Below are 139207 nucleotides of genomic sequence, written 5' to 3'. Positions count from 1 at the left end.
CTTTAATCTTAGTTCAATTCACTTTAAATTGGGCAACGTTAAGATAGCAATACACATTAAATTAGTTTTGTGGAAGCCCAAATTTCCAACATCTTAAACATAAAGACTAGCAACGGTGGTGTGATTACGACTTACCCGAAAACCCAGAGGGAAACTGCGAGGAGCAAGTTGTGACGATCATGATGAGTTCGTTCGTTCGTTTCTGTGCAGCGATGGCGGGCGTTTCTTTGATTTCCGGTGGACAGAGGTTGATAGAAGCAATACGAACGTAGGTGAACTAGCTGCTTCGAACCAAGAAAGCCATGGATTCGAGATTGCAACTCCGAGTTCCTCTGCTAGTAAGGAACAGAGCACCATGTCCCCACCAGTCTTTCGTGAGAATTTATTTGGTTTTATCAAATAGAGTCTTGGAATTAAGTTTGAAATTAGTTAATCGGTTCGGACTTGGGGTTCATTTACTCTATTATTGATTGGAGGAAAAGAGAGATTAGATTCGTAATTTTAAGATGATAATCACAAACAGATGGAATGATTTTAGTTACAAATACAGGTGTGTTTTCAACATTAATACTACTACTGGAAGTAGTAAGAATGTTGACAGTACATTATTTAAGCAAAGCAAAGCAATCATAAAATAAGTTTAGATGATGCACAATTCATAAACAACAACAACAACAACAACAACACAAACAGTATCTAGGAAAAACGGCGAACAGTATCTAGGAAGGGGCGTTCGCCGATGATATTTCCCGGCGGACTATAGCTGCAGATGATGAACTGACGGAAGGTAGAACCGCACAGCCTAATTGAGTTGAGTTGCGCCACATAACCTGCGTGAAGTGGCTGCAATCTCGTCCTCGGGCGCAGGAGTTGGAGTGGTAGTCATAGTTCAGAACCTCTCTCACCCAAGACTTCACCGCGGCCGTCGCAGTAAAGGTTAAGGGCGTGCCAATCAAGATTAAAGATATCTAATCTACCGTGCATAAGGCAAACGCCAAGTCTTGGCAGCGAGAAAGTTTCCCAAGATATGGGAAACGTGAATTTGCTCCACTAATTAAGAAACTACAACCGATATATAGAGACGTCGAATTGGCCTGGCCCAAAATCATGGAGACCACCACAAAATTATCACTTTCTACATCCAATGTGGAGTATATGTCAAGTTTCTATGTCAGCTGCAATTTGTGGAAGATACACCATATCTCACAAGCATGCAGGATGGAACGAACTTATATATTAGCAACCTATTTCCTGCAGCATCTCGGATCAAGCAGCACCTAAAAGCACGATCCACCGCCCGCTCTACGGGGGCTTTAAATTTTGTTTTTTCTTTAAAAAATAAAATTGTTGCATACTATGCAATTAGTATACTGACAACGATTTGTTAACTCCAAATTAAGTTAACTAACAATTGATGTCCATCTGCGCACTCAACTCGTCGTTTATTATAACTAGTATTAGCCCATGCGCTATGCGCGACATAAAATATTTTTATTTTATTAGCTAGGCATCGTGAATAATTCAAATAAAATAAAAGGTAATATTATAGTCACAATATGTTCGATAATTATAAATATAAAATTAAATAAATTTTAAATTAAATCAACATAGAAATATTTTTTAATTACAACACTTATATTGGTCTTTACAACAAAACAATTACCTACGCATACACACTTTAATACTATTAAAATACTATCAATATTCAATTAATATAAATATGTAATATACAGCTAAAAAATATAATTAGGACAATGATATCGCCATAAAAAGATAAAACAATGAACAACAAAACAAATAAAAAATAAACATATATAAACATTGGAACAATAAAATAAAAGGTAGTAAGTCATCAAAAATAGGGAATAGAGATATAGTACTCCCTCCGTCCCATAAAAATTGAGTCGTATTCCTTTTTAGTCTGTCCCAATAAAGTTGAGTCATTTTCTTTTTTAACAAAAGACAAAACATCTAATCACCCTTACTTTATTCCATCATTTACTTTACTCTCTCTTATCTTTCCCACTTTTTTCATCTCTTCTATTTATTTAATATAAATTCTTAATCTCCGTGCCCAAAAGTTTTGTCTCAACTTTTATGGGACGGAGGGAGTATAACACAAACCACATCTACCGTGGACTCTTCTTCTAAAAATAGAGAATAGAGATATAGTATAACACAAACCACATCTACCGTGGACTCTTCTTCTGCCTTATTTTTCTCCTTAATCTCTAAATTGATGATTTATGTTGTATGCATATGCACACATAAAAATGTGATATTTTATGGTTTTTGTCTTCTTTGCTTCCTTTCATTGACTTAGGTGTTTTTCTTTGCATGAAAATTATGAAAGTGACGAATGTGTAATGCTGTAGGTTTAAATATTATAGATAGTCAATAACTTATGTGATTTCTTTATTTGTGAAAAACAAAATACTATAGCCTAGACAGTAAAATAAAACAAATTAACATAAAGAAAATACTTAGATATGAACCAATATCACTAAAATAGAATGATCTTCAAAATAGGATTTAAAAGTGCTATTTGCCTTTTACCATCTTTTGTACAACTCTTTCTGCACTACCTCCGACTCACATCTTCGGCTCTTCGTCTTCCACTCTCTCACATGACACCTACTACGCCTCATTTACAGTTTCCACAATGATATAACATGTATTTATCGACAAAGATCACCAACAATTTCTAAAACCTTTCAAATGCAACTATACATCACAAAAATGAAAGAACATTTATCTAGCTAATAAATAGTAGTTAAAACAAATATTAATTTATGATATAAATAAAAAAACGTTAGAAATTATTGGTATAATCATATTCAATTTATACTCTTAATTGATTATTATCAGCTTAATGATGCATAATTAAATTATTAGATGCAAAATCTATTTAATGCCACCCTCTAATTAACGGTTACATCATTCGGTCAAATTCCAAAAGAATAAGTATTAATTTACTACCAAATGAAATGAATTAAAAGTAATCAATATGAATAATCATCGTAACTACTACACTAAAAATTTTCACAACTAATTTATTTAATCAATATCTATTTTTAATTATTGTATTTACATCCCTTGCATAAAATAATTATTCAAAACCTCCCAAAACTCGTCTTTTGTATATGTATAGATTTTGTAATCTTCTACTCTCACTGTCCTCAAAGAGTATGAATTTTAGGTTCGGCACGGGTTTTAATCAATAAAGGGAAAAGTAAGAGAGAGATAGAGAGAAAGGGTATTGGAAATAATATTAGTAGAGAGTAAGGTCCACATTATTATAATGGTATAAGTGTTAATGGAAATGGTATAAGTTGTAATTAAAATGATGTGTAGGGGTAGTATGTTGTTTGAAATTTTCAAAATTAAAAAATATATATTCGTTAAGGACGGACGAGAAAATGAAATAGTTCATATTCTTTTGGGACTGAAGGAGTATTAGTTATAAGGAACATGTTTGTCACGATAAGAGTAATAATGCGACATGACATATGTGCATATTCTAAGATATTCAATCAAATCTTAGTTAAGGTAAGATCTTGGTCATCTTTTATAAATTCCGCTAAAATTGAGTCATTTTTTATATTAATTACGAAACATCACTCAACATGCCTGACACGACTAACTTGACACACAATTTATAAAATAAGATTAATTATACCACACGACATATGATATATATATATATATATGAATTAAGAGTCCCATTATCCACAAATCCATTCTTAAAGACCGAACCACCGAACCATACCAAATTAGGGTTTTTAGATTTAGTTTTTTATGGATGAGATTAAAAAATGTATAAATTATTTTCTCCTTCATCACCAGTCTTTTATTATTCATCCGAAGGTAAATAAGTCATACTAACACGTTACGAATATTTAACTTCATTCCAGAATATATTACTTCATTCCGGTAGGTTTTTACTTCATTATAATAGGATTATTACTTCATTCTAGTACGTAAATGCAGTTTCGCCGTCGCGTGTCGTTCTTTCTCTCTACAATATCTATCATCACCGCTACGACGCTGATATGGTGTAATAAACACATGGAATAATATAATAAATTATATGAATGAAGTATGTGTAGAAGCATTTGAAGTCCTACTGGAATGAAGTAAAAACCTTATCTAATGAAGTAATAACGCATCTGAATGAAGTAATAAATTCACTTGAATAAATTGCATTTTTTAATGTGAATAAAGTAAAAACTCATGTCAATGAATTCGAACGAAGCATATGTTGAATCATTTCAAAACCTACTTGAAGCAAGTAAAAACATGTTGTAGTTTCAATGCATTACGTACAGAATGAAGTAATAAACCTATACAATGAAGTAAAATTGGCTTGTAATGAAGAGCGAAAAAAATTTACACAGCAACATATCTCATCAAAAAACTAGATCTTATGGCCCAGATTTGTTCTCTAGTTCGGTTTTTAAGAAGGGTTCGACATTGATTACAACTCTATGAATTAATATATACTACTAATAGTATTAAATTATTTAATTAAATCTCAGGGGAAATCGTGAACCATATTAAAAAATTGGTAAAAAAACGTGATTGGGCCTATCTCGAATGGTATAAACAAATATATTTAATCTTTTATATATTCAAAAAAATAATTATATTTAATTCAAAAAAATAATCTTTTATAAATTCCACTAAAATTGAGTCATCTTTTATTAATAACGAAACATCACTCAACATGCCTGACACGACTAACTAAACACACAATTTATAAAATAAGATTAACTATACCACTCGACATATGATATATATGGATTAAGGAGAGTGATCCATTACTAATTCATCATTTAATTGCTAACTACAATTAATTTAAAGTCATATGATTTTAGAAAACGTGTGGTCTACAATTTGCCACATGTAATTTTCGTTTTTATTAATTAAATCGAAAAAGATAAAAAAAAAAACTACAAATTAGAATTTTGGAAGAAAATGTCAATATAGTGTTTCGAAAATATTAACACAATGCTTTGAAAATGTCAACACAATTTAGGATTGACATCGTATATGCTTTATATTGACATATTATCTTAGTTGCATTGACATTAACCTGTGTACGAAAAATACGAAAATTCTAGATTTTTTTTTTCAAATTTTGACGTCGGAACATATGCATGTAGTATATCGTTGGAATCCTTATAAAATTTTCTTTAATTTGATATATGTTATATGAATTTAAAGTTTTGGGATTTCTTGTAAAAGTTAGTTATAACTAACTTGACATTAATACCCATATTGATATTTTTTGGAAGAGTAAAGGCCAAAACTGGTCCTAAACATATGACTATTTTATGATTTTGGTCATAAACTATATCTTTTTGATTTTTTGGTCCTGCACATTTCAAATCGGATCACAATTGGTCATGCGTCAATAGTTCCGTTAATTTTATAACAGTCAACATGTTTAGCCCAATTTTGACCAAATTAGACTTTTAATTTTATTTTTTTACTCCCTAATTAGACTAGGTCCCGGAGCTCCCGTCGGCGGAGCCAGAGGGCTCGTTTGCGATGGAGATGGAGCAGGAGACGTCGGCTTCGACAGAGCCGGGGCTGGAACCGAAGCCGGAGGGGAAGCAACCGGAGCCGGCGTAGGTGCAGCCGGTGGAGGAGGAGATGGCACCGGAGGCGGCGGCGAGGCGGGAACTACCGGCGGAGGCGCGGAGACTGGCGGTGGTGTTGAAACCGGAGGCGGCGTTGCTGCTGGAGGCGTCGGAGTGGTCACTGGAGGCGGACTAATTCTCTACAAAGTGCCGCAACAAGCGTATGGATGAGCCGCAGAAGCTTGTTGGAGGGAATTCGCGAAGGATGGTGTTTTATTGCAGGAGGCTTTTTGTCGTGCCATTAAAGCACGACAAATTAAAGCACCAGACTTTTAATTGAAAGCACCACCCAACACTACTACTCAAATTAGATTCTCTCTAAGAGAGAGAAGGTGAAAAGCTCGCCGGAGGTTGAAAATTGTAGGGTGCTTTGGGATTTGAGAGATGAGAGAGAGAGAGAGAGAGTGAAGATGAAGAGAAATAAAGAAGAAAGGGAGTGATCTCAAATTGGAGCTGTGCTCTATTTCCGCCACCTGCTGCTACTCCCGTCGCCGCTCCTACTCCAGTTAGCACTTAGCACACCACCGCCAGCGTCACCTCCGCCGGCAGTTTCTCCTCCCGCCTCGCCGCCACCTCCGGTGCCATCTCCTCCTCCACCGGCTGCACCTACGCCGGCTCCAGTTGCTTCCCCTCCGGCTTCGGTTCCAGCCCCGGCTCTGTCGAAGCCGACGTCTCCTGCTCCATCTCCATCGCAAACGAGCTCTCCGGCTCCGCCGACGGGAGCTCCGGGACCTAGTCTAATTAGGGAGTAAAAAAATTAAAATTAAAAGTCTAATTTTGTCAAAATTGAGCTAAACATGTTGACTGTTATAAAATTAACGGAACTATTGACGGAGGACCAATTATGATCCGATTTGAAATGTGCAGGACCAAAAAATCAAAAAGATAAAGTTTAGGACCAAAATCATAAAATGACCATATGTTCAGGACCAGATTTGGCCTTTACTCTTTTTGGAATTAATCCTATAACTTTATTGACGTTTTTTGTTGATCGTATTGACATTTCGTGGTTGATAATCTAGGCCTTTAATTTAAATATCTAATGACTATTATTAAATTATAGTTAGTAATTAAACATTGAGTTAGCAATATAACACTCTCCTATAAATTAATATATACTACTAATAGTATTAAATTATTTAATTAAATCTCAGGGGAATTCGTGAACCATATTAAAAGATAGGCCAAAAACGTGATTGGGCCTGGTCATCTTAAGCTATCTCGAATGGTATAAACAAATATATTTCATCTTAAGCACTCAAAATATTTTCGTATTTTCTTGTACTAGACCAAATTTATATAATGAAATGTGTTTGGGGATATGTTTTAACGTTTCAACCTGTATATCTTTTCAAACGAAATCAAAGTTGATGATTTCTTTAAATTAGATTTACTCCTATTATTGTGTTATTATTTGCCTTCTTGAATTAGTGATTTTTAGTGGAGATCAACTTCTCTTTTATTAATGCATGATTCTGCATCAATAATTTGTACAATCAATTCTTTTTTGTATATATAATTCGAGAAAAATACATATACATTCAACTTCTCGTGTATATTCCAGCGTGTATATTCCAGCCTGACATCCCAAACATTAATACATATACAATAAATTGAAAAATATCATATCTCAATCTGCAACCTTATTTAATCTCAATGGATGGAAGATCAAGCAGCCAAGGCTAAAAAGTATCGGAGACTAAAATTAAGATTGTTGATTGCTCGTATACCATAACTAGCGTAGCATTTAATTTAGCACTACAAGTATATACAGTACTTGTGTTATAATGAAGCAATATATAGAAATAGAAAATGATTCTCCCAAACTACCTTGCTTTTTTATGTTGTTTTTGATGTAACATTGGAAGAGTTATATTTTTTTATTTTATTTATTTCTTAGTTAATATAATTAGTAGATGGAAAAATATTAGGAGTAATTGTTTTTCCTTCTATCAAATTGGATTTTCCGTTTTTACTTATTTTCCTTTTGAGCTAAAAAGACTGATTTTGATTATTAATTTTATATTGAGTTTTTATACTCCGAAGTTCTCAATTTGTTGAGTTCTTTATCTATATTCTGCATCATTTGGTATCACAATCCAGGTTGATTATCAATGACTGAATGTAGACATGGCGACAGACGTGGCGATGCTCGTGGTGGCGGTCGTGGTGGGGGACGTGGAGATCTCCCAAACGAAGAGGCTGCACGACAGCGTGATCTGCGCGACATCGAGAACGATGATCTGAGACAACATGTTCGAGACCTCCAGCGCGACATCGAGAACGGTGATCTGCGACAACAGGTTCGATACCTATGGCGACGATTGGCGCGACTGGAGAAGCGTCGGGGAAAATATGAAATTTGGAGAAAAAAAAAATCTTGGACCAAATTTCAACCAAGTGAATCATTCGAAATCTAGTAAATAGTCCACATTAAACAGAAATACTTGAAACAAAAAAAAATTGCAGTTCAAGGGTTAAAAGTATAGAGGTAATGAAATGCACATTATTTTTTCAATATTTACACATGTTGCATCAGTAGAAACCATTTATGGGCTTCTTGGTATGATGGAATGGAATGAAGGAATGAAATGTGATTCCTACTTCCATTCTATTCATTTGCTTGGTGTGATGGAATGAACGAGTGAATGGATGAAAATGCAAGGGGAATCCAAGGAAATTGATATTTCATTTCTATCTTCATTCCATTCCACCCTCATTTCATTCCATCATACCAAGCATTAGAGATGGTGTAAAGTATTACGATCTCACCTCAACTTATAAATACTGATATCTTCTTCTATTTCAAATTTCAATATTAGTATAGCCCCAAGAATTTCCACCATACTGCCCCTACACCTCCCCATATCACTATATTGACAATCGCCATGATGAATCCCAACCTGAATACATCTGGTAGATCCATATATCCAGCTGCATGAATTTTAATGCGAAATTAGTAAGATAAGAGAAAGAAAGAGAAATAGTTAAAGCGTGTTAGTAGACACTGAAATCCACGTCATTAGTAGTAGTTAAAGCGTATTAGTAGAGAGTGAGACTCACGTCAAGTAGTAGTTATGTATGGTGTAAAAGTTTCTAAAATAAAGTTGACTAATTCAGATAATATGGACCAAAATGGCAAAAGTGAACTTTTTTTTTTTTTTTTTAGGGAAGAGTTGTAGTAGTGAAGACACAAATTACCTCCAAAATAAACAGCAGCCTGGCCGCTGCTGTAATGCGTCAAAGCGCCAAACAAGCTGGTGTTGTAAGCAAGCGCCAACACCGAGAGGCCGCCGGGCACCCCGGAGGCCAAGTGCATGCCAAGAAACGCGGCGTAGAGTGCCCCGACGTGGCCCGTCTGGCTGGCGAACATGTAGTGGATGGAGAAGTAGGCCAGCTGAAGAAGTACAAGCTCGAGCGGCCAGCTCAGCGACAGCGACACCAACGACATGGACACGTAGTTCGACAACCAGGTCACGATGCCGAGCGCACTCAGCTGCTCGGACATCCCCACCACAATCGCGAACCAAGCGAACGTGTCCCAAGCCGACTTCTCGCTCAAACAGTCGTCCCATTCCAGCACGCCCGTTAGCAGCAGGATTGATAGCCCAAGCATTGCAGCCACCACATTAGCAATGCCGATGGCGTCCCTGTAGATGATGATGATTGATCAGTGGCGGATCTAGACCAAATTTTTGCTGTCTTTAACATAAAGACTAGCAACGGTGGTGTGATTACGACTTACCCAAAAACCCAAAGGGAAACTGCGAGGAGCATCGTGACGATCATGATGAGTTCGTTCGTCGTGAGAGGTCCCATGAGGTGTAGTTTCTGCGCAGCGATGGCGGGGGCGTCTGGTGTTTCTTTGATTTCCGGTGGACAGAGGTTGTATAGAATCAACGGTGTCGATAGAAGCGAAACGAACGCAGGTAAACTAGCTGCTTCGAACCAAGACAGCCATGGATTCGAGATTGCAACACCGAGTTCCTCTGCTAGTTTCAGACATAGTAGGTTTTGAGCAGCTGCAGTGAGGAACAGAGCACTCGAGTTACCAGACGCCTGAAACTGCGTGTGGACTAGAAAGGAGCCGAGTTTCTTCATGGAAGGCTCTCCCGGGAAGCTTCCGGCTGAGAGGGATAGCGACTGGATGATGGGTAGGAAGACACCGCCTGCTCGGGCGGTGGTGCTTGGCATTGCTGGAGCAATCAAGGCCTCGCTCAGAGTCAGTCCATAGGAGAGGCCGAGGGTGCTCTTCCCCAGCCACTTGACGAAGTACATGGCAATGCGGTCGCCTAGGCCTGTCTTCACGAAGGCACGGGCGAAGAAGAAAGAGATGGTGATCAGCCAGATTACCTCGTTCGTGAAGGCGGAGAAGGCTGCGGGAAAGGGGAGGGTGTCGGTGAGGACAGCCGTGGTGAGGCCGAGGAAGGCCCACGCGCCGACGGGGAGGGGGCTGAGGACGAGGCCGGTGATGGTGGAGAGGAATATGGAGAGGAGCTGCCATGCTTGGGGGCTGAGATCAGAGGGCCTTGGGACGAGGAAGTAGAGAATGGCACCTACGGCGAGTGAGATTGTTAATGGGATCGGTTTGGCGCCTTGTTGAGGTGGAGGAGGGGATGGCGGCGGCAGTGGAGGTGGCGGTGGTGGTGGAGCAGGAGGTGCGGTTGAGGACGAGGAGAGGGGGGATGTGATGGATTTCTTCCGAGTTTTGTGGAGGAGGTGGGATCTTTTGTGGTTGTGGTGGAAGACATGGATAGAGTATATGTGGAAGCTAGGGGAGGTGGAGCCGGAAGAGCGACGGAAGCCGATGTGAGAGAGGGAGCGGCGGAAGGAGGCAGGCCGAGGAGAGAGAAGAGTGGCCTCCATTGTTGCTGCAACGAAAGGGAAACTCTACATCAATGGTGCAGTGTGTGGAAAACACACAGGCTCTGAAAGTGAAAGCAGAGGAACATGTGGACAATTTTTACATTTGTCTTCTTTTTGTTTGATATTTTTTCACAAGAGAAAACGTGTTTTTGTTATAATGAAACAAAATAGAGAAAAAGTAAAGGCGCCACACGATTATTACTGATATCACTGATTTGAATTTACAAGTAAAATTTTTAAAGGTCTTCCATCATAGTAACTAATAAAGTTTCGAATCAATTTACTCAAGGCATTGAGCACGTATCTTAAACAAGCAGAAACATGATGCTGTCGAAAGACTAATTCCGTCTTCGGCCAGTCTTTGTGCGCCTTTTGCCGTTGCCAGATGATGACGGGTTTGCTTCTACAGGCAAAACAGTCCCCCCTTTAAGGCTATCCGAGTCTCCCGTGCTTGCGACCATTTTCTGGGCTTCCAGGAAAACCTTTAGGTCTCTTATCTGCAGCATAACGGCTTAGTTTAGTTAGGCCCGAAAAATACGGATACAGTTGCACAATATGGTACAGTGAAACAGATACCTGTTCTTGCAGATCTACAATATGTTCATCCTTCGACTTGAGGCGTGATTTTTCCCTTCAGAAATTAAATTTTGAGATGAACATGTTAAAATGGTGAATGTCGAGCACTACATTTTGCATTCATGTATGTGGATATCATAGATGGAAATTTGTGCAAGTGAAGACTGAGGTTCAAGGACTAGGAGTCTAGGACACAGTCTGCCCGAAAAACGCAACAAGATGACCTCAAGGAGTTCATACTGCTTCAAGATATAAGCAATGAGAAGACATGCAGATGGAGAAACTCAGTTACCTTTCTTCAATTTCCTTATATGTATTCTGTAGCAATACTTGTTTCTTCATAAGCTCTTGATTCCTCTAAGGCAATGACAAAAAAGATGGCATCAGACAATTTCCAATTGAACTGAAAATAAGACTTGGTATGTAACGCGTAATTGATGGGAATGAAGTTTACAGTTGAAACAACTCTTTGTTCCTCTTCATATTTTTCCCATTTGTATTCGAGTTCAAGTGTTTTTGAAAATATGGCCTTGTCCACGGCTGTCTTTATTGAGCTCTCTTTTCCACTTTTCGCTTCAGCAAGCAATTTTTCATATTGCTGGTAGACAACATAAGGTAAAAATGGTAAGTATATCAAAAACATGCAACTTGATTCGCATCTCTAACTTCTTTTTTTAAGGGTTACTAGATACCTGTCTCTGCTCATCCAGCTGCATTGCAAGAAGATGGTTGTACTCGTCCAAAATCTATTGCCAAAGAAACAAAGAAATGACACAAGTCAACCTCTAAAAATCGAGACACTCTTTTGATATTCTAGTTGGCTCTACCTGACTAAATCACAAGGCAACTACTAACTAGGTCTTATAACTCGTACCAAATAACTAGAAGCTAAGGAAATCCCAACTTTTAAGCTTAGATCACATTCACGGCCACAAAAAAAATTGTACAACATCATTAAAATGGGCGAAAGTACCCCTTCAATTTTACTGCTGAAGAGGGCACCGGCCAATCCTTCATCTTCACTATATCCACATGTTCCGCATTCTTCAACTGAAGTGCACTGTGAATTTACGGCAACTGATTTGACACCAGCTTTTGAGTGATTCAACCGATGAACATATTTATCCCCAACATAATCCCAGATTTGTTGCTTTTCCAAGTCGAGAGAAAAATGGTGGTGCTTATCACTCCAATGCTCACTAGCATGACCTTGTTCGTATCTGTATAAACAAAACTACATAGTGAGATAATTTGACATCAATACATAAGAACAAGATCAATAAAACCACATAATTATATAGAGGTTCTGGGCCTTAAAATGAAGTATCTGAATCCCATAATAATTACCTTCCACATCCTAACAAACCACAGATCAAACAGATCCAAAGGTTCTCGAAAGTTCCACATATAGCACAGGCTGGCCTTTCATCTTGTTGTTGACAAAGTCGACATACCTGTGAGAGAAGACACAGAGAGCAAGCATATCCTGAGCTCTGGGAGAGAAGATATATTAAATCAAATGCAAAATAACTGGGAAAAAAAAGCAATATTGATGGGCATGACCATGACGGTTGACTGCATTTGAATTTAAATATCAATAATTTGTCCCGTATATCAGGGTTTGTCTCAATAGCTTCATGAAGGATTCGGCCTTTTCACTGCATAATGCATCTGGAACTATATATCATAAGAGGTGCTAACATCTTTTATTTTCCTATTTTTGATATTGAATGATACATAGGACCTAAAGAACTCATGAAATACAATTATTCAAACAGGTCTAAGTCTAATGCTCCTGAAGTGTAATGGCCATCAACTCAGGGCTAGAAACTGCCAGTAGATTGATCTGAACATTCTAAGCATGAAAGTCAATATACAGTACTCTTTCAAGATGCATAGTCGGATATGTGAACCATGTTCTTAATATGACTAAGTACATCTTACCAGGTGAGCAGAAAAAGTAACAAAAGGTACAATACTGAAATAGGTGAATAACTGACCGTGCAAGACAAGTATGTCCACTTCAAGACGCAAGAACAACGAAAAGAGTGGTCACACAACGTGCTCTGTATTCCACTAGTATCTGGGTCCAATCTCTCTAAAATTTTCATTAAAAAAGAATGCATCATCATGAGATTATGCTTAGATGCAAAATCACGTGCGCCTTCACAGGACAACACAAGCTAAAGACGAACAAATGCTCAGAGAAAACAACAAATTCAATCTTTCAGGCTAGCGGAGTGACTGACCAAGGCAAACAGGGCACGAGGGCAGTTCTGTATAATCCAGTGGAGGTATACTAGCAATCTCTGCAGAGTCTGTGTACTCGACAGATTGAGCAAAATATATATGGCAAACCTCAACCTGAAAGTATTACACCCCCAACAATTAGGAAGTGATGAATACATCAAGTGAACGAGCAACTATGGTTGTTAATACCTCGGTTGGCTTAAATCTTTTGCCATTATAACTACAATAGAACCCATCAGCTGACAACCGATCTTCTAATTTGATCAAAACACTGTACCTATCCTCCATAGCATCATTTCTAGCAGAAACAAAATTATGATCACACAACAAAACAAATTACCAAATCCATTGATAAACCAGATAATCAAACAACACATCAACTAGCAGATATTGGAGAGAAATTCCTTACCTTAAAAAGAGGATTTCTTTGAAGTGAGGGACCTCTTTTCCGCAGAAGAGGAGGAAATCATCTACGGACATATAATTGGGGACGGCAACTACAAATACGAGGGTGGTACGGGCGCTTACATTAGCGATGGTGATGGGCGGGGCGGAGCCGGATGGCAGCTGGCGGAAGAGGTGGGGGACGCCCATCAGTTGAGCAGGCCTCAGATCATCGTTCCGGTGGGCGGCGGAAATGAAGGTGGTGTGGAGCGGTTGAGGGAAATCGACGGTGTGGATTTTCAGGTTAAACATTTTCTTCCAATTCTCTCTGGTTCAGAAACTATAGAAAGGTTTTGGTGAAAGATTGAATGAGAAATTAGGGTTCTATAAAATCTTGGGGGACTTTGGGGATTGGTGGCTTTTTTTGGAGATTCCGATGACAATTGACAAATGATCAGTTGCTGACAAGTTTGCTCAGACAAAATAGAGGTGAAATGAGTCGGTGGAACGTGGATCTCTTTAGGATTTAGGATCTCTTTACCATTTTATGCTAATTATGAATTGGGACTCAAAATAAAAAAATATGACTCTTATTCATGGACAAAGGGTAAAATTACTAATTTTGAATAATTATAGTAATGGCTAAATTAATAATATTAAAATAGTTATATATATCAAATTATTAATTTAATCTTATTTCAAATTGAATATTAAATTTGTATATTGCATCATTTAAAAATTTATTTTATTAAATTTTTCTAATTTTATGATACGTGGCAAAGTGTATACTCTCATAAACATGTACTGCATTACCAATTATTTTTCAAAATGAATAATATTTTAATAAAAAATTGGTTAAATTCTAGTTGATTCCACAGAGTCTGAACAGAAAAATATCAAACTATGAAAATTCAATTTTTATCTACCGTCCTATGTGTCGAATATTTGTGGTCTATTTTGATTTGAGACTTTGTATTTAATAGTTTGGGCTGGTCCCAATTAATTAAATGCAGCAGCCCAATGTTTGGGTATGGGAAGCCCAAGTTGGCTTGACCCATTACTTACCTAGACCTCACCGATTGCTGCCACGTGGAGCTCTCACCCGGATCCTGAATTGAGGTCGTTGATCTTGAGCTGTGTCTGTTAAGTGAGAGGCCGACCTCTCACTTACCTCATTCATTCTAGACTCTTCTCTCTCTCACTCCAGAACTCTCTCTTCTCTTTCTCACTCTAGAACTCTCTCTGCTCTCTCTCTCTTCATTCTCTCTCTTTATTTCTCAGGCGGTTTTCGCCGATGAACTCCTCAGATCTTTGGTTACCACAGATCAATCCTTGTTTTAGTGGGTTTCATCGGTTTATATCTTGAGTTTGGAGACTTTCTCGGTTTCCATCAAAGTGCTTGGTTGATCCTCACCTAGGGTTTGAATATGGTGAAAATTTGACTTTGAAGAAGTGAGAACTTGTGAGGATCTTGTGAGTTTCTGGTGATTGTGAGTTGTTCTGGCGATTTGGTGGCAGTTGGTGCAGCTAGGGTCTCAGACCTAATATTCAAAGGTTTCTAATCTTGTGACTTGTGGTAGAAGCGTGTGGCCGTGTGGGGAGGTCTTTGGCCTAGTGTAGTGTTACTGTTGTGACCTGAGCCATATTCCTACTGTTCTTGCTTAGTTGTTTTGTCTGTTGCTATTACTTAGATCCGGAAGGAACTTGTATTGTTATACTATAACTACTCCATTGAGTGTGCAGGGTTCTAAATCGGAGTAAGCTTGGAGTAGATATTAGGCTTCAGTCTGTGATAGAGCTTAGATTAGAACGAATACTTGTAATAGTTAGTTAGTATTGTAGTTTCTTGTAATATTGTATTGTTTGCTTTGTAATTGACTTGTAACTCTGAGATTAGCCACCCCAGACCAATTTCAATAAAAGAGGTCCCAGTAATTAGTGAATCCCGAGTGATCTGATCCTTACACTATGTATGTACAAAACGACGTACTTGGTGATACTTAAAACAATGTTGCTTAATCCGATTTTTTTTTATTATATTTCCATTTTCTATTTTATTATTTTAATTAAATAAAGAAAACATGCATTAGATTCCTACACTGACGTTATTGATAATTAATGAATATTATATTTCCATTTTCTATTTTATTATTTTAATTAAATAAAGAAAACATGCATTAGATTCCTACATTGACCTTATTGATAATTAATGAAGACCTTATATATGGTTTGTAATCATAATAGCTTTTTCTTATCTATATAGTTTTCTTTTTGTTTTGTTTTATACTCTATGGTTTGTAATCATAGATAGCTTTTTCATATCTATATAGTTTTCTTTTTGTTGTGTTTTATAGTACTACCTTTCTTTTTTTTGCCATTTTATTTCTTATTATTCTCCCCTAAAAGATATGTAAAACAAGATAAGAAATACGGGCTTCATGTCAAGATATGCAGAGATATGATTTTTTTCCGTTGTTGTTTGATAGAAAAGAAATTATCTAAATTTGTATTGTGTATTAAATAACATGGCTTAACTTGACAAATTGGTGAGATACATAAATAAGGTTAATGTTATAATTTTGATAAGATTAGATAGGGCCCTGATCTTATATTGGGCTTTGAGTTAAGTTTAACTATGATATCAAACAATTAGAAATGTCCATATATAATTCTATATCTTGGTATTACTAACTTATCAAACGTGCCCTAATTGTATAGAAAAACCCTTTCATCGTGGGCTTTGTTCAGAGTCCACAATTTCCTTCCCGAACCTAACAAACTCAAATGAATTACTATAAAACAACTAAATCTATTGGCCTAATGCAACATAAACTTGAATGCGTTTGGACATGACACTCTACGCATTATTAAGTTCGTAGATAACATCAATTGGGCAAATGTAACATAATATTGAATAAATTTAAATGTTGTTGGAGATGACACCTTAGTCTAACAAACCATGATTAAGTTGGGCAAATGCAAACATGAAATTGAATAAACTTAAAAGCTATTTGGACATGACACTTCAGTATAACAAAAGTTGGAAGATACAAGAATTGGGTAAATGTAACATAAAATTGAATAAACTTAAATGTATTCGGGCATGACACTTTAACCTAATAAACATTATGAAGTGGGAAGATACATCGATTTGACTGATGTGGAAAATGAAATGATTTTCTATGTTTATAAAGAAATTATTTCGTAGAAAATGCCTCGTGGCATTGGCAATGCCACATTTGAATTTAGGTGGAATAATTCATTCTCTAGCTTGGTAGTAGGTAGGAATGGATGAGGACCAAGCCATGGATATGGAAGATTACAGATATTGTGTATATTTATAATAAGTTGACATTTCTTAAATAACTATATAAAAATATAAAGTGCGTGAATCATAAACGCTTCCATCCAATTAGCACAAAAATTATTCAAATTCTAGTCAATTCCACGCTTTATAAATCTAAAATAAAATCACAAAAGATAAAACTTTTATAATTATATCACTCTTCTAATATTTTTTATGAATTACGCGTTGACATGATAATCGATTTAAAATTAATAAATCATCGATAGGTAAAATAACATCTAATTAAGTTTAAAATAACGTTTGATCCACATATTTTAAACATTAATATGTTAATAAATAACTTACTTATTTAAAAAAATTTATTATGATTTATTTTTATTTGGCAAAATTAGACTATCTTCTTCCTTAATTTATTTAGCAATCGGTAAATTTATATGGCAATTTGTAGGTATAAAATCTGAGTCCATTGACAATCTCATCCCTTCACTCTCCCCACATCACTCCCACCTAATTTTCCATCTCAGGGAGAAAACATGCAAGCAAAAGCAATGGCTCTGACACACGCCGCCGCCGCCGCACCGGGGCTGCCGAATTCCTTCCTCCGCCCGAGCCCCAGCCTCAAACACCCATCTCCCACCAAACCCTCCTCTCTCACCGAACCCAGATCAAGAACCATCTCCGCCGTCCTATCCTCCAAAAAGCCGCCGCCCACCGCCGCCCCGCCTTCGAAAAGCTGGAGTCTTGACAGCTGGAAATCCAAGAAGGCCCACCAAATCCCGGAGTATCCCGATAAAACCACCCTCGAATCAGTCCTCAAGACTCTCGAATCCTTCCCTCCGATCGTTTTCGCCGGAGAGGCCCGCAGCCTCGAGGAGCGGTTGGGGCAGGCGGCGCTCGGAAACGCCTTCCTTTTGCAGGGCGGCGATTGTGCTGAGAGTTTTAAGGAATTTAGTGCTAATAATATTAGGGATACCTTTAGAGTGCTGCTGCAGATGGGTGTTGTGCTTATGTTTGGTGGTCAGATGCCTATTATTAAGGTATTTCAATTCCCCCTTTTTTTTCTGGAATTTTGAAGTACTGTTATTTTACAAATTAAATTGAAATTTGTGAATGGATGTTCCACTCTGTGTTTCTCCAGAACCTTAGTTAAATATGAGTAAACATCATTAGTTTGTGATTCTTGTTGCAATGGGTTCTTTTGAAATGCAGCCAGTGATAACTGATATGGCATTTGTATTAGTATTGATGATAAAAAAGTAATCTTTTAGTTGATGTTTGAATTGGTTTTAGCTGATAAGATGAAAATCATAAGAGACTTAATTACTCATGTTACCTCAATTTATTACGGATGTGCTTGTGAGTAGCGAAATCAGTGTGTTATCTCCTTCTGAAGTGGTAAGAACAAGGAGAATGTTTACACCCATATGCTCGTTACTCGATAAATATACCAACTTCAATGTCCTTGGTTGGTTGTTATCTAAATACTGTAGTATCTATTTGCTTATCCATGAGTTGGCTCTTTCTATGATTCGTTTGCCATCATGATATGGAGATTTAGCGAATGAATTTGATATATCGGAATTCCTCTGCAGGTCGGAAGAATGGCAGGGCAATTTGCTAAGCCAAGATCTGATCCATTTGAGGAGAAGGATGGTGTGAAGCTGCCAAGTTACCGTGGTGATAATGTCAACGGTGATGCTTTTACTGAGAAATCAAGAATTCCAGATCCCGAGAGAATGATAAAAGCTTACACCCAATCTGTGGCGACACTCAACCTGCTCAGAGCATTCGCAACTGGAGGGTACGCTGCCATGCAGAGAGTCACCCAGTGGAACCTTGATTTCACCGAACACAGTGAGCAGGGTGATAGGTATTCACTCTACTAGTTTCCTTTATTCTGGACTTTTTCACTCTGCTGTTTTGGTCTTGTTTTCTGAGTATGACAGTTTCATTATTGCTATTTTTAAAAGGTATCGTGAGCTGGCTAATCGGGTTGATGAGGCTCTTGGTTTCATGGCATCCTGTGGTCTTACTGCTGACCACGCTCTGATGACCACTACGGAGTTCTGGACATCACATGAGTGCTTGCTTTTACCTTACGAACAAGCACTTACAAGAGAGGACTCGACATCCGGTCTGTATTACGACTGCTCTGCCCACATGATTTGGGTCGGGGAAAGAACAAGGCAGTTAGATGGTGCCCATGTCGAGTTCTTAAGAGGAGTTGCCAACCCTCTTGGAATCAAGGTGTGCTGCTTTATATTTCACGTGATTCTCTTAGGGAGCGTTTACTTTTTGTGATAGATTGATAAAACTTAAGATTGAGTGTTTGGCAAATAGAGTGGTCAAACAAGCTCAAAATTGATCAATCTATCAAATAAACAATGAATAAGCTTGGATCATTTTTATCAATCCATCCTAACACGCAAAGTAAATGCCGCCTTAGTATTCCTCTGAACTTTTGTTGATCATGATGGTGCAGGTTAGTGATAAGATGGATCCTAATGAACTAGTGAAACTCATTGATATCCTGAATCCTGACAATAAACCTGGAAGAATCACGGTGATCGCCAGAATGGGGGCTGAGAACATGAGAGTGAAACTCCCGTATCTGATTAGGGCTGTTCGCAGAGCAAGTCAAATTGTCACTTGGGTCAGCGACCCTATGCATGGAAACACAATCAAAGCTCCTTGTGGACTCAAGACCCGCTCCTTTGATGCTATCAGGGTACATTCGTTACCTTCTCTTTTTCATCCTTCTTGCATTCCCTTAGGCCTTGAAGTTGCTTCAGTAAGTTTTATAGCACTATTTTTGTAACGTCCCGAGCCTAGGCTATGAAGTAACACAACAGAATGGACTCTGGTAGGAACTAACATCTGTGTTTGCCTTCCATAAACCTAAGTTTCTAGGAGATCCATTGTACATATAATATATATATATATATATAGCCATTTTGATTGCCTAGTTGCATTTGAACTTGTATTCATATGGTACCCCTTTTCACTAATATCTAGGTGGGAAGGCAAGGCTTCAATAGTAACTCCAACCAATTACGAGAAACAATATTTTACTACTTTATGTATCGTGTTACTATTTGTACAGTATTTATTATAAGAAAGTCTGTCATTGATATCATGGAACTATGTTCTGAAGTTCTTTACAGTTTATACTTGATATGTTGAACTGATTGAGAGGGGATTGTTGGCAGGCTGAGGTGAGAGCATTCTTCGACGTACATGATCAAGAAGGAAGCCATCCAGGAGGCGTGCATTTGGAGATGACTGGACAAAATGTTACAGAGTGTGTTGGAGGGTCTCGAACGATCACCTACAATGATTTGAGCTCACGCTATCACACCCACTGTGACCCGAGGCTCAATGCTTCCCAGTCACTCGAGCTTGCCTTCATCATCGCAGAGCGACTTAGAAAGAGACGAATCGGATCTCAGCGGTTTCCATCTCTCAGGGTGTAAGAGTTATGGCATTGCTTGTGTGAAATCTTGAAATGTTAATGTTGCTCAAAAGTTGTGTTACTCTGCAACTATGGTGTTTTATAGTCATTCCGTCATGTTTATCGCGAATTGTTCGTATATGTATATGTTCTCGTATATTGGGCCGCGGTTAAGAGTTTGCTTCTATGCGTTTGTGTAGCAAGAGTGTAACAGATATTTCAGACAAACACTCAAGAGGGTGTTCATTGTTGTAGAAATAATCGTCTCTGTTTCTGGTAAAAAGTTGTCTGAATCCATACCTTGTTATATTCATTTACGGCGTTTATTTAAATCAAAGTGTAGTTATACAGAGTAATTATTAGTGGCCCATTAATCTTGGCCCAATACTTAAGCCCAATCCCCGAAACCCATTACCCCTTGTTGGGCTGATTGTTTCTTTGTCTTCTCTTCTCAGTTTCCTGTGATAATGTGCGAGTGCGAAGCTCTTAGTGGTTCAGCCTTCTTGGCTGTTTGACCACGAATATTAGCGGTTCAAATCATTTTATCGAGAGGGGTTCTCTAGATCGATAAAATATTTATTTTCCGAACAAATATGATACGCATGAATACAAGTTATGTCTTAGAATGAAAACAATTCTGAATCTGCTTTGATTAGGACAAGGAAGCTATAAGTGAGGCACCTATGAATCTCATGGAGAGTTCGATCCTGGCTCAGGATGAACGCTGGCGGCATGCTTAATACATGCAAGTCGGACAGGAAAAGGTGTTTTCAATGGCAGACGGGTGTAACTGACCGGTTGGTTCATCGAAACCAAAGCCGACAGTCAAGGGGTTAAGCCAGTGCTACTCCTTTCCTTTGGTATACCTTACCTATACCATCTGTAAAAGTTTGCATCACGAAAGATCTGTGGTTGTATGACTTTTAGCCTTCACTTCGTTTACTTTTATCCCGTAATCGTTTGTGATAAGTTGTTTTACAAATATTTTTTCTAGTTATCAACTTTGTAGCTTTTTTCCGTCATATTTTGATCTGTCGTGAGGGTTGATCTCCTAACATTTATTCGTTTTAAAAAAATCTCGGCCAGTGAATCCTGCTGATCTGATCCTTGCAAGTGACAAAATGTCTCAATCGTGATCTACATATATGACTAAGTCACAAAGATTATTAAATGAAAAACCCAATATTTGGGGTTATAAATTGCGATGATGAATTTATTAGCAATCAACATCCATTGCCAGCCAGCAATTGCATGCATATAAACCAACTTGATGTTTTTGTAGTCGACCTTCGAGTTTTACTTAGATTCGATGTATATTGTTCTGTTTCGCTGTCTGAGCGTGTACACGATGACGATGCAGTTAGTGGACTCAAATTTAGTTCTAAATAAATAGTGTAAAATGATTTATATACGTTGTTTGTACGAGGATGATAAAATTAGTGGGCTCAAATTTATTAATTAAAGTCTCAAATTTAAAAAGCATGTGGGATTCTCGTGACAAAACAAGTTGCATGCAGAAAGGATAAGAATATGAATAGTAATTTAGCTACAAGTCCCATGTTTATAGTCTACCAATTTTTTAAAAAAATACTATAGCTCATGCTTCTCTGGATTGTTACTTTTATCATATATGCCAATGCCATTATGCCACTACAAAACAAACACAAATAGCGATCTTAGCTTAATCAAGTGGATTAATTATTGATTCACTTTACATTATTTTTACGATCAAGTGGATTGATTCACTTCTGCATAGCAATTAGCATTAACAATGAAATAGTACTCTTTACAAAAATTATAACTTTAATTAATTTAAATTATTCATATGATATTGATTATTCTTGAAATGATATAATCTCAACTACTTTCACCAATTGAATGTGGATTTTTTTATTGATGGAATTGAAATGCTTCATCCCTTCTTTCATAGTTGGAAAACTTCTTTTCGGTAGTGCGATTTAAAATGGATGTTTAGTGTGCTAAGTGGGTATATAATAGATAAGTAAGAGAAAGAAAAAAATAGATAGAATAAAGTTATAGAAGCGTATAAAGTAGAAAGAATAAAGTAAAACAGAGAATAAAGTGAGAAATACAAAATAAGTTAATTATCATATATGAAAATGACTCAACTATAAAAAAAAATTCTGAAATAACAAAATGACTGAACTATAAAGGAACGGAAGGAATATATTGTTATATAACATTTACTATAATTTTTCATAAAAACAATATGGGATTGAAGATTTTAGTTGCATGTGAAGTTTGAAAGACTACCACAGAATTTTGACTTTTTGAGTATCATCTCATTTTAGAACTTGAAAAAACACCTTTTCTTTGTATGCTAATTTTATCTACAACTTGGGACTATTAGAAACTAGAGAAAGGCAACATATTTGACTTTCTGAAAAACAAATAGTAATAAATTTTAATTGTGGTATGATAATGATATAAAAGTAATTATTTTTATTATGTTATGATTTTTATTGTACAAATATAAAATTAAAATGATGACCATATTAGCGCGTTCTAACATTAGGGAATCCTCAATGTGTATAAATTACGGAGTCTAAATTTGCAATATCACAACCAACGGCGGATCCAGGATATAAAACTCGTGGGATCGGACATAGTGAAAAATATATTACTATATATTTATTTAAATAATTATTATTTTAAAAAGTAAAAATATCTAAATGGAGTAATATTTTGAAAAAAAAACACATTAAAATTTAAGTAATACTATTATTTTTCATTATACACTTTAGTTGATTCTTACTAATATCCATATCACAAATTTATGTGCGTTCGGATTGTTTGTATTCTAAAGTATTTTTAAATTTGTGATACGTCATGTAATTTACAAACACTATCGTGTTGATTAATTTTTTTGCCAAAGTATATAGTACTTATATGCAAATACAGAAAACCAATCCCAATAAAATAGAGGAGGGATGACTTAAATTGTACTCCTTTCATCTCCTTTCATCCCACAAGAATATACACTCTTTTTTTTTTAGTCCGTCCCACCAGAATATATACTTTTTAATTTTGGAAAATCTCTTCTCTCTAATAAGTTTAGACGCATTCTCCACTAACAATACTTTAGTTATTTTTTCTCTCTACATCTCTTACCAATTTTACATTTAAACTCGTGTTAGTCTCCAATTAAAGTGCATATTATTTGGGGACGGAGTAAGTAATAAAAAACTATTATGTAATAAAATTTGTATTCAATACTTATATTGTATTTTTTGATGAAAATTGATAAAAATTAAAGTACTATGTACATAAATAATGAATATATTTATTCAGCTGTGATGATTTTCATAAAATATAATTCAATTCAAAAAATTAACTTAATTTGTGGAAGCCCAAATCCCCACATCTTTGTCCAAATCTCAAAAATGAAGACCGAATGAATCTCAAAATACAACGCATCTTCTTCCCCAAACTTCTCGTTCTGCAAAATTCTCACTTCTCCTCTTTCTTTCTTCCAAATTTCTTATCGAAATCTTATCAATTTTTTATCTACAATAATGATGTATATGTATATCTCTTCTCATTTTTGTTTCTCTAATTTTTAGTTTCATTGTCTTATCTGCTTCGGTTATGTGGAGAAGGCTACCATGGGGTCGGAGGCAGGGTTTTTGAGAGTCGGCACGCTGAGTAGTGGTATTTTCCGATGGTATTCATGGACTCACGGTGGGGTCGGCCGACCCCGCCCGACCTCACCTGGATCCGCCGATGATCACAACAAAAAGAACCGACAACAAAATACACATTTTGCTTCATTTTTTAGCAATACAAACCAAAAATGCTTATTTTTAGTAAGTTTATCCGGCAATATTCCAAATTTCTATAAATGGATATGCATAAATTAGGTTTCAGCCTTGGATCCATGCATGTATCTTCACTAAGGCAGATAAGTTTAGAAAAATTAGATTATCAACTTATTTCAGGATCATTTCATAGATTGAGATCGAATACTATATTTATACCGTCGCAAAATATCTGCTGTTTTCATTTTTGTTTGTTCACTAAAATTAATTTATTTCTATTTAAGATATAATCTAATAAATTTACTCCAAAAAATTAATTCTTTTATCTATATTTCTTTATTTTATTAATTTTGAATTAAATAAATACCCTTCTCTGTACATAGACTATGTAAATTAATGGAGTAATTAAATTCAGCAATGATTTTATAATGCAAATATTTGTTATTCGTCCTTTAAAGTCGATAAGATCGAATCTCTGCTATGCGGCTTTACTCCCCACTCTAGATTAATTTATCGATATTCAATTAAATTAATAAACCCCAAAATTACATTCCGCAGAATTATACCCTTTTTATACTTTTAAACCAAAAGCAAAAGCCCTCATCTAAATCATCTGATTTAGCACATTACTTTTCAAATTATTAATTATTATAGTATTTCCCTATTGCAAATCCCCACACATTTATCACATGACACAAAAAAAAAGAGATATACAAACAAGTAAAAAACCAACCCAACACAACACAAGCGCCGCATATTTACACACGTACACTTGCCCGCACCGGATCCCACCCCACCAACCCAACAAAATCACACAAGCGTCGCACACTGCGACGTCTTCGGGTCCCACATCGCCGGCAGCAGATACTTCCTCCCGTTCACCCCCTGCGCATTATAGCTCGCACCCGTGCTCTTATCCAATAATACGCTGCCAGGGTAACCCGGATACGCGCCCGACCCGAACACTCCCGTGCACGCGCTCACCGCCTCCAGAGGCGCCGCCGCCGATCCCTGAAAATACCCGTTGTTGAACGGATTCGTCACCGTTCCGGCGAGCACCGTCGCCAGATTGATCACCATGCCGTCGACGCCGACGTCGCCGTTCGGCGCGACGAGCGGCGGCGCCTGGGGGCCGTACGCCGGCTGGTGGAACGGCCACGCGCAGTAGCCCGGGCAGAAGGCGGCGGAGTTCCCCACCCACGCGTAGGCGAAGCGCGCCGCGCCGCGCGTGGCGCCGTGGCTGCCGCAGCGGCTGCGGCAGAAGCCGTCGACGGAGACGTCCGCCGCGGTCAGCACGACGTTGACCGTGCGCGGCGCGTGGCCGCCCTTCGCGGCGAGGTAGACGAGGTGCGAGTTTTTCAGGGATTTTCCGAGGGAGTAGGCCTCGTCGAGGAACTGCTTTCCGACGACCAGAGTCGACGCGCCGGTGCTGTACTTCTCCGTCGTCTTCCACCAGGCGGCGACGGAGGGCTTCGCCGGGGCGGCGGAGTTGAGGGATTGGATGAAATCGACGACGATTGAGCGCTGAGCAGGGGTGAATTTGCCGTACCAGATGAGGTTGACGGTGACGGAGCCTTTGAGGAGGGCGCCGTTGTGGTATTTGAGAATCAGCGGTTGCTCCTTCACCAGCGCCGCCGTGGAGAGGGTGGCGAAGAGGAGGAAGAGCGGGAGAGCGACAGTGGCAAAATGGTAATTTGAGGCCATGTTTTGGTAATTGGAATTGGATTGAGATGAAATTTGGTTTGATAATTGGAGTGCGAGTTTCAGCGGTATTTATATGAGATGGGAAAGAGGGAGACAGCTGTGAGGGAGGGAGTGTCAACATCAGCTTAGCCACGTGTGGAGATGCCATTGGCGCGGGGCCCACCTTTGCCAGGCTGTTACATTCCAACGTATGACGTGGATTTATTTTTGAATTTAAAAACTAAATGTCCATGTAAATCTGTTAAAAAGTTGGTGATATCTTGGAAATGGAAATTTTACTTGTTAAAATTGAATGACGTTTATTGCTCCAATTAACTCTATAATAATAAATCTTATTCGATAATAGTACATGTAAATCAACACTTCTTGAAGCCGTGTTTGTTGTTGTTCATTTTAAAATATTTAATTTTTGCAGTGGAATAGATAATTAAGTGATCCATATCAAAATTAATTTATATCTACATAACTTTAATAACTTCACACGGCTATGCTATATAAATATTTCATTAAATATGAGGTGTATGAAAAGAAATAGTGAGGATGGCGATAGTTAAGTCGATGCAGCTGACGTTGACTTGCGACTATGTATATGTTGGCCGGATTTGACCAAAACACGCAATGTTCTACTCTTAATTAATGGACTAATTAATGTCCTTAGTTAAACCTCCGATTATTATTTCTGGAGGTACAAAATAAATAATCATGCTTTCTGAGTTTGGCTCATATTATCATGATCCATCTCCTAAATTATGCCACAAGACAATTATTATAATTCTCTTTATTTAACATACCTTTTCACAAACCATATACTTAAATTTTGTGACAATTTTAATGAATTCTCAATGTTCGCAGAAAAATTGTAGTGGAGTATAATTTTTACCCCTTTAATGCTTTGTCTATGTATATATAATTTGTTTGCACCATCTATCCATGTATATATAAGGTACATAAATTAGAATTATTATAGCTACTCCATTCATTTCCTTGATCTAATTAATAGGTTTGTGTTAAAATGACAACCCCTCTTAAAATGATAACGTGACAACACTTATACAGCAATATTATAAACGCTACACAGCAATATCCAACACGTTAGACAGCAATCTCTAACGTGTTGGATATTGTTGTTCAAGAAAAATTGCTGTTTAAAGGCCAGCAGATTGCTGCCCGTCTTTTTTGGGGGTTTTTTTTTTTTTTTTTGCCACGTGGCAGCTTATTATTCGTCCACGTGTACAAATGATTGGCTAGGAATGGTGGTATGGTGTTATTTTAAGGGGTGGTGACACCCTAACATGCCCCCTAATTAATATTATCATATTTAGCCTTAATTATTAATTTAAGGCGCTGTTTCATTTCAATGTTACCCTAAGCATATACTCCAATATGTTATTTAAAAAATAAAATACTATTGCAGCAAGACTTCCCCCCTAAAATAAAATAAAATACTAGTACTAGCATTTTGTTGAAGAAGTGAATTTGGTAAGACTTCCCCCCTAAGATTCATATAATAAATTTTTTAGCTACATCTATTGATTGCAAAACCGCCCCATACTTGTTGTAGTTGTAGATGGATAGACATTAGTGTTGTCAAAATTAGAGCAACACTTCTTGCTCAAAAGTAACTACCCACACCATTGATATCATATGAGACTATTTTATAGTTGTATATAGTATACTAGTATTATTTTAGTTTTAATTTTAATTGAAAAATAAAACACAAAATTAGCTTGGAACAATGCCGAGCTGTTCTTCACTTTTCTCCCTATTATGAGACAATGGTCTATGGGTGGTTGGCTTATGAGATCATGATCTCACATATAGTACTGATTGTTAAATTAAATGATCCATTCGTGAAAATAAAATAATGCTTTTAAGCAATACCAATAAAAGATTATAATTATTGACAGAAACTAAAACCAGTTCTTATAATTTGATCAAATTTTATAAATATTAAGTTTAAACTTCTTAAAATATTAATCAACCAGACCAATCACCAACTTAATTTCTAATTGGTGGACACTTTGGAAAAGATTCAATGCTACCGACGTGAGTTGGACAAAATTAAGTATTCTTGGCATCTCTATTTATTTAGACAATAATGTATATATAGTACCCAACTATATGCTAAAATCAAATAGAAATTGCATTAAAATTATGATGATATTATTCAATTTGCATTCATGATGCCTGCTTGCTCAGTTTGATTAAATCTTCCTGATTTAGATTAGCATGCAGCCCCTACCTGCAGAATTGTACCCATCTGATTCAAAATTAATATTGCACTGTTCAATAAATCTAAATAAGGTTTTATGACATTATAATAATATAATGACCACAGCCTATAAATAAGAGCTATTTTTAGGTTTCATTTCTTTTAATAGGGGTAGACAATAGAATTGTTCCTTATACTACTATGTAACATTTGTTTTTTACCATAGATGTTATATAATTTGTTTTGTAATTAAATGGAGAAATAAAATAAAATAGAGAAAAAAATAGAGATGATACTCAGTTTTCATTTTAGGAATAATAGTACGTCATTTTTAGTGGGAAAATTTTAAAAAAAACATTTAATTTTTAATAGGACAAAGAGAGAGTATTTTGTTTTTTCAAACATAGAACGCTGAACGCATATATATATATTCCGTCAAAACACACACATATATTTGTGTTTCTTACTTTTATTAACAAGATAGCTATATAATTTTTACGATTAATATCAAAGGCCTAACCGTAAGGCTAATGAGCAAGGTAAAAAAAGTATCAGCCACAAAATAAGCAAAAATTAACAAAGGTAGAATCGACAACCCTCGCACACTAAACATTAGCTGAATAAAACAAATTCCGAAAACACACGCAAAGAAACTTGAAGATTTCATCCAATTTAAAAGCAAGTAGCTAGAAATGCATCAAAAGAAGGCAAGGAAGAAAGACCAAATTTAATGTATGCAAGTACTTAGTAAATCCCATTGCTTCAAAACCGACTAATAAACAACAATATATAAAAGTTCTTTGTGTATTTTAGTAAAGATATTAATTTCACAATACACGTAATCTCCAAACAATGCGCACATAACAAACTACACAATCTCCTGAAGCAACGTAATTGAATAATTTGAACATCTTAATTATAAATTGATACTAATATGAATAGCACGTTGGTTACTACTAGCAATGTCGTCCATCTTGTTATTACTTCCTTATTCTAAACATCTTACAATTTCTATATATGGTTAACTTTATATGAGTAGTATTAAATACAAAGTTGGGGCTTATTTTGAAGGGTTTTTGGCTTTTTAAACCAAAACTTTTTCCCGAATTCCGGTTTTCCCATGAACTATGAGATTTGTTTTTAAAACCACGAACTTCATTTCGTTAGGATTTTCCCAACCCGACCCGAATAACACATTTTTGGTAGAGAAGTTGTCGAAAAAATGACATGGACGCCGGATATAGGACCCTAAAACGACTTCGTTTTACGACTCAATCACATTTAAACATTACCCAACTCACCTAAAATCGAATTCAGCCAGCCAATTAAACCCTAAAATCGAATTCCGGCATCTTCGTTCATCCGCTCACTTCGAAATCAGGCGTCTTCGTTCTATCTCAGGTAGCTGAGGAGGTCGCTTTTGGGCGTCCTCGTTTTGGGCGTGCCGGCTGCGGATGTTTTGGCAGTGGGCGACCTGGCCGTTAATGACAAATAAGATTAAAATTGACACGTAGACAACCCGGGTTTCGCCGTTGACCCGCCAGGGAAAAATCCTAACGAAATGAAAGTTCGTGGTTTTAAAAACAAATCTCATAGTTTATGGGAAAAATCAGAATTTGGGGAAAGGTTTTGGTTTAAAAAGCCAAAAACCCTATTTTGAACATAAAGATAAGGAATTTGAAAACTAGACTCTTATGCTTAACAGCCATTAAATTTTTTATCATACTTTTACCCAAAAACCAGCTCCAACTTTCGGTTACAATGTCGCATTATATTATATGTATAATGTATTTATATATGGATGTGCAGTGCAACTAGTATTCCTAATCTTCCCTAAACACACTTCCAACAATAATAATATCTATTTGTAATATGAGTTACACAAAATACATATATAGTATTTTTTTAGATAAAACACACAAAATTCATTATTTATTGCGTACATTTACGATAGTAATGTTTGGAGGAAAGGTTTCGCACATGCATGTTCCCTTATTATATACTCCTATGTAAATGGCGGATTTAGGTGGACATAGGGACGTAGTCGATCGACCGATTGTTAGATCATGAAGTCGGTTTCCGTCAAATTAAATTTTTGTGGGGGAACTCTTTGAGACTGAAGACTCTGGAGTTCACCCCTATTCTTCATCCATCACCTATTTTCAACGACAATCACACTGCATTTGCTTTCGAATATCAGAGACACCTTATTTATTGTAATCGGTCACACAAGTTCAATTTTCTAAATTCGTCATTATATAATAAGATATCTAAATGAATAAAATAGTCTTTATCTTCGAAGATCGGTGACACCTTATTTATTGTAATCGATCACACAAGTTCAATTTTCTAAATCCGTCATTTGTATAAAGATGTCTAAATGGATTAAATAGTCTAAAGAGGGAGAGTACTCAATTGAATTGTCGAGCAAGTGATTAAAGTTTATAAAATTCATGAATTTATATATAATGGATAATGATGGGAAGTTGATGAATACGGCGGCTTGACCGTATCTAGCTAATTAATTACCACGTTAAAGAATTAATAAATAAGGTGCATGTATACATGTATCATGCACCGGTCTTTATTTGTTACAGCAATCACCCAATTAATATGAAAAATATGTCGCACCAACTTACCAAATTTCTTAACTAGGAGTTGTATTAATTAATAATGCTATGATGGAATAGATAAAATTTGTTACAAAGGTTGAAGGTAGCTAATCATCATCAAACTAGTAGTGCTGACAATGATGAGTATCCATGGTTCTTTCCTTTTCCCCTTCAATAACTAAGCTTTCTTGTTTCGGCAAATAAATAGATGTATATTGAGATATAAGTTTAGAATTTAAAATTTAATATTATGGACTTTGCCCGTGTTTCGGGTGCCGGATGGCTAAGAGGTTGTTATAACGTTGTGTTTTTGCCTTTGGTTGGTGTTGTAGCTTGTGTTTCTTAGATTAGTTAGATTGTTGGCGTTGTTTGCCTTTTGTTGTTTGGTTGGAATTTCGCAACTTAGTTATTGTTTGTTTTTTGAAGTTTAGGTGGAATTCTATTTTTTTTTTGTTTTGGCAGCTTCACTTTTAACTGCTTATCTTGAACTTTTGCATGTCGCCTGTCTATTGAGCCTTTTTTTTTATAAAAAAAAGTTGAAAACTTTAAAAATATTTTAATATATATTTTTTTCGTTTAATCTTTCCCATTTTAAAGCTTTAAGTACTAATTAAATAATGTAGCAGAGTGTGCATGCGTTTCTTGTTATGTGGAGTACTATTAAAGTGTGAATAAGTCATACTCGGATCAAAAGAGAATTGTACACCATTGTGGGGGCACAAGGCTATATTATAAATGGACTTTAGCATTAATCATTTTTTTCTGTGTCTGCCTTTGTCTCTGTTAGTTCATAGGAGATCGACTAGCTCTTGCACAAATTTTTATTCTATATTTTAGTACAACGTCATAGGTCTACTACGAATATTTGTTCCTCAATAATCATGATGGTTGGTTAAGTGGCTGAGTTCAGTGGACGCATAAAATACTTATTTTACATAATTATCAAATACTGTATTAGATAGCTAGGTCATAAACAATAGGCCTACAATTGGTATGATCCAAACATAAAATTAAATGAGATTCCCCACATTAAGTCGACCTTTTTGACATTTTAGTACCGCTAAGCAACAAAGCAGTGTGACGGATGTATGGCCGAGAAAGAATGTTATTGAGACCTATTAAATAAAAATATAGTAATTTATTAAATGTGTAACTAATAAATATATCGATAAGAACGATAATAGTGATGGTGTGTGTCATGCATCTTGTGACAATCAACTTGTGAATGACTAATAGATTTAATATTTAGCAATTTTATTTCAAATAGCATAAATAATTAGAACTTAATATTGTGGTGACAATGCAAGTCACGCATGTAATGTCCCAAGGCTAATAATGCATATAACATACCCCACTCCTTAAGTCTAATCATTGGTTAAATCGTTCAATTTCTAACTAATAAATCCTATTGCAATGTCAATATTAATCAGAAAACAAAACGTGTGACAAAGATCTGTCGGCCGTATATTTGTTTCATTTTCATGAATTCGGATTCTGTCAAATTTTCTCTTTTTTCGTTTGTCTTCTGTGTTAATTATCAATTAGAGACTTGACTAAAAAAAATTAAATGTCTAAAGATTTAAAAAAGCATATCTTGATTTAAATGTGTTAAACTTTACGCAAACATACTATTATATTAATAATAGTTATTATTATAATTATTATTATTATTATTATTATTATTATTATTATTATTATTATTATTATTATTATTATTATTATTATTATTATGCAGAACACGCCATACACACTACAACATCATTGATTTGAATGAGTCATATCTAGAAGTTACAATCAAATATTATTGGAGATATATTTTCATACAAATTCACTGAATTTAGGTATTAATAATGACGGGCTTAATGACTTATATAGTACTATATATATATCACTCAACCCACTCCCTATCTCAATCCACATCTGTCAAACGCGGCTTAAAATGAATTCACTAAAGAAATACTAATGGCTATGAATTGAAAATAAAACCATTATACAATGGTTGTGATTTGAGATATAATAATTGAGCATATTTCACAATATCGGAATTAAATGTACCGGAAATAGACGTCCTACCTTCATTGGTTGTTCGGATAAGTTTATGAAAGGCAAGAACTCAAGATAGTGGAGGCCAAATGATTGGGGTTTGTTAGTAGTGGAATTTATCTTACAATTAATACGAATATTAGGGAGGATAATGGCGTGTCAATTAACTAATTAATTACGTTCGAGATTCTTGTTAGTAGATAGTGGTTGCTTTTGGATTAATTTTATTTTTTAGATTCATAAGATTGATATTTGAGTGTTATATGTGCAAGTACAAACTTATCCATGCATAGTCAAAAGTAGACAGCCCCACGCTTTAATGCATGAATGAAATTAATTAAATAAAAAATGTTAGTGAAATAAACTACCCTCTTTGGTCATATGTGACTCTGCAAGTTTTAGAAAAATGCGAAAGAAATTAAATAAATAAAAAATGTTAGTGAAATATAAATTTAATAATAAAATATAAGTATAACAATTTAGTAATGCATAAAATAGAAAAATGTATAAAAAAAGGTTTTTAATTGCTGACATATTGAAATAAAAAATGTAAGACAATACTACTCCTATATCTCAAATAGAGAGATCAGTATTCCGTTTCTATTTACTTAAATATAAAATTTGAGAATAGAGCATATCGACCAAAACAAAAATAATAGAGTACTCTAATTTACCACTTGGAAATATTATTTGATCGTAACAATATTATTTTTTCTTACATTATTTTGGAAACTAAAGTTTAGCAGAGAGTTTGAGCGGCTAGTTTAATTATAAAAGTCACGTATCTACTGGACCTGTGTTTACTCGGTATAAAGTGGTTATTTATTTATAAAATACTTACTACTTACTTTTAATTTATCACTTGATAAATTTTTCGTTTAGCTAGCATGGATGCTCGATAAATCATAAATGAGTTATCGAGCATTTTTTGTGCTGGCAAGTGCTCCGTAAACTCTTTTATCGATCATTTTTTGTGGTGGCAAGTGCTCCGTAAACTCTTTTATCGAGCATTTTTGCCTATTTAGAGTGTCGATGAATTTGAAAGTTTAAATTGTGCAAGTTGCTAGTTCTCGGTGAAAGCAGTCACATAACTCACATTATTTTCTCTTTTTAAGTGCAACTAGTTTGATAAGTTTATAACTAACCCCACTTTAATAAAAAGGACAATATAACACAACATATTATATCTACCAAAAAGAATAAAATGGTCAAATGTTGAAGGCACCATTGTTAATCCAGGCTGTAAAATATGTTATTATCCCAAAATAGGAGTTACATTTGGTGTGAGCACGAGTTTTAAGAAATGTAAAGAATAGTGAGTTAGAAAAGTTAATGAAATATATGGCCCACTTTTTTATATCGATTTTATAATTAATTATGAGTGAAGTGAGTTAGTGAAATGTGGGACTTATTTATCATTTATGATAAAAGTAAAATATAATTCTTATTGTTGGACAGATCAAATGATAAAATGTTATTTTTATCATGGGACAGAAATAGTAAATATAGACTATATTTAGGCTGCTATAGGAAATGTTAATGTAGCAGCTGAACAATAAATTAAATTAAATTTGAATGGGGCGTAACGCTTGTTTTAATATTGTATCGTTCCAGCTGCAAAATACCCAATATATATATTTATATGTATAGGTCGAATATGGTGAAGAATAGTTATAAAATTTAATACTCCCTTCATCCCACTTTAGGAGTCTCATTTGAATTCGGTACGAGTTTTAAAAATTATAAAGAAAAATTGATAAAAAAATAGTGGAATGTGAATCCTACTTTCATATATTACTATTAGTTTTATAATAAAATGTGACTGAAAAAAAGTTAGTGGAATGTGAGGCATATTACCTATGTAATATTACAACCGAGACTCCTAAAGTGGGACACCTAAACATGGTAAATCAGAACTTCTAAGAGCATCCACAATAGGGGCGGCGCGGCGGCCACCCCGATCGCGGCTAAGCCGCGACTGTCTATTGTGGTGGAAGCGGCCGCCCCGGAGGCCGACGGCTTTTGTGGGGCGGAAGGGCTTTCGCCCCGAAAGCGCCGAGGACGAGCCAGAGGAGAGAGAAAAGCGGCGGCCGCCGCAGCTATCTATTGCACGGCGAAACCGCCGCGGCGGTCGCCGATTTCCAATTTATTTTTATTTTTTTAAATTTTGAATTTTCGTTGTAATTTTCCCCTTACTTTAATCCGATGAAAATTTAGTTTTCAATTTTAATTTGTTTATTAGCCGTTTTTATTTAATTATTTTTAGTCCGATAATTTTAATTGTAATTGAATTAAAATATAGAACAAATAAAATAAAGTGAAATGTGGCTAAAAAAAGTGTTCACTATTGTTGCGGAAACTTTTTTTTTGTGACCGTGGACAAATAAAAAGTGGCTATGGACAAAAGACGTAAAAGTGTCCAGCCAAAGTGTCCATCCTACTGTGGATGCTCTAGAGTCGGACGGAAGGAGTAATTACTTTCGTATATAGATTTAATAAGCTGTGGGACTATTTGGAGCTAATTAATATTGGGTATTTATGAGCTATGAAGTGTACTTATTGAATCCATATCCAAATATTATTCATTTTTTAAAGTTCAATTGGTTGAAATTGCATACTCGATCCTCACTATTATATATAGCCATGAGATTTTTGGATTTTGATTTTGAATTATGATTTACATAAAATTTGGATAAATTTGAACTTATTTTAAAAAGTACTTCCTATGTCCCATTAGAAATAAAACGTTTTCCTTTTTAGTTTGTCATATTAAAAATGAAACGTTTCCAAAAATGGAAATAATACTCTCTCTACTTTTTCTTCTCTCTTACTTTACACTCTCTTCATTAACTCACAAACAACACTACCTAAAATCTTGTGCCGAAAAGCAAATGTTGCATATTTAATGGGACGGAGGGAGTACTTGTCTTTGTACTTATTTGCTAGTGTTCGTGGGGCTTAATTTCCTTTTTCCATTGCGCTTTTTTTAAAATTTAAATGGCGGGTGTCTTTGTACTTATTTGCTAGTGTTCGTGGGGCTTAATTTTCTTTTTCCATTGCGCTTTTTTTAAAATTTAAATGGCGGGTGCAATTGTATTTTTCGAACGTCAGTTTTGCAAGTGTTTGGAACTTTGGATGAGATTTCAATCTTGGATTTTTTGTTACTAAGGTTTGATATAGGGTAGGTGAGACTTGGGTAGTGTTGTTTCTAGGACAAATTTTTATAGGTCATAAATTGGAATAAAATTTGTACAAGTACCAAAAAGTGGCAATGAATTGCTATTGTGATAAATTCGATAAATCGAATTTTCCATATAGATTCTATTATTATTCCTGTAATTAATTTCTTAAGTTTAATAAAATTTTAAAAATTTGTGGTAATTGGTAAATTCGATCAATTCTCATTATCTAATAGTATCTATATTGAAAACAAAAACTTTGGAACTCCGCAAGTTGATGGCTGACGAATAGTTGTGAATTTTAATGGAAACTAAAGTCAGACTTTGGCACTAATTATGATTTTATTTGGGAGGCTCTACTCATCCACAGCTGTTAAAACGTGTATAATATAATACATATTGATTTTATTTAATTGACACTGGATTTCGGAGTCTCTTGCTATTCATTTATTTTTCATGTGGACCATAATCCACGATTTGTTTGTACAGCAAAATCCAAAATTGAACTTGAATTCAACTTCTTAAGTAGTTCAGGAAATTTCAAAGTATAGTAACATAAATTTCGAAATTCGGATGCAAAATTAAATAAACTTGAATATGGAATCAATACTCACAATATACGTGATTTTTTACTTTTAATTTTATAGGATAGGATTTCTGAAATAATAGTCATTCATGTCAATTGAATATGATTCAAGCAAGTTTACTCAAATTGTAAAAATCACAAAAAATTAGAATATCCTATCTTAGGAAAACATAAATTAATAATGTAGGGCTAATCTTCCATGGTAAAGAATTCTAATTGATAAAACCAAATAAAACTTTGTATACTAGAATGTGAACAACCAAATATTGAAGGCAGGTTTTCAAATAAAAAGTAAAAAACTCAATGACATTCCTAATTAAGTAGTTAAAGCATCCCTTGGAGGTAAACTAATATAATTACCATATTTATCTTTTTTTATAAAAAATCATTCTTCAAAGGGGGAGGTATTTGAGAAGGTATTATACCTTTTTCCATTTTAAAGATGCATTTTTACCTTTTCATCAATAGAAAGGTAAAATTTTATAACTACCACATTTGCCTTCTTTTCATGAAAAATCATTCTCCAAGGGAGAAGGTATCACACTTTATGTTTTTTTTAATGCATTTTGAATTATTAATTTATATTTAAAAATTCATTTACATTTCTATATACTTTTTTCCTTTGGAGTATGTTTCTTTTTAGAATAGTATATTTCACTTTTTGAGAAGGTATATAGATTATATACCTTTTCTATATACATTCTCCCCTTGGAGATGCTCTTAGGCCCAAACAACTTATTTCCTAACACGGGCCTATTACTATTATTCCCTCCGTCCCAGATAATTTGGGACAATTTGACCGAGCACGGGTTTTAAGAAATATAATACAAAGTGAGTTGAAAAAGTTGATGGGATGTTGGTCCTACTTTTAAAGTATTAGTTTTATAGTATTAAAATGTGAGTAGGAATTAGTTAGTGGAATATGGGGGGTCCACTACCAAAAATGGTAAAAGTGAAATGGATCAAATTATCTGGAACAGACCGAAATGGAATACTAGGTCAAATTATCTGGGACGGATGGAGTATTTAATTATACGTTTATTGACTAAAAATATTACAAAATCAAAAGGTCCAGTCCAATTTATAGCCCATCCTCCTGAATAATTAAAATGAAATAAAGGATAAGAAAAAACAAAATTAAACTTAAAAACCCAAAACAAAAAGTCCAAAAAAATGAGATAGTAGTAGTATGGCTGATCAATTAAGTTAGGCCCAGTGAAGTTAGCCTGTTTGGCCCGATTAGAGTACTGGTCAGAATGATTGATCCTGAATTTAGGCCCGGCCCAAGTTGTAATTTATTACTGGAGTTGAAAACTAGTATTGTATTTGAAAATTCGTAAAAAATAAAAACAATTACTTAAAGGACTGAATTTTTTATATATATAAATTTGTCAATTGGATTTAAACCCTCCGAACATACCATATTATTCCATTTTAAAAAAATAGTAAATGATTATCTAAAATATTACTCCTAATATTGATAAAGTATACTTATAATTTAATAGTGTGGAAGCCGATAAAATGTTCCTACATGCCTCACGACTTTCTTTGGCTTTTGAATTGGCTAAGCAATCCTATTACCATGTTTTGTTTTCCCTTTTAATACCCATATTTGTCTTTTGTCGTGTGACATGTAGTATTACTTATATGACCACAAAAAATTGATTATCAATCGTTCGCATTATTTCAAACACGCGATTAGGCACTTTGGACCATTGAAATAATAGTGAAATAGTACAATGCTGCGCAATAAACTAAAATTTAAAATGAGCTACATTTATTTATAATGATTAAATTGGCTATATAGTAGAAGTGAGATGAATAATCATGACTCGTGAGATATAATGTATTTTAATATTGTTGTGACGAGCTAAGATAGGGGTGTATTAAAATAATAACACCTCTTAAAATAACATCATACCACCATTTATAGCTAATCATTTGTACACATGGACGAATAATAAATTGTCATGTGGCAATAAAATAAATGCTCAAGTATAAAAATCTTGGCCAGGAGTATACAACACTGTATACAACAATTTTTTCTCGGCCAACAATATCCAACACGCTATACAACAATCTATAGATTGTTGTGTAGCGTTTATAATATTGCTGTGTAGCGTTTATAACATTGCTGGAAATGTGGTATCACAATGTCGCTTTAAAAGGTGTTGTCATTTTAACATAAACCGGCTAAGATATATTGTTATGGATTGAGCTTTTTAACAATAATTGAATGAAAAATAAAATAAGACATGACCTTTCTATAAATAATTATAATGTTTAAGACTAAAAAAATCTACTACTAGTACTACGTGACCTAAGTTGGTATTAACTTCTTTTATCTCTGGAAATTTGTCACATATTTCTATTTCTATTCGTTCCACAAAATTTATCGCATTTAACTTTTTTATTATTTTTCGGTGATGGACTTTATATTTCATTAACTCATTTTTACTCATATTTTGTTATAAAATTATTATTTAAAAGTAAGATCCACTGACAAAATTTAAGGAACGCAAAGACTAAAGAAGTTAGGCGGTGTACCGAAAAAGAAAAGACTTTTTAGTAAGGCATATTATTGTTGTTTGCACGAGTGTTTTGGAAAAAACAGTAGTTATACTACTCTAGCATCAATATAGAGTATATAGTAAAAATTGTACTCCACTACCATGAACAGTTAATCTATTCATATATATTAAATATATTTACATATTACTCCCTCCGTCCTACTTTAGGAGTTCCGATTTACTATTTTTGGGTGTTCCATTTTAGGAGTCCCGGTTGGAATATTCCATAATTGGTAATAGGCCCCACAATCCACTCACATTTTTCCACTCACATTTTATTATAAAACTAATACATAAAAGTAGGACCCACATTCCATTATATTTTTTCACCAACTTTCCTTTATATTTCTTAAAACTCGTGCCGAACTCAACCAGGACACCTAAAGTGGGACGGAGGGAGTACTATATAATGATAGTATAATGGAATTACAGTAAAATCAAGTAAGGTATCAGTACTTAAATTAGTCATACAAAAATTCAGTGTTTCAAATTTCACTATAATAAAAAGTTTCGATAATATTAACATGTAAGGTGTATCGTATCGACCAACCTCTACACATCATAACGTACATAGGATTATATGAATCATCGACATGCACTAAATTACCCGTTATACCATGGCCAAAGCCCACGCCGTGTGCGTGCCCATCCCGGCGCAGGGCCATGTCAGCCCCATGCTCAAGTTAGCGAAGCTCCTCCACCACAACGGCTTCTTCGTCACCTTCGTCAACACCGACTACAACAACGGCTGCCCGAGGTGCTGCTCTGGACCGCTAGCGCGTGCAGTCTCTTGGCGTATACGCACTATAAAGATTTTGTTGAGAGAGGATTAGGGGTGAGTCGATACGATATATCGTATCGAAAACGTTGTATCGTGTATCGTATCGAAAATATCGATATGAAAGAATTTCATATTGTTATCGTATTGAAAGTTTCGATATATCGAACTTTCGATATAAAAAAATTCATATCGTTATCGTATCGATATTTCGATATATCGTACCGAAATTCGATATATCGTTAAATATCTATATATATCGAAAATAAAATATCGATATATCGAAAATATCGATATATCGAAAATTTTCAATATATATCGTATTTTCGATATAAAACGATATATTGCGATATAGGAAATTTATATCGTTATCGTATCGAAAACTTACGATACGGTATCGTATCGTATCGTATCGAAAATTACGATATATCGAAAATTCGATAATTTTTCGATATTTTTCAATACGATACGAGCGATATATCATTTTTTCGATATTTTTCTCTAGCCCTAGAGAGGATATACTCCTCTTCACGGTAATTTCATGGCTTTTTCGATAATATGTTATTTTCTTATTCAAATGAAATCTTTATTTAATATTGGATACGAATTTATACTGGAACTACCTTCAGTTTTAAATTGGGTTTTATTGAATTCATTTAATTAACTTGGGATGCTAGGTTAACTATTCGTGCTTGGTACATGCTGTATATATATATGTTGCATAAAGCCATTATAACTAACTGTTTTGTGTAGAGTGATTAATTGAGAATTATCTTAAAATGAGTGCAAAATAATATATTACTCCATAATTGTTGATATTCAATTCAATGATATCCGTTTTAATGTACATAAATTTTTTCTAGAGCGTACAAGGAGTTAAATGTAAAAATTAATGACAATAAATGAGATCAATAGCTTATTAGCTACTAGTAGTACCATATTTTAGTTTTATAAAGAAAGTAAATGAAATACTAGTAAGCTATTAGAATATATATTCCATGTAATTTATTTACTTATGATTAAAGTGAAATGAGCAGAAAACAATAGTAAAACAGGACTTGTACTATTGGGCCGGATGGTTTCCACCAAGGTTTTAAAATTTGCACAGGACCGGACGGTTTGACTGTTCAACAATGAATCAATGCGTTGTCTAATCTAGTCAAACATAAAAACAAGAAATTAGTAAGTATCCTTCAATTTTTGATAATTTTTCTTTCTATTATAGCAGACTATATTCTTCACTAATACCTAATTGTATGTGGATTAATTATTTCGTATCTTCACATGGACGCTTGTACGAGTAATTAAGTTCACGTGATCAAATATAAAACATGGAACGATAACTTCTGTATAAGTATAAACAAACAGATATAGCAACCGAACTTTATCCTCTGCACTTAGTCCAATTTCTATTTAAATACTACTCCTACATATCGATCTATATCAAAGCCACTTTACATCTTCTTTCATTTCACATAAGTGTGTGTAGTGTGTGAAGAGAAGCAATTAATGGCATCCATTTCAAAGCCCAAACCCCACGCCGTGTGCATACCCTACCCGGCGCAGGGGCACATCAACCCAATGTTCAAGCTAGCCAAGCTCCTCCACCGCAGCGGCTTCCTCGTCACCTTCGTCAACACCGACCACAACCACCGCCGCCTCATCCGCTCCCACGGCGCCGCCTCCGTGGCCGGCCTCCCGGGGTTCCGCTTCGAGGCCATCCCCGACGGCCTCCCGCCCTCCGACGCCGACGCCACGCAGGACCTCGCCGCGCTCTGCGTCTCCATCCCCACCGCCTGCTTGGACCCCTTCTGCGGCCTCATCGAGAAGCTCAACGCCTCCGCGGCCGCGCCGGTCAGCTGCATCGTCTCCGACGGCGTGATGAGCTTCACGCTCAAGGCGGCGGAGCGCTTCGGGGTGCCGGAGGTCATGTTTTGGAGCGCTAGCGCTTGCGGTCTCTTGGGGTATATGCACTATAAGGATCTTATTCACAAGGGATACACTCCTCTTCAAGGTAATCCATTCTTCAATTCCTTTACTTTTTAATATTTCTAACTCTTTATTAGTTTAATTTCTTCATGATTATTTTTTATGATATATATTTCCAATAGTTGAAGTATTTTATAATGAAGCAAAAATAATTTGAGATTTTAGTGATCATCACATATTTGGGTATTAACAGCGGAAATTTTTTAAGCGATGTCGTCAATCCACTGGTAAAAATCAATGGCGTATAAACTTTTATTCAAACGGACACTACTTTAATTAATTAATTTACACTCTCGACTGTCAAAGCATTTAATATAGCATAAGATAATAAGCATGGAGATCTTCAAGAGTTGCAAGCATTATTTTAATGAATAGAGTATGTAAATTACATTCTTGGAAGCTAGCCCATGAATTGTTTCAATTGTTTAGTAAAAATATTGTTGTTTATTAAATGCATTAATTTGGAAACTTCATCCGTTGTATATGGGGTATATTTTACTACAATTGCACGTTCATAGAGTTGAAAATCCATTATAATAAATTAACTGAGTACAACGCTTAGGACGTGCTGAATAATAAATGTGTACGTACTTCTAAATGTTTTTATAGAATTGATCTTTTGATTTAATCCTCTAAGTCAACTTGTCATTTTGCAATATAAACATTTGAAGGATCAAACTTTGCTCCCCTAGTTTAAAGAAAAAGTTAATAATCAAGAAGGTTGATCGAATTGTATTTTGAATAAGTTTTGAAAATAGGACATTAAGGTCCGAAGGAGTATTGATTTGAGTTCGTTCTTTTGTTATTTTGAATATTGAAAGATGTTGAAACTTCATGATTTAATAGTCTGATTTCAAACTTTATAGAATTAACTAAAATTTGATAAAATTTTACAATTTACATATTGTCCAACACTTTTTTTTGTTGATTTACATAGATATGAGGCAATTGACGAACGGATACCTAGAAACAAAAATCGAGTGGATCCCAGGAATGAAAAACATAAGACTCGCCGACATCCCAGCTTTCATCAGAACCACAAACATCGACGACATATACCTCAATTTCATGATGCAACAAACCGCCGCCATGCCGACAGCCAAAGCCTTGATCATCAACACCTTCTCCGCCTTGGAGCGAGACGCCCTCGCCGCCCTCTCCTCCACCTTCCCCAAAATCCACACCATCGGCCCTCTCCACCTCCTGCCAGACGAAGACACCAACGTCAACGCCCACGACCAACCCTTCACCTCCAGCCTATGGAAAGAGGAGGCCGAATGCATCGCGTGGCTCGACACCATGGCGCCCGCCTCCGTTGTCTACGTCAACTTCGGCAGCATCACGGTCGTCACTGCAGATCAAATGACCGAGTTCGCGTGGGGGCTGGCCAATAGCAAGAAGCCCTTCCTGTGGATCATTCGCCCGGATATCGTATCCGGTGAGGCCACCATGCTGCCTCCTGAGTTCCTGGCGGAGACCAAGGACAATGTATAATGTTACTGCCCGATTTTATTTTAGCTGATATTACTAGCGGATTAAATTTGCTACTAACAATTTTTTTTTTTGGCGTAGTGTATGATGGTGAGCTGGTGCCAGCAGGAGGAGGTGCTGAAGCACCCTGCGATCGGGGGGTTTCTGACGCATGGTGGGTGGAACTCGACTCTGGAGAGCGTTGGGGGCGGGGTGCCTATGATATTCTGGCCGTTTTTCGCGGAGCAGCAGACGAATTGTCGGTACGGGTGCGTGGAGTGGGGGATTGGGATGGAGATAGATAATGATGTGAAGAGAGATGAGGTGGAGTTGATGGTGAGGGAGATGATGGAGGGGGAGAAGGGGAAGGAGATGAGGAAGAATGTTGTGGAGTGGAAGAGGAATGCGGAGGAGGCCGTCGCGGTTGATGGCTCTTCTTTTACGGATTTCAAGAGATTGATTGAGGAGCTCTCGGTTTAGATCTTTGGTTTGGTTTCATTTTGGTTGTGAACTTGTGAATTTAAACTTTCTACGCAATATTTGAAATAAGCTATCAACATTTATCACCGAATATTTGAAATGGAAGTTGTGGTTGGGATGAAATTCGAGTAAGTGACTGAGTGGCGTTTGATTAAATTTTAAGTTATTTTTTATATATTGTTAATTATTCATTGTGTTCGAACCTACAACACCAATTTTTTAAGAGCATTAGCAATAGGAATGCCCTAGCAACAATCCGGCCTAAAACTCCTTCTACAAGTCCTCATGTCTTTTTCACAGCCTAACCAATGTCCTAGCCTAGCCCTCCCATTTAATTCATTTTATCAAATTAATAACAAATACAAAATTAATTAGTATTTATCAAATATTTAAAAATAAAGTGCGGAGTATTTATTAGAGTAGAAATAAAAAAAATTAAAAAAGTGACTCGGCGGTCGCCGCGCAATAGTCGCCCTAGCAACCGCCTAGCCGGCTCGGCCATGCCCTAGATCTCGGGCGTTTATCTCTCCTCCTCTCGGCTAGCCTATCGCAATACCACCCTAGCCGCACGTCGGTGGCTAGGCTGCCGATTGGGGCGTGTACTGTGGATGCTCTACATCCCTTGTAAATTAAAAATGAGATTAATGTAGTGTTGGCTCCTCAATGGAATGCATCTCATTTGCTCTCTTTGAAACGTTTATTCATTTCTTAATAATGTATTTATTGCAAGGAGTATAGTATTTATAATAGAGGAAGTAGTGAGTTGAATATATTTATTGCAATCAAGACTTTGGCCTAAGAATGAGTTTACTCAATTGACCACTAATATTTCAAAATTGTGACACGTATTTTCCCCAAATTCTACGCCTAAAAGACTAAACCGGTAAAAGTAAAACAATAGGCGCGTTTTCAAAACCCTAATTTCCGTCCCCGTCATCGTCCTCCACCGATGGAAACCACGGCGCCGCCGCCGGAGTCAACCACCTGCATCCCAGAGTCCACCTCCACCATCCCTATACCCACAGAAGGTGATGCGCCTCCTGACCCTGTCGCTTCTCAAGCCGATCCCAAATCCAGTTCCGAACCGATGGAAACCAACGATTCCGCCACCGGCGCCGAACCAATCGAAACCAACGATTCCGGAAACATCCCGGGCCCCGAACCTCCGGCCCAGCCCGAAGCCCAACCGCGCAAGAGACGACGTCGTCGCAAGAAGATCTTCACTGACATGATTTCCTCGACGGCTTCGCGCCTGCGCGTTCTCCGCCCCCACACGAAGCCTTCCGCCGCCTCCGCCTCCGCTGCCGACGAAGACGACGATGCCGATGCTCTGACCGGTTACCTCCGCAAGCGGAGGGGTCCTTCCGATCTCTCTAAGGAGGTCGACATCGAAGCCCTAATTGCAATCTCGGTAGGGTTTCCCGTCGATACACTGACGGAGGAAGAAATTGAGGCGAACGTCGTCCCGCAAATCGGCGGCTCGGAACAGGCCAACTACATCATCGTGCGCAACCACATTCTCGCCCGCTGGCGCTCGAACGTCGCCGTTTGGCTCACCAGGGACCAGGTGCTGGAGTCCATACGCGTCGAGCACAAAAACCTCGTGAATTCCGCCTACAACTTCCTCCTCCACTACGGATACATCAATTTCGGCATCGCCTCAGCGATCAGGGATGTAAAGAGCAAGTCTTCGGACGAATTGCCGCTGGGAAGCGTGATCGTGATTGGCGCGGGCCTATCCGGTTTGGTCGCCGCTAGGCAGCTGATTTTCCTAGGCTTCAAGGTTGTCGTTCTTGAGGGCAGGGCCCGGCCCGGGGGTAGAGTTCGGACTAAGAGAATGAGCGGAAGTGATGGAAGTGTTGTTGGTGCTGCGGATTTAGGTGGGAGCGTGTTAACCGGAATCAATGGGAATCCGTTGGGTGTTTTGGCGCGCCAGCTTGGATTGCCACTTCATAAGGTGAGGGATATTTGCCCCTTGTACTTACCTAATGGAAGAATGGTTAATTCTGATGTTGATTCGAAAGTGGAGAGCTCATTTAATAAGTTGCTGGATAGGGTTTGTAAGCTTAGGCAGGGGATCATGGAGGAAATTAGGAGCGTGGATATTTCGTTGGGGACGGCATTGGAGGCGTTTAGGCATGTGTATAATGTAGCTGAGGAGCCATTGGAGAGGATGTTATTGGATTGGCATTTGGCGAATCTTGAGTATGCCAATGCAACACTGTTGTCGAATTTGTCTATGGCTTTCTGGGATCAGGATGATCCCTATGAAATGGGTGGGGATCATTGTTTCATACCTGGGGGGAATGGGAGGCTTGTTAGAGCTTTGGCTGAGGACCTTCCGATCTTTTATGAACGGCCAGTTAGTTCTGTGAGATACGGCAGTGATGGAGTTAGGGTATATGCCGGAGGGCAGGAGTATCAAGGTGACATGGTGCTTTGCACAGTCCCGCTAGGAGTGCTTAAGAGAGGGACAATTGATTTTGAGCCTGAGCTTCCTCAACGAAAAATGGATGCAATTGATAGATTAGGTTTCGGGTTGTTGAACAAAGTTGCCATTTTGTTCCCATATGATTTTTGGGGTGGAGAGATTGATACCTTTGGGCATTTGACCGAGGAGCCTAGTATGAGAGGTGAATACTTTCTTTTTTACAGTTATTGTGCTGTGGCCGGTGGGCCACTCCTTATTGCTCTTGTGGCCGGAGAAGCTGCTGTTAAGTTTGAAAAGAGTTCTGCGGTTGAATCTGTGAACAAAGTGTTGGATATATTGAAGGGCATTTTCAGCCCTAAAGGAATTGCAGTTCCAGATCCAATTCAGGCAGTTTGTACACGTTGGGGTCAGGATCAGTTTTCGTACGGATCATATTCTTATGTTGCAGTTGGTGCTTCAGGGGATGATTACGATATCCTTGCAGAGAGCGTTGCAGATAGAGTTTTCTTTGCTGGAGAAGCGACTAACAAGCAGTATCCAGCCACAATGCATGGAGCTTTTCTCAGCGGGATGAGGGAGGCCGCACATATAATGAGGGTGACGAGGAGAAGATCAGTCGCTCCAGCCGCAGGAGCTAGAGTGAATACCACGAATCACGAAAGCAACAGTGTTGATCCACTGTTTGAGACCCCTGACCTTGCATTTGGCTGCTTTTCTGTTGTGTTCGATCCACAGTCAACAGATATGGAATCTGATGCTTTGTTACGAGTTTCAGTGAGGAGTGGTAATTCAGATTCGGATTATATCCATCTGTATGGGCTGCTCCAGAGGAAGCAGGCTGTCGAGCTGAATGGCTTGGAAGACGATGTAAAGAGGGGGGAGATGTTGGCTCACGGATTCAAGACGAGGTTGGTCGGAATAAGCAGCCTGTGCAACGCTGCTGAGTCTCTTATCAGGAGAATAAAGGCAGTGAAATCCACTCCTAATTAGACTGTATAATTGATTCTTGATGTTTTAGGAAGTTGTACCATTCTTCAACTCTTTGGGTGTATACTTTTTCTAATTTTAGAAGCAACTGTAGAGTTGAAGAGATTGCTCCTTGGGAGCTCAAGTTAAAAAAAAATTTCTACTGTATAACATCTACAAATTGTGGAATGAAATGATTTGTTCTATGTATCACGGGAAATTATGTGACATAAGTCGACTTGGCTCGGATTTTGAAAAATCTAATAAAAAGTGGGTAGAAAAAGCTAATTGAGTGGGAGTGAGATAAGTTAGTAGAACAGTGGAATATAAGGCCCATGGTCAAAAGTAATAAAAAGTAAATGAGACATTTAATTGTGGGACAATGAAATAAAAAGTAAATGAAACATTTAATTGTGGATAGACGGAAAATGAAACTTGAGATCCTTAACCGTGGACGGACGGATGTAATGCACCTTAGCAAGCCAACATTTTCCTTAAGGGAATCTGATTCTTCTTTATAAAGCCATAATCTCATCCAACGACAAAGAATCAAGTCCCCTTATCACACATTAAACAATCCAAAAAAAATCTTCAGCTTAACATGATATATTCTTGTCTTGAGCATAACAAAGCAAGGCTTCATTCAGACAAACATCATGGCCGAATCAAAGGGGCTCTGCTTCACTCGCCGCCAGAAAAACTCGGGCGACCGAGGCAACACCTTGTCGCCTGCCCCGATCACCCTGAGACAGGCGGCGAGGGGGAAGAGGGCGCTTCTTTGCTGCATCAGCTACAAGAAGAAGAAGTTCGAACTCAAAGGGACTATACATGACATGAAGAACATGAGAGATCTTCTAATCCATCAATTCCATTTCCCTCCTGAATCCATCCTCATTCTTGCAGGTCAAAATTTCTTAGTATTTTACTTTTCTATAGTTACATCGCGAAAATTCTTGTTTTCGGTGATTTTATAAAAAAAAAAAAGAAAAGTTCCCTGAAAGAGAACTTTTTTGCTTTATTCCGTAAATGGGAAACACGACAATACTAATGGTGTATTTAAAGATAGTTTTTTTTCCCATTTTTACTTATCAATTGTTACGTTGCCAAATTCTCGTTTTGGGTGATTTTAGAAGAAAAAAAAAAAGTTCCCCGGACGAGAACATTTTTTTCATTCTATAAAAGGAAAACACGTCAATACTAATGGTGAATTTAAAGAGAAATTTAAAATTTGTAGAAAAAGAGACGTACCTTGAGCCGACGAGGAAGAACATAGAGGATAGTTTCCGGTGGCTGATGAGAGGGATTGAAGAGGGAGACTCGTTGGTGTTCTACTTCTCCGGTCATGGACTCCGGCAGCGCGGTATCCATGGCGACGAGATCGATGGCTTCGATGAGACTATATGTCCGTTGGATTTCGAGACCAATGGCATGATTTTCGATAACTATATTAATGAGACTTTGGTTAATCCGCTGATCAAGGGCGTAACTCTTCACGCCATTGTTGATTCTTGCCATAGCGGAACGGTTCTAGACTTGCCACTCGTCTACAACATAAACACGTAACAACTTCACCTGGTCTTTTGGGATGAATTCTTCGATTGACACTTCAGATTTATAGATTAAATGAGTTTTGTCTCTTGATAGATTAGTCTTTTGAGATAAGTTCTTCGTAACAGTGAACTTTTTTGTTTGTTTGTTAGGAATAAATGGGATGACAATAGTCCTGAGGAAGGAAGGAATGCATTTAAAGGCACAAGTGGTGGAAAGGCCATATGCTTTAGTGCATGTGAAGATTATCAACAGGCTGCAGATACAACAGTTTGTATTCTCTTTCTGATGATGATCGTAAAACGAAAATACGATATGTAACATGAAAATGTCGGCCTGCCTGGCAGCAGGGGCAGAGCCGGGCAAATGCCTGTATATAGTCTATCATAAAATTTATTTATTTTAATAAATTCACTAAATGCCTCTTCTCAAATTCTCAAAATTTCCTGGCTCGGCCCCTGTCTAACAGGCTTTCTCGACGGACAAGAACAGCACGGGGGCAATGACATACACCTTCATAAAAGCAGTAAAAGCAGCGGTGACGAGCAAGAGGAAGATCAGCTACAGAGAGATACTTCTGCAAATGCACGAATCCCTCAAGAAAGAGGATCACAGCGGAGGATGCGCCCGGGCCCGCCTCCGACGTGTCTTCACTCGCAAAATCTTGCAGGTATAGAAGCAAAGTTATTCTGCAGATAGTTAGCTAAATTCTGATAGAGATATGTTTGACAGGATCCTCTGCTGTCGTCTTCCGAAGAATTCGACGCCAACACAGAGTTCAAGCTCTGATCAGTTTGTCGTCGTCGTTGTCACCATCCTCGTCATCATTTTCGTACCCTTATCACGACGTGGATGCTTTTGAAAACTACTGTAAAAGAAGTATGTTTGAAAATTGCAAGTATTTCTACTCATAATAAAGAATTCCAAAAATCTTACTATCATCAAATTCAGTCACTAGTTTACAACTGGCAAACAAAAAATACAATCAATTTGAAACCTTAAAACAAATGTCTTCATCTTCATCAATAGAGATCAAACCACAGCAGAAATGGCTGCAGCTGTATAAACCTACTTCAATTATTACACCAATATTATACTGTAGTCTCTTGCAAATTACGCGACAGAAACAGAAAAAATGGAACAAATCTACACAAACGGAAGAGAAATCAAGCAAATACGTTGATATCACATGGGAGGGGCGCGACGAATTAGGCAGCAGAATCGTCTGAATATGAATCTTTCTGTTGGATAATGGATGGTATCGCACAATGTACAAAAACCACGAGGCTAAAAGCGTACAACGATGCAGGAGATGTCGTCTTTGCTCTCTCTGTGCAGTGCCTCGTTCACTAGCTGCTTCGCTGCCTTCTGGGGATCTTTGATCTTCTTCACGATGTCGACTGCCTCTTGATTGGAGATCACCTGCAAGGCAGAAATTTGTGGGCGTTAGTGAGCCCGTCGGTGAGCAGATGATGACATAGAGGTGAGGCAGAGAAGAAATCGAACCTTCCATATACCGTCACTAGCAAGAATGAGAAAATCAGTTTCAGCGTCTATCTCAGCATTTGTGACGTCAGGGTCGGATCGCAAGTGTGTCTTCAAGTTCTTGTCTCCAAAAGCACGAGATACGGCCAACTGACCATCTACTCGGGCAACGTCTCCTGTTTATGCGCGCGTAAATAACGTCATCATTTCAAGATTTAATTTTTAACACGTGGTCGGATATAAAAGCAGCATCAGAAAATGAATTTGGCGAAACAAACACCAAACAAGTGATATTTGCCAATTTGAGACACGTGTACGAATTCTCACCTGGCATATTCGAGACAAATCCGCCTCTGTTTTCAATGCTTCCTCGCTCAGTGTTGGGCTCGTGATCAACGGTCATTTGTATAGCCTGGCCCCTCCTGGAAAGCACGCCTCGTGAATCTCCAACATTAGCCACCCACAAGTGTCTGCCATCGATCAAAATTGCAGTAACGGCAGTGGACCCACCCCTACCAAGGTCAGGGTTGTGAGACAGAATGGCTTCATCTGTTCTCTCATAAGCTTTAGCAATAGACCTCAGAGGATCCCTCCAAAAGTCCTCCTGATAACATTCGTCGAATTAATTAAATTCTGATAACGAACGAAAAGAGCTAAAGGAGAAAGTTTTGGGGACAAAAAAAAATCCTATATCCTCATAGATAAGCATACGTTGCGTTTTGATACTGCAAGTTCAAGGAAAATTTTCCCACAACCATCTAGCTAGATTACTATAAATGTCAACTTTTGTATTTGGAGTAGTTATACGTTGCACTCTACGCAAAAGAAAAGGAATTGGTTTAGCATACGAGTAAACTGTAGTTCATAGATGAGTCGTCGATTTTAACTGGAGAGCACAACCAATCAACTGGTTGGACTTCTTAACTTTTTTGGTTGTGTGACTTCAAAGAAGAAAGGCTTTGCACTTTTGCTAAGGGTTTCATGGATTACGATTCAGTAAATTCGATTCACAGAAAAAGATACGAATCATCTGATGCACTAATAATACCGCATCGAAAGATTCCATAACTCTACTTTAAGGCCGAATCACAAAAGTCCTACAGTGAATATCCAATACCAATATAGATCGAGAGTAGCAAATGTAAACACGAGAACATTTATGTCATGCAGCGACACGACTAACCTCCTTAATTATATTTGAAAATAAATGCTTTTGTAAGTAAGCGGGCACGCTATCTCCCATATGTCCGTCAAAGATACCAAACAGTCCGAGTTCATGACCTTGGGACTGTTCAAATTTAGCAACATGGAAATCTTCCATGGGATGATTTGCTTTACCCTTTTCCAAACTGAATCCAAACTTGACATGGCTCCGGCTGCCACTTCCCTTGCCGGAGCCACCTGTTGAACTCCCTCCTGAGTGCTATAGAAAAAGAAGAAGTCAGCTACAGAAAACACCAATGGTTTTTAAATTAATCAACATACATTGATCACGCCCCCGTGATTAAAAAGGGCAGCCGAGAACAACCATACCATAAACGACAAGATTAATTATGTGAATCATCAGAAAGGGCGTACGACTCTGAAAATGCTACGGACTGCTGATAATAAAACATAAAACAGCATATTCGAAACACATTCATGTCGGATAACACATCAAAGCTCGATTTTTGTGTGCTTTAACATATAAACACCACAAGCCATAGCTCCTAAAACTCCTATTAAAAGCAAATGCACAAGCAAAACCATGAGGCAAGTTAAGACATAAGCTCACCACACAAATACTATAAATAAACACATGAATTGTTAATTCAACATCAGAATTCAAAACCCATTAAATCTCAAACAAGGTAATAACAGCAACAACTGTAAAAACTCACCTGTTTAAAACAGCAAAGACTATCCATTTCTCAAACTAGCATGCACCCTTTCAAATCAATAGTGAGAATCCACAGCCTGCATCATTGCAAAACAAGTAAAATCATGATCAGAAACAATCAAACAACAAAATCCATCAAGATTCAAACTTTTCTCTTCATCACAAAATGGGCATCATCAAGATTTCAACTTACCGATCTACAGCTCCCAAATTCAACAAGTCGAGACACAGACAATGAAATGGAAACTTGGGCTTCTGATTTCTTGAGGAAAAAGGGGGTCAGGGATTCGCTGGAGTGCAGGCAAGAATGGCTGCCAACACGCTTTAGCCCTCTTCCCCCCTTTGTTGACTTTGATGTATTGATTTTCTTTTTTTCCCCTTTTCGATTCGATTTTTATAGTAACAAGAGAGTGAAAAAAGGTTATTGGATTTTCCACGGTTACTGAAATCAGGTTTGTGTAATTAATTTAACTTTGGTCAACGTCTCCTTTCAAATTCACTAATTCGTTTTGGTTTGACTCTACTTTGTTTCTTACTCCCTAAACATGAGTATTTATTACCATCATTAATTAATTTTCATATGAAGTCCTGTCCGAAAATTTCCTAACAATGAAAAAAAACATTTCTTGGTAATCATTATTCCACTTTTGTTTTCAACCATGAAAGTTTCATGTTAACAATTCAGAGTGATATGATGCGAAGCAATGAAATACAGTATTTGAGTGCTTTTAGGTTCAATCTCATTTGCATATTTTGCGTATTGAGGAAAAGTTACTAAAACGGAAATGGATTACTTTTATAGAACGTACTAAAATTAAAAGAGTTTTATTTCTATGGATTACTTTTATAATGTAATGATTTAATTAATATTGCGTATGCATTGTATACTTTTCAAAAAAATATTTGGCGCATATCATTATCGTTGTGTATTTGATATGAATGTAATGCACATCAAAATTTAATGAATTATGAAACCTAGTTGACTTGTCTAAATATTAGTAGTACTAATAAATGGTGCATTCATTGCAAACCAATTATGAGAGTTGAATAGATTTGGTTATTAGTAATAATGATAAATGGCATTTAATCACATTTTTTGTTGACTTTTTTATTAGATTTATATTACCTTCATCCTGTGAAATGGTCATATTTTTTCATTTATATCATCCATTAAAATTATTCTCTATCGTTTATGGTAAGTTTTTCTCTCTAATAAGGCGAGTTTCATTTTCTAATAACAATACTTCAACCATTTTTCTCTCTATATCTTTCTCACTTATCAATTTTGTATTAAAACTCATTCGTCTACTATTATGATTATTTTTTGTGACTGAAGTGGTAATTTTTAAATTGGAATATTGATATGGGACTAATCTAACAAAAAGTTAGAAAGGCGAATTTGTAAAAAGTTTTCTAACTCAATTTATTCCTAAGATCGAAAACTCGAAGATTGTTAAAAAAAAAACTATATTCATTAAAAAATGTAGAAATAGTAACTGAGCTTGAGAAAGTGAAAAAAAATATTACTCCGTGTAACTGAAAATCTATGAGATTATCAAAATTAAAGATGTTTAGAATTTATTTATTTTTTGGAAAATACACAAAATTTGGTATTTTGGTTAAGAATTGTAAATGTACCTATTAATTTTAGTTAAATTAATTAATTAGATTTAATTTAAGACCCGGATTACAGTTGGCATGCAAATAAAGAAAACAATATTCCCTCGTCTCACTTGAAAAGTCAAAAGTGATATATTTTCCTTTTTGTGATATTCCCTTCACAGGAGTAACACATTTTACAGTGGAAACACCACTCTGTCTTTATGGAATATCCCATTGACCATATGAGTAGTTTGTATGTGATAAATTGGTTGAAGTAATACAAAAAAAAAAGGAAAGTAGTACTAGTATACTATATTAAGAGCACCGACAATCGGTGGAAGGCAGTTTGCGTTGCTGGGCCGACGAGGGAGGGGTGGACTTGATCCTTCTTTGGAAACCTGATGATTTTGTTTAATCTTTTGTTTTAGTTTGCCCATGGAATTAACTCCCATGATTTAGCCTCATGAATTAGCTGAATTTTAGCTCTATTAAGTTGTGAAATGGTAGTCTATTTTATAGATTATTTTGATCCTAATTTATAATTTGAGTAATACTCCATTAAACAAAACTTGGATGGAATTAAAGTTGGAGCTTGAATGGATACTGTACGGATCCAAAGTTTAAAATTGTATAAGTTGGGGAATTTTGTCTAATTTGATTGTGTATGCCCAAGTTGAACTTGTTTACGTACAAATTGTGAGTTAGGATATTATGTTTGAACTTTGAACCAAGAAAGAGAAAAAAATATATCAAATCCTATGGTTTATTTCTGAGAATTTGGAATCATTGTTTTATTTCTTGAGTATTTAAACTAATTTAGGTACTATGGTTTAATAATTTGATAGAATAAAATTAGTTAGTAAATTCCTTACTGATGAATTTTGGTATTAAGTTCCAAATTTTAAATCTTGTTGGTACTTGATAATGTAATTTTAGGCTATAATTGTTACTTAGTGATTTTAGAATACTGGAATAAAATGGTTGAATTAAAACCTTTTATTATAAAGAACAAGAAGAATGGAGGATTAAAAAAAAGGAAAATGATGTCTACCAATATACATCCCAATAGAATATATTTATAAGTAGAGATAAGAATAGTTCAATTATATTTTATTTAAGAGAACATAAAGTATATCAAAAAGGTTATATATGTAAATTGGTTTCAACATTAACTCACTGTGTGACCAGCAGCCATATTATGACCAAAGAGCTTTATCGAAAATGATTATAGACATTCTACAACATAGAGATGTGTGTATATTATATATACAAACTCAAGAACTACACATACTAATACACTGATGTCTTCCTGTAGTTAGAGGGGACTACAATGTATGCACTTACTCGAAGGCAAGAGACATGAAAGTGTCGTCGTCCAATAGACTGGAAATGTCGAGCAGATCCTCGTCCGCGCTCATCATTTCTGGGAACATCGATGACATATCCGAACCATCCTGCTCAACACAAACACTCAGTATTTCAGCAAGATCATTAGCAGCCGTAGAAAATGAGGTTTCCTTAATTTCGACCAAATCACCACTGATAACAATCAACAAGTTTTTCTACCTATATAGTTGAGTCAATATGCATTTCGCATTGTACATATATGCTTTTCTCACTCATCAATCAAGTTCAAGTTATAACTACCTGATTTTCACGAAACTCTTCAGCAGCAGTTAGAAGCCTACGATACTGAGCTCGCCCTTCTGGATTTTGAGCCATGGATTGGACCCTTGCTAGTGCTTTTTGCATCCTTTCTTCAGTTTGTTTTCTTCCTTCCTTTAGAACGTCGTAATCATCTTCTGGCACTGGCAAAGGCAAGCTGCTCTGGGCATCCGGTTCTTTCTGGACGGCATCTGATCGAAATCCACGCAATCCACTTCTTTTGCGTCTCCACCGCAAAATCACCTTCTCCAATATTCCAACTGACCAGATAATGGGTTTATATTTCTTCCTCACCTGATGGCCCCTGACATGAGCCTTCAGCCAAAACCAAAGAAACGTCAGTTCTAATGAGGATTGTTGGTACTTTTAGATTAAAATACTAGCAATCTATTACGATGAGTAACGTTTGTGCTTAGACCTATAACACATACAGCAATGGTGAGTTGGTGACAGACCACTACTTCAGCATTATTTTGGAAGATTAAAGTAGCATTGTGTCATATTATTTGAAGTAACATATAATTAGCCAATGGAAAGACTAATATATTCTAAGACTATAAAAGAGACAAAACTAAGCACAGCTTGATATAAGAGAAGAAAAGCACCTGTATTTTGACAATTTTTTGACGAATTAGTAAAAATTCTTTTCTTTTCTTCCAACCACGGTACTTTTTCTGAATCTGTAGAGCAGCAGTATTGGCCATACCATCAGAATGACCAAGCCTGGATGTTTTAGCAGCTACAAGAGAAATAGCATCTGGAGTCAGCAACTCATCATCAGACTCCTGATCAATAAGCTTTTTCCTCTGAAAAGACTGAATTCGGAAAATTTGGTGTATGCGAGCTGCTGCTTGTCTGGCATTACATACTGCAGCAAGTGAATCCTTTAGTGAAAGTGTATCTGGAACATCTGCTCCGGTTCTTGGAACTGCTAAGCGTTCTGAAACTGTCTGTATTGGTTCAAATGCAGAAACTTCTGCAGTTCCACCATCATTTACTCTAAGAGTTGAGAGGTGTGACGTCAAGGACGTCTCGGCAAGGAAGCCAGATATTCCCTTGTGTCCACTAGAAGAAGCCAAGTCTGCAGGAGTTCTACCCAGTGGGTATTCAGCTGATGGATCCGTCAGTGGTCCAGGAGATGCACCAAGAGAAACAAGGACAGCAACTACATCCTCCCTGTAAGCAATAAGAGATAGTGAGAAAAGTAGTCAAAACTTTAGCCTCTCCGTTTTCCAAATGTTTCTCATTTCTTTCTTCTTCTACGACACCCAACGTAATCCATAAGCACAGGATGGATGCTAGTTTTTTAACACCAAGCTATGGTTCTGAAGATCATCCACGACATATTTCAGAATTCTTATATCAAAATCAAGTTATAAACATTAATTTAAGTCAAACTTCCATACATGTGTTTTACCAATAAAAAATAACCAATCATTGCAAACGAATGAAGAGTCAGAGGAGCAGCGTGATATTAATAAACAATAGAAGGACAATTATCATCAGTAAAGCAAAAGAGAATATTCTGCTCAAAAAAACATAACCTCATCTCGAGGAAAAAAGGGAATTAAATTGGAGCTGGCCATTCAGGTGAATTTTATGAGAAGATAGGTTTCCATAAAAAAAAGTTGAGTTTTACCTGCCATAAGCTGCGGCCCAATGAAGTGCTGTAAAACCATAAACATCACGGAAATCTATGCTAACTCCTGAGATTATTATTGGCTGGATGGCCCAATCAAAACCTAGAGCAGCAGCCAGGTGCAACACATTTTGACCTCTCTCGTCAATCATTGTAAGCCCCTTACCATCATCAGCGGCCCGGCTTAGAAGCCAGGAGTAAAATTTTTCTTTAAGATGCTTTTTAAGGAGCATCTCCCCAATCACCTTCAGATGTGCCCCATCATTTTCTGAAAGTTCTGCCTCCAGGTCATTCTCCTCCATCATTGAAATTATTTTATTGGTTACACTCAGTCTTTCAAATTCATTTCCACCAGAATGTATAGGACTTCCAACAGGTTCACGGTGCAATATCATCTCAAATCTCTGATAGAGATGCATCATAATAGCATTATCTCCACTTAAATTGATAGAACCAATAATTTGGTCTGGTCCAGACCTATATTCAAATTCACGCAACTCGCTGCAAGCCAACCTGTTTGAACAAGTTACATAGAAAGGGACAAGTCCCGGATTCTGTAATGGAGCACAGCAACAAAGAATACCATCTGCTAAAACGTCTGCCTGAACCTCCATTTCTCCAAACATAATGGACCATCTGTATCTAGAAAACTCTTCACTGCTCGTAAGAAATTTTCCAGTAATGAGGACCTGGTTGATGTCACGAAAAGATATTGTTAGCAAATCTTGAGGGGGTACTTGGATGATGATTATAGAGATGAGAGAACAGGAATGAAATTTAAAATGGTGTTATGTTCGTAACAAGGATTGGATATGTGAATAGTGATTGGATAACCTATTCCTCAGGAACTGGTCTCACTTCAATGTTGGGGAAGAATAAAATTAATGTCCCTCAACCATTGTAACTATCTCCATTTTTCTATTTTCCCATTTTAACCAACCATACCCTACTATGGTTTCACCTTTCAACTACCATATTGACCTAGCACAGAAATACACAATGAGAGGCAACATTGTGTATTTCCTACTATTTAGTTCGTATTTAATTCACGCTACCCGCTGCAAGCCATATTAGTAGAGCAACAATATTGATATGTTGACTAAACTTATAGATATGAAAGGCAAGAGCAATTGTGTCTTTTCATCCTAGGTATGCTTTGTTTCCTTCTATTTATTTTGTATTTCATACTTAATTTCCTTTAAAGTCCATGCATAGGTCCAACTTGTGCCAATAATAACATGACCATACTTCTGTGGAAGCTTGATAACAGAAAGAAGTACCTTTGTATCCAAAGTTGAGTAAGCCCAGCTAGGTGAAAAGTCAATAATAGTAAAAAGCTGGTCCTGCGAAACTGAAGGATTCAGTGTATGTGTATCCACTTGCAGCTGAGCTGACATAATAGGGTCATACTCGCTTCCCATACTACTCCAAGAAAGTCCATTACTTGACTGCATATCTAGATCACCACCTTCTCCAATTTCTTTAGCAATCCACCGGGAGAAGCTGTCAACTTTCTTCAAGCTGTCTTCTGTTTGCAACCCATTAATCAGAGGCTTTCTCAGGTGGAAAGAGTAGCTTTCACTTCCTGTTAGCGTCATTCCATCCTCCATATTTGAATTTGTTGCATTTCCAGTATCTGTATCTGAGAGGAACATTTGAATGTTTCTTTGCCCAGATTGCTCTCCTTGATCTGAAGGAAGAGATTTCTGATCAAGCAATGCATTAAGCACCTGCCAATTGTCCTGGGCAGGAAGAAAACACTGTGATTCTTGTCCATAAGCAGTCTCTCCTGTTCAAGGGCAGCATGTTAGCAAGTCCAGTAAAAAAACATGCAATTGTTTGAATGGGTAATTGGGTATGAATCGTGTTATATACAACAATACCAGCAGCTGGGTCTGGCAAAAATTCCTGCCATGATGGCAAACCTTCTGTGATTTGAGCCCCACTTATAAAACTGCCTCCGTCATTTTTATTAACCCCTAAACATGATGAGTAATTCAGAGCAGAAACATTTTGATTTCCTTGACAAAAATAATCAATAAATAGAAATGAAAGCACTTTCTACTTCACCACTTTCACATAAACAGGGATGGAAATAAAACAGAAAATAAGGAGGAGAAACATGAAATAGATACCTGAATTAAAAAGTTGATTATAAGAGCTTGATTGGGCAGTATCATCAATCGATGGGGATTCCGAATATGAATGAAGTGTGTTACTTACTTGGTGATTGCTCTCTGAAGTTCCACATAGAAAACAAGATATTAATTACATCATCTTAATACCAAAACCGACATTCATAGAGAGAGGGAGAGGTACCAGATTCAGCATCTTCATATGCCGAAGACAAGGTGCTGGTTGGGCTTGTTCCACGGAAACTGGAAGTTAGTGAGCTCTCATTTTCAGAATTCGGTACTACTCTGTCACTGTTTCTAGCATAGCTGTTGTTTGTCTTATTACCCTGGAGAGGGTAAAAAATAAATTTTTAGCAAAAAACTTAAAAGCTATACCTTTAGCTTTCCTAATATCTGAATTCCATTACATCAAGTTTAATATGAAAAAGAATCCACACAGCAAAACCATATTATTCTTAAATAAAACATCTGACCTTGACTTCCAAATAGTGGACAAACACTATGTGCATGAGATCCCTGCACGATTAGAAATTTTGATAAGAACTGATTGATTGCTGCGATTGGTTTAAGATATGGAAGAGTGGAGTTGATGAATGGATCAAATAACAACACCTCCCGAGTAAAGCACTAAGAAGTCAGAAGTTTTGCAAGATTTATAAAAGATACATCAAATATGATAAATAAAATGGTGTACATATGATAACTGTAAGTTAGCAAGACTGAAGAATATGCATCAAGCCAAATAAAAACATACAAGTCCAAACAGAGCTGAGGCAACAGACAACAGTTCAAGTGGCAGGATAATAGTTCAAGATTTCAGCAAGTTTCAGTATGAAGTAGTCTCGAACAAAATGAGCTAGAGAGCCAATTCATCATCTGTGGTATACGTCATTATTAGTTAATCTAAGCTCCAGTACACCTTAAGACCATAGCTCTAGAAATCAGGTTTGATTCCATTCTTATACAGTTAAACACATACCACGATAATCATGGATCAGGTAAAAACTAGATAATTACCACCAATAGTTAGTGGTTGCTGGTTAAAACATTCACATGGCATTAGTGCTTATACATACTGTAACCTTATAGCTAGTGAATTGAGATCAAGTTCAACATAATATGAGATTGTAAAGGAAACCAACTCCTGAAGTAGCTAAACAGAAGAATGTTACTCCCTCCATTCCATGGTAGTAGGGTCATTGTTTCCATTTTGGGACGTTCCATGGTAGTTGAGTCATTTCCTCTTTTAGCAAAAAGTAACACATTTTCTGACTCTTTATTCTCTCTACTTTTCCCTCTCTCCTAATTTATTATCTATTTATTTAAAACACTATACATCTCTTTCTTAATCTCCGTACTGAAAAGAAATGACTCTACTACCGCGGAACGGAGGGAGTATATCATAAGTTTCGAGATTCTGATGCAATTTGTTACCATGAAACAGATATTATACATCATACACTTACGTCTCAAGCAACCAGTAGCTGCGCCTCTGAAAGTTTTCATCATCCTCTCCATGTGCATAGTAACAATTCAACATATCAACACTTCCGACCTAAACTTAAAATGAGAATCAGCAATTAACCTGTGAACATGGATGCAATAAAAATATCTAGAAGCGTGTCAGCAGAACCAATTTGCAAGACAAAATGGTTAAGAAAGATTAACCCATATATGTGGTTAGTACTTGAGTGCCCTATCTGCCATGCAGGGATGAGCCAGTATCAACGAAAAAAATTCTTACAAAAATGACCGTCCTACATTTATCGGTCAGAGTGCAGTCCTATCAAATGGCTTACCTTCAGTTTCTCATGTGCTTCCTTGACAGTTTTCCCATCCTTTTTCTTCCTCCAGTTATGAGCATCCTTGCGGAAGTACCTTAAGATCTTACGATTGAAAAGAAAAACAGAACCACCTGAAAATAACGTTCCATCTTTAGAAAATTGCTTTCTAGCTAATGTTCTACTACATGATACAAGAATAAAGGACTGTCACTAAACAAATTTTTAAGACAGACCAGAATAACAAGAAAATAAAGTTATATAACTTGCTTAGATCCAGGGACGGATCTAGCATAAAGCTAGAGGGGGAAAATGACCCTGCTCATGTTTTACTACGAATATACATGTATAACTCACTATAGAATTTTTTAGATTAATTTTCCACTAATTGCCCCTTTTTCAATTTTTAACATTTCTCCATGTACTTTTTGCCCCTTCTACTATGAATTCTTGGCTCCTCCCTGCTTAGATCCTAACTTATAACATGATTCCATAAGTCAATAAGAATGCCAGATCAAAGAGAAATATAGAATAAAACTAGATAGATCAACTTCTTCATAATTAACTTACTAAATGAACCATAAACAAAAATTATATGAAGCAAACATAATACTGAGTAGATGAAGAAGACATACTAACTGGTTTGTTCGGAGCCTCAGGAGAAATATGAAACTTTTCATGGTTTCTAAGAATTTCACAAATTTCAGCAGGTCTCAGCCACCGATTTTGAGCTTCCGATAGTATCTGCTTAATATCTGCAATTTAAACGTAATAAATTAGGTCTTCTACCAAACAATCAAACATATTACAGACAAAAAAATTCCTTATACAGCCAGGTTGCAGTAACATACATATTTGAAAATAGAGAAAGCTGATTTGTACTTAAACATTCAAAACTGTGCATATCAATGAAACTGGATTAAACTAAAGGATTGATTACACTACCTAAATTTTGAAATTCTCATAAATAAACTAAAGTCACGAGAATCTAGTTTTACATATGGAATAACCAGCTAGTAACAAGCAAATTCAACTTTTTCAGAAATTAAACATTAATAGCAAGTTGTAGATCCTAAAACACTTCTCGATTGCTGCATCATAGTACATCATAGGTTGGGCGATACAAATCAAAGACCCAAGCAAAAATGGTGAAAAATGATGCACTAGCTGCGGAAGAGCTACACCTCTCACAGAACCAATCAAAATCTACAATATTTGCACTGGAGATCGATCAAACAAAATTAAATCCGCTAGATTAACAAGTAATTGAGATAAAACAGAAGAAATGCCCATCGCAGCCTAATTGGTACCTCCCCCCTCCATAAGTACTCTATCGCAACATCGTAAATTCAAGCTTCAAACCAAATCTAATTTCTATGCCACTAACTAACATTAATTCAGCAAATTCGGGAACTGAAAAGGGGGAACTAGATAAATTAGAAGGGTACCCAAACGGAACCCTAGATTATACGATCCGCTCTCAGCCATCAATCCCTAGATCGCAGAGCACAACAACTCCCCAGTCAGCTCATAATCTATGGATGGATAATCTAATATAAAATCTCCACAATATCTCTGCTGAATTATTGAGAGAGAATGAATGAATCAGATTACAATGGAATCGTTTACTCTACGAAGGTAAGCTAAAACAAAGTCAACGACACTTGTGGTAGCCTATGGACTTCCGACACGTGTCTAAATACAGATATTTATTGTCTTAATTGTTTTTTCTTGTGAAATAAAAATTGACAAAATCTCATTAAACTACAGTAATAAACTCTCTTGATAATATCAAAACACAAGATATAATTTTTATTTTTATTTCTCATTTTTTATTAAATATCTAGTGATTATATAAATCTAGAATTGGGGGTTGGTAAGAAGTCTGAGTTATTTTTATCGGTCAATATTGTGGCTATCCTACAAATGTTCAACTAGTATTCTTTAAGTTATAAACAATGGTAAAAGCTTAGCTTTGTAACAATGTTGTTGGTATCCTACAAATGTTCAACTCTATATGCTTTTGTATCTATATGTTTGTTTCATTATTAATAAGTTGAAATTATGAAATGTATTCATTTCGCACTGCTAATATATATATCAATTAAATTCCCAAAATAGAACTTATGGGATTAACGAACATTTGATAATAAAATTTAATTTAATATACTTGTATAATTTTCAAGTACTCGTAGTCGTGGAATGACTATTAGGTCAGCCGATCACACATGGCCCCACCTCCATCCATCTTTTGATAATAAAAGATTATATATAGAAATGGCTCTTTAACGCTTAATCGCGATTATTAAAAGTTTAATCAAGGTCATTCCAGTGGAGGCAATTAGGTGAGGGGAATACAAAATCAGAAACGTAGAAAGGATCCAAAGCAATTGTTTGAGTTATATGTTTTGGAATCTCTCTTTTACTAATTACAAACAATATCATATTTGAATTCGTATTTTTTTCCATGGGATAGACTTATCCAATCAATACCTCCCTCAGTTTCTTGTTAAGTAAAGTTATAGTAGTATGTATTCTTTTTTTGAAATGACCAAGATAAATCTTTTTTTTTTTACTATAAATCAACACTTTCATCTTCTATTGTATATTTTCTCTCATTTTTTTTCCACTTAACTAATTAAACACCATTTTAAGAAAAAAGATGAAGTTACTAGTATTAGATTATGAGTTATGTCTAGTTCTTAGCCATGTTAGTGCGTGATTATAAATAACAAGATAATGTAATATTGATATGTGAGTCAAATATTGAGTTGTAAGAAGACAACATTATCAATATGTGGACAAAAGAGACTCTAGAAAATAATTTCAATCTTGCATACAGTTTGACTGTGTCAAACCAATCGATGAAGACTAAGTCTTATCATATGTTGTTGAGATACAGTACATAATACATAATAGTACTTTGCTTGATGAAATATTTTTAGGCTCCATTTTTTTTGTAACTTTTTAGCAATAGTAATATGTTGTGAATCATGTTTGCTAATTCACTAGTCGCTGACTAGTAAACCCCCCAATCATGTTTCTTATTTTAGTCTGCAACTCGGAAAATAATAAAATCAAAAGGTCTATCTCAATCGAACTTAAAATCCTAATATATTTTCAAACATAGTAATCATATAATCATAAATTATGTAAATCTCAAGAATCATAATCTGGAAAATTATAATCTCATAAATCATTTAATTTGATCAAACAAACAGAGCCTTAAGTCTCGCTGCTGTCTTTGCAATTACGGTTATGATATGGAATTTAAAAATGTCAAAAGAGATTGTATATGATTATTCAAATAATAAAATTAACAAAACTATTAATTTCTTTAAATAACTATTAAATTATTAAAACAAGAATATTGTGCAATGTTATATAGCATTAAACTAAAAGGTAAAAGTATAGTAATTTAAAGATTTTGGCCTTAATCTGCAAATCCGGTCGAGATGATTAGTCAGATTTCGCCGAAGGTAAATTCGGTACACCGGTGTGCAAACAAAAAAAAGATAAAGTATATTACACCTAAAAGTTAGTACATCGTTCCAAAATGCTACAAAAATAACTTCTTCTTATCCATATTCAAATATCAGCAATTAAGGGAGATCACCTGCTACATCTCCTACTACACACATAATTGATGGTAGAGTTTATAATTCATGTTTGTGTATGAAGTAGGAGATGCGGGGGATGATCCTCATTGATCAACATACAATAATTGTAGATAAAAGCAATTTTAACGTTAATAGAATTACAAAAGTGAATCACTGTTAAATCAAATGTTCTTGCACAAAATATTAAAAATAGGATTATTTTTATGTGTTCATGTACAAATGTAAAAACTGGGAATATCAGTAATAAATTTGATGAAAGTATTAGGGCTCAAAAATAATATTACTTATAAGTATTGATATACGTAAAGAAAGTTCTGCCACGTTTGACTACACAATAGGTTGGTTACATGGTGCGTCCCCTGCAACCGCTCACACCATTTACTTCTTCCATTATTCTTGTTGAAGAAGAAATACTTACTAAAGAAAGACCTACTAGTTCCCAAATTATCGGATCACTGCAATATTTACCCATCTTTGAATAATCCCATACGTCTCGAACACATACACCACCCACTCAGCTCACGCCACGTAATCACAATGGTGGCGGCGATCACCTACTTCACCGAATCACGTTATTCTGCTTTTCCCTATAATATACAAACCCGCCACTATCCCCCACCGTTGCATTATTGCTTACGCAAACATTAATTAATCTGTAAAACTAAATCATTTGAGGCAACACTGTTCGTGCGTATCACCGGCGAATAAATGAACCACTTCATCGCCAGATCAGCGATGCGCCGCGCTGTCGCCGGCGCTACCCCCCGCTGCTACGCCGCGACGGCGTTGAGGACGCGTGTGTTCCCGCCGGCGCCCGGCGTTCAGGTTGAAGGTTTTACCGCGGCGTTGCAACGGATGATGAGTTCGGGGGCGGAGCCTACGTCGTCGCCACCGCCATCAGCGGCGAAGGCTGCGAAGAGCAGCGAGTTGCCGCCGGAGAAAGGTGGTGAGGTGGTTTCGAGCTATTGGGGGATTTCCAGACCTAAAGTCACGAGGGAGGATGGCACGGAGTGGCCGTGGAACTGCTTCATGGTAATTAATACGATCGCATTTCAGTATTTCGGTTGAATTGTGTTTTAGGTTGTGATTTATTCGTCGGAGGAATTTTGATGACCGTAATTGATGAACCTCTTTACTTGTTTTACCGTCTCGATTTTGGTGAAATTCTAGTGATCGTTGTTTGGAGCTATAACCTGATGGTTTATCGATGGGGTTGGAGCTACAGGGTTTATGATTATCTATGAATAAGTTTAAATCATCGTAATTGATGCATCTGTTTACATGTTTTCCGAGAATTGCAATGTTTGTTGTCTATTGTTTGGGGGGAAAGAAAAATATCTCACCTATGATTCAAATTGCTGGTAGAATTAGGGAAAATATCTCATCTATGATTCAAATTGCTGGTAGAATTAGGGAAAATATCTCATCTATGATTCAAATTGCTGGTAGAATCAGGGAAAATATCTCACCTATGATCTCAAATTGCTGAATAAATATAGTACTCCGTATCTGTAATCTCACATTGAATCACTATGATCCGAGTTGATGGTGCATCATCTGGACTTTTTGATGATAGATATCTCTGTAATCTCAGAACTTCAAGCAATCACAATAACTTAGTGGTTCAATAACTCAGTCATATTGTAGTGTTTTAGATCTTATTGCGGATTGCACAGTGTTGTTTGGGTTTCTGAAATCGTTCCAATCATGCAGCCATGGGAAACTTATGCGGCAGACGTATCAATTGATCTCCACAAGCACCACGTCCCAAAGACATTCATCGACAAATTAGCATTTAGGACTGTGAAACTTCTCAGAATCCCTACGGATGTGTTTTTCAAGGTTTGTTGTCTTCTTTATGCATCCTCTTGCTCTACCCACACATGTTGATGTTCTCCTCCAAATGCTCTGTTCTTGAAATGTGTCTGCGTTATAATATTTGTGCTTGTGTTTGCCTTAGGAGATGAAGACAGCAAGAAAAGTTTAGACAGTCGAGAAAATAATTGTACATATCCAGTTGCTACAATTTCATCTCTTATTTGCATCAAAGCTCATGAATCATAATGTTCACTTTTGAACGATAGGAAATGTTCTGTTTATTGAATTGACTTTGTAGAGTTCTTAATGTTGTTTCAGTATAGTGATATGCCAATTTGATTGGTCCATGAAGTGAAACTGTTATGTATGCTTTATGCTTTTTGTATTGGAGGAAGGCTGTGCATTTACTCCAAGTATATGCTTACTTTTATGCTTCTATTCTATCAATCTTCTAAACTTGAGTCAAGAAAACTTAAGTAAGATTTGGAGAAATCCTAGTCAGTCTGGTTTGGTGTTACTATTAAATACATGTTTGATTTGGATTCTAGAATTTGATGGGAAGCACAAATTTACATGTTCATTGATTCATGCTAGTATTGGACACATTTCTCTGCTGGTACGGATATATGAAGTTTGAATGGTTGCTGCTCTTTTTCCCACTAGAGTTAATATAGTCTATGAAATAAATTTGAAGATGTATGAAGCCGGGGAATCAGGCTCATATTTGGTTTAGCTGATACATGGCATGGCGTTTGCAGAGGCGGTATGGGTGCCGTGCAATGATGCTGGAAACCGTGGCTGCTGTTCCTGGTATGGTGGGAGGAATGCTGCTGCATCTTAGGTCCCTTCGCAAGTTCCAGCAGAGTGGGGGGTGGATCAAAGCATTGCTCGAAGAAGCTGAGAATGAGAGGATGCACCTGATGACGATGGTGGAGCTCGTGAAGCCCAAGTGGTACGAGCGGCTGCTGGTCCTCACTGTTCAGGGCGTCTTCTTCAACGGATTCTTCGTAATCTACTTGCTGTCCCCGAAAATGGCTCACAGGGTTGTGGGTTATCTAGAGGAAGAGGCTGTACATTCGTACACTGAGTTCTTAAAGGACATAGACAGTGGTGCAATAGAAAACATTGCAGCTCCTGCCATTGCAATCGATTACTGGAGGCTTCCCAAAACCGCAACTCTCAAGGATGTTATCACTGTCATCCGCGCTGATGAAGCTCACCACCGTGATGTCAACCATTTTGCTTCCGTGAGTTTACACAATGATATCTATCTTTGACATTACATGCATGGAACCATGGGGGTAAGGTAACGAACTCTGTTTTTATTGCGCAGGATATTCATTATCAGGGAAAGGAGTTGAGAGAAGCACCAGCTCCTGTGGGATATCACTAGATGTTCTTCTCTTATGCTGATGAGTTCAAAAATAATGTTGGATGACTTACTGTTATTGGTTAATACAGTGTCTTTGTCATTTTACTTGTGTTTGGCATCTGGCTTTTCATAAGAAGCAAATCGAAATTATTGGATGAGTATTAATTTTGCTCTTCGCATATAACTATGGTGGCATGTTTCAGTATAGTTTGCTATATGTATAAGTATATAATTTCTACGTGATTCTTGAAAAAATTACTCCATGTAGCTATTATTGGTATGAGCGAGCATGATCTGGTCCTACCAATTTGAGGCGACGTCGCCGTCATTGCAAACTCTGGGAGAATAAACTAAAATTTTCTTACACTCCAAGCATTTATTTTCTTCGGATTCCTTATCTATAGTATTTCTTAAACTATATAGGCTAACCTTTGGGTTTTGAATTGAGTTATTTACAATAAAAAAAGTTGTATTAAATCCTCAACATACAATCTTTTTAATCTTGAAGCTTTGTTTTCTTTCAAATAAAGAGAGTATCAATTATAGTTTTTCATTTACTTCATAATGACTCAGAATCCTCGACCTATTGGATGAAATAGATACAAGCATTTTGCTAATTGAGTTATGTTTCATCTCTCATTCAAAATTTGAAGGTTAATTTAAGTTTTAATGCTTCCGCCCAAAAAAGACTGAAAAATGATCCAAATCATATTTGTACAAGTCATGTATAGAGAGCCAACAATGAACTTGCATGTGTGTGTGTGTGTGTGTGTGTGTTTTGTTGTTTCTTCCAAATTTCAGCAAATATGAATCATCTCATTGGCTCAATCCATATACTGATATACATGTGGTCTGTCTAAGATACAGAAATGCCACCTAACAGATTTCACCTCTATCAATTCCGAAGCAAAGAATGAAGAAGACAAATTGCGCAGCAGCAGAAATATTTGCAAAGTTATAAGCAGGACACAATTCTCTATCTGGTATCATCATGATATGAATTATGAACGTAGAAATTAATACTCAACTTCACTAGAGACTGTAAGCCCACCTACTACAAGAGTAAACCAGGCATTGAGCTCTTGCGAACGAACAACAGCTAAAAGGTTGAAAAATTATGATAATTCACTTCTGTTATTCAATGTAAGACTTTACAGAGATAATACATTGGGATCCACATGTACATGATTGGCCATCTTACTTCAGTATGACAAGAGCAAACTTACGTGATGGAATTTAGCGGACAGTATCAAGTGATTCTCTACCACCAAGAGTCTTTATTATAGCCTCAAGAAGTTTTATCTCTTTATCCCGCTTTGAAATCTCTTGCTGTTTCGCACACAGTTCTTCCATATGCAGTTCAAATACTTCTGAAAGATAGGGAACAACCTTTAATAAGATCTACAGAACTGTTTGTGAAGCATGTGGGAACACAATAGGGAAGCAAAAATAATATGGCTTTTAGTTTTAGGACAATTTATTTTACTGGTATCTAGGCAACTCGGTAGAAAAGAAGCTTCTTTTCAAAGCCGCACAAACTTTTGAATCTGTAACACTTCTGGTGACAATGTACTTAAAGGAAGAATAGTATTAATGTTGAGTATCTAAAGACATTAAGACGGTGAAACTTGTGAATTTTGCACTTGAGTACATTCAAAGCTAAGTGCTGAAGCTCAATCTTAAGTGAAATACGATTAACCATCTTCAACAAACCTTCAGTGACACATAAAGCTTTTTGTGCTTGTTAGAAACTTAAATGACAATGCCATTTTGTGTACACATGCATGATGCATGTATGTAATTTCGTTCAAAATTAATCAGGGAATGAATTCTTAGAGCAAGTAAGAATTGGTGCAGTACATGATGTCAGCCTATAAAAATTGAGGGTTCGTCACATAATGATGTTTGATAGTAGGAAATATAGCAACAGTTTAAAACCGATTTTCCCTGTGTATCTTATAAGAAAGGAACCAAAGAAACATACTAGAGGTGTTCTCGAGTTCTTTTGTGATTTCTATAGTACGCAATTCAGCAGCTTTCTGTGCTGACTCAGCCTGCCGTTTTTCATTTCGTGCACGTGCTGCTGCTGAAATGGCAGCATCAAGTTCTTTCTCTAAAGTCTCAACTCTTTGCTCAAGAACCTGTAATCAAAAGTTTGTAAAATTGAAAACCTGTCAACAAACGAGTAACTCATTGCTTCAAGCAAACAAGAAGAAGGTTAACATCATATACAGATATACATTGTACAACCAAAATTAAGGTGGCATGCCATCTATTAAACTATACAGTAAGCCAACTAGAGCCAAAAGTGTCTCAGACAAGTCTATATCATTGGATTAACATTCTATCACAAGCCAAAAAATCTAATAAACAATAAAAATTGATTCAGCGAAACAAACTAACCAGTTTAAATTCCTCCCAGTAAATTTGAAGTGGAACTAAGAAAACAAACTCAAAAAAACGAATCAAATATAGAGAAGCAATCAATGACATTTATTTATATTCTACAGTAAATTGGCGGATTATGATTCAAATTCGATAATACCACGCTTCAACTCTTTCCCAATAAACATTCCCCAAATTTCAGGGTAAATATCCATAAACCAAAATAACAATTCTGAAAGTGACATAAAACAATAAAGTCAACAAGTATCACAAATGGTGAGCAGCTAGAACCCTCGATCCCTAAAATCCGATAACAATTTACAGCAAAACCAATCAAATATAGCAAACCGTGAGCAGCTAAAGAAAACAGTACAGAACCTCTAACTATGATCATTCCAATTCGGCAAGTCATTCAAAATCAGAAAAACATCATAATCAAACACCACTTAGAAACTCCAAATCCAGATTTAAAATATTAAGCTTCAAATCAATTCTTCAAATAATTGACAGCAGTTCTCAGACCGAATCGACGAATGGAAAGCTGAGTTAGCAGAATTTAGACCTTGATCGAGCGAGCTTGCTCGGAGCTGAGTGAGGCCTTGGCAAATGTTTCATCGTCGACGTAAACAGCTTTCTTGATGAGTAATTTCTGCAGAGAATCTAAATTCGACGCCATCTCCGTCAGATTGCCGATGGCCGTCGTCCATCGCTCCGCCCCTTTCACTTTCTCTCTCTCTTCCATTTTTTTAATCTCGTTTTCTCACTCCATATTCCTTCATCTAGTTTACATTTTGGGGTCAGAATCGCATATTCAAAATTTCAAGGGGCTAAAATTAATTAGTGGTAAAGTTATCACAACAAATTCTCCATTTTTCCCATTCTTACAAATATCAAAATTACATTTGTTAAAGTAAATATCAATAAAAATACTTTTATTCTAATAAAACAAAATTAATACAGTATAATATTAACATTCAATCATTACACAAATTTTATGGCTGTGGAGATGGTATTAGTAACATTATACTTATATTAAAATCAAATTTAGTGAAGATGTCTTTATTTTTATACTGTTAATAACGAAACACTAAACGAGATAGGTATACAAAAATAGTTGTGTACAAATTTATGTTTGTAGAGTTATAGGTAAGTACATTTGGTAAAAAAACTTGAGAATTATGATGCTATAATTTATTTCAAACAAATACAAGTAGGTAAACAGTTGACGTCTTGGTTCTTTGAATTTGTAATTAAAAATATTGGAGTAGTAGTATTAAGTTTCATAATGGTATGAGAGGCTAAAGATATTCGAATTCACTGGAAAACTGTATACTACTCCAATAAAGTTACTTATTTTTCATTATAAGTATATTAAAATGATGTATGGTGCGCTCTCTCGATCTAGGAACGTAAGCACGTACATTTTGTATGCGCCATATTGTAAGAGAAGAAATACGAGATGGTCACAAATAACAAGGTGTAAAAGCACTCAAAAGTTGCACATATCAAACATGTACATGTCACACAAAATCGTACTCCTAGTTTTTTGGAAAAAAATTATCCGATGAAGATCACATTTTGTTGTTTCTCTTCTTCTTTAGTAACGATAACTAATCATGTTTTGTGTTTCAATTCATTTAATTTATAATATCTTAATTTTTTATAATAAATTTGGTAATATAAATTTAAGGTTGCGTTATGATGAATTCAAACTCGTGACTTTTGACTACGAACATTAATCACCCTACCAAAACCAATACACGCCAAAAAAAAAAAAAAAACCGTGAATTAACAAGAAATAGAATAAGTGAATGCAGCTATAAGTTCACTTAAGTCTCTCAATTTTCCCACTTAATTCACACCATATGTTCACCTACCCTCTTATTTTTTAATAGATTTCTATTATTTCTTTTATGAATTATAAAATAAATTTTTTATAATTTTAACTAATTTCACTATGTAAGTTCAAATTTAAATAGCACGTTTCTCGATCAAACTTAGAGATAGAAATCACATTTAATCAGTCATTAACTTCGTCTCTAAGTTGGCCGAGAAGTATATTAGTATTAATAAATTTAGAGTGAACTATAAAAACTGGTATAAGGGTTTATCTTGAAAATGATTCTTCTTCACTGTTTTCGGTCGAAAATACCCTTTTGGGGGTTTGGGCAATTTGATCTTTTTACACTTTTAATATTTTAAATTTGATATTATTTCAGTTATGTGCTAAACCTGATATTATTTCAAAATTATCATTCTTCTTCCCTTTTGTCATCCTTCATTTTGTTTCTTTATTTTAATATTAAATTTAATTTTACAAACTTAAATTTTAAATTTTAAATTTAATATTAATATAATATTCAGGTGAATTGAAGAAGTGCAGAAAAATAATATTAATCATGATGGAAAAATAAGAGCTATTCGATTTAGCTTTCGTTCGGTTGTTATAATTGCTTGTAATTGAATATTATGAACTTGACTAAAATTTTGATTCTACTAAAAAATTTTATATAGGAGTATTTTTGTTGAAATTTTATAGTAAATTTTGATTGTTTTCAAATTAATAAACGAAAATTATATTAGTCCTACATTAGATGCATATTTATTTCAGAATAAATCGTGTTATATGATCTATTTATGATTAAAACTACTAAATACTCCCTCCGTCTCAGATTAAGAGTCACTTTTTGCCATAAAAGTTCGTCCTAGTTTAAGAGTCACTTTTAGAATTTTCTATATTTGGTCATACAATTTTACCCCATTCTTCATCAAAATTACATAAAAATGCCATTATCTACATTAAAATAAATCAAAACAAAAATCAAAAGTCAAAAGGGACCAACCTTCAACTAACTTCATCATCTCACTTCATTTATTACACACTCCACCATCTCACTTCATTTATTACACACTTCAACTTTTTCTTAAGATCCGAACCATAACAATAAGTGACTCCAAATGTGGGACGGATGGAGTATTGATTAGAACTAAGGCAATGTCATACCTTATTGATTAAATATTAGACACTATCAAATATTGATTTGACTATTACTTTTTGTTATTTAATAATTTTATAATTAAAAAATTTATTGATATTCAAAAATTGAAATTTAAAATTTAATTTTGTAAAATTAAATCTAATATTGAAATAAAGAAATAAAGTGAAGGATGACAAAAGGGAAGAAGAATGATAATTTTGAAATAATATCATATTAGATTTAGTACATAACTGAAATAATATAAGATTTAGTACATAACTGAAATAATATCAGATTTAAAATATTAAAAGTGTAAAAAGACCAAATTGCCCACCCAAATCCCACCAAAAGGGTATTTTCGACCGAAAACAGTGAAAAAGAACCATTTTCGAAATAAACCCTTAGTCCAGGAATGTCTGACGATATTTTTAAAGTCCAAGAACTATGAGTCCATGAACCATTTTTATAGTTCACTCCTAAATTTAAGATACGTTTTCTCAAAATTACACACGCATATTAAATTTGTCACATTTTTTTATTTTAGAGACAATAAGAAAAACTATTTCCACAAGAAACCACATTTCTAGAAATGAGAAATAACCAAAAGTAAATTTGCCATTTTTATAATGTGGCCCTCTCATAAACGATCAATTATTAGATTTGGGTACGCTAGCGCACAAGTAGGTACTTACGAAACAAAATCATCTAAAATCATATCTAAACGTTACATTATTATATAAAGTACATTTATCTTTTCTCTTTGAAATAAATAAGAAAAGTAGCACATATGTAAACATTATATATAAATACACGATAATAAAAATAACATGTTACACAATAAAAAATTTCCACCTAGATTAATATTGCTTTTTACTAATCAAATATTTGCATCTGGATATTTAGAAAAAATATAGAAACATTCCATCGAAATCTTACAATTAGTAGTCCATACAATTAGTTTATTAAAAGAGAAATTTATCATTCAAGGTATCAACTTATTCCTTTCTCATATCCTATTCTTTTCACACTATCAGTATCACTATCAGTTCCTACATTCTTCTTGACCATCCACATCCTCATAATTTACAATTGAGCCACACTTCCATATAAAAATAGAAATTTAAACAGACATATATCAACACAATTCATAAATGGGAAATTACAAAATAGCTATATCTAAATGTAATTTGTGTACTGAAGCAAAGCTCCCTAACATGAAGCCATTTTTGGATTCTGGCAAAATAATAATGGATTGTGACATAATATGGTCCACAATCTCTATTATTTAACATATCTAAACTTCTAAATAACTCATGGAATTGGAATCAATGAATACAAATCAGCTCAAAACTTTGAAAAAGATTAAATTCTTTTGATTGTGATAATCAACTAGCTTAAGTACATTCAATAATCACGTTCGGTTACAATTGCGCAATTATTATGCAATAAATTGGGTATAATTGAGATAATTTGTACAACTTTTTACTAATTTGTCCGAACTCGCACCTGTGTAAAGATGCGCTAGTTGCGTACAATCGAAGTTCACCAGAGATTAAATCGACGATATAATATATCTTAAAAAAAAAAAGAAAAATCAATTTTTTTTCCGTCAATTCAATGCGCGTACAATTGAAGCTCAGTAGAGATTAAATCGACGATATAATCTATTCTTAAAAAAAGCAAAATCAATTTTTCTCGTGAGGAAAATCGATTCAATCTTCAAACCTTTTAAAAAGGAGAGAAATAGGAGATGCAATTCAAGATCTATTCAACAGTAAAAATAGGTTAGTTAGTTTCCTCTGTGTTTTTTTTTTTACAATTTTTTCAGTGTAAAAATTTTGGTTTTGCTGATTTTTCTCGTAAAACCGTTTGATGAAAAAGCGGTATACGTGTCCAGGCAGCTCAATTTTTATACGATTTGAATCGAGAAAAATTCTCACAAAATGATTATATATATGTATATGGAAATGGTGTGTATACATATATAACTGTAGGCAGAGGAAGAATTAGAGAGAGAGATGGAGCTCCTTTTCTTCTTCTTTAATGGCGTGTTAGTATATTAGCAGTGTGTGTACAACTATGTAAAAACTCCATCTTTGCATGCTTCACCTACTGTCGTCTCCACAGGAAAAAAGAAAACCCAAAACCCATTACAAAAATGGCGGAAAACCATCACAAAATCTTTAATTTAATTTCCCCCTTTTTTTCAATCTCACTAGGCCCTAGATCTAAATCACGTTGATTCTCTCAATGATCGGGTATTTCGATTCTTAAATTTCTGTTGTTATTGTTGTTTTTCGTTGCTCTGTTTTGTATTCTGGCATTGTTGTTGTGTTGTTGTGTTTGTGGGGCGAGAAAGAGAGAGAGAAACATGAAGAGTGATGACGAGATAGATGTGTTATTAGGCGAGATCCCTCACGCAACATCATCGCTTAATCTTCAGGAAATGCTCATCAATGCCACCACTCAATATCATCACGGTTTTGCTCATGCATCGTGTGTGACTCCGAAAATGAGTGCTGATGAAGCCTCGAAGCGTAAGACTGCGTTTGCTTCATCCAACTCCCCTTTGAGCGGATTCTCCCTGCAATCCGGCTCGGCCACGAGCTTGTTCTCGGGCGACATTTCCCCGCCCCAATTCGACGTCTCCGGGGGCGGATTGTGTTTGGATTTGAAGAGGGCGAATGAGGGTAGCTTAGTTGATTGCTTTAGTAGTATGCGTATTAAGGATGAGTGCGGTGTTCAGTCGCGTAACTGGAGTAGCCGGAGTTTTAATCCGAGGAAGGGAGCTGGTTTCGAGGGGGAGGAAATGGCGAACTTGTTGGCATCGCGGTATTCATCCTCTAGTCACACTGATAGGAGGCTTGGTTGGTCTCATTTTGGAAGGCAAAATTGTTTGGCTAACAGTGGTTTCCCAATGGGATTCGTGTTGCCAAACGCGACGCCTTCTTTAGATAGTCCGTTAGTAGGGAATAGTTCTCCCTTCTATCCTCGGAAGAGCCTGATTGAATCTAGTGATTCTTTTTACTCTGTGTCGCCTCGTTATAGTGAGGACAGCTTGATTCGTTTTAACGAAAGAAACAAGGTGGTGCCTCTGCGTGTGAGGGTGCCTCGAGGGAGCGTTGATCCCTTTGGCAGGGAGGATAGCTTGATCATCCAGGGGGAAGGTCTCAATCACGCGATTGCAAGGAAGGGTTTCCATCATGAGAATGGCGTGTGGAAGGCTCATGAGAGGAGGTCGCAGCTGGATGACCATCTCCACGCTGCTGAGAGTCCGAAGATGCACTGTCCTTTCAACCGGCCGATGAAGTTCAGCTCCCTTGCTGAAGCACAAGGATACATCTATCACATAGCCAAGGATCAGCAAGGTTGTCGGTTCTTGCAGAGGATGTTTGATGATGGAAATTCTCTGGATGTGCAGATCATATTCAACGAGATAATCGATCACGCAGTTGAGCTGATGATGAACCCTTTCGGGAACTATCTTATGCAAAAGCTGTTGGAAGTGTGCAATGAAGAGCAGAGAATGCACATACTGTTAAGGGTGACTGAGGAGCCCGGGAAGCTAGTTAGGATCTCTTTGAATACACACGGGTATATGTCATTTGAATCTTGCTTCACTCTCTTTTTTTCTGAATTAGCTAACATGTTGTTTTTGTATATTAGCACTCGTGTGGTGCAGAAGCTGATTGAAACTCTCAAGACAAAGCAGCAAATTGCCCTAGTTATCTCAGCCCTTGAATCGGGATTTCTAGCTCTGATCAAAGATTTAAATGGGAATCACGTTATTCAGAGGTGTTTGCAATCCTTCCCGGCTGAAGATAGTAAGGTATAATTACTATCTTTGTTGAACATTTCCTATATAGGTTGATAAGATCGTTGTTCGTGTAGATTTGCTTCAGCTGTCACTCTGTGTTTTCCTTTGAATGCGGAATAATTTTTTGTGGTTCGCAACTCTATTTCATCACATAGTATATCTGATCTACTTCAGTTTGTAGAATGGCTCTTGTTTGCAGCATCTACACAAATTCTTGGGCAAGATTAGACTATATGAACATGAAAATTTAATCCAGTCCAAATTAATAGTTCAATAGGAGGAACTTTAGAGTTAAAACAAATTTTGACATTTTCAGGTGGAAGCTAAAACGATGACTTTGAGATTTCCATACAGTTATTGATCACTTTCTGATAATATTATAGGACTTTACTCAACAATTACAAGTTTTTAATGTTGGCAAAATTGAAGTTTTGTATCACGCTATCCTTTGCTGATTACCATTCTGTTTTCAGTTCATTTTTGTTGCGGCTGCAAAGTACTGTGTTGACATTGCAACACATCAGCATGGATGCTGTGTTCTACAACGCTGCATCAGCCATTCGACTGGGGAGCATCGTGAAAATTTAGTTGCAGAGATTTCAGAGAATGGACTCCTGCTCTCGGAAGATGCATTTGGGTAACTTATTTTGTTTATTAACAATGTTTATGCTTTAGTCAGATGTTTAGGTGCTGGTAAAATCAACGAAATCGAACTTCTTTCCATGAGACCGGCCTTGTGTGGTTCAAACCTATAAGGCTGAACTTAAAACATGTGCCTTGTGTGGTTCAAACCTATAAGGCTGAACTTAAAACATGTGAAAATTTATCATTTGAGTATCTAAAGAGTTGATTAAACATCAATCATCAAATTCTGTAATTTCCCTTTTTACTCTACTGTGTGTTTCTTGATTCTTGTTCTATACATTAGTAGTATCAAACCTGTGTGTTTCTTATTCTTGTTCTATACATTAGTAGTATTACATTTCCTAAAAAACTTTATTTCAATTTTGGATTTTCAATTTTGGATGCAGAAATTATGTGGTTCAGTTCATCTTGGAGCTAAAGATTCCATCTGCCACATCCAAATTGACATCTCAGTTTGAGGGAAACTATGTGCACCTTTCTTCACAAAAGTTCAGCAGCCACGTCGTTGAAAAGTGTCTTTTGGTATGTGAGGAAGTTCGGACGAACGTCATCCATGAACTGCTCTCTTCTTCCTGCTTCGATCGTTTGCTTCAGGACCCACATGCAAACTACGTTATCCAAACAGCTCTCCGTGTTTCTGAGGTACTTCAATACTTGATTTTTCCTTCAAATCACACTATAGTTTCTGAGAAATGGACCTCATCACTGCCTTTGATAACAGGGAAACCTCCACAATTCCTTGGTCGACGCTATTGAAACTCACAAGTCAATCTCACGAAACAGCCCCTACTCGAAGAGGATTTTCTCGCAAAAGCTTTTGAAGAGGTGAAGCGACGATGTACAATCATTGTTTCTGGTAGGCATGCATTGTTGTTGTTCTTGGCTAGCCAATTCTCTTGGCTCTATAAAATGGAAAGTTTTCCTCCCTTTCCTCGGCGGTGTGGCCTTAAAACACATTTTCTCGTTTGTGGCAATTTTTGCGTAGCGATCGTTATCTTAGCATCCAGCTCGTAAGAAGAGTTTAGAGATGAGGAACCATATCTCTAGTGGCTCATTTAAATTTCTATCTCCTAGCTCTGGCTGCAATGTACTATTTTGTTGTGCATGTAGCTTCACAATAACACTATTATTTTGGGATTTAAATTATTAGATTCTTCACTCTTGCAGGGAAATGAATATTTTTTTTATATGTACCTTACTTTTCGCAAATTTTGGTGTCCTGTGAAATCATTGTTCCTTGCAGTATTTGGTAGAGCATGTGTGGGAGAAGAAAAGTGCTAATTTGGAATTTGAATAACTCATAAACCTAGTAGATGAGATATTATGAGTGATAATAGCTTGCAAAAATCATTCGAGGGGATAAATTTAAAGCATGGAATTAAATAGGTTTTATTTGAACGTAGATATATCCACTTATTATTAAGCCCACTAAACTTGCTTGGCTATGATTCAGACTTATTATTGTGCTTCTTAAGTTTAATAATAATAATAAACTAATAATAATAAATAATTAGAGTGTACATCTGGTGGACAAATATTTTTTTTGTCCACCGCCACCAAATTTGTCCGCATCAACAAAATTTGTTGTACTCATTGTACTAAATCAGTAGTAGTATTCCATATTTAAACCTTCATCCTGAATAAAATTTATTTATTAAAATTTAAAATTTAAAATTTAATTTAAAATTTAATTTAAAATTTATAACAACAATTAGATAGAAACTGACCACCAAGACCATATACACATAGATTCATCGCATTCATGAATCTCAACCCTATTATGACATTTCCAATATTAGTAACAGTGCCAAACTAAAATCTCACCCAATATAAGAGGAAATGTATTTATCGGACAACATAAACATTTTGAGGACATTTTATGCACATTGTTAAAATATGAAGCACGTTAGCAATAGGTTTATATGGATAAGTCTAGAAGATGAGGCATGTGACATGCTAGAAGTATCTATTTTAAAATTTTAAAAATATGAAGAAACGTAGAAGAAAAAAGTTAGTGAATGTTCTATTTTTATATATTAATAATTAATAATTATATAATTAAATATGAATGAAGTATAACTTAGTAGAATGTAAAGACTTACTATTAAATAGGACAAAAGTAAAATGAAACATTTAGTGACGGATAATGCAAAATCGCAAAACGAGACATTACATGCTGGATGAAGATGGGATAAAATTATTGTCCCTTTGAGGACATCCGATAAAATTGAAACGATACAGGGAAGATTAGAATGACCCTGCTGCAAGGATGACACGCATAAATCGAGAAATGATTTATAGCAAATATTTTGTGATATATACTAGTATATTAAAAAATTATCATTTAAAATTATAATTTTTAGTTGAGTTTTTATAATTTACTTTTCGTCAATCGCATAACTTTCAAAAGTAGCAAATCAGTATTCCATAATTTTTGACATTTCGATTATCTCATGTAATATCCACTAGTCATTTAGTATTATTAAATTGATCAATAATCCAACTTTGTTTCTGAAAAATACAAAAATAAACAATAAACTCAATAAGCTAAAGTCACTTGGCAATTTTTTCTTACATGCTGAAAAAAACACTTATGCATATTGTAAACAATTTAAAAATAAAAGATAAAACACTATCTCTCTCCAAAAATAACATTGTATGATTGAATCTACCCTTGTATATGTGTGAACGTGTTCAAGCACAAACCAGAGCCATACAATTGACTTGTCCAATCTAAGTTAAACCCTAGCAAAATAAATTTCTTATAGTGTAGTAAAAAGTACTATGTACTTACCATTTATCTTCTTCCTTTAATGAATAGTTTTATTTGATACTATAAGATTGACTGAAATTTCATAAACTTAGACTACTTTTATTATTGGCCATGGATATTCGAAATATTAAAATTAGTTACTAATTATTATACTCTCTCTCCATATTCAAAAATGTCTTACTCCTATTTATTTTAGGTATGATTATTTGGGAGTAACTTTTATTAAGTGGTTTCCTTCTACATTGTAGTGTTAAAAATGTACACGCTTAATTCTATCATAATTAGTCTTATCACTTATGTAAAAAATCACAATATATTTTTGATATGATATATCGATGACATGCATGCAGGGAAACAGTATTATAATGTAGACAACTGAAGTTTAATTTGCATGTGATTTATAGGGCGTGGGAGACCAATGAATATTTTGTGTCCCAACATGAAACTATAACGTGAGGTTCTAAACAACTCTTTTAACTGAGTATTGACAAATCAATTTTTACTATTTCTTGCACCTAATTAATACTATTGATCAGTCATTTCATAGTCGGCACCGATTGATTTTCACAACTCTTACCGTTCTAATCAAATCTTTAACTATAGTATAACTTTCAATCCTAATCTCACTCATAACTATGGAGTGTTACATTTTTTTTGGAATTAAAAGGTTGTTCACTTTCACGATATTTAGTTAAGGCTGGTTTCAAGTGTTTTAATAAAGTACGAAAGAAAATGCTCAAACCATCAGATGACAAACCAAACATATCTCAACAAACAAAAGACCAAGCCAGTTTCTCATTTGAGCACTATCCTTGGGGCACACACATAAGTGGGGGATACTTGAGGTGCCAGTCGCAACCTTTTCATATATCGGAATTGTTAAAAATCATTTCTAGTCCTTACTAAGGTGATGTTACTAAAGACAAATTACTAATATCACAAAAAATAGAATAATAATGAAACTTGGCTATAAAAGATGAGACTGGTAAAATAAAAGTAAACAAGTAACCTAATCGTGTATATGTGTGTGACAGTGTGAACGTAAGAAAACGAGTTTAGTAGAATCTCTCTATCAATATTTTTTCAGCGTCCGTCACTACTTCTGTGCATGCATGTGTATTTACCTTAGGATAGAGTCACGCTAATACACTATAGCTAGGTAGTTACTAGTTAGTAATCAACAACTTACACAGATGATTTGATCTCCTAAACAATGCCAAACTTCACAAATCCCTGTATAAATTTAGGCTTAATTAGGCATCCTCATCACTCAAAAGTTCAAAAAGTACGTAGTACTAGTATTTTTTTATACTTGTATATAAAAAATAGATATTCAATTCCGAGCGTGCATGGACGCAACAAATAGTCGATCAAGAACGTTACACATCAAATCAAGATGATACACAAACACATACTATGTGCTATAATTACACACACTGACACACATATGTTGAAAAAACATGATATGTTTTGCAAGAAAGAGGAATTATCCCACGTTGTCAACATTTTCCACTGCAGCATGCCTTACTATACTACAGCTGTGTGCTTCCCCTATTACAAACTTGCATCAATCACTCCAAATTCCAAACACCTATAAATACATATATGCTTCATCATCTTCATATATTATATTCAGCAACTACACACACATTATCACATACAACAACGACAACAACAGCAACAACGTATATAAGAAGATGGGAATTTGCAAGATGCAGACGAGAAACGAGCTAGGGCAGAAGAAACGAGCCCCCAAAGGGCACATCGCGGTGTATGTGGGCGAAGAGATGTGCAGATTCGTGGTCCCAATTTCTTTCTTGAAAAACCCGCAGTTCCAACGCCTTCTTAATGAAGCTGCCCAAGTCTATGGCTTCCAAAGCAATGGTGGAATCATGCTTCCTTGTAGTCCATCCACTTTCCTCAGAGTAGTTGAGTTAATTTGATATGTAATCCATTTCTTCCTTCAAATTAATACCCTCGAATTATTTTTTTTTCTCTTTTTGTGAAGGATTTCGTTGTTGAAAGCAATCTATCTAGAAGTAGCTTGAATAGTAATTTTGTAAACATATCAAATAATAAAGCTTAAGAGGTGCTGAGTAGATCTATAAGTAGAAAAAAATTTCCGTGGTCAATCCTCATCAAGGTATCGATCCTATTTGGTATGTCCTGCTAACATATATTTGACAAGTGAAAATATATATAGTCATGCTTCCAACTAGATATATAAACAATGGAACACTGTAAATTATATGGAAAGCTTATACCCATTCCATGTATAATTAGGCTATAGTTTGGACTTCTCAAAGGATGATACATCATTTTGTAGGTGTACAAATACGATGATAAATCGTTTATAGTTATATTACTATTAATACATGATGATTCTAATTGTCGCAATATATCAAACCAAACTTAAACAGAACTACTTTGACATTAAATATCATTAATCAGTTAACCCACAACAGAAAAGACATTTACTAGTCATAAAAGATATATCCGGATTCGATGAAGCCGCAATTTTGGATCTTTATCCTCTAATTAATTAGAGAGGTAGTAGAAAAATAAGGAATTCAGCAGGTCTCAAAAATGTGCTAGTCCTTTTCAGTTAATTTATTTAATTATTTATTCATATTTGTGGGTGACATAGTGGATAATTAAATGGATGGACAATATGCAGATCTAAATAGGTCCGAATATTCGCGCCAGCTGTCAAGATCTCGTGCATTCGAATTCCAAGGTAATGTCGTATCGTTGAGATTCTGAAATACTAAGAATCAAATATTTTTCTTACAATATGAAGATGTGAAATCGCATCAATCTTTATCTCAGTGAAAGAATAGGAATAACGACTTGTACTATTCATGCAAGAGATTAAAATACTTTTGTGGGATCCTTGTTTTGCCAATGCAGCATATTTATGCTTGTAAAACTTTTGGCATATGCGTTTGGATTCGTGATGAGTGGACTACCTTCAACCCCTATTGCTTGGAGTAGGGGTGAGCAAAATTTGACATCAACTTTGTTGGTTTTATTTATGATTGAATCAACATTTTGCACCTCTTTGTTCTGATTTTATACTCAATATATCAATTTGTTAAAGATTTTAGAACATATGAAAAACTTTGACATAATTTGACGATCTAACAAATGAAATTATGGTTAGATTGCGGCCTATAATGTAATGGGATTTTAGTTATCGTTTGATAGTGTCACGTGAGAATGTTATCAAAGCTATGTCAACACTAAAATCTTGATTATTTGCAATTTAGTAATTTACATGCGGATTTCAAAATTGATATGCAAAACTATAATTTGGAAAAATATATTGCATTCCCAATTAGTTTTAATTAGTACTCCCTCCATTCCAATTAAGTTGAGTCAAAATTTTTGGATAAGAAGATTAAGAAATTGTGTTGAAAGATAAATGAAGAGTAAAGTAGGTGATAAAATAAAATAAAAGTGACTGAATATTTTATTTTTATTAAAAAAGAAAATAACTTAATTTAGTTGGAATCTAAAAAGGAAATACGACTCAACATTTTTTGTGACGGATCTCATTCCACCAATATATAACAAAATTCAATAGGCATTTCCGAATCCAGAAATAATCAAGTCTCATTGGTATAGAAAAAGTTAAATGATCTAAATTCTAAATACACTAGAGAGCCCGAACATGTGATAGTCTGTTTTTACTCCACATCGAAATTTCAATTTCAATCTATATAAAATTAAATTCATAGCAATCATTAACATGATAATCATAATTTATTGAAAAAGAAAAATAAAAAAGTGGACCAAGTGTCACAGTAAAACAAGCAAGCCATGATGGTCCAATCCATATGTCAAGAGTCAATGGCACGTGGCCCACCCGCACTGGCTCCACTGACACGTGCCCTCCGCACAATTCCCCTCGCGGCCATTGGACCAATCAGAACGCAGAAACTGATCGTATCTCTAACACCTCTCTCAACCACGAGTTCCGATACTCCGATTTCCAACCGCCCCTCCTCTGCCACGTGGTGCTTTACTGGCTCTCCATTTTCTTTAATTTAACCCAACTTGCCGAATAACTAACATTTTTTCCCCCAATTTTCGATGCGACAAATTTTTCTGCAAACCCCTCTTTTGCTCTCTCTCTAGAACTTCCTCGATTGACAACCACAGTTAGGGTTGCTGGACAGATTTTGCGAAGCCAGGATTTCTTCATACTTGGGTTTTACAGCTTGATTTTGCGGTGAGTTTATGTAGACTGAGCACTAGTTAGCTGCGGATCATACTTTAATTTGTTCAGTTTTGTTGTTGTTGATTTGGATTGGTGGATCCACTTTGTAAATAGAGCTGCCAAGAAATTGAAATCGAAAAGGAGCTGATCGGAGCTTGCTTGGTGATGACTGTTTGTTTGTTTCAGTTTATTTGTTTGTTATTAGCTGCATAGCATGTTTTAATTTGTTGTTGATTTGGATTGGTGGATCTACTCTGTAATAGAGCTGCTAAGAAATTGAAATCGAAAGTGAGGAGATTGAAACTTGGTGATGAGTTTTTGTTTGATTCAGCTGTTTTTTTATATATTTAGAAAATTTCAGTCTAGTGACTTCATAATTGACTTCATTTTGTTCTTGTATGCACTCTGTTTTTCGTTCTCTGTTATGTGATTCCCGATGCTAGGAAACGGATGAACTTGTTCAGTTGGAATTCATTTTTCTTGGTTTAATTTGTTGATATTCGTTCCTTTCTTGTTTTGGTATATCCTTTTATCTGTTTTGGGAATCAGGCACACAATTTGAAGTTTCGAGAAGTGAATTCTAATAATTTAGTTTCATTGTTTTTGCGGGTTCTTTGATGGAGGGAAAGGGAAGATTCGGAACTAAATATGAAGAAAACAACATACGGTCTGACTGCAGGCTGAGGATTCAAGGAATGTCAGACTTGTTCACGCATGAGGTAAGTTTTTGTTCTCTATCTTCTTCAATGATCAGTTATTGTACCTTCCACTCATCAAATGGAAGTATTTTCTGCAGTTATTACAGCTAAAATTCTGTAACTGCTGGTACAGTGTGTAGACATCGCTTGGGATGATTTCTTCCTGGATGATGATTGTACAGTGCCCCATCATCGTTCCAAGAGGCCTACTGATCATCTCACCCTAGGAGAAAACAACAAGAGATGCCGCTGTGAAGTAGCTAACGTTTCGAATAAAACTGGAGGATCTGCCACTAATTATGGTGATCATAGAATGGAGAAGAGTGAAATTTCACCTCTGAATAATACTATGTTGGAGAACAATTCATGGTCTCCCAGTGGTCCATTCATTTCTGGATCAGACAATGAACTGCACAAAGAAGCATCAAGTTTAGCTTGTGATAGTACCGCGCCGTTGCCTCATGGCTTGAAGAGCAACAATAGTGACTTAAATAGTAGTGAACTGCTTAAGCACGATGTGATTCTCAATGAAAACCCCAGTCTAGTTGATGACAGCCCATTCAGTTTTCCGATTGGTGATGTAAATCATACTGGCAATGATCATAGTTTCTTTGAACACGCTCAGAACAAAGATTCTAGTGATCTCCTGTATGGTGGTTGGTCTGAAATAGAGAACTTTGATGATATCGACAGGATATTTAGGTAACCATGATCCGTTTCTGCGCACATATTTCAATGTTTTTATATTCTTTTCACTTATACACATGACATTTCAGAAGCGATTCAACGTTGGGCCTTGGGGTGTGTAAAGAAGATGAGTTGAGTTGGTTATCATCAGCAGTTTATATAGGCGGGCCTGGGGATGCTCTAAAGTCTGACGCTGAGTTCCCATTTCCTGATCCAAGTAAGGTGAAAACTATTTCAGAGAATCGTGACTTCTCAAACGGGAACTCCCCAAATAATTTTCCCATGACAGATACACCCATTAGATACAAGGACTGTTCTTGGAACACAGAAAATTCTGATTCTTATACGTCTTTTTTGACTGGGCCTGATACTGAGGATAATAAAGATGGGTTCGTCCCTCCGGAGCAGGTATCTATATGCATATATGTTATCTGAACTATGCTTCAGGTCCCTTCTGATTTGCTCAACAGTTATGTAGTGACCTCAAACACACGACTGATATGATACCTTGCAGGGAAAAGGACCCGATGCTAATACACAGGCCGGAATTTCAACTAGCAGCCATTCCAGAGCAGGCAATCATGCAGTGGTAAGTTTCCATTGACTATTTCCACTCAAATTTTGCACATGATAGTGAAATTGGTATAACATGATAATCCAGCTACTTTGGCTGCGGCCTGGAAGATTATGGGATTATGCATTTTTTTGAGTCATTAACTCTGTTTATGCATATCCTACAGTACACCGGTATGACCTTATAAATTTGTGATTCTCTTTTCAGACCAGTGAGCACAAAAAACAGATCAAGCTCCAGAGTCAATCTGAGGGTAAAGTGCATTACCTTGAAAATGGTCTTCCTCAGATCAGTGATCTGCAAAAAGAAATCATGAAGCCCTATTCTGGCTTGACTTCAGACGAGGCTTTGATTCACATGCATCAACAGTCGCATACTCCGGCTTCTGATTCAGGTAGCTGTTTAGAGAATCCGATCTCTAGCATCCATATAAAGGACAGTCATGTGTCTGATCCATCTTCTGTAAATCTGGAGCAATCGATGGTCAAATCTGAGACTAGTGACTTGGCATCCATTTCTTCAAGGGAATCCCACCTAGCATCGGGCCAATTGCAATATATGGATGGTTTTCCTGGCCCTCCTTTTAAGGAGCCTGCTTTAGTAGAATGTGGACGAAGAGAGAAACTAGAAAATTGTCGAGGTAATCTGCCTGTGGAACTTGCCAGTCTCAGAAATGGAAGTGTGGCCATGCAGGCCACGATCTCTGATCCCGGCTTAGTAGGGAAATATGAGAATCACTGTGATCTCCAAGGAGCTAGCTCGGTTACTGCAACAGAAATGGGTTCCTCGAATATGCAAGAAAGCTCAACAAATGTTCCAGATTTGGATGATATTTCACTGGAAGCAGCTAGTTTTCGTCAGCTCCAACTTGTTATAAAACAGGTACTACTTACTTAGTTCCTCCTTATCTCTTATTGTGAGAAACAAATGTTTGGAAAGTGATGAATATGAAACATGCATATCTGTTGAAACTAAACTCCTATCTCTCTGCTTTAGATGGACTTGAGGACAAAGTTATGCATAAAGGACAGTTTGTACCGTTTGGCTCAGAGTGCTGAACAAAGACGAAGGAATCCGAACCTCAATGATAGCTTTGGAGATGAAAGAGACGCTTGTGGAGCATCTGAGGCTGAAGGAACAAATAGGTAGATGACTCGTTTCCCAGTTTCTTTTGTTACAACTGCTCCTGTTCAGTTTGTACTGACTTATATACCCTGCTTCCTTGTAGGTGCACCAGTTACATGGATATAGAAACAGATACGAACCCTATAGATCGCTCCGTAGCACACTTACTCTTTCACAGGCCTGCAGATTCATCTACCACTCCTGCTCGCAGCTCATTTAGTTTCAAGTCGCCCAGTGTGGTAAGCCTCCTCTGCATGTGAACGTTGTATGATAATTTACGCCAGCTAAGTGTGGTTGTATACGGGTATGCTGTGTGACGTGAGCAGGTTAATGGGTCTACTGCAAGTCTGCCTGTATCGTCCGACAGTTCGGCGAGCAAAGAAAAGGTGTCTGAGGTGTAGAAGGAGCATACGATGGCTGAGAGGTCAAACGGATGTATATTATCTTGCCTTAAGTTAAGTTAGCACACACCATGTATAGAAAGTGCCTTAGACCGCATCAAATTGGTTTCCTCATATTTTGTTGTAATGCTTTTTTTTGCTTGTAGTCCAGTATGATAATACCTACCATGATTGTGTGCGTGCATCTGTGTTTTATTTCTTTCTTTGAAAAATAATTTGTTGTGCTAACTCTTACTGATAGAGAGACCTCACCACGTGTTTGTTCTTAATTTTGTCCATTGTACTAGTGTTTCTTATGTCGATTGTGTAATTTCTGTAGCAGGGAAACGTCGAGTTATTAATTGATGATTACTCGTTAACCAACTTTTAACGATAATGAACCCAATAAATGCTTATTTTTTTGCCAAGCCATAAGAAGCCAACTTTCAATATCCAATCCTCAACATTTTAACTGTCAAGTTTTAGTAGTTCATAACGTAACATATAATCCGTTGTCGTCCAGCGGTTAGGATATCTGGCTTTCACCCAGGAGACCCGGGTTCGATTCCCGGCAACGGAATTTTTATTTTCCCAAATAAAATAAATTTCTATACTTGTCATAAAATTTTCTTAAATCCATCCGTATAACTTTTGGTAACATATAAATTTACAAAATCATACACTTGCAATCGCTAATACGGGGGAGCGAACTGGAACGCGAACTGTGGGGACGGGCCGCAATGAGCAGAGTCCCGGCCCGGGCTGTGCGTTAAACGGAGGAGATTTGCGTCCTGGGACCGTCCCGAGGACGCAGTCCGCACCCACGGTCTGGCGTTGCCATGCGTTCGAGCCTCCCGGGCAGTGCCCCAAACCCCATTCTCTCTCTCTCTTTTTTTTTTTTTTTTTTTTTTTTTCTTTTTTTTTTTCTCTTTTCTGATTTTTTTAGCTTTTGAGGAATAATGGAAGAATGAAGAAGACGAAGAAGAGGGAAAGGGAGAGGGCGAGAAACGTGCATTTTAATTTATTTTGGGAAGTGGATTCTATTTTAATTTTTTTTATTTTTATTGGGAAGTGGAGACTATTTTGGTTCTCTCATTTTTATTTTTTAGTTTATATAATTTATACTTATATGTTGGAAATTTGAAGGTGGAGCTCTCATTTTGATTTTCTTATTTTGTTCAATGTTTTTAATTTTTAGTTTATAATTTATTATTTTTGAATTAAAAATGAATTTTTCGTATTTTAATTGTTCAACGTATTCTATTTTACGAGTAAAATAGGTTGTAGTTGTGAATAGTGCAACAATAATAGTTGTGGCCCGAGTTGTAGCCTGCGGGGTTAATGGAGTTATGGTCTGAGACTCAAATTTAGGGGAATGATGACGTGGAGGGGACTTGGAGCTTGGATTTGGGACGGGGTTATGGATGCCCTAATAGAATAAGCAAATATGAGAGTGTCAGTGTCTCTGACAGTTTGAAAATTTTGAATTTTAAATTTTTTCTCAACTAGTAAAACTTTTAGGGCTCGACTGGTATGCCCGAAACAACTCGAAACACCCTCCTCCTCACTTTGTTTCCGGCGTTTGGTAGCAAGCAAACTTTTCGAGCGACCCGATATACTCCAAGCGGGTTTCCCACCTACATCTACAACTATTAGCGATGGTGTGTCAACTCCAACAGGGTGTGGAGCTGGTATAAGTGACAGACATTTCAGGATTTAGCTGAAAATGTAGCAATTGTTCGAATTTACTCTCTGAAATCTTCAAATTGTTACTGTTGGAGGTCCAATTTTTCGTTGAGCAGCTGACCAAATTCCGGGTAAACTCCGATTCAAATGTCTCATTTTTTTTTTCATTGTCAATTTCATATGGTTTTAGGGATCGATTTTCGGCGTTTTATGGGTTCTTCTTCGATTCTATTTTGGTAATTTGGTTTAGAAACTCCGATTTTGTCGGTGCATGCTGTGATTGATTTGGGCGAATTGGGGGAAAAAAATTTGTGAAAATTTTGCATTTTTGACATGGTGGCATTGTGTTTGAGGCTTGGTGCTAATTTTCAAAATTCGCACTCTACTTGTTTCAAAGTATAACGAGGGCATTGCCTCATTTCATGAACAACCAAAACGCAGCTTCGAGCTGTATCCTATATAATCAGAGAGTTGCTTGGTTTTATGTGAATTACATTTGAGGCTTGGTTTCCTTAAACCAAATGTTAAGCTTGACCTTTTTTTTCCAGCTAAAAGCGTGTAATGAACAATTGAAGTGCATATCACAGAAATAGTTGGAAGTTTATATGAAATGCACAATCCTGAATTATTTGTTTAACAATTTCTACCCGATTGGTGCATCTGCTTAATATGTGCAGTGATTCAATTTTGAACTCTGTTTCTCTTAACATTGATTTTTGTGGTCTTTGATTTTTAATTGTGAATGGAGTATTGTTGTCCATAATACTCAGTTCACATTTTGTACACACACTTCCTTCCCAATTCTGCATCAAGAAACTACCTTCTTGCCTTCAGCTCTCATTTTTTGTTGTATATTGAATTTAGCTTACTTTGCTGCTCGATGCAATTTGTTGTCTGCTGTCTAATAATGCTTCCCGTTTGATGTTTCCATTTTACAGAAACACACATCGAGAATCAGCCACTGACCTTATCGCGGTGGTTTCCGATGCTCGGCGGGACCTCAGTTGATCGACGGTCGCCGAGAACGTGCGCAACTGAGGGAATTTGGTGATAATTAACCCTATGTAATGAAACTAATCCACAATATTCGTGTATGGCGGGAGTTAAATACTTGTTTACCACCATAAACCCTAGCAAAATTGGAGGGAGGAGCGGATATTGGAATTTGGAAATGAAGAAGGGTATTAAAGTCATGGGCCTTTTATGTTTCAAGCCTACCCCAATTCAACTAACAATTTGCTTGGGCTGAACCAAACAATATATAATTCTGCCCATGAAGTCATGAAAGCCCATTAACCATACATCCATGTTAATTATTTACACTACTACCAGACGAGCCCTTAATAGTATAGGTTCGAGAGTCGAAACCTAACTAACGCTTGAAATGGGATGAAGAAATGCATGCAATCTCCATTCACACCGACGTAGTTGCAGACAATGAATCATCCGTCTCCGTCACCGTCAGCGATCGATCGTACGACGAATACGAGTAATCATCCTCCTCCGATTCGCCGCCGGTCTTGATCTCCTCCACCTCCGCTGCCACCTCCTCCATCTCCGGCCTCTTCTCCGGCGTCCGATCGCAGCATTTCAGCGCGATCTGCATCAGCTTCAGCATCCCCCTGTTAGCCCCCCTATGCACCGCCATCTCCTCGTCGAATACCTCCCCCGTCCACTCCTCCCTCACCGCGCGGTGCACCCACCCGCACAGGTCCACCCCGGCCACCCCCTCCGCCGCCGAGTGCGCCGGCACTCTCCCCGTCAGGAGCTCCAGCACCAGGCAGCCGTAGCTCCACACGTCCGACTTCTTCGACACGGTCTTCTGCGACAGGTATTCGGGGCATTTGTACGCCACCATCCGCTGCGCCGCCATCCGGAGCGCGATCAGCGACGTGAGGCCGTAGTCCGCCACCAGGATCTCGTCGCTCTCGTCGATCAGGACGTTCGTCGATTTCAGGTTGCCGTGGGGGACGGCGGTGTGAGATCTCGTGTTTCCGTGGAGGTAATTTAGGGCTCGCGCCACGCCGCGCGCCGCCGCCAGCCGCGAGCTCCACCGGAAGGGGATTCGCTCCCTCGTTCCTCTTCCACCTGTGAAATCGCTCCAATTAGGGTAAATTTTTACAATCAATTTTCAATTCGCAGATCTGTGTTGTTCTACCTTTCTACGTCTAATTAAGAGAGATTTTAATTGATTGATTGGTTATTTAGTAAGTATTACCGTGGATTCGATTGAACAGATTTCCATTAGCTGCAAATTTGTAGACGAAGAGCTTCTCCTCCTTGGAGTAGAAGTAGGCCAAAAGAGGCAACAAATTAGGGTGCTTTTGATCAGCCATGGCTGTGATCTGTCTTGTAAACTCATCTTTGTTTAACGGTTTCAGATCCCTCAAACGCTTCACCACCACAGTCGGCCCGACCTCCATCATAGCCTTGTAGCAGTTTCCGAAATTGCCCTTCCCCAACCCTTCAGCCGATGCTCTAAACAGATCGTCCAGATCAAACGTCGTCGTTCCATGATCACTCTCCACAAACACCAGATTTCCCCCTTCCCCCACCGATATCCTCCTCTCTGTTGCTCTCTCCATAATCGTGCTGTTGTGCTCTTCTTCTTTAACCGGGATAGCCTTCGCCTTCATCTCCTTCCTCAGCTTATTGTATTTCTTGTAGTACGTGAACAAGAGCAAGAGGATGATCACCACCACCAGCACATCAACCACCACCAAAACAGCCACGAAAAGGCCGTTGCCATGGCTTTGTCCCCCCGAACTTTGATCACTACTTGCCTCAGATACACTCTGCCGTTTAACACTGCAGAGTGTTGAAGATGGAGGGCCACACAAATTTGCATTGCCTTGGTAGGAAGAAAGCCCAACTGCTTGCAGAGTTTTGGTTTGTGGGATTTCACCAGAAAGCTTATTGTTAGAGACGTTGAATCTTGTTAATCCCGACTGGCTGAATCCTGGGATGGGACCAGTCAAGCTGTTGTCTTGAATCTGTAGGGATTCGAGGGAATCGAGGTTTAAGAGAGATGGTGGGATCTCACCATAGAATCTGTTTCTTGATAGGTCTATGCTTCTTAGCTTTTGATTTAGTGTGAACTCCATCACTCTCCCAGTGATGGAATTGTTCTTGAAGCTAAGCGTTTGTAGCTCGGTGAGATTGGAAAGTGCATCTACCTTGACATCTCCAGTTAGGCCAATGCTGTCCAAGATTAGGCCGGTGACTCGACCTTTATGGCATTGGACGCCATACCAGTAGGGGGCGTTGTCCATGTAGCACATGATGCCCGTCCAATTTCTGTCGAGAAACGGGCTGTTGAGCCCCGACTTGAGGTGCAAGAGGGCGTCCCTCTCGTATCCGTGGAAGCCGCTCCCATCATCCACAGCAGCGGCTGGTTTGTGTAGGACAAGAAGAGCTGCAGTAAGTATGAACAAGTTGGTGAAATTAGAGGAGGGCATTGTGTAGTTTGAATAGGAATGAAGTATTGAGGTTTTTGGAAGTGTTGGAAGTGATATAAGTTGTGTTGTATGGGACAGCTATCAGTTGGGCTTGTAATTTGTAGGAGGAAACAAGAAAATTTTGGTAGTGAGCTGAGAACACAATGAAGTGTGTCCATTTGTTGTGAGCAGTTTAGCTTATGTCACCAAGTTGTTTTGTGCTGGAAGGCAGCTGTTGGAACTTGGAAAGCATATGCTATAAAATGGTTGTAATAAAATTATGGAGACAGACAACAGATTAATTTGGTCAGTTTAGTTGCCTATAGAATTGCAGTGTGGTGACCTAGGATGATTACAATACATCAATTGGGGGTTATGCACATTACATTAGTTTCAATCAATTACGGATTCAGATGGAATGAAAAGGTTGGTTGATTTCAGTGTAGGCACATACAGGTAGGAAAATTTCATTAAATTTTTCCTTTGATGCTATTGTCTAACCTTATAGTGTACAATTAATTATGTTAGTTTAGGGACTAATAGTGTACAATTGATTAATTAGGTTAGTTTAGGGACAAATAGCTTAATAGAATGGTGACATACACTAGGCATAATTGTGGATTTCTATTAACAATATGTCATACATTCATTGCATGTTTACTCAAATAAGCCATCTTACACTAGACTCTATTCTTATCAACTACCCTAACCTATTTCCATTATCTTCTCTTTCAATATAATCAAGAAATAACTTATTTATAGTACTACTTTAAATACTTTTGAGGGGATGCATTATGGTCTTACACTTAGACCATTAGAGGGTTCCAAAATAAGTGAACTTTTAGTCATCCATACAAATATAAGTCCCTACTCTTTAAATTATACATTACGCGTTAGGCCATCAATTTCATACATGTATAATAATTAATAAAAGTAGAATTAAAAGTAAAAAAAAATTAATAAAAAATAAAGGATCGAATGCAAATACCCACATTGGGGATCAACTGTACTGGCACAGGTGGTCGAGTGGGGTGAGATTTTTTCTCTAAAATCAGGTGCGGCTAACCGTTTTAATAGCCTTGTCTCTGAGTGTTAAGATGCTTAATAGACGTCAAAAAGATATAGTATGGGTATTAAAATGCGTAATTAATGTTCAAAGATATGACGTGAGATGTTCTTAGGAGTAATTCCTCAAAAGCAATTTTCTACTATTTTCTAAACTTTTTTCTATTCATCTAAATAAACATTTTTTGAATTTCTTGTGACGTTGAACAACCTCAGACGAACAATTATTTAATTTGGTGATACTTGTGTAAATTTTTTTATATTAATATATATTCAGCTATTTATTTGTTTTATATTTCTTCATCCTTTTAGAAAAAAAATATTTCTATTTTAATCTCTCAAAAAAATCTAGTGTGTATCAATTTATAAAAATTTTACGAACAGATTGTGGCCCAATTGACAGGGCGGAGCTGTGGCGCCATGGGCTGGTCAAACAAAAAAAGTTGATGAAATTTTTCTCTCAATGAATTCCATTTATACATGTATTTATTAACATCTTAAAAATACATTACTATTAGTGGAGAAGTAGTACTATACTACAGAGTACTTCAGTCTACCATCTAACATTGTTTTCATCAGTCTCTCTGATAATAGTATTCCCCCAAAATCCAACCTGCAAATCGCCAGAAAACAAAAAACGCAAACAGAGCAATTCAACTACCCATTCTCCCCTCCCTTCCACCTCAGTTTTCTCGCCTCCAATCCATTCAAATTTCAAAAACACCCTTTTATTTCTCAACTCACAACCTCAATCCCTCTCTCAGCAATGGCGTCCACTGTTTTCTCTCAATCTCTCTTCTCCCTTCAGACCTCTTCCACCTCTCCACTTTCCAACAACACCATTTTTCCATTCAAGCAGCCTTTCCTTCACCTTAAATCCGACATTACGAAGATCCGCCGCAGTTCTGTCGTCACCTGCACTTCCACCCCCGATTCATCGGATACCCCAATCGAGCTCAGTACGAAATCTCTATTGCTTCGATACTCGTTTAATTAATTGTTTATTTGCATCTCACTCGCCTCTCTCTCTCTCTCACTCTACAGAGTACCCTGCATATCCGACGGTGATGGATATCAATCAGATTCGTGAAATTCTGCCTCACCGGTTCGTGAATTCGTGATCAATTTTGGAAACATTTTACTCAATCGATCTGTTTTGCAATGCTTGTTGCTGTTTTGTTTTGTAGATTTCCATTTTTGCTCGTGGATAGAGTGATTGAATACAATCCTGGGGTGTCGGCTGTGGCCATCAAGAACGTGACGATAAATGACAATTTCTTTCCTGGCCATTTTCCTGAGAGGCCAATTATGCCGGGTGTGCTCATGGTTGAGGTGTGTCATTGGTTTTTGTTATTGCATTCGCTGCTAGTTTTTCTGTTCCATTTTATTGGCATTTGCGATTTTATGGCATGTTTTGAGTTTCTGCAAGGTTATGATTTGATGATGCTAACAGCAAAATTTCATGACATAGGAGTCATACTAATTATAGGGTGTTTTAAATGATAATAGTAGTAGGTGGTTGGTTGTTGAATAGAATATTGATTTGCTGTTAATGCTGAAGAGCTTAGAGAATTAATGATGCGAGCCAGCCATGCTATATTAAATCACTTGATTTCAACTTTTGAGATGTGCTGATGTGCATAATAATAGCTTTTTTCACCAATTCCAGTTAAATGAATATCCTGATGCAATCGAAGCTGCTAGTACTGATACATTTGTGATTTGTCACAATTGATATATGGCATTGTATTTGCCATGTTACAGGAAAAAGTTTCTGTAGTAATAGATCATTGCTATTCTGTACAATCTATTTAGGAATCTTGAAAGTTACCAGATGGAAAACTAAAAGCTACATGTTTAAAGTTTTTTACTTTTTAGTGGCTTGAGAAGAATGGTCGAAGTTCAGTTGTAGTGGCTCTAAAATGGTCAGCATGATACTTTACCCTGCAAGGGTAATCTGACTAGTCTAACTGCCAAGAAGAAATGTAGGTTACGTGTCTCCCTCTCTCTCTGCAATCTGTAGTTACTACTAGATAAGTGACTTCAGACTAGGCAATTAATTGGTCAATTTCACTCTGTGTCCAGTAGCAATTCTATATACTCCCTCCGTCCACGAATAAGAGTCCCGTTTTTCCATTTTTGTCCGTCCACGAATAAGAGTCCCGTTTTTCCATTTTTGTCCGTCCACGAATAAGAGTCCCGGTTCATAATTACCATAAATGGTAAAGAGAGCCCACATTCCACTAACTCATTCCACTCACATATCATTTAAAATTAATATATACAAGTGGGACCCCTATTCCACTAACTTTCTTCCACCCACTTTTCTTAACATTTCTTAAAACCCGTGTCATTTAGAAATGGGACTTTTAATCGTGGACGGAGGGAGTAATTGTTATTGATGAGCTTCAGTTTATGATTTAGGTAGTTAACATCAGACTTCTTGTGAGTTCATCAAAGATTCTCTGAGTTGTTAATAAGATCTTTAAGTTCTATGATCCATTTCTTTATGTTCATATATAATTGAGAAATGCATGTCTTGTTACCCTCTGTGGCATCTTTAGACTTGTGCTGCAGCTATTTGACAAATATATATGCTTAGTGTTGTGAGGTCCCATAGTATCAACAGAGGTGGAGCACTACCTCCTATTGGGATAGTAAAACCTGAAATGTAGGTGTCAAGTAATTTGTCTCTTCAACATACTGTAATACTGTTACAAACTTCAAGTTTTACATGAGGGTGTAGCATCTCTTGCCTTATTCTTTCTTCCTTGGATTGTCTTGACTAATGGTGAAGATATAGGAAGCAAGTAACCACAAAAGAACGAAACATGGTTTTTATTGACTATCCTCTCCTATTAGTTTCTCTGTTGACCAATCTTTTCTTATTTTCTGTATCACTTCCCTATTGACCATTCTTATTGCTGACAATCAGCAGTTTTTTTTTTTATCAAATTTGTCTCTAGGAATGAGTTTCAACGCCTGATCGTCTTGAGTAGTTTCTTTGTAGACTTATTGGTTATCATCTTCTCAATATGGGCACCCCATCCTTATCCACTTTTCCCAAAAGTTTAAAAGATACATCTTCCAGCTCACATTTTACTATATGTTTTTACTAAATCTTTATGAGTTTAGTTCCTCCAAGACTAATTACACCACGGGTCTCTGTATCTCCCTGGTTATCAACAACCAAAACTGCTACTTGCACCGTCAACTGCACATAATTATCCTCCAAGTTACATGAGCTTCCCACTTTTTGCTTAGGGTGTATTTGGCAGTGTTGTGTTATCTTGTAAGAACTAGAATGGCGGAAAGACTAGTACACATGTTTCTGTTCTGTGCTATAAGAGTTAAGAGTTAAACTATTCCAAAATTGGGTTTTTGTCATATTGTATTCTAATTATAATGTATTTACCTGAACATAGTGAGTTTTATGCCAAAAATTGTGATTGACTCTGAAAAAAGCTTGATCTTTTACAAATGAAAACAATCCAGTCAAGCTGTAGAAAGTTTAGTACTATTAAATTTGAAATGAAGTTAAGATTGTGATTAACATTTTCCTTTCCTTCAAATACCTATTTAATTTAGAACTGAAGTTATGAAAGATTGATGAACACCATGCAAGTAAATGACAAAAAAGTTCCTTTTTCTTTGGTCAGTGTTGTCAAAAATGTACCTTAAAGTGGTTGTCCAAACACAACTTTTTCTGGCAGTATAAAGGCAAATGATAGTTTCTGAAGTTCCTGTCCAACAACTCCTTTGTTCTTGTCCACTGTTTATTATAGATAATGGTTTCTTTCTTGAGATTAACTAAAATGTTGGCTGTAGCAAGTGCATTCAGTTTCCATTCAATGCTTATTTCTGTACAAGACGTGACGGGTATAAGTTAACTGGTGGATTCAGGCAATGGCTCAGGTAGGTGGGCTAGTGATGCTACAACCAGAAGTGGGAGGGTCACGCGACAAATTCTTCTTTGCTGGAGTCGACAAAGTAAGATTCAGGAAGCCGGTGATTGCAGGAGACACGCTAGTCATGAGAATGAACCTCGTGAAACTGCAGAAGCGATTTGGGATAGCAAAGATGGAAGGGAAAGCATACGTAGGTGGCGAAGTGGTCTGCGAGGGCGAGTTCTTGATGGCTATGGGGAGTGACTAATCAATCTCCCACAACAGCAAATGCTGTGTTCTCATCTCTTTGCAACTTTATTAAATCTTACTTTTCTAGCCAACCATGGAACTTCTTCTCCATTTTTATGAGGTTTAGATTGGATCAAGTTTAGTTCTTTTTCATCTTCTAATAACATTAATGTTCATGTTAATCTGAACTTGAATGTTTACTTACATTGGTGATTGAATAAAAGTAGATAGCTGCTTACTTTTTTAATTTAATTTTTGAGATGTATAATACATATCATGAATTTGAGTAGTATATATCATGGGAATAGAACCCTTGGGTCCAACCACATAATGAATTTATTCCAATTGTATTTCAAGTTTCAACTAGTACAGTATTTCTTTAATAAGTTGACCAAATGGGAAAAAGGTGTGTGTTTCCACCGAAAGTAGAGTGGCAAAGCGTGGTTTGGAGGGCCCTTGACCATACTCACGCTTTTAAGCTTAGTCGATTAAATCCCACTTTCTCAAATCATTAACACCACCCTTTGTCGAATCTTCACACACATTATACATTAGCTTTACAAAAAAGGGGCTTTGCTAGGCTACTTATATGCATGTTGTAATCATATTCCTTTTTTTAAAAAAAATTATTTACTCAATCGATGGTTACTTCGGCAGTTATCACTTTAGGGTTGTTTTCGGTTCAATTAATTGATCGATTCGGTTCGATTAATTGAATTGTAAAATTGCCATCCCTGATTTTTTTAGTACTTGATTCTATAATTGCCAAGATGTCAAGTCAACTCGAATACGAGCGTAATTATCAAATATTTTTTGCTTTGAATACAACGGCTTGGAGAGACGTAATTATTTGCGTGAATTATGATTTAAAGATAGAACTTTTAACAAATTTCAATTGATATTTTACAGGTCGATTTTTGACAAATTGTGTGATTATAGTTACAATCACACTAAAAATGTGGTAATCGTTAGTTTTTTTTTTACACAAGAATTAGATTATAAATTTATAAACGATAATCATCTCCCCAAAACTAAAGCATAAGCAGAAAAGGAAATTTCCACCGATAAGTGACCTATCATCATCGAACAATTGGTGTGATTTGAATCACGTTTAAAAGTTGGCATTCTTGCACTAGTTTTCACTATACTTAGTCACAAATTTAGGAGCATTGTGGAAAATAGTACTACTCCTGTATAAAAAAAAATAAGAAAATGATTGCAATATTTATAAGAAAATGGTTTTCTTGTGATTCTTTTATTGGTGCATTAATTACCTACCTGAATTGCATAAATTTGAAAGAAAAAAAAAATAACTGCATTAATTTGAATGATTGGTTTATTTACTTCTACAAGAGAATGAAAATCAGCACACTCATATGCTTTGAAATTTAAAAATTAAATTAACCGATCAGTAGGAATCTATACCAAAAAAATAAATAAATAGTACTCCACTTCATTATTTATTAAAGTAGATTTTTTTATAGTAGACCAGAAATCATTTTTATTTTTCATTTTAACAATTATTTTCACTTTCTAGCCCTTTTCATTTTATATCATTTTAAAGCGGGTAATAAAAACCGGTATATCTGGGGAAAGAACTTCTTTAACAATAGCAATACATTGTATTAATTATCCTCTTTTAATTTTTTAAATCATAATAGTTTTAAATATAAGTAGCTTAAAACAATATGGATGGCGTAGTTCGATACGTATAAAAGATTTAGAAAATCTAAGAAATTTTGATATAACTTGCACTTAGTATATCTTATATTTGCAATTTTAATCAATATATATTGGATATAAATTGTTGAAATAATCATGATTGAAAATCTAAAGAAAGCTTGACTTGATGTTAGTGTCATCTTATATTTGAAATATAAATCAATATCTATTGGTGGAAATCGTTGAATAATCATCCAACTCAAAAGCAGATTTTCTTTTTTGAAAAAAGGGGCAGAATATTTAATTTAAAGGGAAAAAAAATCATTACTAGCACTAATATCTGTATTAATTATTTCAACCTCAATCCATCCTAAATTAATTGAGATGTTTATTTTCTACCCAATTATAAAAAGAGAATCTAATAAAATAAAAATATAATAAAATAGAAGATAATAATAAAAAAAACTCATTTAATTTAGGAGTTAGAATTATACGAATCAATTTGACTTCGGATCAGGAAATAATAGCACGATTCATTCCTTCGTACATGAAATTTATGAAACTCTTTCATTTTCTTAAATTCTATTAGCACCAAATTTTATTTCGAGTTGTCTTAAATTACCTGTATTATTATTCATTTTTATATTTTATTTTCTCATCTAATCGTATTCAAATGGATGGTGCGAATAGCATGACTCTAAAGAGATAAAATAGAAGAGAAAATATTAAGAAACATTATGTATTTTTTGTTTTTTATCATATAAAGAAAATATAACACATGAAAAATTATGTATTTTGTTTTTTTATCATATAAAGAAAATAAATGACATGAATCAACCCAAAATCGAATAATAGTAATGATTAGTCCTAATCTCTCTATCTCATTTCAAAATTTTAAAACCAACGTCTCTTTTTAAAACACCGAAATCATATCTGTAACAATCCGCCACGTGTCCCACCCCTCCATCTCCTCCCACCCACCCCCTTCCTATATAAACCCTCTCCCGCAGAATTAATTCACACTCACTCTTTCTCTCTCTTTCAGTCTCCCCCAATTCTCTCTCTCTAGCCACAATCAACACAGCAAATCAGCGAAATCACGCATACAAAAATGGCAGCGATGAGGTCGACATTGGCAGCAACCTTCACCGTCTTCTTCCTCCTAGCGGCGGCATGCTCCGCGGCGAAATCGGCGCCGGCGCCGGCGGTGGACTGCTCGAGCCTGGTGCTGAACATGGCGGACTGCCTGACGTTCGTGACGGCAGGGAGCACCGCGAAGAAGCCGGAGGGAACGTGCTGCTCGGGGCTGAAAACGGTGCTGAAAACCGACGCCGAATGCCTCTGCGAGGCCTTCCGCAACAGCGCGCAGTTGGGGGTTACGCTCAACATCTCCAAAGCCTTGACCCTCCCCGCCGCCTGCCACGTCTCCGCCCCCTCCGTCTCCAACTGCGGCCGTAAGTTTCCGATCTCTTCCTATTTCCGTTGATTTTTTGCGAATCCGCCAGATTTGATTCGATCGTAAAATCGAATCGGTTCTAGGTCTATTTGATATGTGTAGATCCTTTCAAATCCGACGAAATCGGAGATATGGTGAATGATTTAGGATTTGATTTGGGGAATCACATCCATATCCTGCTAAAATTTTACTTTCAACTAAAAAAAAAATCCTCAAATTAACTTTACTCTAATTCTCTATTCCACTAGTATTTTTTTGTTGAATATTTTGCAGTTTCTGAATTTTGTTTATACTAATCGTTTTCTGTTTCCCTCTCTTATTTTGCAGTAAGCAGCGGTGCCGCACCAGGTAACTTCGCTCTTCACTAATTTATTTCCCTTGTGAATTAGGTCATATTAAATCTGACATAATTTAATGCTGAACCTCCACCAACAAAAACTAATTAATTATCAATTCTTGGTAAAATAAAGCTTTACAAATATTTTATTGTAACATGCTCCTTAATTTTAGGCAATTTCGTGCAGTTTTTTTTGTCTTTTATCATGCCACTCCCTAAATTAGGCCATTGTTTATTGCTCATCATAAACTTTGTTGTGGGATTTTTGATTCACCAGTTTCTGAGTTTGATGTTAAATTGTATGCACAATCTTGTGGTGCAGCTCTGGCTCCATCGGCCGCTCCTCCTAGCAATGTAGCCGAGACCCCTCGCGGCAGCATTGGTGCTAGTGAAGTCTCTCCTGCCCCGGCACCAGCCTCTACTCACTCGGCCGCTTCCCCCCTCGCGGCCTCTGTCTCCCTGCTCGTCTTAGCTGCCGCGTCGTTAGCTCTCTTCTAAGAGCAAGGCCGGATTGGGGAACTTTTTGTGCTGAGAAGGATGGTGTTTTAGTTCTTTAGATTTCGGTATATAGATTTATTTATTTCATCTCTACCGAATTTCTTACTAGTATTCATGACATTGAGATTGTATCAAATTTCTGGTTCCATTTTGCATTATGCTATGATGATTTATTTATCCAATTTGCTTCTTGAATCTGTTGATTATTTATTTTACTACTACATAGTTTCATGTTTTAATTTTAATAATTGCTGCGTGGTTGACTGGCTGTCTTTGCAAAATATGATGAGGCCGTGAATTTGCCGTGGGTAGTGGAAACATCCAAAATGATGAAAGTTGAGGACATTATTGATGGTGAAATTAAATGAGAATATATGCTTTGAATTTTTTTTTCTTTTATTCAAATAGCCCAAAGTTACAATATTGTGGGGCTCACAATATATAAAAGCGTACTATTAAATGATTCTCTAGCATATCATATTTCAAAATTCAGACGTACGGTGCATCTTTTATAACTAAATTGGGTAAGATTAACTACCAACTGATTAAGATTTTGAAACTTGAGCGTTGCAAATTGATGTTACATTTAAATATTTTATTTAGCAACATTAAATGAAAATTTCCCCTTTTGTAACATTACAGGCATCAGGCAGCAGAAATGTAGCTTACTTAATTACTATAGGGTATTCAGTATCCATCTATTTCAATATCCCAAAATTAGTGTAGACTGCCCCATTGTTCCTTTGTTTATTGTCTTTGTTTTTTTATGTTTTCAATGTATACGTTTTTAATGTACAATTATTTACAACAATATTATCTAAACAAACGCTTCTTGCTCGTTGAAATATTGGGTCTAGGCATGTACTAGAAGACTTAGTTGAGGGAAAACAAATCGAAAGTGATGTGAAGAGTTATTGAGTTCTTTGCCAATGTGTTTATTTATGACAAAGAAAAGATGAAATCGTTTAATTTTTTTGTAATATGGTTTAATACAAGCACAAGTTTAAAGTTATGCAACGAATCCAAGTAACCTTTTGTTAATGGTACAAACACTATAGTTACAAAATCACAATCATGAAACAGAACAAAGTTGGGTATACACATAAATTAACTTCATGTTAGAGAAATTAAGGTAAGAATTTAGTTGTATCTGTCTCTAGCATCTGATAATGTCGAAATTAATGGTTAAATTGAAGGAATTCCTCACCTTGGTGAATTAAGTGGAAAGTACCAATATATTTCTCATCTTGAACATTGTTGAATTTATTTAATTTCGCTAGATCAAAAATTTGGAGGAGTGATAAATTAAAAATAGAAACTTTGAATGACTAGATTTATTGTCCAATAGATTTCAATTTTTAAGTGCAAACATAATGAATACATACGTTTTAGCTATATCCCCCAACATTTTAGATTCTGTAAAACCATTTGATTTTTACATGTGTGTGTATGTAGTGTGAGTCTTAGTTAATTGAACAATGGACAAATAGAGAAAACAAGTGGAGTAAAAAAAATTTGATGGTATAATAGCACGGAACCAACAATGTGAGATCATAAAGATGAAAAAAAAAATCATGAAATACAACAAAGATGTGTTACACACACACTCTCAGTCTCTGTCTCTCTCTCAAGGCTGCATTTTGGGAACCAAAGTAGAGATAGCATCGGCAACTGTGAGGAAGATCCTCTCGTCTCCGACCACCTCAGCAAAGGCGGAGGCGTGCAGCTTGTCCAGCACAGCCTGGCCCGGATTCGCCAACACAAGCTGCAACAACCAAACATCCATATAGTACTATTAAATTAGTTACTAATCTTTATTAGGCTGTGGCATGTCACAAAAATATGACTTCACTTACCTCAATATCTCTCTTTTTCAGAGCCTTGTGAAGATCTTCCATGGAATGAATCCCACTCGTGTCTATATCTGTCACAGCTGAAAACAACAACAACAAGAATCTCTCAACCAAGATACATTAATTTGGAGTGTTATTGTATGATATTAATACGATTCTTACGTGACATATCTATGATCAAGTGATGGATCTTTTGCTTTTCTATTTCCTCCTCATCCTCCAGAATCCTCAATATCCTATAAAATAATCACATCTTCTGTCACCATCCCTACTAATAAAGTATAAAGCGAATTGTCTGTGTGAGTTGGCCTAGCGATAGATTAGTAATTTCTGAGCTAGTTACCTTTCCCGAACGTAATTGGAGTTGGAGAAGTAGATGGCAGAGTCGACACGGACAATAACAAGACCGGACACCTTAGTAGCCTCCGGATACTGCTGGATGTTGCGGTAAACAGAGGTTCTTGGCACTCTCCATGGAAGAGCAATCCTCGGGCGGGTGACTTGGAGAAGGATTTTAGCCAAGGAAATGGCGACCGCGATGAGAAGGCCCATCTCGACGCCAATGAAGACAACCCCAAAGAAAGCTCCCATACAGGCAACAAAGTCGAACTTGTCGATCTTCCATATGAGTATCATGGCCTCGTAGTCCAAGAGGCCAACCACAGCCGATATGATGATGGAGGCCAAGATGGCATTGGGGGTGTACTTGAAGAGAGGAGTGATCAAGAACAGAGTCAGCAGCACCACACACGACATCACTATGTTTGACATGGCGGTCTTGCACCCGGCCATGTAGTTCACAGCTGACCGCGAGAACGACCCTGTCGCCACATAGCAAGATGTCATTGATCCAATGATGTTCATCGATCCTAACGCCACCATTTCCTTGTTCCCGTCCAAGTGGTAGTCTTTCATGGCTGCAAATGTCCTCCCGATCGCCACAGCTTCCTGTCTCCATTAACCAAATTCGATTAGCCAGTGGTGGTGAGATTAAGATTTATGTTTGCTTACGGTTAGTGCGACAAGGCCGGTGATGGCGCCAATGTTGAAGCCTTTGGCAAGGTAGGTTCCGGAGAAGAATATTCTATCGAGGGAAGGAGGGTTGATGCCCTTCTCGATGTGTCGTACGATTTCAACTCCTCTTTCATCCGCGTGAGTGATGAATACGAAGAAGGTGGAGAGGACGACGGAGATCAAAGGAGCTATTGCCGGAACCCAAAAAAGATTCTTCCTCTTCTTCCCCTGACCATACCAACCAACAATTGATCATTAGACTACCACTACAAAATGAAATAGCTAGGAGGAGTACTCCACTTGTTGCTGGTTCTTACAATAAACTTGGCAGTGAGTAGAAAGGCCAAGAATGAAGCTCCTATCACAATAGTCTGCCAGTTCCACTGGAATCAAGCAAACACACATTATATTCATAAGTAATTAGTGTGTGAATCAAAGATATATAGTACTTGCATAATCAATTAAAAACTAGTATAGTGGACTGCATACATAAGTATATGATTACCCCATGACCAGCGTTAGTCCACACGGAACGCATGACAGAAACAATATCGGTATTTTGGGTGAAGCGGGCGGTCTTTATACCGAGAAAACCCTTGAGCTGTTGTAGGCCGATAGTGATGGCAGCTCCCCCCATGAACCCCACTATTGCCGCATGCGACAGAAAATCGATCAAGAATCCCAACCTACATTCTATCGTCGTCATCAAATACTCCTATTTTTCATTATAAAAGGAACCTTGTAGCTAGCTAGTTACCTGAAGAAGCCAAGTAGAAACTGAGTGACACCAGCGAAGAAGGTGGCGGTGAAGGCAAGGCGCTCGTAGTCATCCTTATGCAACCTGGGGTCAATCTCCTCTCGAAGCATACTCCCGACACCACCGCGTAAATCAATGGAGGGACAAAGCTGCTGTCTGCATATATATGTTATCAAAACCAAGCAACAACACTTGCATATTCAGATTGACTTGCTCAATCCATACTGAGGATCAAGACTAGCCAGCTTGGCGTAGCCGATATCCTGAGGGATGCAGAGGCTGGCAATAGTGAGGCCGCCGATGACATCTCCTTTCAACATTCCAAAGCTGTAGCGGCGGCCCCATTCAGCGCCTTGGACGCCGAGCAAGAGCTTCTTGGACTTGCGCTGCTCCTTGAATGGCCGAAAAGGGTCATTCATCGTGGAAGAATGTCTCCTTCAAGGTGTGCCTTATCTCGTCCACCAACCGTTGCTTCGGCGGCCTCCCCACCTTGTGCACGAAACGGGAAGACGCCATTTCTGCGGATTCATCTCCAATGCGACTCATTCTGCACTCACAAATTTCACAAAAAAAGAACAGTATATATATAGAGACATCAGACATAGTATATCGGAGAGGCGGGATTCCGTCCGGATTCAATGAACGTTGATGGAAAATCTGAGTTAGGATAATTAGGAAGGTCGCCTGTTTTCAGGGTAGTAGAGAGTCAAGAAATGGTCAACTAAGTCAATGAAGAAATCACGTCAGCGCGCTGAATGTAGACAGGATATGAAGCGAAAACACACACAAACAAAGTATAGTAGGAGTATATAAAACAGCTTCGCTGCATTTAATGCAATATGAATTTTTTACACTAATTTTTTTTAAATAAAATTTCTATGGTAATAGTAGTATAGTTGAAAATAATGTTTTTGTCTAGTCTACATTAAATGTAGTATCATATTTTATAGTCTTAAAGAATGTTTTATTTTATTTTTATTATTTTTAGTAAGTAAACTTTATATTTCACCTATTTATTCTTGGAGATACATTCTAATACATTTAGTCTCCGATTTTCTTTTGGAAAGTCAACTAATTTTTAAATACACATCAGTCAGTGGGATACTACTTTTTATTGGTGACAGGTGGAATATCTGAAAAGGGTATGGCTTTCTATCTATCCTCTCAATACCCCAAAATTAGCGTACGTAGATGTGTCTCTTTGTTCCATTTTTCTTGATCGGCGTTTTCTATGTTATTGAAATATAAAGTCATTGCAAATGCAATTGTGCTTATTTTTTTGACAAATTAATCTAATGTTGTGCAATGAACCCAAGTAACAATTCGTTAATGGGACAATATCACGGAGCCAACAATATGAAGAAATACAATTATGAAATAAAACAAAGATGTGAAATTAACACACCTCAATGGTGACCCGGTAATGCCCCAAAAATTTGAAATTTTAAATAACGCGAAATTATTAAACCTCGTGAATTATTGAAACTATATTTGTTAGAAATTCAAGGAGATTACATAGTAGTAGTAATATCGTAAATTGAATCATTAAAGTATGCGTTTGATTTTAGTTAAATTATTTAGTAGATAATTAATTAGATATTAAGAAAATAATTAATTTATGCAGATTGGGTTGAAATATTTGTATGTTAGGTTAGTAGAAATGGTACAAAAAGAAAGAATAAAATATAGTACTCTATTATCATCGTTCCTCTTTCTCATTCACACACCATTCTTTTCTAACCATCATTGGAGGAGAATTCTAGAGAGCACATTAACTCTTCATGTTTGTCAAATCGAATTCAGTTGTTTCTTTGTCTCTAACATCTGATAAACTCAAAATTAAGGGTTCAATCGAAGCAATTCTCTCACGTAGGTTAATTTATTTTATTTCGCTTAACGTATTGTTTGGCTAGGGTGGATAGAAATCATAGAATCAAGAGTAGTGATAAATTAATAATAGAAACTTTGAAGGTCGACTAAATTTATTGACCGGAAAGACTGATAATAAAATTTTGGGGAGTTGCTATCCTTGTTAAATTGATTAGTTGAAATTACTTATGCTATTGGGAGTATTTGAATGAGATATGAATTTAGGTCAAACTTTATTAAGAATTTCCCTAACTTTCATTTCTAACAATAATTTAAAACTATTTGGATTAGTTACAAGATTTTATTTAATTTGTGCTAATATCTGAATTTAATAGGGATTGGAAATTGAATTTGTTTGTCTTCCGTACTGCGAAGAAGAAGACTTAATTGGAGAGGGGAACAGTAACGAGCGATGTGAAGATTTACTAATTACGATAATCTAATCCTTTAATAGACTTATAATAATGTGTGAACGGTGTATTTAGTGTGTGAATTTTGTGTGTATGAATTTGTGGGTGTGAATTGTATGTATTGTGGGTGTGAAAATGTGTGTACATTAGGATTATTGTGCATCTTCCACCCTAATTGAGATTTTGTTAATGGTATAATATCACGGAACCAACAATATGAACAAATAGAGAAAAAAAAAATGCTTTTGTTACAAACTCACAATCATCATGAAACACAACAAAGATGTGTACACATACACTCCTCAAAATAACACAAACACACACACCTCAAATGTGATCTCTCAAGGCTGCATTTTGGGAACCAAAGTGGAGATAGCATCCGCCACGCCGAGGAAGATCCTCTCGTCTCCGACTGCCTCAGCAAAGTCGGACGCGTGCAGCTTGTCCAGCACTGCCTGCCCCGGATTTGCTAACACAAGCTGCAACAACCAAATATATATTGCTTAGTTACTAGTAGTAATAATTAAAAATACTACTATATGACTTCACTCACCTCAATATCTCTCTTTTTCAGAGCCTTGTGAAGATCTTCCATGGAATGAATCCCACTTGTGTCTATATCTGTCACAGCTGAAAACAACAACAACAACAACAATCTCTTAACTAAGATACATTAATTTGGAGTGTTATTGTATGATATTTATACGATTCTTACGTGACATATCAATGATCAAATGATGTATCTTCTGCTTTTCTATTTCCTCCTCATCCTCCAGAATCCTCAATATCCTATAAAATAGTAAATCACATCTTCTGTCACCATCTCGACATTTAAATTTATATTCATTTGCCTATCCAAAAAAAGTATACAGAGTACTGCTACAACTGAGCAAGTTACCTTTCCCGAACGTAATTGGAGTTGGAGAAGTAGATGGCGGAGTCGACACGGACAATAACAAGACCAGAAATCTTAGTAGCCTCAGGATACTGCTGGATGTTCCGGTAAACTGAAGTTCTGGGGACTTTCCCAAGAATAGCAATACGCGGCCGAGTGACTTGAAGCAGGATTTTAGCCAAGGAAATGGCGACCGCAATGAGAAGCCCCATCTCAACGCCGATGAAGACCACCCCAAAGAAAGCTCCCATACAGGCAACGAAATCGAACTTGTCGATCTTCCATATGAGGAGCATGGCTTCATAGTCCAAGAGGCCAACGACGGCCGAGATAATGATGGAGGCCAAGATGGCATTGGGGGTGTACTTGAACAGAGGAGTGATCAGGAACAGAGTCAGCAGCACCACCATTGACATCACTATGTTCGACATGGCGGTCTTGCATCCAGCCATGTAGTTCACAGCTGACCGCGAGAACGACCCTGTCGCCACATAGCAAGACGTCATCGATCCAATGATGTTCATCGATCCTAACGCCACCATTTCCTTGTTCCCGTCCAAGTGGTAGTCCTTCATGGCCGCGAATGTCCTCCCGATCGCCACAGCTTCCTGTTTGCATTAATCAAATCCGATTAGCTAGGCATGATAGAAATCCATAGTAGGGTTCAATCCTAAAGCCAATTGGTGATAGGAGAGGCCCACGAGACTTATACAGTTGTTTCAGTTTTCTCTTTACACTGATACGAGATAGTTATAGTATGTTTTTATTTTTAGTTTCAATTGCTTACAAGGTCTAGGTGGTGGTGTGAGATTTATGTTTGCTTACAGTTAGTGCGACAAGTCCTGCGACTGCGCCAATCTTGAATCCTTTCGCAAGGTAGGTTCCGGAGAAGAAGATTCGGTGGAGGGAGCTAGGGTTTATGCCTTTCTCGATGTGTCGTACAATTTCGACTCCATCATCTTCTGCATGAGTGATGAATACGAAGAAGGTGGAGAGGACGACTGAGATCAAGGGAGCTATCGCCGGAACCCAGAAGAGTTTCCTCTTCTTCTTTCCCTGATAAACAAAACAAACAATTCATTATAGCGAGTACGATGATGACAGCAATGACAATGAGACTGAAAGAAGTGGTTGGTTCTTACAATAAACTTGGCAGTGAGTAGAAAGGCCAAGAATGAAACCCCTATCACAATGGTCTGCCAGTTCCACTGGAATCAAACACAAATTACATTCATTAGTAATTAGAACAAGATATAAACATGCATCCACACACAACATATCATGTTTCGTGCTTCCAACTGATATATTTTAAATAGTTCTCAATTGAACCACTCGCTACACACACACATATATATATGATTACCCCATGATTTGCATTAGTCCAGACGGAGCGCATGACAGATACAATGTCGGTTTTCTTGGTGAAGCGGGCGGACTTTATACCGAGCAAACCCTTGAGCTGCTGAAGGCTGATGGTGATGGCCGCGCCCCCCATAAACCCCACAATCGCAGCATGCGATAGAAAGTCGATCAAGAATCCCAGCCTTCATTCAAACAAAATGTATGTTTTAGTCATATTTTTCATTATCTCATCTTTCTTATCAAACGACTCGACTCAGTTACCTGAAGAAACCAAGAACAAACTGAGTAATTCCAGCGAAAAAGGTAGCGGTAAAGGCAAGGCGCTCGTAGTCATCCTTATGCAACTTGGGGTCGATCTCTGCTCGAAGCATACTCCCGAGCAGGAGAGACACCACCGCCACCGGGCCAATCGCTATATCCCTGGAGCTCCCCATCATGGCGTAAATCAACGGCGGAACAAAGCTGCTATCTGCATATCACCCCATCAAACAAAACCAATAAAACACTTGCATATTCACATTCAAAACCAATCAAACACTTACACAGGCCATACTGAGGATCCAAATTAGCCAGCTTGGCGTATCCGATATCCTGAGGGATGCAGAGACTGGCGATGGTGAGGCCGGCGATGATGTCGCCTTTAAGCATGCTGAGCTTGTAGCGGCGGCCCCATTCGAGGATAGGGAAAACGGCCTGGGCCCCGAGCAAGAGCATCTTGGACTTGGGCTGGTCCTTGAACGGGCGGAGAGGGTCGTCGTGGAAGAATGTCTCTTTGAAGGTGTGGCTTATCTCGTCCACCAACCGCTGCTTCGGCGGCTTCCCCACCTTGTGCACGTAATGCTCGTGGCGGCGGGAGGAGGCGGCGCTCGCAATGTCGCCTGCTTCATCTCCGATGCGACTCATCCTTCCTTAACTGAGGAAAATGATACGAGGATACTATGCTTTTTATACTATTCACCAATCGGTTTATAACCTGATTTTTTAATCGGCAATGATTCAAGTTATTCAAGAACTAGATAAGCTGAGGATTTTTTATCAAAATAATTCAGTTGACTTTGGGAGATGACACTGCCTTGCTCATTAACTCTATTTGGTGAATCTTACTCAAAAAATGGCCTCTATTCAACTGAATGAAAAGCGTTAGATAGCTTCACACGCTTTTCCGCGCACAGCTTATCGAACAGGGATTTTGGCTCTTCATGTTCCTCAATAAGTAGAAAGGAATATCTTAATATTCCTCCATATATTTAATATTCATTTACAGAATTAGTCAACTATATTTTATGCATAACATGATAAGATCATAAGAGTAGCTTTAAAAGGAAAAAAATGAACACTAAGGAAAATATCTACTCGAATTCTGAGATATTTGATTTTGAACGTACACAAAAACAAAACATACTTTTAAATCACCGCATGTATAATAAATTAAGAGGAAAAAAGAAGCTAAAATTCTATTGTTAGTTTATTTCTAAAAAAGTTGTGATGTAATCATGTAAGCAAGAGCTGATCATATATAAATGATTGTACTGTTACATTAGAGTTTTTTTTATTATTTTGGTAAAGGAATTAAAAGACTTTTTGAACAACAAATAAATTTGGTTGCACCAGCCGGGAAGAGTTTTTAGTTTCATAATATTAGCTTATGTATTACTCCGTAGTAATAATTAAGAAAATTATATACCTCATTTTGTAGTACTCCTTGTTCAGTCCAAATAGTTATATTCAACTCGAAAATGGAGATTAACCACAAGAAAATAACTATAAACTCATGGAATTATTGAACTCTAATGGATAAATTATAAACTAAATTACATCACAAATTGAAAAATAAAACAATAATTGTGGAGTCGTCGATATTACGTTACAGCACACTGGTCAACAAACTAATTTCATCAATATATCAATTTTTTTTAAAAACTAATTTCATTTTATCATTTTAGAATGTCCACATAAAAACCTCATATTTGACGTGGTACATTTATTATCCTTCTTTCTTACATTTTCTACTCTCTCTCTCTCTCCCTCGATACTGATCATTCAATTTTTTCCGGCACTAAAAATATCTAATCGATGATTACAGGAGTATTTTTTTATGGAAGCATGTAGGAAAAATTCAAACATAAATCTGACCTTAAATTTAGAGTTGATGTGACTTAAGGCAGCAGTTGGCAAATTGCATTGCAACACATCCTCATCACGTCTTCAAGAAACTAAAACAAGTTGAAAAATTATAAGTACAGATAATACACACACACACTTGTATATTGAATAACCGACCAAAGCAAAGAGAGAGAGAGAGGGAGAAAACCTGAGAGGAGAGGCGGAATTCCGTCCAGATTCAATGAACAAGAAAGCGTTGAAAACAATCACAGATTTAATAATATGTAAATAATTATTTAATCTGGAAATTGAGTTATGAACACAGTTGTAGAGTGTGGAGAAGGTCAACTTGATGGTGGAGATGAAGCAAATTGATTGATCAAGATAACCAAACACGTCAGTTTTCGACTGTATGTTCTCACTTCTGAGAGAGAAAAGGGGAGATGAGTTATGGAGAGAGAGAAGAAGAAGAAGGGTATATATATAAGAGCTTCATTTTCTTCGCTGCATTTAATGCTATATCTAATTTTTTTTAAATTTTATTTTCTCTAGTATTGTTGAAAATAATGTTTTTGGAGTCATATTTTTGTCTTTGGCGAATTTTGCCGCATCCCTTTTAAAATTTTGTTACTAAGAATAATTATTCTAGTACAATAGAAGACAAAACGCTACAGGTGATTAGGGTTCAAATCACATCATTATTATCCACATATTAATCAACAGAATGAAGATTAATCACAATAGGAATAGTACTAATAAATAGAGTAATAGGAATAGTACTAATAACTAGAGGATGTATCATCTATCAAATGAAGCACCTGTTTATGGTTTAATGAGAAATGACATGAGTATTAAATGTCGCAATAAATTTAGTACTCCACTTACCTATTTTGAAGTGCCACAATACAGAAATGCTTATTAAGACACTTAAGAATGTAACAATAGATGTACCTATTGTGACATTTTTAAATGGACATGATAAGATTATCTTTTTTTTGGGTACCTCTAGGGTTGTACTTGTAATGGACTCGTCTATCGAATTTTATGTCGGCGCTACTCTGAATACTGGCTAGTCAAGTTACAATTTTATCGGATTAAAATTTTTAACACTTAGTCTTAAAGTTTCTGGTTTTGGACTAGCCCAATGAATCAATATGAGCTAAAAACTATTGATTGAAATTATCTTATATACTTTTCAATTTTATAGATTCAAATTTCATAATAAATACATATAAACACATCTACATCGTGATTAAATTTGCTTCATATATGTATAGCAAAAAATAAAAAATGAAAAATAAAAAATGAAAAATGAAAAGGAATATGAAAAAAACATCATACTCGCACAATAAGAAAATACTCCCTCCGTCCTACAAAGATTGTCCCATTTTTCTATTTTCGTCCGTCCCACAAAGTTTGTCTCATTTCACTTTTTACCATTTTTAGTAGATGACCTTATTCTCCACTAACTCATTCCTACTCACACTTTATTATAAAACTAATATATAAAAATAGGATCCACGCTCTACTAACTTTTTCAACTTACTTTTAATTACATTTCTTAAAGTCCGTGCCGGGTCAAAGTGGGACTATCTTTGTGGGACGGAGAGAGTAAGAAAATGTAAAACAAGTAACAACATCTCATTTTTGCAGCCCAACGGGCCACCCTGTTGGACTGACTCGCTTAACCCGCCAATCTAGGAATCATTCAATCATAGTTCCATGTTAATCGGGTTAGCCAATCGGATTCAGATTGTGCTAACATTCTTATAAGTAGCCACATGTATACGGGTAGTAATAAAATGCATACTTATTATTGTACAAACTCAAAACTCCTCAACACAGCTTCAACACAATTTCAATATAATATCAACACAGTGTCAAATTTCAAAATTTTAATGTCAACACAATACAACACAACATTAATCATTGACTATCGTTGAAATTCTGTTGACATTTTCCTATTGATGCTTTTTTGTGATCTGTTGATATTTTTCAATGATCCAGATTATAGTTTTGAGTTTATACAATATTTAGAGTTTTCATTTGATCACGTTCCTTTATCTTCTCCTCATTATAATAATTAAACATCTATTTTATGTTTTCCTTTCATAATGGCCTATATAAAAACTGTATTGAAAAAATATCTTGATTAAATAGGATCCCGTTAAGTTATAGCCACGTTGCTTACTATGTGTGTCCAAAAATTTTGGGCCACTATATGTCTATATATAGGTGGGATGAAAAATTTATGTGGACTCAATTGGTTTTACTAGTTTTCATGATTAGTAGTAGTGATATTTATCTCTTGTTCAATTGTTTTTATTTTAAAATTTTGACCCGTGTTAGTAATATATTTTGGCCATATTCATAATGCTTACATGATTATCCATTTCACCACTTGTTAGTACTACACTTAATTGGAATTATAATTGAAAAAATCTTAGTTCATCAATATATAAGAATCTGATACGATATGTACCTAGTTTAGTAACAGAGTGAAAACACTTCCAAAAATCGGCATCAGAATCATACAATCAAATTGTTAATGCTTGAAATTTCCGAATAATCCAAGCTATCATGCAGCTGTATTGGACCAGAACTACATAAAAAGCACTTTTGAAATTTCAACTTGAATAGATTTGACTTGTTTGCCCAAATTATTAACCAAGTCTTTTTTATTCTTCCAAAACCTACCCCAGAAATAAGTCACACTATACCCTACTTAATTTCCTTTTATTTTCAATGTTGAAAATTCTTTTTTTTTTTTGTGATTCCATTGGGTCCAGATAGATGTATACATATGTGATGTGATGTTCACACAACTTTATTTATCAACGACTTAATAAATGTGGTCAACTTTTCAATAAATCATGACAATTTATGAAATACACACAAAATAAAATACATAAGCTAGTATTATAGTGTAGTTGACAAAAGTAAAAAGTGCTCGCCCTTGAAAGGGAAAAGTTCCAACCTTTCCAACTTTTTGAAAATTTAAGCATCAAGCCTGTTTAAGCCCATAACCGTATTTGTTGAAAAATTGTGTGTGATTAGAATATATAGATTGGACTATAAATTTATGATAAAATGTATTTCACATCAAGTTGACAAAATTAAAGTGAATGGGTTGGGCAGGAAAAAAAAGCTGAAATCCAAAAGAAAATAAGTTTCAGCACGTGAACTCAAGAGTAGTCAACATGATAGCTACAAGAATTGTTTTATTCGCAATTATTCTAGATGATTATATTATCTATGGGGAGAGAATATATAACTATATTAGTTCGTAAATGGGATGAGATCCCTTACGATGGAAGAAAAACACAGCAAATGGTGTTGTGGTTGAGACGCATCTGCAATTTTCTTTTTCTTTTTCTTTGTTTAATAAGTTTTTAGTTATTAGTATAATATTTTTTATATATAAAAATTCAAAATACTTTAAATTTAGTTTGATTTATAAAGTAAAAGGCTTACCAATTTTAATTATCACATCATATTATATATTTTATGTTTTTGTTTAATATTTTTATTTTTTACATAAATATAATATCTTATGTGATAAAATTTTAAATAAAAATATAAAATGTGTATAAAATAAAAAATAAACATATTATACAAGAATACGTCAGATAATAAAACATGTTAAACTATGCTAATAGAAAGAGATTTAAAAATTAGGATTGATTAAAGGTTTGAAAATTAAAGAAGGTTAAAAAAGAGAACGAAAATGTTGAAAAGGAAAATGGAGATAAAAAACAAACATGCGTTTAATGCCAAGACTTCTGCGTTTTAACTTTTAAGGACGGGATTGGTGTGATGTGTTAAATAGAACAACAGAGGATCCAAGTCCTTCGTAAATACATTAATATCAATTTGGGTAAAAAACATATTTATTCGTAATTCATTATCAGTTCACTAATCCATAAATATCAGTAATTTATTCAATATTAGTTCCTGACTAAATATCATAAACTAATCGTACTCCATAATTTATGATGTCTATTGATATTAATATTAGAGATTGTATGATTTTCCGTTTTCAAAATTATCACTTGAACGATTCCATGTTATCTAGTAGATGAATGTCTAAATTCATGTATTTAGATATTAATATTAGAGATTCTATGATTTTCCGTTTTCAAAATTATCACTTGAACGATTCCATGTTATCTAGTAGATGAATGTCTAAATTCATGTATTTAGATATTAATATTAGAGATTGTATGATTTTCCGTTTTCAAAATTATCACTTGAACGATTCCATGTTATCTAGTAGATAAATGTCTAAATTCATGTATTTAGAATCAAAGTGGCTTTGAGTGAATCTTGACTAACATTGGTGTGATAAAGGAAAGTTGAAACGATGCAAATTGGGAAGCTATATTTGATTTCAAATTTATATTTGTAAATTGATAATTATATTTCAACAAAATAATAGTCCAAAATCTAAAATGTTAATGGGCTTCATCATTTGTATGAACGGTTTAAAGAGTTTCATTTGTGGCTTGGTATGTTTTAATTGTTACAACGAATTTGGGGCCCAAAGGTGTTGAAAAGCCACTGCTTTACATGAAGTAGTAGTACTATGCATAGCTCTATTTCGACCCAATATTTTAACTGAATAAATTAATTATTTTCTTAATATCTAATTATATTATCTAATAAAATAATTTAACTAAATCAAACACATACTTTAATAATTCAAATACATAGTACGTAATCACCTTGAACAGGATCTTTACCCCAAAACATGAGATCCGTCACCTCAAACCTAATATCTAGAGTAGAATTTTTGTCAAAAAAAGGAAAAATTGGATATTAGGGTCGAGGAGTCTTGGTGTTGGTGTTGGTGTTGGTGTTACCTCCTTATTCTTTCTAGAGAATGACATCTTGTGCTAGTGTTAGTGTTAGTGTTAGTGTTACCTCGTTATCCTTTCTAGAGGATGACATCTTGTGCTGTGCTATTCTCAATGAAAACGAAAGAGTGCTATATAGAAAGAAAGAAAGGTGTAATGGACTAGTGAATAGGTTTATCCGATGTGTAATAGTAGTGGTCAACTCATGTGATCTTACCCAATTTTCTAACCAATATAGATACTAGGACTGCTAAATATATCGAAATACCGCACTTATCGTACCGAAAAAATATTGGAAATACCGAATTTACGGTATACCGCATGTTGCGGTATGGTATGATACCTTACCGATAGATTTCGGTACGGTAAAGGTATAGATTTTCCTATACCGCATTTACGATATTTGCCAAAAATTTAATATATATGTTGTATTTAAAGTTTATATAAAAAATAGTTAATATGTTAAAATCCCTAACCCTACTTCCATATTTTAGTTCAGCCGCCCCCAACCCCAAACACAGTCACGCAGAGATGCAAATCAAGTCCACTGTATAGATTTAATTGTGGTGTAGTTTTAATCTTTTGGACACTATCTAAATAGTTGAAATTTTATTTTAAATATTTGGCTATAATAGAATTTTTTTTTGGTATGAAACACAGGTATAACGGTATGTCATACCTTATTTTGGTATACCGAAGTCTGTATGTCATACCTTATTTCAGTATAACATAAAAGTACGGCATAGACGGTATGGTAACAGTATCAGAAATAATCATACCGAATTTTCGGTATACCGAAAAGTTCGGTAAGGTATAGGTATGATATTTTCTCATACCGCAATTTGCGGTACGGTATGCGGTATGACAATTTCAGTGCGGTATACCGTACCGTGCCCCCCGTAATCGATACATCTTTTCCAATCCAATGGGAAATCTCAATAATTCTTGAATTTGTATAATTTCTCGTTATTTTAAATATTCAATTTTCACCATTGAGGCGTGCTAGTTTGACGAACCTATATTGGATTACTATCTTTGTTGTATTTTATTGTATCATTAACGAAAGGTTACTATAGGGTTCGTTGCATAACTTCAGGCTTATTTGTCATAAAAATAAACACAACTGCAATTACTGTAGATTTCAATAATAAGTGTTCATGTATACTATTATCATTCTTTATTTGTATATTAATTGTACATTAAAAACACTGACCAAGATAAAAGAGACACATCTACACTGATATTGGGGTATTCTCAAACGGTGAAATTCCCATTAATTATTGTTAAACAAAATACTCTGTATCTAATTTTGCCATCAATGTGCATTTCTTAATCAGTTAGTATTAATCTTTTACCTAATTGGGTAAAACACGCAAATGTAACCGTCTTTTCCATTTATTAAAATTTTCCCTTAAATGGACAAAAGTATGACTTTAAAGTTTAACCATTAGTCCATTACTACTATTCTCAAATAAAATTGAGAAAATTAAAATAAGTTTTAAAAACTCATATTGCATTAATGCAGCTATATATTCTGTGTGTCTTCCCTTAAAATTGAGAAAAAGCAAAGTTACTTGTATATGAAATAATTGTATTTCTTCATATTGTTGGCTCCGTGATATTGTCCCATTAACGAATTGTTACTTGGGTTCATTGCACAACATTAGATTAATTTGTCAAAAAAATAAGCACAATTGCATTTGCAATGACTTTATATTTCAATAACATAGAAAACGCCGATCAAGAAAAATGGAACAAAGAGACACATCTACGTACGCTAATTTTGGGGTATTGAGAGGATAGATAGAAAGCCATACCCTTTTCAGATATTCCACCTGTCACCAATAAAAAGTAGTATCCCACTGACTGATGTGTATTTAAAAATTAGTTGACTTTCCAAAAGAAAATCGGAGACTAAATGTATTAGAATGTATCTCCAAGAATAAATAGGTGAAATATAAAGTTTACTTACTAAAAATAATAAAAATAAAATAAAACATTCTTTAAGACTATAAAATATGATACTACATTTAATGTAGACTAGACAAAAACATTATTTTCAACTATACTACTATTACCATAGAAATTTTATTTAAAAAAAATTAGTGTAAAAAATTCATATTGCATTAAATGCAGCGAAGCTGTTTTATATACTCCTACTATACTTTGTTTGTGTGTGTTTTCGCTTCATATCCTGTCTACATTCAGCGCGCTGACGTGATTTCTTCATTGACTTAGTTGACCATTTCTTGACTCTCTACTACCCTGAAAACAGGCGACCTTCCTAATTATCCTAACTCAGATTTTCCATCAACGTTCATTGAATCCGGACGGAATCCCGCCTCTCCGATATACTATGTCTGATGTCTCTATATATATACTGTTCTTTTTTTGTGAAATTTGTGAGTGCAGAATGAGTCGCATTGGAGATGAATCCGCAGAAATGGCGTCTTCCCGTTTCGTGCACAAGGTGGGGAGGCCGCCGAAGCAACGGTTGGTGGACGAGATAAGGCACACCTTGAAGGAGACATTCTTCCACGATGAATGACCCTTTTCGGCCATTCAAGGAGCAGCGCAAGTCCAAGAAGCTCTTGCTCGGCGTCCAAGGCGCTGAATGGGGCCGCCGCTACAGCTTTGGAATGTTGAAAGGAGATGTCATCGGCGGCCTCACTATTGCCAGCCTCTGCATCCCTCAGGATATCGGCTACGCCAAGCTGGCTAGTCTTGATCCTCAGTATGGATTGAGCAAGTCAATCTGAATATGCAAGTGTTGTTGCTTGGTTTTGATAACATATATATGCAGACAGCAGCTTTGTCCCTCCATTGATTTACGCGGTGGTGTCGGGAGTATGCTTCGAGAGGAGATTGACCCCAGGTTGCATAAGGATGACTACGAGCGCCTTGCCTTCACCGCCACCTTCTTCGCTGGTGTCACTCAGTTTCTACTTGGCTTCTTCAGGTAACTAGCTAGCTACAAGGTTCCTTTTATAATGAAAAATAGGAGTATTTGATGACGACGATAGAATGTAGGTTGGGATTCTTGATCGATTTTCTGTCGCATGCGGCAATAGTGGGGTTCATGGGGGGAGCTGCCATCACTATCGGCCTACAACAGCTCAAGGGTTTTCTCGGTATAAAGACCGCCCGCTTCACCCAAAATACCGATATTGTTTCTGTCATGCGTTCCGTGTGGACTAACGCTGGTCATGGGGTAATCATATACTTATGTATGCAGTCCACTATACTAGTTTTTAATTGATTATGCAAGTACTATATATCTTTGATTCACACACTAATTACTTATGAATATAATGTGTGTTTGCTTGATTCCAGTGGAACTGGCAGACTATTGTGATAGGAGCTTCATTCTTGGCCTTTCTACTCACTGCCAAGTTTATTGTAAGAACCAGCAACAAGTGGAGTACTCCTCCTAGCTATTTCATTTTGTAGTGGTAGTCTAATGATCAATTGTTGGTTGGTATGGTCAGGGGAAGAAGAGGAAGAATCTTTTTTGGGTTCCGGCAATAGCTCCTTTGATCTCCGTCGTCCTCTCCACCTTCTTCGTATTCATCACTCACGCGGATGAAAGAGGAGTTGAAATCGTACGACACATCGAGAAGGGCATCAACCCTCCTTCCCTCGATAGAATATTCTTCTCCGGAACCTACCTTGCCAAAGGCTTCAACATTGGCGCCATCACCGGCCTTGTCGCACTAACCGTAAGCAAACATAAATCTTAATCTCACCACCACTGGCTAATCGAATTTGGTTAATGGAGACAGGAAGCTGTGGCGATCGGGAGGACATTTGCAGCCATGAAAGACTACCACTTGGACGGGAACAAGGAAATGGTGGCGTTAGGATCGATGAACATCATTGGATCAATGACATCTTGCTATGTGGCGACAGGGTCGTTCTCGCGGTCAGCTGTGAACTACATGGCCGGGTGCAAGACCGCCATGTCAAACATAGTGATGTCGTGTGTGGTGCTGCTGACTCTGTTCTTGATCACTCCTCTCTTCAAGTACACCCCCAATGCCATCTTGGCCTCCATCATCATATCGGCTGTGGTTGGCCTCTTGGACTACGAGGCCATGATACTCATATGGAAGATCGACAAGTTCGACTTTGTTGCCTGTATGGGAGCTTTCTTTGGGGTTGTCTTCATTGGCGTCGAGATGGGCCTTCTCATCGCGGTCGCCATTTCCTTGGCTAAAATCCTTCTCCAAGTCACCCGCCCGAGGATTGCTCTTCCATGGAGAGTGCCAAGAACCTCTGTTTACCGCAACATCCAGCAGTATCCGGAGGCTACTAAGGTGTCCGGTCTTGTTATTGTCCGTGTCGACTCTGCCATCTACTTCTCCAACTCCAATTACGTTCGGGAAAGGTAACTAGCTCAGAAATTACTAATCTATCGCTAGGCCAACTCACACAGACAATTCGCTTTATACTTTATTAGTAGGGATGGTGACAGAAGATGTGATTATTTTATAGGATATTGAGGATTCTGGAGGATGAGGAGGAAATAGAAAAGCAAAAGATCCATCACTTGATCATAGATATGTCACGTAAGAATCGTATTAATATCATACAATAACACTCCAAATTAATGTATCTTGGTTGAGAGATTCTTGTTGTTGTTGTTTTCAGCTGTGACAGATATAGACACGAGTGGGATTCATTCCATGGAAGATCTTCACAAGGCTCTGAAAAAGAGAGATATTGAGGTAAGGGAGTCATATTTTTGTGACATGCCACAGCCTAGTAAAGATGAGTAACTAATTAACAGTATACATTTGGTTGTATTGTATTAGCTTGTGTTGGCGAACCCGGGACAGGCGGTGCTGGATAAGCTGCACGCCTCCGACTTTGCTGAGGTGGTCGGAGACAAGAGGATCTTCCTCACAGTGGCGGATGCTATTTCTATTTTGGTTCCCAAAATGCAGCCTTGAGAGAGACAGAGAGAGAGATCATATCGCAATGTAAAAGAGACGGTGCAATTTGTTGAAGATTTTTATTATTGTTTCATTTTTTTATTGTAGTTGAAGTCGCGAAGAGGATCACCTAATCCTACTCCACCCTACCACATACATAGGTGATCCTGCGTCGTTTGTTTAGGCGCGAAAGTTTTAGTAATGCATCGATTGTTAGTCATATGAGTCGGTCCTAGTCAACTATTGTGAATTTGTTCGCCAAAATTGAGATGAAAAATTTGGGACTCACTTGTAGTATAATTGACATTAACAGTCCTCACAAGTCAAATCATCTTGCTTTTCAATTACCAATATTCAAGCTCCCATAGTGATTACATCATCATTATCAAAGTCACAGACACACAGATCCCAAGTTAACTAGAATAGCAAACTTAAAACTTCAATGAATTTTACGCCGAAATGTGTTGAAACTGGCAGTTCAATTGCATCTCATAGCATTCCCGTTTTCCTAAAACCTCTCTTATTTATCCCTAACTCCTGCCACATTAGCGCCACATCAGCACCATAATTTATCCACAGTTTTTAGCCAACTTTTAGCCAACTGCTCCAATGGTTTCTCCCTTATTTCTCCCTAACTCAACATTTCATTTTTACATCATCACTAATTTAATTGTTTTATTTTTGTATATCTCCTCGTCGGACCGAGAATGAGAAGACGATTCAGAATTCATTAAATATAGATGGAGAGAGAAAAAATAAATGAAGAGAGAAAAGGGATGAGGATGAGGAGAGAATGAAGAGAGAAAATGGATGAGGATGAGGAGAGAATGAAGAGAAGGTGTGTATTTATAGGGGGAAAATTAAAAATATATATATATATATATATATATATATATATATTTATCGCCGAATTATCGCCCACAGTGGTCCGCGATAATTCGGCGATAATCCGGCGATTTTTCGCCGGTTGGCGATAAAACGGGAGGAAAAATCGCCGAATTATCGCCGACCTCTCCCATTGGTCGCCGATAACTCGGCGATAGACGGCGAAAAAAACGCCGACTTTTAGCCGGCACCATTGGGAGTGCTCTTAGGATTACTTAAATTACGATACTTTTGTTATGCTTAGCTTCTTTTTTTTATAAATAAGCATAAACTTTAAAGATCACGTAACGATAGAATTAAATAAAGTATAAAAAATTTCACTTTGAGCATTAACAACTCTACCACTAGGCAAAACATACAAAAATAGCTCATCTTATTTTAAAATTAATTAGAATTATTAACTTGTTACTCTCTTCGTTCCATAAAAAATATCTCATTTTTAATTTTAGTTTGTCATCTTTCTATATCTGAAAAAAGTTTTCAATCACGTTAATATAATATTATATTTTCTCTCTATTCAACACACAAAACAAAATCTACTAAAATTTTGTGCCGTCTCAATCACATTAATATAATATTATATATTATAACATGCAGTACATTGTGTTTTTTGAATCGCTTTCTTCCTTTTTTATATTTTTTAATATTGATACTTTGTATCTTTATTTTTTTTGTTATTCTTATATTGGAATATGATACATAATAGTAGTCTTAAAAAGTTTATGTATATTTTAATTGATCTCAAACATAATTATTGTAAAATGGATTATATTGTATAATTACACATACCTTCACATAAATCCGTTGTCGTCCAGCGGTTAGGATATCTGGCTTTCACCCAGGAGACCCGGGTTCGATTCCCGGCAACGGAAACTTTTTTTTATTGGTAGAGTTTTCAACCCTCGACACTATTATTTTATCTTTACAAAAATTCTATTTCATCACGAATTATTATCAAATAATAAAATACTTAACAATGAAGGGCCTAGCCGTCTAGCCAAATCTAAATGCTCTAAACATGTGCAAATTTCTTACTAGTATGTAATTTTGTTCCCATGTAATTACATACTCAATCACCCCTTAAATTTTGTCGCATTTTTTCATTTTCGTCCGTTCCACAAAATTTATCACATTTCACTTCTTATCATTTTTTTTATAGTAGACCTTATATTCCACTAACTCATTACAAATCACATTTTATTATAAAATTAATATATAAAAGTAGGACTCACTCTTCACTAACTCTTTCAACTCACTTTCCATTAGATTTCTTAAAATCCCCGTCCGGTCAGAGTGTGACAAAATGTAAGGGACGAAGGGAGTATTGTTTCCTCCATTCTAACTAGTTACAACATTTCTTTTGTACACGAAGATTAAAAAATTGTGTTATATGAGTTAAATAAAAATAAAATAAAATAGAAGAAATAAGAGAGAGTAAAGTAGGGAAGATACAAAAAAGTAAAGTAAGACTAATTAGATATTTTGTTTTTATGCCAAAAAAGAAAACGATTCAACCAAAAAAATACGACTCAACTTAGTTAAAACGGAAGTAGTGAGAACTATATAAATATGCATGTGCTTCTAGTTATGGTCTTTTGCCTACCTAAGCCTGTATAGAGAAAGCTTGTCTTACAAGAGCTCACTAAACCACAAACAACCACCTTGCTCTTCATGATTCAAAGCTTGTTTGTTATTTTGCATCTATGTCCTGTAATTCTTTTGTATCTATATCATGCCATGCAAATTTTACAGCTTCAATCTTGATGGAAACAAGCATGACCATGCATCAATCCTCCTAATCTTCCTCCCTATTGAAACTTTACATCCGGTCAATTGAAACTTTAGTTTCTCTAAGTTAGTGTTTCTATTTTGTTCTTCTTAAAAAAATTCATATGGGACGATAAGAGTTACTCCCTCCGTCCCAGATAATTCGACTCAGTATTCCATTTTGGACCGTCCCATATAATTTGTCCCACTTCACTTTTACCATTTTTGGTAGTGGACCTCATATTCCACTAACTCATTCATACTCACATTTTATTATAAAACTAATACTTTAAAAGTAGGACCCACATCTCACCAACTTTTTCAACTCACTTTCCATTGGATTTCTTAAAACCCGTGCCGGATCAAAGTGTCCCAAATTATCTGGAACGGAGAGAGTATTATTGAGCTTAAGTCAAGAGATCAAATAACAATGAAAAACTATCATGAACATTTTTTTAAAACTATGATCAATATTATCTCAAGGCAATTTAGGTATGAGACAACACTTTGAAAATTATAAAACTTGTGTGTTATTATGATTATAACTCTATGGTGTCTAAATAGTAATTTCCTTTCAATCGTCAACGCTTCGACTTTAAGGTGAAAGATTATTGTGTTTTTTTAACAAATGATTATCTCAAGAGTTAGTTATATCGATTTAGAAAGTCTTTACTATATAAATAAATTATTTAAACACTCTAGAAGGCTAACATATTTGTAACTACCCAAAAATTGTCCAAGGCCAATGCCCAAAATCAGAATGAGTGGACGGCTTATCACATTTGTTTCATTTGTTTATTTTATTTTCCTTGATTTAGTCACGTAGGCCATATTTACTCGAGTGACACATGAAAATAAATATACATGACCTAGTATATGATAATAATATGTTAATAAATACTCTCATCGAAGATGATATTAATTGCCACTGGCTAACAAACTATTCAGCCGTCTTGATGACTTTTACATGTATATCAATCTTTCTTTTAAGTAAGTATTTTATTTAAGACTAATCAATGAATTTCATGCAAGGCAAACAAGTATGAGCTGGTCCAAGTCACGATTAATTTATTGTTTTATTATTTGATTAGAAATTAATTAATTTCAAATAAAGTTGATAAATTCTAATTACTTACCTAACACATGTTTTTGTCAACAATATACACTAATTTTACATTTGCAACAGGAACTAACTAGTAGCATTTCAACAGTTTGTATTCATACATTACATTTCATTTCAGTTTGTAATCTAATTAAGATGAGTTTATCTGATAGATATTTTACACCTAAACTTGATTAAACACCACAATTCAAAATAAAGGAGAGAGAAAAAGTAGAAAGTTTACTTTAGTTTCAATTGTTCATTTTTTACAACATTATTTTCATCCAATTTAAGATTCACTTCCCAGAACTTATATGAATATAAGTTTTATATTTTTCTCATGTTAGTTATTCACGAATTTATATACGTGATAAACTAAGGAATTAAAATTTTAATTATTATAAATAGTAGTACTATAATGGGAAATTGGTCTCTAAAACTATGAACTTTGCCTAAAATTTGGTATTTCCCATGAACTTTGAAATTGGTACATAATATCACGAACTTTGCATTTTGTTTGGTATTTTCCGAACTCACTCAAATAAGATATTTTCATCAAAATCTTATTTAACATAGGTAACCGTGATATGTTTTATAATATTTGAAACCACTTTTTAAGTTCATAACATGTAGCATAAAAAGTCACGTTGAAAACCACGTTGATTTAATTGTGTCAAGTATGATAAAAGCCTCGTAAGTTAGTCAAATATAGTAATAAACATGCCGTGGGAAATACCAAACAAAATGCAAAGTTCATGATATTATATACCAATTTCAAAGTTCATGGGAAATACCAAATTTTAGGCAAAGTTCATGGTTTTAGAGACCAATTTCCCTACTATAATATAGTACTACCAATTTAAGCCCCACATGATTTATTTCATACCTGTACTAGTCATATTTTTAAAATATACTACCTCTATCCCTGAAAATTTGATACATATTACTATTTCGGTCCGTCCCTAAAAATTTGATACACTTCACTTTTACCATTTTTGGTAGTGGACCCCATATTCCACTAACTCATTCCTACTCACATTTTATTATAAAACTAATACTTTAAAAGTAGGACCCACATCCCACCAACTTTTTCAACTCACTTTCCATTACATTTCTTAAAACCCGTGTCGGGTCAAAGTGTAACAAATTTTAGGGGACGGAGGTAGTATATATTTAGAAATTGGACACGTTACGAATAACAAAAGATTCTTCCTTTCTGATTGGGGCATAATGTATAGATTTTTCTCTATTAAAAAGAAGAACAACAATTTCTCATTTATAATATTAAAAGGGCAATAAATAAGATAATCATTTATATATATTTTTTTAAAAAGTGCAAAAGTCACAAAAAGCAGTGGAAATTGAGGATCCTTCGCTAAAAAACCCAATTCCTCTGATAATCGCACAGCCACGTTTTAATGCGCCCCAGATTCTTCAGTTGCATAATCCTTACACCGGTAATTGTGCTTGTTAGCTAGATCGCTTTTGTTTATTATTTTTTTTATCAAGTTTTCTGCTGTTTGTGGTTGCAAATTGATTCAATTTTTGTTTTCTCGCCTGCGTGATTCCGTTTTCAGTTCGTGAGCAGTCTTAAATCGAAAATTACTGTGTGGATTCTGCTTGATTTCTCAGAATTTAGGGCCAAAAGAATTGTACAATCTACCTGAGAGAGCAAATACTTGATTTTTGGAACAGTGTTACATAAATTGAAGTGATATAATGATATCACTGTTAGTAGGGTTGTGATTTATCTCTTTCCTGAAGAGGAACAATTCAGGTGCAATCTGAATGTTTATATCTTTGGCAATTTAAAATAGTTTGACTGCTAAGCATGAAATAGTGAGTGTGTTGGTGCGTGTGATGATTTTTTTGGATTTTGATCTTTTGTTGGGTTTACTTAGTGTTTTAGGTTTAGCTTATCTTTTTCATTCAAAGTTGGATTTTGAATTCTATGATATCTGGTTGACTGAATCTATGTTTATCCAGAAATGCTGATTCACATCAGTTACAGTGGGATAAAATTGAAACAAGCAACATGGATTTTTTTTTCATTTATCTTTCTATTGGTTCTAGTATCTCACTGGCATTAGCCAGATTCGTGAATTATGATCATGGTTTATATTGTGAGTGTTCTTTACCTCTTTATATTGAGTATGGTGTAAATGATGGAAATCTTGCCAGAATTTTGAGTCCCACATGATCAAAACACATTTAGGGTTGATCGATGTTACTGTTTTGTTTCTGCTGCTATTCTTCCCGTTTTACTCCATCTATCTTCTAACTATTGTTTTCTGGTGGTTGTGTTGAGTTATCAAGAAAATGGATTATCGGCAGAAAAGATAGCAGTGAGAGTAGATTGAAGCTGAACAACCCTTTGTTTTTAAGCCAGAGGTGAAGGAGTTCTATGGGAGCTAGATTGAGTTCCAATGGTCATAAACTGGCCCACAGCGAGAGTATTGAGGGGTTGCAGAGTGAGGCATGTAAGAGACGAAGGACTTCCTCTTTCTTATGGGACGACAATCCCCGACTAATTCCCAGCCTTCCGGATGAGATATCAATTCAGATTCTTGCTAGACTCCCTAGAATTTCTCATTTCAATGCAAAGCTTGTTTCAAGAAGCTGGAAAGATGCTGTAACAAGTGGGGAAATTTATAAATTGAGAAAAGAACTCGGCACAACAGAGGAGTGGCTCTATGTTTTGACCAAGACTGATGGAAATAAGCTTATCTGGCATGCCCTAGATCCGGTGTCCCAGATATGGCAAAGGTTGCCCCTGATGCCAAACGTCCTTGCTGATGAAGGAATGAGATGGGGTCTTTCTGGCTTCCGGCTGTGGAACATGGTTGGTTCGAGTGTTATTGCAGATTCTATTAGAGGCTTGCTTGGCAGGAAACGCTCATTGGACCAGATTCCGTTTTGTGGATGTGCTATAGGAGCTGTTGATGACTGCCTCTACGTCTTGGGTGGATTCTCCCGAGCTTTGGTCATGAACAACGTCTGGCGTTACAATCCAATTATAAATGCTTGGAGCGAAGTGACTCCCATGTCCATTGGTAGAGCTTACTGCAAGACGGGTGTTTTAAACAACAAGCTTTATGTTGTTGGAGGTGTGACTCGTGGTCGTGTTACATTATCTCCCCTTCAATCTGCTGAGGTATTTGATCCTTGTTCAGGGACATGGTCCGAGATACCTAGCATGCCGTTTTCAAAGGCCCAGGTGCTACCAACAGCCTTCCTCGCTGATCTGCTCAAGCCCATCGCAACTGGAATGACTCCATACCGAGGGAAAATATATGTTCCTCAAAGCTTATACTGCTGGCCGTTCTTTGTTGATGTCGGAGGTGAGGTATACGACCCAGAGACAAATTCATGGACTGAGATGCCCATGGGCATGGGAGAGGGTTGGCCTGCGAGGCAGGCAGGAACCAAATTGAGTGTCATTGTTGACGAGGAATTATACGCGTTGGATCCATCGAGCTCTCGAGATAGCGCTAGAATCAAAGTGTATGATCAACAAGATGATGCCTGGAAAGTAATTGAAGGCGATATACCGATTCACGACCTCACTGATTCCGAATCTCCATATCTGCTTGCTGGTTTTCTGGGAAAGCTGCATGTGATCACCAAAGATAGAAGCAATAACATCTTAGTTATGCAAGCCGATAGGCGAAATATATTTCCTTCTGCACCTCCATTGTCATCAGCTTCTTTAGGTGAGTCCTTACGAGCATTTTCTGAGACCGTGTCGGCCTCATCAGAGAATCTCTGGCGAGTGATCGCCTCGAGGAATGCCGGAACTACAGAGCTGGTTAGCTGCCAGATCCTTGATGTCTAGCTAGCTCTACTAGTGTTTAATGGTGAATCTGTTTTCATAATCTGCTATAAAAAGTTAGTTAAGTTACTATACTATTTTGTACTACTTGAATATTAATCTCCTTAGCATAGTGAAAGCATATATCCTTTTGAGTTGTGTCCAACGTTATTGATATATCTTTTGTATTGATTGATGTTGATAAGTTCAATCTTGAACTTAGATGTAATATTCCAAGAACATCAAGATTCCATTTTTATTGAGATAACTGTAATATACATTACATCCTTATTTCCAGTCCCTTATTCCTATATTGTGTTACATAGTGAATGCAAAAGATAACAAACACAAAAGCAGTGCTTTATTGATGTTCTATTTTGGGTGTGCACACTAGAGAAGAAGGCTCCTCAGCCTGTCTGCAGCTTCGAGAATGTTCTCTCTGTGACCAAAAGCAGTGACCCTGATATACTCCTTCCCTGCTGGGCCAAATCCACTCCCAGGAACTGTTATAATGTGTGTTTTCTCAAGAATTTCATTGAACACATCCCATGAATTTGAGCCAGGGAAGTGCACCCAAAGATACGGCGCATTTACTCCTCCGTACGCCTTGAGTCCGAGCGATTCGAACGTCTCCAGCAGTATCTCTGCATTTGACTTGTAGTAGTCCACCAGCGACATAACAGCCTGAAAGAAGAAGATATGAGTGTTCAAGAAGTTGTTCCGACAAAATGACTCTTGGTGGCCGGAAACTCACCTTGAATCCTTCACTGGATAAGCTAGCTAGGCCACCAGCCTGCGCTATCCTTGAAGCTCCGTTGAAGCATGTGCAGACGATACGATTGAAGTCGTTGATGACAGGGAAACCGTTGGAATATAGCAGCTCCTTAGGCACGACGGTCCAGCCAAGACGAACGCCTGTGAATCCGGCTATCTTGGAGAATGATGAAACTTCTATGGCAACCTAGTCACATAAGCACACGAGTTTTAATCAGACTTGAGTTATGTAGGGAATATGAGTGTTTTGAGCAAAACTGATTTACCTTTTTGGCTCCAGGAATTTCGTAGATTGAACGAGGACTGCCGTCTGTTATATAAACAGCATAAGCTGAATCGTATACAATGATCGATCCATTCTCTTGAGCTAATTTCACGAGCTGTTCTAGCTGCTCCCACGATGCTGCATGGCCTGTGGGGTTGTTCGGGGAGCAGAAGAAGATGATGTCCGTTCGCGCAGTTTTAGAGAGGTCGGGGAAGAAATTGTTGTGGGGATCACATCTCATGTACTCAATATTCTGATACCTCCCTGATCCTTGCTCAACATCGCCCGTCTGCCCAATTATGACGCTTGAATCTATATATGCCTGCATCCACTCATGTTATAAGAAAACACATTTGTTGCAAAATAAGGTTGGTTTCAAATCATAAATTCATCCGTGTTGACTTAATGATACAGAATTTGGAAAAACAAACTCAACCAAGAATCAACAAATGATGAATCAGGGTATAACCGGAAAAATTGGATCTTGAACGGCAATGGACATGTTTGATCCAAAGAGCATCTGTGAGCAAACACAAGAAATGGGGGTGACATTTTAGCCAAGACTTGAGACCAATAAGGTTGATTTCACAAGAACAGAATAATATATGCATTCGGCTGGTACCTGCAGGCGAGAAATATCACATTGTGCACCATCGGATACAAATACTTCAGCACCTTGTATACCCATGTCTTTGTAAAATGTCTCTGCTATGGCTTTTCTTAGATCCTGCAATTTACTAGACTTAGAGTTCTCTTGGAGAAAATGAACTTCATATGACTTGTATGAAGATAACAGCTCTTAATAATAAGCAGTTTATAAGCATAAAAAGATGCATAGATCTGGTTGAAGTATCATAAATATTACCAAAGGAAAATCTCATCAGAAGATGCAAGTACTAATTAGCAAGAGAAAAAAATATCACCTTGCTCCCTTGCTCAGCTCCATATCCTCTGTAACCTGTACGTGTTGAAAGGCTGTATGCATACTAAAAACATAAAAATGTTTAGGAATATATAGACTAACTACATGATATAAATGAAATTTCATTATAATTTGTTGACAAAGGAAAATTTTGGTGTACAGATCCAAAAGTAACTGTTTAGATTGACTAACTTGATTAGTGTTAAGGAGAACAAACATGATGAACATTGAGCATATACAAAATCAGACAACACCCAACTTGAAGAATCATAAACTAAAAGGAATATTGAAGTTCTCAGTTTCAGAATATTTGCATTATTGGAAATGAAATGCAACATAATATCTTAACTCAGCATTTCAAATTAGAATGGTTCATCAGATTCCACGCAGTGCAGCACAAACTTGGCGATCTTTGAGTGTTAAGAATTTATTTAACTTACATTAGCCATGCTCGAAGCCACAACATCTGGTAATGGCTCAGTAGTGTCACCAATCCCAAGGCTGATGATTTTGGCATTAGGATACTTCTTAGCATGTTGAGCTTCCCTCTCAGATATCTGCAATGCAGGGTGGCATTAGTTTTCACAATTTCCAAACAGTTGCTGAAAGATTGAGGTTGATCATGGCAGAAAGTTGATTGTGCAATGCAACATGATCTGCTGGCAAAAATTAAAGAACTATAGGATGACTTTTTACTGTTAATTCTACTGAAATAGTCTGCTTTTGGTCACATCTAAAGATGGTTAAATTAATTATCACCATTAGAAAGACAGAAAGGAGTAAAGCTGGTGTGCACCAAAAGATTAAACTACCAACCTCAGGGAATAGATAGTTATACTGAAGCTTCTCCAATGTTGGATTACGAGAAACTTTTGTACGATAATCTTTAGCTGCATGGATAACATTAAATTCTCAGTAACTAACACTTTTGAATATGTTGTGTTTATCTAACAAAGATGCAATCACATACCATTTTTATTATCTTGTGTTGTGATGCTGCAATAAAAACAGAAGGGACAATTCATTATTATGGAAGCAATCATAAGACTCAATCATTCATGGTAAATAAGCTCAATCAAATACATTACCTAGCTCTAGGAGATAAAATGGTTTTGTAAGGCATGAAACTAAAAGCAAAACTCGTATACATGTTTTAGATTATATCCGCACTCTGGGATGTAATGTCAAAGTAGAGTCAGAAAAGTATAAATAAGCACATTGAGCTAGAGGAGCACGGGATATTTATACTCGTACAAATAACAATAGAGAGCTTGCTTGAGTCACTGTCAACTTGCATCCAGCATGATGTCAAAGCAGGTTTGTCCATAAACAACTCCTGTTATTTATTGCTTCTTTGGTATGTACATGTGTGAAAACCAATGTTGACACCATATGTCAGAATCCACGGTATTTAGATGCACACTTGTGTGAATCCAAGGGCTCACACAACCCTCATAGTCGATGGTCTCTTTTCTTCATAGTAGTTGTTGGATTGTTGCATCCATGTAATTTACAAAAGGTAGACTAAGACAGATGTAACCTTTTTTAAAGCCTCTAGTATTCTTGCCAAAGTTAATTGTTTCGTAGACTAGATATAGACATGGAAAGTGAAGATACACTTAATGTTGCATCGTGCCTTTGATGCTTCAACAATTCTCCATTTTTCCTTATTCTTTGTCTCCACAAGGAAAAACTTCCTGACCAGATACTCAATCGAGAAGGTCTTTTATTATTTTCAAGAACATCTAGATAACTGCAGAGCTCAACTTAACATGGATATGAGAGCGTTTCTTGCCTTTTTAGATAGATATATGAAACAATGAGGGTCCACAATGTTAAGAGAGATATTAAATCAACAATTCTCACCCCAAATAAATCACTGGTTACAAAGTTCAATATATGACAGGTTGATCAATGTAATGAGATAAGCAAGCCCAAGCCCCGACCCATCTCTAGACCTCATATCCTTAATAGAGCCCTTGTCTGAAAGTTTCTCTCCAGAGGGATCCTTTTAGGCAGGAAGGCCAAATATTGCCGCTACTCTAAATCCATTTGCCACAAAAGCAAAGGAAAAAATCGTCTTCATTTAGAAATAGTGAAATACAAAGAAAATTTTCCACTGCCTTTCATTCACACAGCAAGGGAAATAGGGAATACAACCAGACCTACTCTTATTACTCTCCATGCATTGAAGAGAAAAGTAGACAGCAATCTCAATAATTATTCAGATTCCTTTTTGGCGGCTTAGAGTTTCATCACTAGCAGGTTGGGCACAGTTAATGATCGGTCTGAATCAGCATATAGTCGAGAGTGACTTTTTTTCATCCAATTACAGAAATCAACCATACCTAGTTTTTCATTAATAAACTATTATGTGCTACAACTGCACAAACTGTATACTAGCATGTATTACTAAATATTTTTATGCTCAGGAATTTCACATCAAACTTCATTTAAGTTTCATCGTGTTCACCACCAGCTCTACGCTTACTAAGACCGTATGACCAGCAGCTTAGACAAGGTCACAATGCAATACAAAACCTAACATTTTCTACTCTTGACAAGGAGACCTCTTCAAAATTTATAATGTAAGAACTAATACATCTACTTTCTTGAATATTGACTAAGACGGGTAGAATCGAGAATGTCCCATACGAGACGCCCTAAAAAGTGACAACTAATCAAATGTAGATGAATCATTTTGGCAAAAGCCACAAAGAAAAGTAGTAGCAAGGCTGCTAGCAAGACTCATTATACACATCTGCAATCCCATGACATGACAACTACAGCAACTTATGCCTTCTAAGGTGGAATTGACATTTTGGAAAATAGGAAGTTTATTCTTTGTAGACCAAAACGTAGTGGCAGTGTGCAAAGCATAGACTTTTCTTTTTGCAGTTCTATTTATTCAACTAATTCCCCACACGAAATAAACAAAGGCTTAGGCGTTGAAGTTCATGAACAAATGGGTTCACATTGCTACTTAATTACACATGCCCATATAAAATTCTCAGAATTGGACTTTCAGTCTTGACCAAACAATTAAATTCATACAAAAAGACTGAGTTTGCCGTTCAATCTGCGGAAAAAATCATCAAAAAGGGACAAAATGCTTGCATGTACAACGGTTGAAAATGTATTCAAAGGCAATGGTTAGTTATGACGAAGATTTCACCTCTTACCTTTGAAATTGACTGCGGAAGAATGCCCTAATTCAGCTGTGTAAATTCTGGTGAAATGCTTGCGATTAAAAAAATGATGAAATTTTGAAAATTTGGGCAAATCTGCAGATTTTCCCTGAGTTGGAAGTAAACAGAGGCTGATTTAATTTAGCCGAGAGAGTAACAGTGTTGAGTTGATAATTTTATATAGTAAAGTTTTTATACATTTTTAATTTTCATGTGCAAATAGCTATGCTTTGAAATTTTTATGTATGTTAATGAAGTTGGCTGAATGTGCAGAAATTGAAATTATTTAGTACTAGGTTTAGTATCTCCATTATGGATAAATTGAACATGTTGTAAATATTTTCAATTGTGAAAAAAAATACTACCACTACTATCTTTCTACAACATCAACATTTGTTGTTGTGTTGCACATTACATCACCAGTTGTAAAACATGCAACAAAGTGCTTCACCATGAGAGTTAATACTAGTAGTATTTTAGATAGTCATTGATCAATATATCAATAATTTTTGTTGGAAAATGAAATGATGAAATTATTTTTAAATTAATTGATTTTAAGTGGACCATAACTATGTAGTAGCATACATGATATTAGACCATTAATCTGCATGCAAATAATCTTTGGGGAATATTATCCCAAATTTTATTAGGTCTTTTTCCAACTACTATATGTTAGTACTACTACTTCATTGAAAATAAGTTTCAAATGGAATATTCGAGATCACAACCTATTTCCGAGAAATAGGCTTAAAAGTATAAGTGGAGATGGAATTATAAGAATAAATAAATATATCACGCTACTGATTTTTCTCACATAAACATTAACAATATCTCAAACTATTTTTTGAGTTTTGGAAACTCCTTTCTCGAAAAATAAAATGGATCAGTGACCATACAATAAATATAGCAAGAGAATGCTTGCACGTATTAGAAAATAAGATAGAAGTTCTAATAATACACTATTGTCTATTGATATGCTTGGTGATGACTGAGAGATGTCAATAATTATTAATTACGTGATATACTTCCAACTATTTATTTTAGCAGTGTGTCTAATCATTTTCCATTCAAGAATTGTGTCACAACTGATTACGTAAATCATATACGGAGTAGTAATTAAAATGTATATCTATCTCCATTACAAACTAAACCATCAACCCATATTATTATGATTATAATCCTTGACTTTAATTTCATGCATGCATTTATATTTTAATTACAAATAAAACCTTGCTTTTATTGTGACACCGGAAAATTATTTTCAGTCATTCGATTATGAAGACTATGTTGAATTTATCTCTTTGTGTTCGGTTTGCAAGATTGTATCCGGGATTAAATTTATAGTGTGTTTAGTTCATGAGATTCAACCCCACAACTCAATCCTAGATGAATAATCATGGGATAATTAATCATAACTAACCCCCTATGACTAAAATAATTTCACAACTCAATCCTAGATTGTATCTTTGGTACTCCCCCCGTCCCAGATAATTCGATCCAGTATTCCATTTCAGACCGTTCAACATAATTTGTCTCATTTCACTTTTACCATTTTTGGTATTGAACCTCATATTCCACTAACTAATTTATACTCACATTTTATTATAAAACTAATACTTTAAAAGTAGGACCCACATCCCACCAACTTATTCAACTCACTTTTCATTAGATTTCTTAAAACCCGTGCCGGGTCAAAGTATCTCAAATTATCTGGGACAAAGAGAGTATTATTTTATCTTGGAAACCAAACACTACATTATTAGATGAGTGTACCATCAGTATTAGAATCCCATGAAAGACAAATTTGCATTTAAGAGCTTTAATTTTGTGGAGTATAAATTTCCAAACACTACATTATTAGATGAGTGTACCATCAGTATTAGAATCCCATGAAAGACAAATTTGCATTTAAGAGCTTTAATTTTGTGGAGTATAATTTATTTCATCATTTTCATTGTACTAATAGTAGACAAGTGGAGTACTCTTTTATTCGTTTGGGATTATGCCATAATTAGTTCATTCTACACTTGTTTCATTTTTCTTATCTCCATGCAGTAGCAATTTTAAATCTTTTAGAATATTATGTCGAAGAATTATCTTTGCATGCTGTTTCTTGGAAGCACATGGTGTAAACAAGTCAACACTACTAAATTAAAGGAGTACTAAAACAAATAGAGAAATAGGCTGAAGATTCTAAGCAATTCATTTTATTATCAAAACTATCAAATTTTCTGCATTGCCTTTTACACGATTTTAAAAGAACTAAATCGAATATAACATATGCATTGAACTAAAATGAAATTTTGAACGATAAAATTAATTAATGATAAAGACTTTTTTTTTGCATAATTGATGAGGAAAAATCTCAGACAACACATATTTTCCCAAAAAATAATGCGAATCTAACTTCCAAGAAAATGGCATGTGACATGACATCCACGAAATTTCCAAGCACATGTGGTTGAAGAGTTTATTGTAATATACTAGGAAAAAAACATTTTAATTTAAGTTTTTATAATAAATTAAAAAACGAATACAAAGAAACAATATATAAAAAATGAGAAAACATAAATAAAAAAAAAGTGTCTATTAATTGAGGATGGGAAGGGAAATTTTTCAGAGAGTTATTTTGAAAGTTTGGACTTTGGGTGATGGATTGGGAAAATACACACAAGACATTTGGATTTTCTATTTATATTTTTATATCTAAAATTATTTGTCATTTTGCCTATATCCATTCTTGTAATAGAAATAATAATTTGAGTTGGACAGTCACCTGCTTTTAATAGAGAACAATTACTTAAAAATTTATGTTTGAAATTTTGGGTTATGAAATTCAATTGTATGTGTATATGGATTAAAATTTTGATTTGATCATAATTATCTCTTAAATTTATTTATCTTAAATATATTGATTCGTTTGTGTATTTAATGTTCTTCAAAAGCTATTTTAGATAAATATTATGCTACATATGTTATGCAAGCTGTGAATACTGTTTTTCCGTTTAGTCCATGTTGAGTGCTATTTATTTTATTTTATACACATTTTATTTTAAAATCACAGCTTTGAAAGTTATTGTTAACATTATTAATTTTTAATTGTGTAAAAAATGTTTTATTTTGTTATTTTATTCATTTATTTAAAGTTCTAAACTTATAGAGAAAATAACAAATCTAGCTTTTATTTTTATTTTTTTTGAGAAACAAATAGTAACAATTTTAAGATTTTAAAATAAAAATAAGTGTATGAATTAAAATAAATAATATTAAAGTGAACTAAATGAGAATGATATTCATAAATGATGGTCAACGTTTCGCAATTATTTTATTTAACATACTTTATTTATCACCAATGACTTTCTCATTCATTGTTCACAAAAGAAAAATAAAAAAAAGACAAGTAATGTGTGATAGCAAATCACTCGCAATCTATTAAAATGAGATATTTACTTTGAGTAGTAGAATGTAATAATATAAATAATTGAGACTTGAGAGCACTCCATCATTTGCTTCAATCAATTGAATCATCTTATTCTTCAAACTATTAATTCTATATTTTATAATTTTTATGTGAAATCTATATGTTATCACAATAATCACCCACATAATATAGTTCAGCATTCGTACGGAAGTCGGAAAACTCATAATTTGTTACTCCTTATAATATAAATTATAAGTGATTGAGATTCGTTTCATATTAAATAATTAATTACAATTAATTCTTTCATTATCTATATTGACAATTTTGTTTGTTTGTCTGTTTTTCGTCTTCTTCTTTTTGTGTATTTTGGAATGTTGTGAAAAAACTATAGAAACGGAGAAATGCGGCAGTTGGGTTTTAATCATACAATAAATTTTTATATATTTTTTTGTTAGGCCAATGTTGGATAAGAGTTGTTACAATTTACAAAACATAATTAAGTTTCTACTTATTTATACATTTAAAATGGGGATAGCATGTATCTACTCATTTTATAAAAATTAAACGCCCTCACAAAACAAGTACTCCACTGGGCCTTAGTAGTGGTCAAACATCGATACAGCCCATTGGGCCTTA

The 139207-nt window shown here is 36.1% G+C and overlaps 19 protein-coding genes, 3 non-coding genes and 2 pseudogenes across 34 annotated transcripts; 14 read left to right on the top strand and 10 right to left on the bottom strand.

Annotated features, from left to right (window-relative positions):
- Positions 1-8122: 8122 nt before the first annotated feature.
- On the bottom strand, positions 8123-10545 carry LOC125213253 (dicarboxylate transporter 2, chloroplastic-like). Its single transcript, XM_048113691.2, has 3 exons — positions 9391-10545; positions 8847-9295; positions 8123-8579 (listed from the first exon to the last, which is right to left on the bottom strand). The coding sequence occupies exons 1-3, from the start codon at positions 10509-10511 to the stop codon at positions 8464-8466; spliced, it is 1686 nt and encodes a 561-aa protein (XP_047969648.1). The 5' UTR covers positions 10512-10545; the 3' UTR covers positions 8123-8463.
- Positions 10546-10685: 140 nt separating this feature from the next.
- On the bottom strand, positions 10686-14180 carry BRIZ1 (zinc finger (ubiquitin-hydrolase) domain-containing protein). Its single transcript, XM_048113692.2, has 11 exons — positions 13747-14180; positions 13527-13635; positions 13337-13451; positions 13088-13185; positions 12435-12541; positions 12061-12307; positions 11780-11833; positions 11542-11685; positions 11380-11444; positions 11088-11142; positions 10686-11008 (listed from the first exon to the last, which is right to left on the bottom strand). Exons 1-11 carry the CDS (start codon positions 14031-14033, stop codon positions 10850-10852), a joined length of 1440 nt encoding a protein of 479 aa, XP_047969649.1. The 5' UTR covers positions 14034-14180; the 3' UTR covers positions 10686-10849.
- Positions 14181-17500: 3320 nt separating this feature from the next.
- Positions 17501-20776, top strand: LOC125213183 (phospho-2-dehydro-3-deoxyheptonate aldolase 2, chloroplastic-like). Its single transcript, XM_048113578.2, has 5 exons — positions 17501-18065; positions 18621-18898; positions 18999-19275; positions 19511-19756; positions 20238-20776. The coding sequence occupies exons 1-5, from the start codon at positions 17562-17564 to the stop codon at positions 20499-20501; spliced, it is 1569 nt and encodes a 522-aa protein (XP_047969535.1). The 5' UTR covers positions 17501-17561; the 3' UTR covers positions 20502-20776.
- Positions 20777-24888: 4112 nt separating this feature from the next.
- EXL2 (EXORDIUM like 2) lies at positions 24889-25999 on the bottom strand. Its single transcript, XM_048115941.1, has one exon. It carries the CDS (start codon positions 25960-25962, stop codon positions 25069-25071), a length of 894 nt encoding a protein of 297 aa, XP_047971898.1. The 5' UTR covers positions 25963-25999; the 3' UTR covers positions 24889-25068.
- Positions 26000-41348: 15349 nt separating this feature from the next.
- LOC125210762 (UDP-glycosyltransferase 85A8-like) lies at positions 41349-44004 on the top strand. Its single transcript, XM_048110342.2, has 3 exons — positions 41349-41956; positions 42869-43419; positions 43504-44004. The coding sequence occupies exons 1-3, from the start codon at positions 41452-41454 to the stop codon at positions 43879-43881; spliced, it is 1434 nt and encodes a 477-aa protein (XP_047966299.1). The 5' UTR covers positions 41349-41451; the 3' UTR covers positions 43882-44004.
- Positions 44005-44712: 708 nt separating this feature from the next.
- LDL1 (LSD1-like 1) lies at positions 44713-47488 on the top strand. The gene has a single exon (XM_048117855.2). It carries the CDS (start codon positions 44831-44833, stop codon positions 47300-47302), a length of 2472 nt encoding a protein of 823 aa, XP_047973812.1. The 5' UTR covers positions 44713-44830; the 3' UTR covers positions 47303-47488.
- Positions 47489-47838: 350 nt separating this feature from the next.
- Positions 47839-49772, top strand: LOC125216199 (metacaspase-1-like). The gene is made up of 5 exons (XM_048117856.2): positions 47839-48181; positions 48513-48837; positions 48979-49096; positions 49296-49496; positions 49559-49772. Exons 1-5 carry the CDS (start codon positions 47935-47937, stop codon positions 49613-49615), a joined length of 948 nt encoding a protein of 315 aa, XP_047973813.1. The 5' UTR covers positions 47839-47934; the 3' UTR covers positions 49616-49772.
- Positions 49738-52563, bottom strand: LOC125216201 (putative protein phosphatase 2C 9). The gene is made up of 6 exons (XM_048117857.2): positions 52384-52563; positions 52192-52267; positions 51495-51734; positions 50639-50915; positions 50333-50487; positions 49738-50248 (listed from the first exon to the last, which is right to left on the bottom strand). The coding sequence occupies exons 2-6, from the start codon at positions 52216-52218 to the stop codon at positions 50114-50116; spliced, it is 834 nt and encodes a 277-aa protein (XP_047973814.1). The 5' UTR covers positions 52219-52267; positions 52384-52563; the 3' UTR covers positions 49738-50113.
- A 2410-nt stretch (positions 52564-54973) lies between these two features.
- Positions 54974-62628, bottom strand: LOC125209204 (Calmodulin-binding transcription activator protein with CG-1 and Ankyrin domain). Its single transcript, XM_089068021.1, has 13 exons — positions 62461-62628; positions 61648-61767; positions 61031-61146; positions 60698-60786; positions 59705-59747; positions 59416-59557; positions 59232-59333; positions 58980-59075; positions 58377-58885; positions 57097-57785; positions 56063-56633; positions 55440-55772; positions 54974-55246 (listed from the first exon to the last, which is right to left on the bottom strand). The coding sequence occupies exons 1-13, from the start codon at positions 62498-62500 to the stop codon at positions 55133-55135; spliced, it is 2964 nt and encodes a 987-aa protein (XP_088924147.1). The 5' UTR covers positions 62501-62628; the 3' UTR covers positions 54974-55132.
- A 2627-nt stretch (positions 62629-65255) lies between these two features.
- On the top strand, positions 65256-68029 carry LOC125213700 (ubiquinol oxidase, mitochondrial-like). The gene is made up of 4 exons (XM_048114380.2): positions 65256-65664; positions 66346-66474; positions 67209-67697; positions 67784-68029. Exons 1-4 carry the CDS (start codon positions 65341-65343, stop codon positions 67841-67843), a joined length of 1002 nt encoding a protein of 333 aa, XP_047970337.1. The 5' UTR covers positions 65256-65340; the 3' UTR covers positions 67844-68029.
- An 893-nt stretch (positions 68030-68922) lies between these two features.
- On the bottom strand, positions 68923-70966 carry LOC125213701 (tropomyosin). 2 transcript variants are annotated; one of them, XM_048114383.2, is made up of 3 exons: positions 70770-70966; positions 69807-69963; positions 68923-69189 (listed from the first exon to the last, which is right to left on the bottom strand). In XM_048114383.2, the coding sequence occupies exons 1-3, from the start codon at positions 70947-70949 to the stop codon at positions 69059-69061; spliced, it is 468 nt and encodes a 155-aa protein (XP_047970340.1). In that variant the 5' UTR covers positions 70950-70966; the 3' UTR covers positions 68923-69058. The 2 variants fall into 2 exon arrangements, with proteins under 2 accessions (XP_047970340.1, XP_047970339.1); XM_048114382.2 differs by having other exon boundaries at positions 68923-69192; positions 70770-70964.
- Positions 70967-75033: 4067 nt separating this feature from the next.
- On the top strand, positions 75034-78793 carry LOC125213699 (putative pumilio homolog 8, chloroplastic). The gene is made up of 5 exons (XM_048114379.2): positions 75034-76779; positions 76852-77014; positions 77476-77639; positions 78034-78289; positions 78369-78793. Exons 1-5 carry the CDS (start codon positions 75557-75559, stop codon positions 78474-78476), a joined length of 1914 nt encoding a protein of 637 aa, XP_047970336.1. The 5' UTR covers positions 75034-75556; the 3' UTR covers positions 78477-78793.
- A 1056-nt stretch (positions 78794-79849) lies between these two features.
- Positions 79850-79957, top strand: LOC125217312 (U6 spliceosomal RNA). The gene has a single exon (XR_007175724.1). It is a non-coding gene; the product is annotated as a U6 spliceosomal RNA (small nuclear RNA).
- A 4540-nt stretch (positions 79958-84497) lies between these two features.
- LOC125212048 (protein LNK1-like) lies at positions 84498-88396 on the top strand. 6 transcript variants are annotated; one of them, XM_048112077.2, is made up of 9 exons: positions 84498-84654; positions 85266-85361; positions 85474-86042; positions 86117-86435; positions 86542-86616; positions 86809-87483; positions 87598-87746; positions 87830-87965; positions 88053-88396. In XM_048112077.2, exons 2-9 carry the CDS (start codon positions 85338-85340, stop codon positions 88125-88127), a joined length of 2022 nt encoding a protein of 673 aa, XP_047968034.1. In that variant the 5' UTR covers positions 84498-84654; positions 85266-85337; the 3' UTR covers positions 88128-88396. The 6 variants fall into 6 exon arrangements, with proteins under 6 accessions (XP_047968034.1, XP_047968035.1, XP_047968033.1 ...); XM_048112078.2 differs by having other exon boundaries at positions 84500-84654; positions 85272-85361; XM_048112076.2 differs by having other exon boundaries at positions 84503-85361; positions 86117-86244; positions 86317-86435.
- Positions 88397-88614: 218 nt separating this feature from the next.
- Positions 88615-88686, top strand: TRNAE-UUC (transfer RNA glutamic acid (anticodon UUC)). The gene has a single exon. It is a non-coding gene; the product is annotated as a tRNA-Glu (tRNA).
- Positions 88687-90964: 2278 nt separating this feature from the next.
- Positions 90965-93516, bottom strand: LOC125216569 (pollen receptor-like kinase 4). Its single transcript, XM_048118321.2, has 2 exons — positions 92011-93516; positions 90965-91880 (listed from the first exon to the last, which is right to left on the bottom strand). Exons 1-2 carry the CDS (start codon positions 93248-93250, stop codon positions 91207-91209), a joined length of 1914 nt encoding a protein of 637 aa, XP_047974278.1. The 5' UTR covers positions 93251-93516; the 3' UTR covers positions 90965-91206.
- A 1298-nt stretch (positions 93517-94814) lies between these two features.
- On the top strand, positions 94815-98677 carry LOC125211668 (uncharacterized). The gene is made up of 4 exons (XM_048111562.2): positions 94815-95253; positions 95339-95399; positions 95482-95626; positions 98198-98677. The coding sequence occupies exons 1-4, from the start codon at positions 95061-95063 to the stop codon at positions 98447-98449; spliced, it is 651 nt and encodes a 216-aa protein (XP_047967519.1). The 5' UTR covers positions 94815-95060; the 3' UTR covers positions 98450-98677.
- Positions 98678-101117: 2440 nt separating this feature from the next.
- LOC125211669 (non-specific lipid transfer protein GPI-anchored 11) lies at positions 101118-102578 on the top strand. The gene is made up of 3 exons (XM_048111563.2): positions 101118-101546; positions 101876-101896; positions 102208-102578. The coding sequence occupies exons 1-3, from the start codon at positions 101204-101206 to the stop codon at positions 102381-102383; spliced, it is 540 nt and encodes a 179-aa protein (XP_047967520.1). The 5' UTR covers positions 101118-101203; the 3' UTR covers positions 102384-102578.
- Positions 102579-103915: 1337 nt separating this feature from the next.
- On the bottom strand, positions 103916-106686 carry LOC125209203 (sulfate transporter 1.3-like; annotated as a pseudogene).
- Positions 106687-108511: 1825 nt separating this feature from the next.
- LOC125214419 (sulfate transporter 1.3-like) lies at positions 108512-113112 on the bottom strand. The gene is made up of 11 exons (XM_048115442.2): positions 112855-113112; positions 112677-112756; positions 111086-111456; positions 110805-111012; positions 110545-110725; positions 110324-110389; positions 110007-110237; positions 109185-109789; positions 109002-109075; positions 108840-108916; positions 108512-108765 (listed from the first exon to the last, which is right to left on the bottom strand). The coding sequence occupies exons 3-11, from the start codon at positions 111444-111446 to the stop codon at positions 108628-108630; spliced, it is 1941 nt and encodes a 646-aa protein (XP_047971399.1). The 5' UTR covers positions 111447-111456; positions 112677-112756; positions 112855-113112; the 3' UTR covers positions 108512-108627.
- Positions 113113-119781: 6669 nt separating this feature from the next.
- On the top strand, positions 119782-122735 carry LOC125209202 (sulfate transporter 1.3-like; annotated as a pseudogene). The gene is made up of 8 exons (XR_016137342.1): positions 119782-120461; positions 120533-120713; positions 120836-120901; positions 120991-121221; positions 121285-121889; positions 121997-122070; positions 122153-122229; positions 122317-122735. The product of XR_016137342.1 is annotated as a sulfate transporter 1.3-like (transcript).
- A 1386-nt stretch (positions 122736-124121) lies between these two features.
- TRNAE-UUC (transfer RNA glutamic acid (anticodon UUC)) lies at positions 124122-124193 on the top strand. Its single transcript has one exon. It is a non-coding gene; the product is annotated as a tRNA-Glu (tRNA).
- A 3311-nt stretch (positions 124194-127504) lies between these two features.
- LOC125213414 (Galactose oxidase/kelch repeat superfamily protein) lies at positions 127505-130298 on the top strand. 2 transcript variants are annotated; one of them, XM_048113948.2, is made up of 2 exons: positions 127505-127647; positions 128507-130298. In XM_048113948.2, the coding sequence occupies exon 2, from the start codon at positions 128595-128597 to the stop codon at positions 130023-130025; it is 1431 nt and encodes a 476-aa protein (XP_047969905.1). In that variant the 5' UTR covers positions 127505-127647; positions 128507-128594; the 3' UTR covers positions 130026-130298. The 2 variants fall into 2 exon arrangements, with proteins under 2 accessions (XP_047969905.1, XP_047969906.1); XM_048113949.2 differs by having other exon boundaries at positions 127513-127647; positions 128499-130298.
- On the bottom strand, positions 130233-135299 carry LOC125213415 (aminotransferase ALD1, chloroplastic-like). 5 transcript variants are annotated; one of them, XM_089067978.1, is made up of 10 exons: positions 135145-135299; positions 132933-132958; positions 132779-132852; positions 132403-132519; positions 131964-132015; positions 131663-131767; positions 131510-131560; positions 131042-131362; positions 130756-130962; positions 130233-130685 (listed from the first exon to the last, which is right to left on the bottom strand). In XM_089067978.1, the coding sequence occupies exons 2-10, from the start codon at positions 132933-132935 to the stop codon at positions 130392-130394; spliced, it is 1224 nt and encodes a 407-aa protein (XP_088924104.1). In that variant the 5' UTR covers positions 132936-132958; positions 135145-135299; the 3' UTR covers positions 130233-130391. The 5 variants fall into 5 exon arrangements, with proteins under 5 accessions (XP_088924104.1, XP_088924103.1, XP_088924105.1 ...); XM_089067977.1 differs by lacking the exon at positions 135145-135299 and adding an exon at positions 133217-135098; XM_089067979.1 differs by lacking the exon at positions 135145-135299 and adding an exon at positions 133829-135097.
- Positions 135300-139207: the final 3908 nt, after the last annotated feature.

Source organism: Salvia hispanica, chromosome 3 (genome assembly GCF_029641045.1).
Source record: "Salvia hispanica isolate PSC_SH4W2 chromosome 3, Shi_PSC_v1, whole genome shotgun sequence".
Classification (NCBI taxonomy): domain Eukaryota; kingdom Viridiplantae; phylum Streptophyta; class Magnoliopsida; order Lamiales; family Lamiaceae; genus Salvia; species Salvia hispanica.
Note: the sequence above shows the minus strand (reverse complement) of the source record. Positions and strands in the feature narration are given on the sequence as shown.

Excerpts from the sequence above, each read along its gene's own strand:
- LOC125213253 (XM_048113691.2), bottom strand. The coding sequence starts at position 10,511 with ATGGAGGCCACTCTTCTCTCTCCTCGGCCTGCCTCCTTCCGCCGCTCC. Across the intron at positions 9,296-9,390 it reads GTTTCCCTTTGGGTTTTTGG|GGACGCCATCGGCATTGCTA; the intron begins GTAAGTCGTAAT and ends CATCATCTACAG. Across the intron at positions 8,580-8,846 it reads GGCTGCTGTTTATTTTGGAG|CTGGATATATGGATCTACCA; the intron begins GTAATTTGTGTC and ends AAATTCATGCAG.
- BRIZ1 (XM_048113692.2), bottom strand. The coding sequence starts at position 14,033 with ATGTTTAACCTGAAAATCCACACCGTCGATTTCCCTCAACCGCTCCAC. Across the intron at positions 12,308-12,434 it reads GGTTTGTTAGGATGTGGAAG|ATACGAACAAGGTCATGCTA; the intron begins GTAATTATTATG and ends TTGTTTATACAG. Across the intron at positions 11,686-11,779 it reads AGCTGGATGAGCAGAGACAG|CAATATGAAAAATTGCTTGC; the intron begins GTATCTAGTAAC and ends GTTGTCTACCAG.
- LOC125213183 (XM_048113578.2), top strand. The coding sequence starts at position 17,562 with ATGCAAGCAAAAGCAATGGCTCTGACACACGCCGCCGCCGCCGCACCG. Across the intron at positions 18,066-18,620 it reads GTCAGATGCCTATTATTAAG|GTCGGAAGAATGGCAGGGCA; the intron begins GTATTTCAATTC and ends ATTCCTCTGCAG. Across the intron at positions 19,276-19,510 it reads CCAACCCTCTTGGAATCAAG|GTTAGTGATAAGATGGATCC; the intron begins GTGTGCTGCTTT and ends ATGATGGTGCAG.
- EXL2 (XM_048115941.1), bottom strand. The coding sequence starts at position 25,962 with ATGGCCTCAAATTACCATTTTGCCACTGTCGCTCTCCCGCTCTTCCTC.
- LOC125210762 (XM_048110342.2), top strand. The coding sequence starts at position 41,452 with ATGGCATCCATTTCAAAGCCCAAACCCCACGCCGTGTGCATACCCTAC. Across the intron at positions 41,957-42,868 it reads GGGATACACTCCTCTTCAAG|ATATGAGGCAATTGACGAAC; the intron begins GTAATCCATTCT and ends TGATTTACATAG. Across the intron at positions 43,420-43,503 it reads TGGCGGAGACCAAGGACAAT|TGTATGATGGTGAGCTGGTG; the intron begins GTATAATGTTAC and ends TTTTTGGCGTAG.
- LDL1 (XM_048117855.2), top strand. The coding sequence starts at position 44,831 with ATGGAAACCACGGCGCCGCCGCCGGAGTCAACCACCTGCATCCCAGAG.
- LOC125216199 (XM_048117856.2), top strand. The coding sequence starts at position 47,935 with ATGGCCGAATCAAAGGGGCTCTGCTTCACTCGCCGCCAGAAAAACTCG. Across the intron at positions 48,838-48,978 it reads CTCGTCTACAACATAAACAC|GAATAAATGGGATGACAATA; the intron begins GTAACAACTTCA and ends TTTGTTTGTTAG. Across the intron at positions 49,097-49,295 it reads AACAGGCTGCAGATACAACA|GCTTTCTCGACGGACAAGAA; the intron begins GTTTGTATTCTC and ends CCTGTCTAACAG.
- LOC125216201 (XM_048117857.2), bottom strand. The coding sequence starts at position 52,218 with ATGGATAGTCTTTGCTGTTTTAAACAG. Across the intron at positions 50,916-51,494 it reads TTTCAAATATAATTAAGGAG|GAGGACTTTTGGAGGGATCC; the intron begins GTTAGTCGTGTC and ends GAATGTTATCAG. Across the intron at positions 50,249-50,332 it reads CTAGTGACGGTATATGGAAG|GTGATCTCCAATCAAGAGGC; the intron begins GTTCGATTTCTT and ends TCTGCCTTGCAG.
- LOC125209204 (XM_089068021.1), bottom strand. The coding sequence starts at position 62,500 with ATGGCTGAGAGCGGATCGTATAATCTAGGGTTCCGTTTGG. Across the intron at positions 59,748-60,697 it reads AGCTACTGGTTGCTTGAGAC|GGATCTCATGCACATAGTGT; the intron begins GTAAGTGTATGA and ends CTAATCGTGCAG. Across the intron at positions 57,786-58,376 it reads ACTCAACTTTGGATACAAAG|GTCCTCATTACTGGAAAATT; the intron begins GTACTTCTTTCT and ends GACATCAACCAG.
- LOC125213700 (XM_048114380.2), top strand. The coding sequence starts at position 65,341 with ATGAACCACTTCATCGCCAGATCAGCGATGCGCCGCGCTGTCGCCGGC. Across the intron at positions 66,475-67,208 it reads CTACGGATGTGTTTTTCAAG|AGGCGGTATGGGTGCCGTGC; the intron begins GTTTGTTGTCTT and ends TGGCGTTTGCAG. Across the intron at positions 67,698-67,783 it reads ATGTCAACCATTTTGCTTCC|GATATTCATTATCAGGGAAA; the intron begins GTGAGTTTACAC and ends TTTATTGCGCAG.
- LOC125213701 (XM_048114382.2), bottom strand. The coding sequence starts at position 70,949 with ATGGAAGAGAGAGAGAAAGTGAAAGGGGCGGAGCGATGGACGACGGCC. Across the intron at positions 69,964-70,769 it reads AGCAAGCTCGCTCGATCAAG|GTTCTTGAGCAAAGAGTTGA; the intron begins GTCTAAATTCTG and ends TTTTGATTACAG. Across the intron at positions 69,193-69,806 it reads AGAACTCGAGAACACCTCTA|AAGTATTTGAACTGCATATG; the intron begins GTATGTTTCTTT and ends CCTATCTTTCAG.
- LOC125213699 (XM_048114379.2), top strand. The coding sequence starts at position 75,557 with ATGAAGAGTGATGACGAGATAGATGTGTTATTAGGCGAGATCCCTCAC. Across the intron at positions 77,015-77,475 it reads TCCCGGCTGAAGATAGTAAG|TTCATTTTTGTTGCGGCTGC; the intron begins GTATAATTACTA and ends TTCTGTTTTCAG. Across the intron at positions 78,290-78,368 it reads CAGCTCTCCGTGTTTCTGAG|GGAAACCTCCACAATTCCTT; the intron begins GTACTTCAATAC and ends CTTTGATAACAG.
- LOC125212048 (XM_048112080.2), top strand. The coding sequence starts at position 85,260 with ATGGAGGGAAAGGGAAGATTCGGAACTAAATATGAAGAAAACAACATA. Across the intron at positions 86,617-86,808 it reads GAGCAGGCAATCATGCAGTG|ACCAGTGAGCACAAAAAACA; the intron begins GTAAGTTTCCAT and ends TTCTCTTTTCAG. Across the intron at positions 87,484-87,597 it reads TCCAACTTGTTATAAAACAG|ATGGACTTGAGGACAAAGTT; the intron begins GTACTACTTACT and ends TCTCTGCTTTAG.
- LOC125216569 (XM_048118321.2), bottom strand. The coding sequence starts at position 93,250 with ATGCCCTCCTCTAATTTCACCAACTTGTTCATACTTACTGCAGCTCTT. Across the intron at positions 91,881-92,010 it reads TCTGTTCAATCGAATCCACG|GTGGAAGAGGAACGAGGGAG; the intron begins GTAATACTTACT and ends GCGATTTCACAG.
- LOC125211668 (XM_048111562.2), top strand. The coding sequence starts at position 95,061 with ATGGCGTCCACTGTTTTCTCTCAATCTCTCTTCTCCCTTCAGACCTCT. Across the intron at positions 95,400-95,481 it reads CGTGAAATTCTGCCTCACCG|ATTTCCATTTTTGCTCGTGG; the intron begins GTTCGTGAATTC and ends TTTGTTTTGTAG. Across the intron at positions 95,627-98,197 it reads CGGGTGTGCTCATGGTTGAG|GCAATGGCTCAGGTAGGTGG; the intron begins GTGTGTCATTGG and ends TGGTGGATTCAG.
- LOC125211669 (XM_048111563.2), top strand. The coding sequence starts at position 101,204 with ATGGCAGCGATGAGGTCGACATTGGCAGCAACCTTCACCGTCTTCTTC. Across the intron at positions 101,547-101,875 it reads CTCCGTCTCCAACTGCGGCC|TAAGCAGCGGTGCCGCACCA; the intron begins GTAAGTTTCCGA and ends CTTATTTTGCAG. Across the intron at positions 101,897-102,207 it reads AAGCAGCGGTGCCGCACCAG|CTCTGGCTCCATCGGCCGCT; the intron begins GTAACTTCGCTC and ends CTTGTGGTGCAG.
- LOC125214419 (XM_048115442.2), bottom strand. The coding sequence starts at position 111,446 with ATGAGTCGCATCGGAGATGAAGCAGGCGACATTGCGAGCGCCGCCTCC. Across the intron at positions 111,013-111,085 it reads GGATCCTCAGTATGGCCTGT|ATAGCAGCTTTGTTCCGCCG; the intron begins GTAAGTGTTTGA and ends GGTGATATGCAG. Across the intron at positions 108,917-109,001 it reads TTTGATCATTGATATGTCAC|CTGTGACAGATATAGACACA; the intron begins GTAAGAATCGTA and ends TGTTGTTTTCAG.
- LOC125213414 (XM_048113948.2), top strand. The coding sequence starts at position 128,595 with ATGGGAGCTAGATTGAGTTCCAATGGTCATAAACTGGCCCACAGCGAG.
- LOC125213415 (XM_089067977.1), bottom strand. The coding sequence starts at position 133,289 with ATGGACAAACCTGCTTTGACATCATGCTGGATGCAAGTTGACAGTGAC. Across the intron at positions 132,520-132,778 it reads ATAACTATCTATTCCCTGAG|ATATCTGAGAGGGAAGCTCA; the intron begins GTTGGTAGTTTA and ends CCTGCATTGCAG. Across the intron at positions 130,963-131,041 it reads AAATTCCTGGAGCCAAAAAG|GTTGCCATAGAAGTTTCATC; the intron begins GTAAATCAGTTT and ends TTATGTGACTAG.